Source organism: Daucus carota, chromosome 9, assembly GCF_001625215.2.
Source record: "Daucus carota subsp. sativus chromosome 9, DH1 v3.0, whole genome shotgun sequence".
Taxonomy (NCBI): domain Eukaryota; kingdom Viridiplantae; phylum Streptophyta; class Magnoliopsida; order Apiales; family Apiaceae; genus Daucus; species Daucus carota.
The window spans coordinates 31,927,188-32,045,587 of NC_030389.2; the positions used below are offsets into that span (position 1 = coordinate 31,927,188).

A 118,400-nucleotide genomic window follows, 5' to 3' on the forward strand; every position below is an offset into this window, starting at 1 on the left:
CAGGAGTGTATTGATTCCAGAAAGTTAATTATCTTGCTTAAGGACCTAATGAATCTGACGAGTCTTGAATATCTTGATCTCCATGACAACAACATTACAGGTAATTTCCCAGAGTTTATTTCTGAATTATCATACCTTCAAGTTCTGCGTAACAATTCTCTACATGGCTCACTAGCACCCAACTCATTCTCCAACCAAAGTAAACTCCAAATTCTTGATCTCTCAAATAACAATCTTGTTGGAAGTGTCCCTTCAGAGTCGGGAAATATATATAAAAGGAATGATTCTCCTTTTCGATCAAGATCAATGACTTGATGGTGAATTGGAAAAAGGCCACACAAGGTCTATCAAGTCATAACCAACACATCTACTCATTGATTGACTTGTCGAAGAATAAGCTGTCAGGTGCTATTTCAGCTTCACTAGGAAATCTCAAGAGACTAAAACTACTCAACGTGTCCATTAATAAACTCTCGGGACATATACCACAAAATCTTGGGGATCTAGAGAGTTTAGAGACCTTGTACCTATCTAACAACAATATCTTAGGTACAATTCCACAATCATTTACGTAGCTAAAGCAACTATCCCTATTAGATGTAAGTAACAACAAGCTAAGTGGTAAAATCCCGCGGGGTGGACAAATGGACAGGATAAATGATCCGCGATATTTTGCTAAAAACAGGAGATTATGTGGGATGCAAATCAGGGTGCAATGTTCACAAGATGAGCTAACACTATATGCACACGAAGAGGGTGATGACGGTGAAGAGGAATCATGGTTTTTGTGGGCAGGACTGGGGATTGGATTCCCACTTGGTTTCATTTTATCAGTAGTGATAGCATTTGTTGGTGGATATCTTGTTCCAACACCAAAGCACCACTCCGTTCACAATAGGCAAAGAGTAACACGTAGTTTCAAGAGTTATATAGCACTTTACAAGAGTCCTTAGACATTAGACCTTTCTATGATTGTAATGCTGTCAGGCACATAGAAATGTAGCAAATCTCCTTAAGGGTGTCAATTTGTCACCTACAAAATCTACAGATGATGAGCACCAGGAACACCATTATGACAATCTCATATCTGTGTATTAATAGTATTATACTTCAGACAAGACTAGGAAATTTGCTGTAATGATTTATGCATGAGCTTGATCAGTAACATTTCGCTTTGCATGCATTTGCTGCTTTGGCAAAGCATACATGACTTTCAATATTACAAGAGTAATGCTATGATTTCTCAAAATACAAGAGTTTTATTTAATTTTTTATAATTTTTTTGTAAGATAATGGAGGAACTTATATATCATACTCTTTATAGTTTTTATATTTAAACATAATTATCCAAAAGTACATGATGCACCTACAGGTTGGAAATTAATGGGAGTGGATCTTATCAGATTAATCGAGGGAGTGGAATAGTGGATTTTATCAGATTAATCAGTGGATCTTATCAGATTTAGAGGATATAGATTTTATGAAAATTCCAAATGATGTATGTATATTGGTGTTTAATTATATTTTTAATGTACAATTTAAAATAAAAATTCGGAAAAGTTTATAAAATTGAATGATCTTTTAATTTCATCAAAAACTCAAACTATGAGATAAAAAATAATTGCCATTTTTGGAATGTTAGATATAATTGATGATTACTAATGTTCTTAAAGTTTGTTTTAGAACAGGAATCATCAGAGTTTAATCTGGAAGCTGATCAGAGTTTGATAAAGTCTGACAGAGTTTAGTAAAGTCTGATCAGAGTTTACATAGTCAAGACTCGTCAGAGTTTACACGTGGAAAGAGCTCAGAAGCGGATATACTTCAAGGAAGGATAGAAGCGGAGGAGTGATTTGCTGACTATGGAAACTAAACAGAAAACTGGAGCAATCTTTGATTGATAGAATTCATAGCAGATTTATAGGATATCAAATCAGAGATTGATTTTGTAACTGTGTCTATATAAACACAGATTAGGGTTACTCTATAAGAGTTGAGTTATCGAGTACATTGTTTAGAACCCTAGCAGCTCTTAGTGATACAATATAAATCACTGAGAGAGTTTTTGTAACCATCAAAGCTTTGTGAATATAAGAGTTTATTGATTACAATTTCTTATATTGTCTTACTGTGTTACAGATTGTGGTCACTATATCATATTATATAGTGAGTTTATAGGACCTAACAAGTGGTATCAGAGCCAGCTCTGTTAAGATTACTACAGTGAGATCTTAAACACAATCATGTCTGAAAAATCACAAGTTTCATCCTTTAGAGTTCCAATCCTTAAGGCATCTGAATATCCAGTCTGGAAAGAAAGAATGATCATATTCTTAGACTCTGTTGATCCAGAATACCTTGACAGGATTTATGATGGACCACATATGCCCACCAAGCTCTCTGTTGGGATTGCAGATGAACCTCAAAAGATGGTTCCAAAAGAAAAGAAAGATTATACTCCAGAGGACATCTCATCTATCAGTAAAGATGCAAAGGTGAAGCATCTGTTGCATAGTGCCCTTGATAATGCAATGTCTAATAGGGTGATTGGGTGCAAAACTGCTAAACAAATCTGGGATGCTCTGGAAACCAGATGTCAAGGAACTCAGGCCATTAAGAAAAACAGAAAAACAATCCTTACACAGGAGTATGAGCACTTTGACTCAAAATCTGGTGAGTCCCTGACAGATCTGTATGACAGATTTGTCAAACTGTTGAATGACTTATCTCTGGTGGACAAGGAATATGATCTTGAAGACACAAACCTCAAATTCCTTCTAGCTCTTCCTGAAAAATGGGATTTGAAAGTCACTACAATAAGAGACAATCTTGATCTTGGAGAAATGTCTCTTGATGATGTTTATGGAAGACTGAAGACTCATGAACTTGAAATGGAGCAAAGGAGCAAACGACATGGAGGAAAATCAAAGTCTGTTGCTCTGAAAGCTCAAGAGGAAGCTGCTAAGAGCAAGGGAAAAGCTCATGTCACAAAGTCTGACATTGAGTCATCAAACTCTGATGACTCAAACTCTGATGTTCCCTCAGACTCTGAAGAAAGTGATGATGAGATGATGCAGTTAGCAGCATTGATGGTGAAAAGCTTCAAGAAGTTGGCCTACAAAAAGTTCAACAAAGGCAAAAGTTTTTCAAGGAAAGACAGAAACTCTGACAGAGTTTATGACAAGAAGAACTTTAAGAAGAATGAGGGCAAAGAAGGGAAAGCTGGAAAAGCTGACAAGTATACCTGTTTCAACTGTGGTGAAAAGGGACACTTTGCATCTGAATGCAAGAAAGCCAAGAAGGAAAAAGAAAAAGCCTTTATCACCAAGAAAGGAAACTGGACAGATACATCTGATTCAGAAGAAGAAGTCAATTATGCTCTGATGGCAAACACTGACAACAACTCTGAATCTCCTGCTAAGGTACCTCATTCTACTCTTGCCTTTGATACTGAAGATATAACTGAGTTAAGATTGTTTCTTAAAACTTTACATATCAGCTTTAGAGATCAGACTTTAGAGAATGAAAGATTAAAATCTGAAACTCTGAGTGTAAAGAAAAGGAATGATTTTCTAGAAAAAGAATTAGTTCAGATGTTGGAAGTTCAAAAAGAAAGAGATGATGCTGTCTTTGTCAAAGATGAATTATCAAAGAGGTATGCATCTCTTCAATCAGAACTTGCTAAGGAAAGGGAGATCATTAAAACATGGACTAATTCAGGCAAAACCACTCAGGACATCTTAGGTAGTGGAAACTGGAAGAAAGGACTAGGTTACACTGATAACACTGAAGCTGAGTCATCAAAAACAGAGTTTGTCAAAACTCAAAAACCTAAGGTTAAACCTGTCAAATTTGTTGTTGAATCCTCTAAGTCTAAACAGAGTAGACCAAAATCAGAGATTAACAACAATTTAAAATCTGATAAGCCCAAACAGGTTAACATAGGACTGATGACTCAGAAACAGCTTAAACATAAGCTTAAAGAAGTAAAGTCTGATGACAAAAACAAGGAGCCTAGGAAAAATAGAAATGGCAAGATTGGTATAGACAAGAGTAATAACTACATGCCTGTTCCAAATGCACCTAGGAAGACATGCCATAACTGTGGTAATACTAATCATCTTGCTAATTTTTGCAGGAAGAACAAGGACATTAACTCTTTATCTACAAAGTCAGGAGTTAGAAAACGTAGTATTAGATATATACCACAAGATCCATGTTTTCATTGTGGTAGTTTATGGCATTCTATTTATACTTGCAAAGAATATCATAGTTTGTATTATGATTATTATCAATTGAAACCTTCTTTAAAGGTTAATAAAAGCTCTGCAAGTACAAACTCTGTTTCTAGTACAAACTCTGTTACAAAGTCTGTTAGCTCAAACTCTGATAATAATGATAATTCCGCTGCAAAAGCTAACAAACTTAATAAGGCCAAGGGATCCAAGCAAGTCTGGGTCCTTAAAACTAACAATTAGTGGTCTTTGTGATTGCAGGGCAACAGGAAGAATATTCAAGTCTTGGACAGTGGATGTTCAGGACACATGACTGGAAATAAGGCCCTGCTATCAGAGTTTGTGGAGAAGGCTGGCCCAAGTGTTTCTTATGGAGATGGCAACATAGGAAGGACTCTGGGATATGGCAACATCAATCTTGGAAATGTCATCATATCAAATGTAGCTCTTGTTCAAGGGCTGAAACACAATTTACTCTCTGTCAGTCAGATCTGTGACAGAGGATATCATGTTGATTTCTATGAAGAACACAGTGAGATAGTAAGCAAGTCAACAGGCAAAGTGGCAGTAACTGCTCACAGACATGGGAATATTTATGAAATCCACTTGCCTACAAACTCTGAAGGAAAAGCAATTTGCTTGTCTACAAGGATCTCTGCAGAAGAAAGTTGGAAATGGCATAAGAAGCTCTCACACCTGAATTTCAACTCCATAAATGAGCTTATAAAGAAAAAGCTTGTGAGAGGACTCCCTGAATCACTACTCACATCTGATGGATTATGTGATTCATGTCAAAAAGCCAAGCAGAGAAAGACATCTTTCAAGAGTAAAACTGAATTCTCAATAAACAAACCATATCATCTTCTACATGTTGATCTATTTGGACCAGTCAATGTACCATCCATTGCAAGGAAGAAATATGCTCTTGTCATTGTTGATGAGTATACCAGATACACTTGGGTATATTTTCTTCACTCTAAAGATGAAACAGCCTTGCATCTGATGGATCATGTGAAACAACTGGATCATGGATCTGAAGACAAAGTGAAGATCATTAGAAGTGATAATGGAACTGAGTTCAGAAATTCAACAATGGAAGAGTTCTGCAAAGAAAGAGGTGTAGTGCAACAATTCTCTGCACCTGGTACACCACAGCAAAATGGTGTAGTTGAAAGGAAAAACAGGACTCTTATAGAAGCTGCCAGAACTATGCTTGATGAGGCTAAATTGCCTACTTATTTCTGGGCAGAAGCTGTTCAAACAGCTTGTTTCACTCAAAATGCAACCTTGATTAATAAGCATGGCAAGACCCCATATGAGATGGTGAAGAAAAAGAAGCCAAATCTGAAGTATTTTCATATATTTGGGTGCAAATGCTTTGTATTGAAGACTCATCCAGAACAGCTTACAAAGTTTGATCTAAAAGCTGATGAAGGTATTTTTGTAGGTTATCCTCTGATAACAAAGGCCTTCAGAATCTATAATCTGAGAACCAAGGTGATCATGGAATCCATACATGTGTCATTTGATGACAAAAGAATTATGGGCTTAGCAGATATGGATGATCATGAAGAACTGCATTTTGAAAATGAAGAAACATTCTCTGATTCAACAAACTCTGATGAACAGTCAAACTCTGACTGTGACCAAAATACAGCAAACTCTGGTGAAACTTTACAAGTTCATAATGATGAAGCAACTGCTGAGGGGGAGCATCAAAATGTTTCAGGCTCTACCCAAGACTCATCAGAGAATGCTGACTCAAACTCATCAGAGAATACTGATTCAAACTCTGATAGCACAAATTTAGGGGGAGCTACAGAGAATGATCAACAGAATCAGGAGAGCATGGATCAAGGGGGAGGATCCGATGATGAAAATGGTCATCTTCCACATGCTAGGAAGTGGACAAAATCTCACACACCTGATTTAATAATTGGCAATCCAGAAGCAGGTGTGCAAACAAGGACAGCTACAGCAAATGAGTGTTTGCATCATTGCTTTCTGTCACAAACAGAACCTAAAAAGGTGGAGGAAGCTCTTCAAGATGCTGACTGGATACAAGCAATGCAAGAAGAGCTAAATGAGTTTGAGAGAAACAAAGTATGGACCCTAGTACCAAGACCTAAAGATAGATCCATAGTTGGTACAAAATGGGTGTTCAGAAACAAAACTGACAGTGAGGGTGTCATTACAAGGAATAAAGCAAGGCTTGTGGCAAAAGGGTATTCACAACAGGAAGGTATTGATTATGATGAGACATTTGCTCCAGTTGCAAGATTGGAGGCAATCAGAATCTTTCTGGCCTATGCTGCTCACAAGAAATTCAAAGTATTTCAGATGGATGTCAAGAGTGCTTTTCTAAATGGAAAATTGGATGAAGAGGTATATGTTGAACAACCTCCAGGATTTGTGGATCCAAAACATCCAGACTATGTCTACAGGTTGGACAAAGCACTTTATGGACTAAAGCAGGCTCCAAGGGCATGGTATGAAACTCTGGCTCAATTTCTTCTTGAAAGTGGATTTACTAGAGGTACCATAGATAAAACCCTGTTTTATTTGAATCATGGTAATGATCTGCTTTTAGTTCAAATCTATGTTGATGACATTATTTTTGGCTCCACTAATGCTAAACTCTGTCAAAGATTTGCCAAGCTCATGCAGTCTAGGTACCAAATGAGCATGATGGGGGAACTCAGCTATTTTCTGGGTTTACAAGTTAAACAGACTAGAGATGGGATTTTTATAAATCAAGCCAAGTATACCAGAAATCTGTTGAAGAAATTTGGTATGCAAGACAGTTCAGCTGCAACTACTCCTATGGCAACAGCAACCAAACTAGACAAAGATACTGGTGCATCAGTGGATATCACAAACTATAGAGGAATGATTGGATCTTTGCTTTATCTGACTGCAAGTAGACCAGACATCATGTATGCCACATGTCTATGTGCAAGATTTCAGGCAGATCCAAGAGAACCTCATCTGATTGCAGTAAAGAGGATATTCAGATATCTCAAGGGAACCACATCATTGGGATTATGGTATCCTAGAGAATCAGATTTTAGTCTAATTGGATACTCTGATGCAGATTTTGCAGGTTGCAAAATTGACAGGAAAAGCACAAGTGGGAGTTGTCAATTTCTGGGTGGAAGACTTGTCTCTTGGTATAGCAAGAAACAAAAGTCAATCTCAACATCAACAGCAGAGTCAGAGTATATAGCTGCAGGCAGTTGCTGTGCTCAAATTCTTTGGATGAAGAACCAACTGTTGGACTATGGGTTATCCTTTTCTAAAATTCCTATTTATTGTGATAACCAAAGTGCTATTGCTATGACAGGAAATCCAGTTCAACATTCTCTGACAAAGCACATCAGTATAAGATATCATTTCATAAGGGAGCATGTGGAGGAAGGAACCATTGAACTTCACTTTGTTCCTACTGATCAGCAGCTAGCAGATATATTCACCAAACCACTAAGTGAAGCAACCTTTACTAGGCTGGTGAATGAGCTAGGAATGATATCAGGAACTGAGTAAACATACTGGTCAGATCTTTCAAATTTCAATTGACAAATTACCATATGTATTGCTCACAAAAAAAAAAATTTGCCTTGACATACTCTGATTGTTAAACTCTAATGACATTCTCTGATGATATACTCTGTGTGCTATACTCTGACGATATTCTCTGATCGTTATTCTCTGACGATATTCTCTGATGTTTGTAAACTCTAAATCTTGATTAATAATCTCATTTTTATTTCTCTGAGAAAACTAACCTGTGAAGATACTATGAAGCATGATATGAATTAGTAATCATGAATCTCAGTTCAGTGCTTTAATCTTGATCTCAATTTTGTGCTACTATTTTACACTATATGCATGTTGATATCATTGAGACTCTATTACTTCACATATCTTAATTATAAGTGAGACTGACTAATTTGCATTCTCTCTCAGAAAATTAGACAGTGTTTATAAACTCTGATGCTATATAAATACCCCTGCAAACAAGCATAGTACTCCTTTGAGATCTTAGATGTCTATATGACAGTGACTGGAAAGACCCAAACACTTACTGGTATTAAGTAATTGCCAAGATTTTATAATCTATGGTGACCAGTCACAATCTCTGAAACTGGAGAAATACTGTTGCAAAATAATATTTAAAGGTCGTGATTCATTTACACTGAAAAGCGTCCTTGATAAAAAAAAAAAAAAAAAAAAAGGGTTTAGGTTATTTCATATATTTCTTCATCAGAGTATGCCAATTGTCTATGTCTTGAGAGTTTAAATAAATTATTCTTGTCTACCTTATAATTACGAAATTGTGAAATTCTCTAGTCTCTGATTTAACATGTTAAATCACACACATAATGTCACAAGCACATTATTGAGCTATGGATTCTATGACAAACTCTGATTTATTGATGAATATTCTGAAAATTATGTCTTTATTCTGAGGTACTTAGAAATTTATTTTCTTTGATGTAAATCTCAGAGTTTAAAATTCGAGAAATTTGATCTTGATTTTCTAAACTCTTATACATTTCAGGAGTTCAAATATTCATAGAATATGAAAGGAGTATTTCAAACGGGTGTATTGTTAGTGGGTTTTCTTGAAAAACATTTTAATAGGAGAACGTGTAATCAGCATTTATAACTGCACTGTTTTACTGCGCTCATAATGATTACTTTCTTTTCTCCATGCCACTAACTCTCATCCACCAGTTAAAATCTGACAGGTGTCCAAGAGAACAAAAGAGCCGTGCGTGTGCAGCTACACAAAATCTGAAGAGTTTATCACATCAGATTTTATTGCTCATTATTCACTTCTACACTCAATCCTTACACACACTCTCTTCACAAACTCTTACTCTCTTCTCTCTGAAATTCAAATCCTCTCACACACATTTTCTCAAACACTTTTCTCTACTCACAATCTCTGTTACAATGGCAACTACTACATTCACCCATGCAGGTGTGGACTTTGTCCCCAACAACTACACAGCCATTCTTGACACTACTGAAGCCCCAAGAGATTATCATCCCTTCCAGCGCTTCTTGGCACAGAGTGCTCTGGCCACAGCCCTTACAGCTCCTGCCAGACTCTCTGGAAGTCAGATTATAAATTTTTGGAGGACGGGTCATTATGATAATGGTGGTACCAATGGATCTCCATCCATTGTATTCTCTTACGAAGGAGAGGAGTATGCTGTCACTCCAGCCACAGTTCGTAAAGCTCTTAACCTACCTGAACATTCAAATTACATCACAAATGGCGATGCAAATCTAAGAGTCATGATGACTGACTTGGGCTACTATGACTCTCTGGACAAATTGGGCCAACTGAAGCGTCCTGGACTCAGGAAGGAGTGGAGTTTCTTCTTTGATTGCATAACAAGGGCCTTCCAGAAGAAATCTACCAACTGGGATGCAATACCCATGGACATGCTACAAATTGGGTATTCTCTGATCTACTCTACTAATTTCGATTATGGTAGATTAGTTATTAGAAATATTGGTGAAAGAATGAATGAAAATCGTCAAGTTGTCTATTTTTCTCGCTTTTGCCAATTATTATTCAATGCATCTGTTGGTGAGGTAGCTTTTGATGATGAGATCAAATCTTTTAAGCTACATAAAAGGGCTTTCAAAGATCTCATCTCTAAAGATGAAAAGAGGCCAGTTCTCAGGCCGTTACAAGTTCCAGCTCAAATTAGAGATAGACTGAACATGCCTCCAGCAAATCAACAGTCTCCAGTCCCTTCTCAAGCACCCAGAACTTCTGCATCCAAGTCCAAAAGGGCTGCAAAGTCTGATGCAGCCCCCTCTAATGCCAAAAGAACAAGAACCTCTGTTACTACACATGTTCTGAAACCAAACTCTGCTGTGGCAACAAACACTGATGAGCCAGTAAACTCTGAGGCTCACTTAAACTCTGATGCTCCAAACTCTGAGATCCCGGTAAACACTGAAGCTGCTACTCCTCAAAAGCAGAAGAAAAGAAGAAGACTTGTTGCAGCATATGAATATGATGATCTAGAACCTGCACAAGATACAAACTCTGAACCTACTCCTACAACAGCCTCTGAACCTGTTCAAGCTAGTCCTCAGAAGCCAGCCAGATTCAAGAGAAGGGCTCAAAAGCCTGCAAGAGCAAAAATTCCGATCACTGAAATCACAGATTTCACTCTTGAGGAAGAGCAAGCACCATCCACCACTCTACCAGAACCTTCTCAAGCTCTGATGGTACTTCCTCTTCAGGCTGTTCCAATCTCTGATGGTGCTACAGCATCTTCTACCTCATCTGAAGTAGATGAAGAAATTATTTGTAAGGAGCAAGCTACAGCTGAAACTGAAACAGCAATGTCTGATCCCAAATCTCCCATATCTCCATCTGAACTAAAACTCCAATTCCTCAATCTCCAGTGAAGATTCCTCAATCTCCAATGAAGATTCCTGAGGGTGCCATAGTTCATGACACAGCTCCAGAAAACTACAGGTCTGATGTAGTTGATGAATCTGACCAAGTAGCTATGGAAGCTCTACAGTCTCTTGCTCAGACTGGTGAAAAATCTATCAAATCACAGTCTGAAGCTCAAGAAAAATCTGCTCAAGACACTGTGGAGAAAGTTGCTGATCCTGTTCCTCATGATGAAAAAGCAAACTCTGATACTGAGGATGATGACAGTTCAGATACTGACAAGGATGAGGATGATGGAGTCCCTCTGACACAACAAAAGTGGGAGTCTACTAGCCAGTATAATGCCAGGCTACAAACTCTGAATACAGACTCTGAGCCACTTCCCAGGGATCTTCAGGTTGATCCTCCAAATGAGGTCTGGGATAAACTCTGGATGAGCCACCAACATTCTCTGGAGCCAACTAAAGCTGAAGAATTCCTATCTATGGCAGAGAATAAAATTTCAAACTCTGATGTTATGTCAAGCCTCAAAGGCACAATTCTCTATCTGAAGACATTTCATCCTGCTCATGCCCAGACATCTAAATCAATAGATGGTCTAAGAACAGAGGTGGCAAACGTCAAGGAGACAAATGAACTGGAAAAGAAAAGGACCATGCTACCTCTGAAAGAAAATGTACAGAAGCTGGTAACTGCAAATGAATCTCTGGACAAGAGGATGACCATGATTGAATCTACTCAAGAAAAGATGTCCAAACAACTTGAAGCCATCCAATCATCGCTTTCTCTGATCACATCCATACTGATTCCTGATGAGGATGATGTCAAAAAGGGGGAGAGAGTAGCTCAAGTCAAATGCAAGTCTACTACTCAAACTCTGAAGAGAAAGAAGAAGGATGATGATGATGATGCTGATGATTTCACAAAGCACAAGAGATTTCAAGCAGGGACTGGTGGAAGAGTTTCAAACTCTGACAGTCAAAAACAATCTAAGCAAAGCACAAAGTCTGCTCCAACACATAATGTCACATCTGGATCAAAGCACAGACCAGTGGCTGGATCAGATAAACCATTGACTGATGAAGAGCTTGCTAGATTGGTTTTTGAACAAGAAAATCCAGAAGCAAATTTGGATTTGGAGTTGATTGCTGCAGAGGAAGCTGAGCTGAAAAAGGAACATATTGAAGCCATAAACTCTGGAAAGATCCAAAAGCCTGCAAAGTCAACTACCAAGCCAAAAGAAAAAGGAATACTGATCAAGGAAGCTACTGTTGCTGATCAGAGTTTACCAGTCAAAAAGGTATACTCTGAAGATGAATTCACCTCCAAGGGTAAAAGCAAAGTAGATGAACATCTGGAGAAAGGCTGGGATAAAAAGAAATCTACAACCTCTGACAAGGATCAAGTTGTAAAGGAAAAGAAGACAGAAGCTGCAATCTCTGACAAAGCTCATGTTGCAGAACCCCAAAAAGAAATATTAACCTCTGACAAAGCTCAAGTTAATAAGGATGCAAAGACAGACACAACCTCTGACAAAGCTCAAGCTGTGTTCAAACCAACAACAACTCCACTGGCTGGATTTGCAAAGCCTACTCTGATGACTGAGATAAGCTTTGAAAAGGGCTCAATTCAACCAATCTCTCATCGTAAGGCAGGAAGAGATAAAGGAGGGCTGGGATCAAAATATGAAAAGTTTGATCAGAGTATAGGATCAAGACCAGATGACCCCTCATCTCTCTGTGCTCCCAAGACTGGAGTATTGCAAGACAAAATGGACAAACTTGATTCAGTCCAGTTGGTGAAGAATGACAGAGGAGATAATATTCTTATCTACTTCATGTCTGATGGAACAGTGTTTAGAGTACTCGAAGCAGATCTCTATGCTAAACACTGGGAGGAATTGAGATATGTATCACACATATTTCAAGTGAAGAACAAGTCATGCCAACACATCTCCAACCTGCTGAAAGATCAAATCAAAAGAAAGATGGGTATTACAGGAAACAAAAATGCTGGACCTTTTATTCCAAAATACTTCAACAGTCAAGGACAGCTGGTTGAGATGAAGAAAAATTCAGCCAAAATAGAGACATTAGCTGGAGTCAGTGCTCTGAGTTTCAATGAAGAATCTGACAAAGGCCACATTATGCTGAATAAGGACTTAATGAAGAAGAACAAAATCTATGATCTCAGAGCTGCAATTTATCAAACTGGAGTTTCAAATCCAGAACTAAGAGATGTAAAGAGACAGATGATAGCAGCTCTTGAAGAAGCAGAAAAAGAACTCCTCAGAGGATACTTGAAGACTGCTCATGGTGTCTATGAAGTTAGGGAGTAAAGTTTCTGTAAGTGTTAAAAGTTTTCTGTTATATAGTTAAACTCTGTTGCATTTGACTTAACTGTTTTGACATCATCAATTATCTGTTAACTTGCACATAACATATTTATGCACAAGTTGGGGGAGATTGTTAGATATAATTGATGATTACTAATGTTCTTAAAGTTTGTTTTAGAACAGGAATCATCAGAGTTTAATCTGGAAGCTGATCAGAGTTTGATAAAGTCTGACAGAGTTTAGTAAAGTCTGATCAGAGTTTACATAGTCAAGACTCGTCAGAGTTTACACGTGGAAAGAGCTCAGAAGCGGATATACTTCAAGGAAGGATAGAAGCGGAGGAGTGATTTGCTGACTATGGAAACTAAACAGAAAACTGGAGCAATCTTTGATTGATAGAATTCATAGCAGATTTATAGGATATCAAATCAGAGATTGATTTTGTAACTGTGTCTATATAAACACAGATTAGGGTTACTCTATAAGAGTTGAGTTATCGAGTACATTGTTTAGAACCCTAGCAGCTCTTAGTGATACAATATAAATCACTGAGAGAGTTTTTGTAACCATCAAAGCTTTGTGAATATAAGAGTTTATTGATTACAATTTCTTATATTGTCTTACTGTGTTACAGATTGTGGTCACTATATCATATTATATAGTGAGTTTATAGGACCTAACATGGAAATTATCTTACGTGCCCTGCATCAAACTTAGAAGGAGAATTGCATATTGAAGTTCAAACTTGTTCATTTGAGACACTTTCATTCAACTAGTTACTTAAGCTACAGATACCATTAATCTTGTCTCAAGTTTGTTAGCGAATCGCTGAATGCTGATGATTGATATGGGAACATAACTGTATTGAAGAGAACATCAGTCAAACTAATCACACGCTATCAGGATTCTTTCCGCGTCAACAAAGAGCTGTTAATGTTGCTGTGACTATGAGTGCGCTTTACTGAATAATATAAGTTCACAATAACCAATATTTTAAATGCAACACTTTTCTGGTTTTTAATCCTTATGGCTTCCATTATTATATAGATCTCTCATCTATTGAGCTATGGGGTGACATTCCTGCATCATTTTGCACACTAACTAGTGTCCTTGCACTAGGGGACAATAAGTTCTCCGGCAAGTTGCCCAAGGACCTAACAAATCTGATGACTCTTGAATATCTTGATCTCCATGACAACAACATTACAGGTAACTGGGACATATACCACAAAATCTTGGGGATCTAGAGAGTTTAGAGATCTTGGACCTATCTAACAACAATATCTCAGGTACAATTCCACAATCATTTACAGAGCTAAACCACCATCTCTATTAGATGTAAGTAACAAATGGACAGGGTAAATGATCCACGATATTCACTAACAACGATGTATTGTGTGGGATGCAAATCAGGGGCCAGTGTAAACACTATATGCACACGAATTAATTCATAATTAACCGCTGAAGTAGCCTATTTCTGCACTAAATGATCAGGGAGCGGAGGTAAGAAAACTCTGCTAGAAGCAGGAAACTTAGAATGGGGGTGACTATGGCATCCTTGGCTGTCAGTATATGCTGGTATTTTCTGTGCAGCGCATACAAAAAGTTGGCTTTTGCAGAAAAATGCGGTGAAGGCGTGAAGCATACATATGATTCCACCATGAGATTAATTTGAGATGTGAAGGAAGAATTTCTCAAGTTTTAGTAAATCATCAGTCAAATATAACTTTTTTTGCTATAACAAACAATTGATGAAATAATTAATTGAGCATGATTGTAAATTATATTCTCATTTGGCTTCATGTTGAATATAAAGTATAAGATCCATAAAGGGGCCTCCTCTAACACCTTAAGGTTTTAGAGGGAATGGTTCTCTACATGGTATCAGAGCGAGGTTTGGCGGGAGGTCTCGGGTTCGAGCCTCTGCCACCCCCAATATTCTCACAATTTAAAATGGACACGAAGGCAATTTATGTCCCAAAGATGGGCGCCCGTGATCCACTCTTCAACCCAAAAATGGGATTTCGAGTGAGGGGGAGTGTTGAATATAAAGTATAAGATCCATAAAGGGGCCTCCTCTAACACCTTAAGGTTTTAGAGGGAATGGTTCTCTACACTTCATTTCCTAATGAGTTATATTTTGTATACTAGAGAATTTGATGGCCAACTACATTATTTCTTGATACTCAGAAATCTTATAATCGGATCTAAAATGTTCAATATATGAGTCTGCAGACGGTACCAAGGCTGTACAGGACACTAGAGCTGTAAAGAGTTTGTGATTGTAATACTGTCAAGCACAGAGACCTGAGAAATGTTGCAAATCTGCTTAACAGTGTCAGTTTGTCAACCTACAAAATCGAGAGATGATGAGCGACCATGACCACCTACAAGATTCTTAGAACCTTATAGGAAAGTTACAGTAACGAATTATGCATGAGCGTGAATATTGGCATTTCGCTTTGCATGCAGTTGTTGGCCTGCTGCATAACTGCATTGACAAAGTATACATGACATCTGATATTATATATGTTAGAAAAGAGTCATGCTATCATTTTTTTAAAGAATACTTTGCATGATATTTTTTCTGTTTTTTTATTTTTGTTGCAAGATAACGGAGGAAATTATATATCATTTATTTTATATTATTTATAGTTGAATATAAATAGTTCAACGTACCTGGGGTTTACTCGAGTTTAGATTGAAAATTAAGTTGTTTTAATTCTTCTATTATAATAAGAAGATAGAGTCTAATCAGATTTAGAGGACATTCATTAAGCTTCGAGATTTTCTGGAAAATTTTACAAAATTTAATGACCTTTTGAGTTTCTTCAAAAACTTAAGATCAAATTATTAAATGAGATGATAAATAATTGTCATTTTCGAATTACTCTTACATACCTCTGCATCAAACCCCGGAAGAACAATTATGTATTCAAGTTCAATTGAAGTGAATACGTTAATCTTTTCATGTTTCTTGGCCAATGCATGCAAAGCCTCTCAGGCAAATTATAAAGCGTAGTTTAAAGAGTTTGGGCCTTTTTTAAAGCATTATTGTATTTCAAAGTTCCAAAATACTAATATCTAAATTTACTCTGGAGCACCATTAGCATTATTACAGAATCTAGATTTCGTTGTCACTATACCTACTAGCCAACTTACTTTCCTTTGTTACATAGAAAATTCATATATAACCGCTAAAGTAGCCTAATCCTGCCCTAAATGATCACAGAGCGGAGGTAAGAAAATTCTGCAAGAAGCAGAAAAACTTCAAATGTGGGTGAATACTGCATCCTTGATTGTCAGTATGTATATGCTGGTTTTTACTGTGCAACGCTCATAAAAGTTAGAGATTTCGTAAAAAATGTTGTAAATCAAAATCTAGTTTGGTTTCATTTCCGAGGAGTTGAGTTTACTAATCTCAAACACCTTATAAGAGTGGCATCATCTAATGCTAGACCGATCCTTCAGACTAGTTGCAGTTGATAACCAATATCTGGTTCCTTTTTCAAGAAGATATTTCTTTGACGCAGTTGATTGTATCCTGTCTGTCGTATTCTGCATCTGACATTCAAGATAGTTTAGCCTTGGTTTTGACCCTTTTGTTGATTCTCTAGATGTTTAAAAATTTACATCAATTATAGTGTATAAAGCTGATGCTGATTAGATAATATGGATGATATACATCATTCATTTGATTATACTCATCACAGACAAGGGCATGTAAGAACACTGCAGAAACTTCTCAGTGTAGTTGTCATTTGTACTCCCTCTGTTTTTTTTTATATGACACTTTTGACTTGTGCACGTATCTTTAGGTGTGTTGACCGGGCAGTAAAACTTATTATTTTTAATTGATTTTTTTTGTGAATTAAAATTTTGATTACATATTTTTATTCAAAAAAAGAAAATTTCAAAAATAATACTTTTAACTACCCGGTCAAAACACTTAAAAGTGTGTGCCAAAAAGTCAAACGTCATATATTAAAAAACAGAGGGAGTATAAAAACAAAGGCCTCTTTCTTAAAGGCACTTATTACAATGAATAGCGCAGAAATACAAGTAGCTATAGCATTATTGTTTGTCCTCCAACTACTTTTCCATGCAAGAAAGTGACATCAATTTACTCTGCATAAGAGAAGCAAAATAGAAATCCATGAGAGCATATCCAGTACTTTATTATTGTGGCTAACTTTTACAGAAAAAAAGCTTAGACTATAATATGGGAAGCTAATGAAACGATCAGAGCAGAGACACTTACGTTTTGCAATCGAATTCAGAATCAGCAGAGAACAGAAAAGGAAGTCCGCATTTTTCTGATAGAGAATCAAATCTTGGAATACGAGCAGCAGGATTAGCAGTAGCACCACGATTATATCTGCTTTGTTAAGTTGCTTCCTGGACGCAAGAACACAATTGACTCCTTTCTGCTCGTGTCTTGGCTGTTGCACGTAGTGCTCTATACGCATTGCAGCACTGACCAGATGGCTCTGGTTGATCACCTCTGGTATAAACATTGCACACAGCTCCTGTCCTCTGTTCCTCGGGTGCACCACATGTTAGAGCTTCACCCGGCTCCACCAGCATACGAGCCGCCACCACCACCAATACCACTGCTAAGTATGCAACCTTTGCCATTATTCTTTTCAAATATGTAAAGATGTTGAGGATGATGTTAGAGATAGACCATGCAAGTATTTATAGGATGATTAGCGAAAATCGGACTTGATAAATTAGGTTTAACTAACGGTTAGGATGTCAAATTTGGCTTTATCACATTACAAGTAGATTACTATTTCATGCATGTTTAACTGATTTAACATGCCTCTGGGAGCTATACGTTAAATGAATTAGGCAAAGTAGAAGAAATTGATGGGATTTAATCTTAAACTTATAACTTGTTTTATTGCTTTAGTTGTTTTGTTTAAATAAATAGTTGTACGTTTGTCATTGTCAGCAAAGACTAGGTCTAACTCAGGAGCGAGTTGTTAGGAGGTGATGCAGTTGGTTAGAAGTAGTGGAGCTTGAATAGGAGTGGCACCTATTTTATAGCCACTATCTTTCCCTCCGTCAGTAGTTTTGCTTATATATACGTTCAGGATATACACTGAATGTATGGCCTTGTAATTCAGTTCTTTCATTTTTACTAATACAAAAAATCAGAGTGCTTTGCTCATATCTGTTGGTTTACGTTTCATTTACACCGGTAAACACACACATGTCTTTTGACGTGCAAAACCAATGTTAATTAAGTTAAGCTGAGGCCCAGAGATCTTCAGGATCAAAGCCTGGTTCTTTATGCCAAAATATATGTCGAGGTTGATGACTATGGAGGCATCAAAAGTCAAGGAAGGAACAGTGAGTATAAACTATTTGATATAGTCAAAATCCAACTACACGGTGTGGTCAATGAAGATGCAGGTCTTCATGGAAGCTCAGGGAGTTTGGGAGGCTGTGGAGCCTAGTGACCTGAAGGTGGATGTAACAACACGGATGGATAAAATGGCGCTGGCAACAATTTATCCATCTCTCCTCTCCCCTCCCACCTCATCAAGTCACCTCTTCATCCATGGCGGCCATGATAATCAAGTCAAAGCAATGCCTCCGTCTCCCCTCCCACCTCATCTCTCCTCTCTCAACACTCACCTCTTCAGCCCTACAAACTCTCGAAGAACCCGAATTAATCAAACCCATCCTCCATCTCACCCCATCCGAAACCCTAATTTGACCGACTCCACTCCCTAATTAAAACCCACCACCGAAACAACCCCAACCCCACCTCCAATCTCTCTCTCCCCACTCTCTCCTTCGATCTCTCCCAAATCTCTCCCATCTCTCTCTCTCCCAACGTCATTCGCCATGTCATCCACAAATGCGGGTCCCCCCGCCACGGTATCCCCTTTGCCCAGACTCTCGCGTTCTTTGATTGGGCTAATAAGTTAGTTAAATGTAGTGATGCTTATAATGATATGATTGACCTTTGTGGAAAAGTGCGCGCATTTGATGTGGCGTGGGGTTTGATTGATGATATGAAGGAGAATGGAATTGAGGTGTCGAATTCGACGTTTTCGGTTTTGATTAGGCGGTATGTGAGGGCGGGGTTGGCTAGTGAGGCGATTCTTGCGTTTAATAGAATGGGGGAGTATGGGTGTGTGGCGGATAAGATTGCGTTTACTAATGTTGTTTCGGTTCTTTGTAAGAAGAGGAGGGCGGTTGAGACTCAGGAGTTTTTTGATGGGTTGAAGGGGAAGTTTGAGGCGGATGTTGTGGTGTATACTAGTTTGGTTAATGGGTGGTGCAGGGCGGAGAATATTTCAGAGGCGGAAAGGGTGTTTAGTGAGATGAAGGAGGTTGGGATTCAGCCGAATGTTTATACTTATAGTATTGTTATTGATGCGTTGTGTCGGTGTGGGCAGATTACGCGAGCTCATGATGTGTTTGCGGAGATGATTGATGTGGGATGTCAGCCGAATTCTATTACATTTAATAATTTGATGCGGGTGCATGTCAAGGCTGGACGGACAGAGAAGGTTTTGCAGGTGTATAATCAGATGAGGAAGCTATCTTGTGCTGCCGATACTATTACTTATAATTATCTTATAGAGAGTCATTGTAGGGATGAGAATCGGGATGAGGCTGTTAAGGTTATCAATACAATGGTCAGAAAAGGGTGTGAGGCAAATGCTTCTACATTTAACCCGATATTTAGGTGTATTTTGAAAGCAGGGGATGTTAATTCTGCTCACAGGTTGTTTGCGAGGATGAAAGAGATAAAGTGTAAGCCTAATACAGTGACATACAATATACTGATGAGGATGTTTGCTGATTCTAAGTCTGCTGACATGGTTATCAAGCTTAAAGAAGAGATGGACGAGGGTGAGATTGAGCCTCATGTGAATACTTACAGGATTCTGATATCCCTATATTGTGGGATGGGACACTGGAATAATGCTTACAAGTTTTTCAGAGAAATGATAGAAGAAAAATGCTTGAAGCCTAGTGAGGCAGTGTATGAAATGGTTTTGCAGCAGCTGAGAAAAGCAGGACAGATAAAGAAACATGAAGAATTGGTAGAGAAAATGGTTATTAGAGGTTTTGTGGCTCGGCCTTTATAATTTTTTCACATTGTTGTTTCATTTTTACTGCAATATTTACATTGTAACTTTGCAGTTTCAGTTTCATTCTCTTTGTTGTCTTAATGAGCTTAAGTTTATACACCAGCAAATTTTTGGGATCATTACTGAAGTTGCCACAATTGTTTTTGGATTTTTGAGTTACTTGAGCTTGTATATTCGTAAATAAAGCAAGCAAACCTGTCAATTATGCCATGAGCCGTTTATAACTTGTGGGCTCAATTTAACAATTAATACCCCAAATTTATTTGACTTGTTTACAATCTAAATCTATAATCTTAATTCTATTATACGAGAAAAAGAGTGTTAGGTTGAGCAAATTCATTCAGTATATAATGAAACTTCTGTCCTTGTTTTTACCCTTTTTGTCTACCCTCCAGATATGCATGGGCGCCTATTTCAAATTTTATCACAAAAACTGCCGGTTACCTTGTATATCTACACATAAACCCCCGCCTTTCTGATATTGCAGGTAATTGGCTTGGGTTGCTCCAATCGCAAAATCTTTATGTATCTGCTTCTTATGCTTTACATATTTAATATGATCGAATCAACATACAGAACCCATGTAATACTGTATTGTCATGCTCTTCATTTTCATTTTTTTTGGTAGTATTGTAAGTGGTTATATTCTTTAGATATATATTAATGTGATTGTTTGATTAGGTTGGTAGGTAATGTATTGTTTCTGGAAATTATTTGGTAAAATTGAGTGTTACCCAATGATTGGTATTGAATAGAGAGTTGTTTGTAATGCTGTGATGGAATGACTGAACCTGGGTGGTTTTTAGTTTGAAGCTAATGATTCTTAGTTTCTTTGTTGATCCTTTAATTTTTTTATCCTAATGATTTCTAGGCACAGACATTTCGTGTCACTAATTGGTTTACTGCGCGAAGGGGATAATGAAATGGTCCTGGCTTATTTGATCACTGTATATTGTGTTGGAATTGCAAGGGGGCATCTTGTACAAAATTTAATATCACTTCATATTTTTATTGGTGCAGTAAGATGGATGCCTTATCTGCACATTACTAAAGCTAATAACACTTTTTATTCACAGGGATGTCAAGCCTATGTACTAATCTGTTGGATGATAACTGTGCTGCCATCACTCGGCCTTCAGGCTTAAGGTAACAGATTTCATATACTATCTATACATACAATTATTATATTTAGCAACTGTTGTCCCATAACTGAGTAATATGTTCTGAATTTATTAATAAAACTGATAACTTGTGTACCCTTTGTCCTAAATATAGTGCATGTTCAAGAATCATCAAGAACACAAGTAATGTGTATAGATAAATCCCAAATGTGTTTGTCTTTGTTCTGGAATAAATTAGAGTAATTGTATTTCATATACTCCTTGTCATCATATTGTTGTTTATAAAATATTGGCGGCCAGTGTATGTTTTTTCCCAAATTAGTTCATGCTCAAACCCCATAAAAAACTTTCTAAAGAATTTAGTGTCTGCACATTTGAATCACACAAATATTTATACAAATAAAATTATTTTAATCTCCTCTTTATAACTGAGTGGTTTATTTGCTTTAATATTTGCTTTAGAACATGTTTTATTGTACAACGTAGAGGGAATTATATTTAATTGTATTTTGCACCCCCCCCCCCTCCCCCCAAAAAACCCCACTATTAGGCTAAATTATCTCCAACTGCTTATACAGACTATCTTAAATTTAATTGTCATGTCGTATGTACTAAGCTGCTTATAAATATAGTAGTGAAAACATGGACTTGACTTGACAAGGAAGGAGCTCAGTTAGTTGAAAATCAGTATTGGTATTAAGGTACTATGTAGACATAAGCCATATGTGAAATCATACTGTTGTGAGAAGGGGGAGGGGGGCTGGTTATAATCTACTTATTATCATGTATACAAGGGGATGACTCTAGAATGTTCAAAGCTCTACCCTTTGATCTTTCAACTACATGTAACTTAAGTCCATGTCCTTACAAGTTACAAGTCCATGACTTTTGGCTCGTCAAGTTTATGTAACCTACATCTTGTATACACATAAATAGGGATGAAGATTGAGCTTGTATAACACACAAGAGAAAAATATTACAACTTCACTACTCTTATATGCTATCTGAACTAGTATAGTATATTTGTTCTAACATGCTATCAGCACCATAACCATAGTGTTAATATAAAAGTACACATTGTATTTGTTATTGCATGGAAAGAAAGCTATCGTAAGGTTGTGACTTGGAAGCTTGTGACACTGTTCCTCTGCTATTACGTAAGTACAATACTATCGTAACATGCTACTATTGTAACATGTTTTTGCTCCTTCTTTTATCTTGTTTGTTTTCCTTAGTTTGTTAATTCAGAGTTAAATCATTGTGTGTTTATACTAATTGCATCATGATTTGTTTCTGTCCTAATGAAAATCAACTTCATGTCAGTCCTATTAGTACATGCATAAGCAGAGTTATTATTTGGTACCCAATTGGTTTCGAGTAAACAAAAATGGGAATATGTGGTTTGTTTGTTTGTTTTTCCGTCATCTCATAAATAAAATTTAATATATATGTTATACCATCTGCATGCATGCTTTAGGTTATTAAAATTCAAGTAGAATGAATCTGGATACTAGAAGTCTAGAACTGGCTATCAGACTTTTAGTTAAGCCACTTATAGGATTTTTTTTTAAAACCTAAAATATCTAGGTTTGATAAATGGTCAAGTCATATAATTATTATCAAATATATACAATATTATATGTAAACAAAAGATATATCTAGTTTGTCAAAGGTCAAATTAAATAATTATTAACAAATATAAACAATATTTAATGTAAAAAAAGATATATCTTGTTTGTCACTACGTGTGTCATTAGGCTAGCAACCATTCTCTGTAACCACAAAATCACAAAGTATTGAATCCCAAACTAAAATAAGTAAAAAAAAAACTTAATTTAATTTCTATTGCAATCTCGCATTTAGAGAATAAAAACTCTATTTCCGAATAATCAAAGGGTCTATTCAAATATAATAGTAATTTCTTGATTTTATTTTCAATGGAGTTAAAATATTTCAAAGAATTAAAAACAAGGAATATTATTTTTGTATCATCTCATTTGTGATTTTTGTTATTTCAAATTAGAACAATGTATTCAAAGAAAACATTAATAATTATGTAAAATATAGAAATTAAATATTATTTCTCTTATTAAAATAGATTGATATTATTTAGTAAGAAAATAATGAACTTGGTTATTATAAACAATCAAGAATGTTGGAGCTTGGCTAAGGTTCGACACTTTAAAAGAATTGTAGAATTTGATTCTTGTCTTAAAGTTTATTTAGCATTCATTTGATTACTCAAAATATAAATTCAACAATTATCATAAAAGATGATGAATATATGATAATATTAATTCTAGCACATTATTATAAGATGTGTCATTGGTCTATTAATCTTAAAAAGGGTCAAAATTCTTTACTAAATCTCTATATACATTATCAAAGCCAGAGAACTTGTGTTATTAATATTAGAAACTGGGGTTTTGTAATTCATGGAGAGTGTCTGTAAAGTGTAGTTGATCATTTTTTTTATAGAAGAGAAAGGGTGTCCAGATTATTATCTTGACAAGCCTGCTTGATATATATAAGTAGTAGAAGATAATTGATCGAGTTGGCTAATATATCCTTTTTTCGCTAGGTCTAAATGGTCATGATGCTCTCTTTATTAGCAATTCAAGGCTAGCATGTTTGATGCAATGAAATATATTTTATTGGTGTCTCTGTGAAAGCAGATACAATGAGCATATATACAGTAAAGTTTTAAACTGATCGTATTGCAGTTGACGCCCAGTATTTTAGTTGATGAGGAAAACAATATTATTGTAATTCTCAATGGAGTAGCCAAAAGAATATGTTTGGTATCATTGTTTGCAACAAAAATAATTATACAACATTGAACCCAAACAAAAATAAGCAAAAAAATGAACTTAATTCAGTTACATTGTAATTTTGCATCTAGAATATTAAAATTTTATTTCGTAGATATAATTTGCAAACTAGCTGAAATTCTTATTTTTATTGAAAATGAAAACATAACAATAATAAAGATATTCATTTCAGTCTATACTTAAGAGATATAAATCTCTCAAAAGACAACAAAATCACAAAGAAGGCTTGAATAAATGGAAACATAGTTAATTTAGCATCTTGAATTTATAATACTCAAAGAAAAGGTGTCTCAATGAATAAAGAAATTCTATAAATTACTACATCTAGAACCACATAACTTACAATTGTCATTGTCCGCACAGTTCCATAATATATGTCGCCGTTCCATTTGCACACCATGGCGTTGAAAATGCTAGGTAATGAGATAGGGAAAAACAAGCCCTTGAAATAAAAATCAATCTTAAAAGTCTATTCGGACCTTCCAAATACAAATAGATAAGATCCACTTGTGCAAACCTGCCAAATCCTTGAAGAACATTGACACAAACATTGTTCAACATGAAGAAGCCAATTAACGAGTTTATTAACTCCACTTCGGGTGGAACATTGAGTGACATCAATGTCGGGACAAATTGCCTCTGTTGGGTATATTTCTTAACCCACGAGATCGTCCACGACGCTTGGATTGAGAAAGTCCTCTGCGTTACCCACTACAATATTAGTATTTGACATATTTGATGGATGCGAATGAAGTTGGAAAGTAATTTGGCAGCAACAGATTAAAAGAAAAATGGACATATATAAACATAGATACAGGGGAGGGTGTTTACATGATGTCTTGAGCCTCAGATTTTAAAATTTTAATTATTTATTATATATTTAATTTTAATATAATATTTTAATTGCTCTATTTAATGGGAATATGAAAGAAAAATAAAATTTGTTTAACTCATAAAGTGATGCTTAAAAATAAAATATTTACATATTTAAAAAATTATTTTAAATAAAATGTGTAAATTGTTAGATAATACATTTATGAGTACAATAATACATATCATATTTACATATCATCTAGCAATTTACACATATTTTATATTAAATAGTTTTAAAAGTATGTAAATATTATATTATATTTGCATGATTTGAGAGAGAGTTGAGAAAGCATACACTTGGGAACTATTTTGACATTGTTATTCCAAGTTAATGTGTTTCCTCCAAGATTTAAGATCTTGAGACTCTCTATGTCAAATAAACTTGAAGGGATTTCTCCAGAAAGCCTATTATTTTCCAAGAGAAGTGTTTCCAACCTGATCAAGTTACTTATTGATGGAGGTATTAAACCACTGAAACTGTTTTCGCTCATGTATAATCTTTCCAATCCCTTCAAATACCCTATTGAATCTGGAATACGCCCCAATAATTTGTTGTGATTGATAGAAAAGTGTTGCGACTTTGTCAGATTTCCAATCTGCACAGGAACATATCCATCAAGCACATTCTCTTCCAACTTTCGAGTCCTCAAATTTCCAAGCTTGCCAACTACACTACTTAAACCACCCTTCAGTGAATTATAAGATAAATCAAGAAATTGCAGATTCTTTAACTGGAAAACTTGTGCTGGAATTGTGCCATTAAAATCATTCAAACTCATGTCAAGGTGAACTAGTTTCGTGAGATTAGCCAATCCTTTGCCCGAAATTTCCCCTACTATAAAGTTATAAGAGATATTAAGAAGCGATAAAGATGTGATGCTATAAATGGGGTCTAAGATATTTGGATTGATATTATAGTGTTGTAGTGGAGTATAAATATTGCTAAGGTTTAGAGCTACTATGCTACGTGAATAGGAACCGCAAACAACTCTATTCCATGCACAGCTATCAGAAGTGGAGTCCCAAGACCCCAAGTCCAAAAGTGATGGGTCTGAGGTGTTGTAGGCATCGACAAAGGAGGACTTGAAGCGGAGAAGGGACTGTTTTTGATGGGTTGGACAAGGTGAGCATAGCATGAGCCTGAAAATAAAAGACAAGACTACTTTGCTCAGGCTTCCCTTACTCTCCATGGTTGTGTTTCTTTTGCTAGTTTTTGTGAAGCAGAGTTGCTTAATAGAGTAAAGTACATGTCTACTGTGGAGCCTTCTGAATTAATACCGTTTGAAATGTTACCGGCTCCAAGTCTGGGACCAATATTAAAATGTTTATATGAACAGATTAATGGCCATTAAGTGGTTGCAAGACAATTTTCAAGTAGGACATTGAAGTATTATTGATCATTTATTGATTTCAAGACTAATCTACATGAACCAGAGAAAAGTTGAATAAGACATTGTCTGATTGTGTGTCCTTCCGTAACACAAGTTGCTATTATTCCGATGACTTTTCTTTTCCTTCTCTTATGGTCATCGATTAGATTTTTTTCCCGATTTTTCTGGGGTGTGACCATGGGCACACAATAAAATAGCTATTTAACTAGGTGACAGATTTTTATGGGCTCCAATCTCATTAATAATGATGATCCTGTTTGTACAAAAATCTCCACCAATAAAATCTGCCACCTAACTAGAAAGAGCAGTTTTTTGACAGGATAGTCATCGATTAGTTATTTATAGAATTTTCATGTAATTTCATGTGATAAACCGTAAAGTGTAATTTTGATTAGGTGTGGAAAAAATGGCATGGTTCAAGTTCAAGTTTTTTTTTTGACATGGTTCAAGTTGATTAGCTAAGTATGTCAGCAAAGTGAGTTGAAGAAAAGTGAAGAAGCTTAATAGTTACTGTAGTAGATAGTTTTCCTCGGGTTTACATTTTTAGCGCTCCCCTTCATCGACAGTTGTTTATAAATCTTGGTAGACTTGTAGATTCTTTGGGATCAGGATTGAAAATTCTTTGTTCAAATAATGTATCAGTCATGTTCTAGAAATATTATACATATATACTCCTAATTAGATTGACAATTTAAACACTATTCCAGGTGGTACTAATATACAAGTATTATATATCCAATCCTGTGTTTTTAATAAAAATTATAGTATGAAATGTTTTTCATGTAGCAAGCTTCAAATTTAAGCTACTTTCGCATAACAATCGCGTTACGCGTACTCCTAATCCTAATTTTCACTTAATAGTGAGTAGATTCAAGACTGATAGATGCTGTATTCTGGTCGAGTTTTTAGAAAGGTCGCCCTGGCGGGATTGGATTTTACCACTTAGCTTGTTGCTACTCACATCTAGTACTGATAATTAATTTAGCTTCTGAAATGATTGTGGAATTGTACCAGAGATATTCTTGTTAGAAAGGTCCAATATCTCTATACTTTCTAGATCTCCAAAACTTTGGGGTATATATCCTGAGAGTTCATGAGTAGCTTCAGTCCATTGAGATTTCGGAATGAATCTGGGACATCACCTGAAAACTTATCGTTCGACAAGTCTAGGAAAGTATAAATATGTCGATTATGACTTGAGAGACCTTGCATAGCATTCTTCCAATACACTATTAAATCATTACAGCTATAAATAAGAATACTATAGGCTTAGTGAGGTTCCTGGGCAGGCTTCCAGAGAACTTATTTTTCCCTGGTGCAAGAATACTATAAATAAGAAGCCGAAATCAATAATAATTACAGCTAGAACCTGAAGTTTCTAAATCGAGCTTTAAGGTAAAAAGGAACACTGCTCAGCTCACTACATTATACAAGTTTCATTCAAAGTTGCAAAAAGTAAAAGTGAAAGCTGCATCTTCTGACTTCAAGCTCCATTCAGAATATGAAGATACTCCCCTTCTTTTCGTATGATATCTTATACATATATGGTCTGATCTTAGAGAAACTATAAGTCTACAAAGATTTATAAACAAATGTTGATGGACAGCGCTTCGAATGTAACCAAACTATTGGCGATTAAAACTATTTACTAACTGTTAAGCTTCTTCCCCAACTCTCCAACTCATTTTGATGACATACTTACCTACTCAACTTGAACCGTGTCATTTTTGTCACTACGTGTGGCATTAGGCTAGCAACCACTCTCTGTAACCACAAATTAAATCACAAAGTATTGAATCCCAAACTAAAGTAAGTAAAAAAAACTTAATTTAATTCCATTGCAATCTTGCATTTAGGGCTCATTTGTTTAGTTCTGAATGGAGCTTAATGATATTCAACTGACCGATTCTTCTTATTCAGATTGTTTGGGCTTTCTTCAAAATTGACTGATCCAATCTCACAATTGCTTAACCGGTCATTTACAAAATCCTGCATGACTCATTCATACACGGTACACCATGACTCATTCATACACGGTACACTTGCAGGCTGCAGATGCCCACTCACTTCAAGAATCACACCCATCTTAAAAAAATTTGTGATAAATTTATCATTAATACGTACATATAATCATTATATATTTTTCAATAATTCGGCTTTTTCGAACTTATATAATTATTCAAATAATTTTATTAAATGACTAACTAAATGAAAGAATTTGAAAAATTAATTCTTTATGTTTTTATTTATTATAAAATATCATAATGACATCATGCACAGTGCACATCAAAATTGTCACATAATCTAATATATCGTACAAAATAAAAAAAATGTCATTCAGATATCATGAAAAAAATATCAAATGATATTATTGGTTTGGATTTAGATTTTTGATTGATTCATATAATTCAGATATATTAATAATTCAGATGAAAATCATTCAGATTTGCCAAATGACCCCTTAGAGAATAAAAACTTTATTTCCGAATAATCAAAGGGTCTAATCAAATATAATTGTAACTTCTTGATTCTATTTTCAATGTAGTTAAAATATTTCAAAGAATTAAAAATAAGGAATATCATTTTTGTATCATCTCATTTGTAATTTTTGTTTTTTCAAATTAGCACAATGTATTCAAAGTAAACATTAATAATTATATAAAATATAGAAATTAAATATTATTTATCTTATTAACATAGATTGATATTATTTAGTAATAAAATAATGAACTTGGTTATTATAAACAATCAAGAATGTTGGAGCTTGGCCAAGGTTCGGCACTTTAAAAGAATTGTAGAATTTGATTCTCGTCTTAAAGTTTATTAGCATTCACTTGAATATGCAAAATATAAATTCAACAATTATCATAAAAGATGATGAATATATGCTAATATTAATTCTAGCACATTATTATAAGATGTATTTCATCGGTCTATTAATCTTAAAAAGGGTCAAAATTCTTTACTAAATATCTATATACATTATCAAAGCCAGAGAACTTGTGTTCTTAATATTAGAAATTGGGGTTTTGTAATTCATGGAGAGTGTCTGTAAAGTGTAGTTGATCATTTTTTTTGTAGAAGAGAAAGAGTGTCCAGATTATTCATCTTGACAAGCGTGCTTGATATATATAAGTAGTAGAAGATAATGGATCGAGTTGACTAATATATCCTTTTTTCGCTAGGTCTAAATGGTCACGATGCTCTCTTTATTAGCAATTCAAGGTTAGCATGTTTGATGCAATGAAATATATTATATTGGTGTCTCTGTGAAAGTAGATACAATGAGCATATATACAATAAAGTTTTAAACTGATCGTATTGTAGTTGACACCCAGGATTTTAGTTGATGAGGAAAACAATATTATTGTAATTCTGAATGGAGTAGCCAGAAGAATATGTTTGGTATCATTGTTTGCAACAACAATAATTATATATAACATTGAACCCAAACTAAAATAAGCAAAATAATGAACTTAATTCAATTACATTGTAATTTTGCATCTAGAATATTAAAATTTTATTTCGTAGATATAATTTGCAAACAAGCTGAAATTCTTATTTTTATTGAAAATGAAAACATAACAATAATAAAGATATTCATTTCAGTCTATACTTAAGAGATATAAATCTCTCAAAAGACAACAAAATCACAAGAAAGGCTTGAATAATGGAAACATAGTTAATTTAGCATAATAGCATCTTAAATTTATAATACTCAAAGAAAAGGTGTCTCAATGAATAAAAGATTTCTATAAATTACTACATCTAGAACAACATAACTTACAATTGTCATTGTCCGAGAAATTTTTCAGATCTTAAATCTATTCGGACCTTCCGAATACAAATAGATAAGATCCACTTTTGCAAACCTGCCAAATCCTTGATGAACATTGAGACAAACATTGTTCAACATGGAGAAGCCAATTAACCAGTTTATTAACTCCACTTCGGGTGGAACATTATATATTTATTTTTAAAAAAACTTGAAAAAAAGTTTGACGTTTAAACTTTTATTCAAAAAAAGAAACTCCACTTCGGGTGGAACATCTATGTATATCATAATTCCCGAACGATGCCACGTCAAGAAATCCACGTAATTCATAAATGCCACATCATAAAGCCACATATTTTAATTATGCCACATATGCAGTGCCATCTAATCAACTGATTCATATATGTCAAGTTTTGGACAGTCCCACAAATTATGCATGCAATCTTGCTTTTATTGTCTTAACTATCAAGTCAGCATTGATTCAAAATCAATGCTAATCATCATTATTTCTAAATTCAAAATCAAATCATTCTTTTTAATATGATATTATTTGGCTACTGGATAGGTTGTACTTTGTTTCATCAAATCAAATTTTTTAAGGATGATATGGTAGTTTCACAGGCTCTTGGATCAACCCATCAAGCTTCCGATTCGACCCAGCATCTTCCTTATTCAAATTAACACTACGATGAAACATTTCGGATCTTCAAGAAACCCGACCCGAGTATCGTTGGATCTGAGAGCACATTCAAATCATATCACGATCATCATGGTATCAAGATCAGAATTTCAAAATAGCATTAATCATGCATCCTTGAATCGTGCCACTGATCACGACATCAGTTCAGATTTAATCTTTGCTACTTATTTGCATATGATATTCTTATCAGATCAAAGCAGATAATTTGAATTTCACATTCGAAACCATTATTTCTTCCACGCCTCTAATCGTGACGGGTATGTTTTCTTGCTTAGCTTTCGAACTGATTTGTGTCCTCGGTCGGATTTTGCTGCAGTACTACTGATCTTGGCTTTTTTACACATTCATTTCTCTATCTACAGACTTTGCTTTACGCTTATTTACTGTATTGTATAATAGAATTCTACTTATCTTGCACAAATCGCGTTGATCCGTGTATGCATCAGGTAGTATCCGTCAAAGTCCTCTGGCGACGATACTTCGACAAGGGATGACATCTCGAAGTCAAAAAGAGAATAATACCATTGGTCGTGAAATAGAATTGCACTATTTCCAGTTTAATTTACAATATTTGCTCCATTGTGTATATTTGTTCATTTTATTATTGTTGAACGGTTTCTGAAGTTTGTTGTTTGAACGCTGCCGGTATCATAATCAGTACATGATTTTGTATTTAACGTGTTTGATAGTTTGCTACAGAGAAAAGCTGAGAGATCCGTCCTCACAATTTCTATTGATTTCATGTTCCAGGAATTTGAGAAAAGGTTCGAACACTTTTGTGCAAATGAAAGATTTGTGTTGTGATATAGAACTTAGGGATTATTTTTTGAACATAATTTTTAACTCTTCGTGTCGAGGTTTGTGTTTTGCAAAAAGTAATCTTAGTGTTTTGTCTTTTAATTCTTCTGGATTTAATTTATTTTAATTTTGTTATAGTTTGTCATGTATGATTTCTGATTTATGGTGAGTATGATTAGATAAATCATAAAATGTTTGTTAGAATGCCTAAACTAACTTGTTTGTTCTTTGTGTTGTTTGATTCATTTAATATATTTTTTATTCATAACAAGTTAATCTCTTCAAACTCTATTTGTGTTTCAGATTAATGTTAAAAGAAATGAATGAAGATCTTAGAGCGAAATCGGTTCAAGACTTCAAGTATTACAAGATAATTTCATAATTGATTTCCGCACTAGAGTAAAGTTTCCATACGCATTAATTTTCAAGATACAATACTCTCGGTCTTGATTTCTATAAAGTCTTGGACGTGATTGTATTGTTGTTAACGTCTTCATGCAGAATCATTTGTGTGATATACAACAATTTGTAATAAGTTTGTGTCTGTTATTTAATAGGTATTCTCATGTGGGGCGCTCATTTGATTCACCTGATATTGGATTAATGCAGCCACTGAGTGAAAGTTTGGAAATCTAGAGAGGCTTTTATAAAAGTATACGACCTTCACATATGGGATTGTGCCTTAACATTGGTGTATGTTCTCTATTTTGTATTTCTCTTTCAGTTTTTGAGTTTTTTTTATGTTGTATAGATGATAAGATAATTTTTAATTAATTTTTTACATTATTTTTGCATAATTTCCTTTCATATTGATAGTGATTATGGTGCATATATGTCCTCTAATGCATTTATTGAGCCACTTTTTGTTATTAAGTTTTCCTTGCTGCTACTGAATAGAGATGATTCGTCCAGGCCACTATCGGATGCTCATCGTGTGAAGATTTATATTCACTTTTCCTCAACATCTGCTTATTGATCTAGACTTTTTGTTTACATCTTATTGTGTGTCATTGTTGTTTGACAAGAACCACCGAAAATGAATATGACGCAATTTTCGTCCAGATACATGAATTTAGTCTGCTATAACTCATATGTAAATAGGGAAAAGTAGTTAAAATATTGATTTACAATAATTTTTGCATTAATCCTTTTTTTTATAATATGTAGTTGTTTCCATATTCACTATATTCAATTTTCAAATCTATGCTTTTTGTTATAATTTCAAATTAATGGAGTCCTTTTTCACTCCACAATTTTAGCTCTTGATAAGGAAGTTTTTATATATTTGATTTTAAAATATTATGATACATGGATCTAAACTGTTATAGTTCATATGCAAATAGGGAAGTCAGACTTTATTTAATTTCCACTGATTTTGACATTAATTACTAAAAGGGAAAATTAATTTAAAGGTCCCTGAACTATTGGTGTTTTATTGTCTGGGTCCCTGAAATAAAGATTCCAATATTCGGGTCACTTATGTTTTCAGTTTTCTTGTTTGGGTCCTTCCGTTAACTGAGATTCTAACGGACGTTAGAATCTCGATGACGTGGCAGAATTATTGACACGTGTGTATGAATTTTATTTTAAAGGTCCCTGAACTATTAGTAATTTTCTTGTTTGAGTCTTTTCATTGATTTAAAATTTATAATGTATTAAGATACTAACATTTAATCGACTTAGAAGGTATTCAATCTTTAGTGCAACTTAAGTTTTTTAATTCGTAATTTTTTATTTCGTGTATATATATATATATATATATATATATATATATATTAATTAAATAATTAATTAACTAATAAAAATTAATATATTTATTGTGTAAATTAAACATTAATATATTTATCGTGTTATATTAATAAATATGTTAATGTTTATTTTAGTGTGTTATATTAATGTTTTAACTCTTGTTTCTATGTATCTTAATTTATTGTGTATTAGTTTTTTTTATCACATAATAAATGACATGTCAAACAGACTTACCAAGAACATTGTCATAACAAACGCAAATGTTCTTTTAAAAAAACGCAAAGGTTATAGTCATATTGTAAAAAAAAATCTCACAAGAAATTGTCAAAAAATCTAATAACAAATCAGTTTTGAATTTATTTAACTTAAAAAGTTTTGTTACAATTCAATATTAATTTGTTAAATAACTATCAATATTAATTTTACAAGAATTCCAATTAGTGTTACACATAATATTATCTATTAGACGTCTTAAATAATTATGAATTAAAAAATTTAAGTTGTACTAAAGATTGAATACCTTCTGAGCCAATTAAATGTTAATATCTTAAAACATAAGTATAAATTATAAATCAATGAAAGGACTCAAGTGAGAAAATTACTAATAGTTCAAGGACCTTTAAAATAAAATTCATATACAAGTGTCAACAATTATGCCACGTCATCAAGATTCTAACGTCCGTTAGAATCTCAGTTAACAGAAGGACTCAAACAAGAAAATTGAAAACGTAAGTGACCCGGATATTGGAATCTTTATTTCAGGGACCCAGACAATAAAACACCAATAGTTCAGGGACCTTTAAATTAATTTTCCCATTACTAAAATACCTTTGTATTTAATTTTTGTGTTTCCGAGTTCATTATATACAATTTTAAATCTATTCCAAACATAAATTTTTATTCCAAACATAAATATTATTGTTATATTAAATATTTGGTTATATTAATTATACTAATGAAAAATCTATTCCGTTATAAAATCAATACAGAATCTATTCTATTATAGATATTTATCACGCATATCTTCTTATTATCAATTTTCAATATAAGCAATAATTGTAGCATATAATTTTTGTAATGTAACTAAATTATGATATGTATTCATTTATAGATTTTTAAGCACTCTAGAAATTTTTTATATGATATTGCATTAAAACTTCAAAAAATTGAAGACGTTTAACTCTTAAACTACTAATTGTCTTGTCTTAAAATATTTAAAAATAAAACATAGTTAAAATATTTTCATAAGATTATATAAAAAAGAAAAGGTATTAATACACCATTAAATATGTCATACTTTGAAAAATTATGATTTAACTATTGTTTTTTGTTAAATTTATTTCATTAAGAATATATAGATTTATCAAATGGATAATCCATTAAAATGGATTATGCATTTAAAATTAAAATTTATTTAAAATATTTTCAAATAATAATTTTCTTATCTTAGATTAATTTAATTTATTTCACATCTACATGTATATATACGTACATTTTTCTATTTTTGACTGTAATTATTAACTTCTTACTCTTTCGAATTAAATATGAAAAGACTTTCTAAAGACACTAGAAGATTTTTTGTATGATATTACTTTAAAAATTAAAGTATACCATGTAAATTTAAATATAGTGTATCCCTTAAATTTAGGAAACATTTAGATTGAATTAAGTATAGGTTATCCGTTGCAAATTTTAAATTTTAATGCGGTATGAAATCTCAGTATATAAATTATAATCCGTGATTCAAATTTATTGATTTAACATCTTATTCATTTATGTAACATATATAATTAACAATGATATAATTAGTTTACTTCGTTAGTTTACTTCGTCATTAAAGACGTCTTTGTTTTATTTAACTATTAATCAAATGAAGTGTAAAGATGATATCGTTATATATTTTTAATAAAAAACATATATTATATATATTTTAAGAAAGATTATATTTAAGTCAAGTGAAGTTAATTAATTATAATTCTACGTTGACTATCCCTTAATTTATGCATACATTATAGCATTTGTATTCAATTGAGAACTAATCAGTGTTTTTTAATTGTCATCTCTTAATGCTTGATGAAATACAAACCATGTATTCTGACCAATACATAGAACAACATGCCTAAATTTTTTGGCTGATAATCAATATGAAGAATGGAAAAATTCGTCTGTACTCTCATTGAAGAAAGGAAGAACACGAAAGAATACTAAACCACCTGGTTGCGAAATTGTTTCTTCAAGTACCTCCGGAGTAAGGGCTTACGGTCTAACTTACTGAAAATGAGAATTGCAAGACTAATACAAATATGATGCATGAAGAAACGATGAGTGGTAAGTCTGATGTTTTCATATCATGGATGAAGTATATTCATCTGGATTCTTTGAACGAAGTTTGCTAATCCATGTGTAATCTTCCATTTTAGTATATCACATATTTGCAGATTATATTCCTATGAAATATATTGTTCAATTACTGCATCAACCTTTAGATATCAAGTTATATCTGCGATTCATATATATCAAGACGATTTAGAAACACTGGTAATCTTGGTTCTAGCAAGTAAATATGAAGGTTCAAATGTGTGAAGGTTGAATCAAAATTTTCACCCGGCTCAATCATATACACATCTAAATACATTTAATTCCCAAATCTATTTGGTGACAATTTATATCAACACACCGGCATCGAAAGTTTATGTTAATCCAAGATTGAGTATGGTATATAGCATGAGACATAGATATTTATTTAATTTGCTCATCATTCACACGGAATCATATAATTGTATATTTGATTTCAAAACAATATGAGAATAATCAATAAATGTTTTATGCCGTTCTAGGCTTGATCGTGATAAATATGTATCACTGCTAGCTCTCTGATTATAACATCTCCAAGATAGCTGAATAATCGTACTACAATATTTAGATTTTTATGAAACAATAATGTAATAAAGTATTTGAGATTATTCTCAAATTCTTTATAGACTATGAGCTTTTCATCCTGATTATGTTGATTTCAAATGGCATTTTATTTTTATTTAATTTAATTTTTCATTTGGGACAGTTTGATGGTTTGATTTTATGTTCTTAATCATAAAAATTATTTCACAACGCCAAAAAAAAACTACAATATCAAGACACCCGTGCGCGGAGCGCGTGCAAGAAAAGCTAGTTATATATTTATTTTTAAAAAAAAACTTGAAAAAAAGTTTGACGTTTAAACTTTTATTCAAAAAAAGAAAAAAAATAAAAAAACATTTTTGAACTATACTTTATAAGAGGCTCAAAATGCGTGCAAACAGTGAACGTAAACATCCTGATGGGACGGAGGGAGTATCATTCCTCAACTCTATTCAGAAATCTTCACTAACGAATAATGCATGAGGGTGAGCTGTGTTTATTAACATATCATTTTGCATGAAGCATAATATTTTATATTTTACAAAATAGGTGAAATGGAGTCAGATTTTAAATTATATGATCTCGGAAAAAACACGTTTAGGAGTACTTGTTTTATAATTTTTATTATCTTTAGTTTAAGATAAGGGAGGAAACTATATATCATATTTTCAACTAGTTTAAGATAAGAGAGGAAACTATATATCATATTTTCAAAGTGCGTGTGCGGGTATTTATAATTAATAATTAGATTAATAATTGGATTAGCGGGTTAAAGTAAGAATTTGAGAAAACATCAGTCAAATTAATGATACTCTATCGTGATGGTGTAGAGATCCTATCTTCATTATTAAAATTTACTCTTTCCATGCCCTGGAAATCATCTTCCAACTATATAACTAAAAAGTGTTTGATATTTTTTTGGAGTAAATCACATTTTGCACCTATAACTTTGGGGTGTTTTGCGATTTGGTCTCATTGTTTAAAATTTTGCAGGTTGCACTCATAAGTTTTTAATTTATAACATGTTGCACCCACTTAACATTTTCCATCCAAACTACCGTTAAGTGTAACAGAAGGCAGGGGCAGTTTGGGAAAACAAAGATGCAACGGAGGGCCTTACATTAGTTTAGCATGCTAACCGACTTAATCTAAACTAGAGTCCCACAGGCCACAGCCAATCAAAACCTGCCATAATATATGCAACATATCTAAAATGTTCAATAATCCCAGAGACACCTAACCCCCATGAAGTAATGACCACTGGCTTTCCAATTTACAATCACATGCTTGAACAAGTGGTAAGTAGAATTTAAATACCGTGACACAAAGAGCAGCTGAGAAAAACAACAAAGGAGGCATAGAAAGAGATGTATTACCTTTTAAACCAAAAATAAAATAAATAGTAAAACATATTTTATAAAATAACAAATAAATATTATAAATCACAGCCAAGATTATAAGAATTTTATAAAATATATTTTAATATTTATTTTATTTTGAATATAGAGATATGTAAGAATTATATGTAGTTTTTTTGTTAAAATAGATCTTGAACATTTAATAAATATGAAGATACCGAACCACGCATTATAAAACTATACAAGAAACAATTGCGACCTTTTTATAAACTCACATTTAGGTAATGTATAAAAAAATAGGTGCTCCAACACTATCGTAGTAATTACCAAAATCACTAATACATCCTCAAATTTTCTAGCCATGAGCTTTTTTTGGTAACCTATAACAATTACCTATTTAATATTTATGAATTAAAAATTCAACTCCCTCCTTTTTTCTTTATCCCCCCCCCTTTTTCCTTCAATTCAAAATTATTATTAAAATAATAACTAATTTATAAACCGCGCTTCACGGTGGTATCATAATATTTTCTAAATAAATTTGTAAATAAATAAATATCTTATTATACTATCTAATAAATATTATTCAAACTAATAATATATGTTCACATTTAAATAAAGAAACTAATGGATACTTTAAATATTTGTTAAAAATTATGAAAAACTGATTCAACATGCTAAATGGATACTTTCAAATAAAACATGTTAAATGGATACTTTCTAATAAAACATGTTAAATAGATATTTTTATTATATTAAAAAAAACATTCTCATCAAATTATATTTATTCTTACATATCCCTATATTTAAAATCTATTAAATACATATATTTAACCAAAATATATAAAACCAAACAAATTTATTAAATGTTTAAAGTCTATTTTATCATATAATGGTTTTTGAAAATTTGAAATATTAACCAATAAAATATAAAAACAAATAAAATTTAGCTAACGATCCTATAATTTACACTCACATGATATTCGAGAATTATTGAAATTTATTGGTGTAAGAATTGACAACGAGCGCACACAAATGTGGAGATACAGGGTTTATCTATAAAAAAGGAGACAAAAAAACCCTAGTGAGCTAAACATCTTAAAGCAGCGTTATCTGAGTCGCGCCTGGTTTTACTAATCTTTAATTAAATCTCATTTTTTGAATAATACACATATCCCTCACTTATGCATGTTCTTTCCCAAACTACCCCTCCTTTCTGTTAGACTTAACAGTAATTTGGATGGAAAATGTTAAGTGGGTGCAAAACGTTACAGATTAAAAACTTATGAGTGCAACGTGTAAAATTTTAAACAATGAGATCAAATCGCAAAACACCCCAAAGTTACAGGTGCAAAGTGTGATTTACTCTATTTTTTTGTCAAATCGTATATGATTGTTTCACCCATATTGATAATAAAATCTGGTATATATGCACATAAACCATATATTTCTATGATGGGAAAAAAGTTTGAAAACATAATTTGGTATATCTTAACAGTAATCGACCTTAACAACATCATCAGGCCTTATTTAAAATTCAATAGTGTGGCAAATCGAAGAATCTCTGGCCACATCTACAGCATTAGGTTCTCGATGATTCTTAATTAATAGTATCTCCTATATGGTAAAAAAGGGGACATTTCAGAAGAAAGGTTGATCCTTAGTGTCAATTTGTCAACTTACAAAATCGATAGATGATAAGCGACCATGAACACCTACATGATTCTCATAATCTCATCTCTACTTGAGAATAAACTAAGAAATTTACAAGAACTAATTATGCATGAGCAAGAACAATAACATTCGTTCTGCATGCTGCATTGACAAAGTATACATGACTTATGATATTATATATCTTAAAAAAGGAATATATCTTAAAAAGGATTAATGCTGTGATTCTCGAAAAACAGTTGCATGATAATTTGTTTTTATCTTTGTAAGATAATGGAGGAAATTATATATCATATTTTTCATATTATTTATATTTTAATATAAATATTGGAGTAGCAATTTGTTTTGATTTTCCATTATACTAAAAAAGAACAGAATATCAATCAACATTCCTAGTTTAAGAAATACCATTAGGATTTATAGGTAGTTTAAGGTAACAATACATGAGTTTTTTTCATCTTTATTTCGAAAGAAAAAGACTTGTTTGTCTTAATTAATTTTCAAAAAATTTCTACAATGTGCACTATTAGGAAAAACACACAGGTTAAATTGGTAGTAGATAATTGACTTAGAAATATCGCTATTGATAATGTATTTCAATTTTAGGTTGGTGAGTGACCTCATTCTTGGAAATATTCCTCAGAAAGCTGATAATTCAATCGATCAGTCTGCCTAAGATTTTGCTCGGTTTTGGTATCGGCTTTGGTCAACACATACAAAACTGTTAATTTCTCAATTACATGGACAGAGCAAATAGCAATCACACGGACTATATAATTTCTCAACTTCTCCTCTTGTAGGGTACTTAGGGCTAATATATCGTACTTCAGACTCTATTCTGGAAATCTTCACTAACGAATTATGCATGAGCATGATGTATAACTGTGTTTTCTAACATTTCGCTTTGCATGAGTATACTGTATACATGACTTTAGATATTATATATCGTTATAAAATTGATGAAATGGAGTGTAATTCATATCATACGATCTCTTAAAAACACGCTTAGGAGTTGATTTTAGTTTTTTTAATCTTTATTTTAAGATAATGGAGGAAATTACTTATCATATTTTCAAATTTTTTTGAAGCGTTTTTGTCTTAAAAAGTATTGGCGATGTGTTACACAAAAACAACGAGGGTTATTTAAGAAGTAAACAAAATTTTATATCAAATATGAATGCATTGTTTAGGCGTATTATAATGATAATGTACATAATTCAACCAGTTAAGTCCCTCCTTAATGTATATAATTTAGATATTGTAAACTCGTTTATTCACTGTTGTTCAAAACCATGGCACAATTTCGTGTGTGCTAATTATTAACCAACCCAGTCGAATGTATGACAAATTTGTGACTAAAAGCACTTAAGACTTAAGAAATCACACTCTATCTTAATTTTGTGGCATCTTGATTCTTGAAATTTACTTATCTTTATCTTGTTTCTTTAGATGCCTCAAAAGTGTCAATAGAGAGCATCTTCCAATGTGGTATGGGTGCGCTTTAATAAATAATATAAGTTCAAGATGACCAATAATTCTACATTCAAAAAAAAAGTTTGAAATTATACACATGGCTAATATGATAAAATTACTCAGCCTTTCCATTTTTATGCACTCTGGAGTTTGGAGAAACATGTGCTTATCTTCAGTAATACCCAACTCCACTTCACAAAATTAAGTAAAAAAAATAATGGCCAATCCACTAAGTTTGAAAACGAGTTGTGATTGCTGTGATTGGAAACGAGTTGTTTGCAGTTCAAATTCGAGTGAGATAATAGCTCTGCACCTGGACAGCATCAGCGGGCCTTATTTGGACTTCAATGGTGTGGCAAATCCAAGAATGTTTGACCACATTTACAGCATCAGATCCTTGATGATCCTTAATATCTCCTTTAATGGTATAGGAGGGGACATTTCAGGAGAAAAGTTGGCTAATCTTACTAGATTAGTTCACCTTGACATGAGTAGAAACAAATTTAATGGCTCCATTCCTGCAGAACTATTCAACTTAAGGTTTCTGCAGGTTCTTGATTTAAGTGGAAATTCGTTAAAGGGTGATTTAAGTCGCGAAGTTGGAAAGCTTGCAGATTTGAGGACATTGAAGTTGGATAAGAATTTTCTTGATGGAAATATTCCAGTACGGATTGGGAATCTCACAAAGTTGCAGCAACTTTCTATCAACCAGAATAAATTTTCGGGACCAATTCCTGATTCAATTCTGAATTTGACGGGGTTAGAAAGCTTGGATTTGAGGGATAATAATTTACGGATGCAGATACCAAGTGAGATTGGAAGCTTGTTAAACATTTCCACTTTGGCATTGAGCAAAAACAGTTTCTCAGGTGTAATCCCATGATCTTTACGAAACATGAGCAAGTTTGATACACTTATGCTTGAAGATAATATGCTTTCTGGAGAAATACCCTCCTGGCTATCTGAGATAGAGAGTTTGAAGAATATATACATTCGAAGAAATAAGATGATTTGGAAAAACAATGTTAATATAAATCCAAAGTGTATGCTTCCTCAAATGTCTCTAAGATCTTGCAAAATTGAAGGAGACATTCCAGAATGAATTTCCACAATTAAGAATCTTGATATTCTCGACCTGAGTCACAATCAGCTCACAGGAAGCGATTTCCGCAATGGCTTGCTGAGATGGATGTTGGAAGTTTACTACTGTCAGATAACAACCTTACTGGTTCAATTCCTTCTTGTCTATTCAAATCTTTAAACTTATCATTATTGGCTCTCTGAAGAAACGATTTCGATGGGGAGTTGCCAGGAAATATAGGTCAAGCTAAGAAACTTAAGGTACTAATGCTTTCTGGAAACAAATTTGGGCTCATTCCAAAGTCTGTTTCCAGTTTTTAATTCTCTTGGCTTACTTTATTATGTAGATCTCTCATCCTGTGTCATTTTCCACACTAACAGGTATCCTTGCACTAGGGGAAAATAAGCTTTCTGGCAAGCTGCCTGAGGGCCTAACAAATCTGACAAATCATGAATATCTTGATTTCCATGACAACAACATTACTGGTAAATTTCCCAGAATATATTTCCCAATTATCTGAACTTCAAGTTCTGAGTCTATGTAACAACTCTCTAATTGGCTCACTAGACAATCTTGATTGAAGTATCCCTTCAGAGATGGGAAATCTAAAGGGAATGATATGAGGTGACATTGTGTTTTGGATGGGCATGGGTACTGACAATATAATGGTATATAATGAGAAATGTAGCAAATCTCCTCAAGGCATCAATTTGTCACCTACAAAATCAACAGATGATGAGCAACCATGAACACCATTCTCACAATCTCATATCTGTGTATTAATATATTAAACTTCAGAGTTCAGACTAAACTAGGAAATCTGCAATAACGATTTATGCATGAGCTTGATCACCAACATTTCGCTTTGCATGCACTTGCTGCTGTGGCAAAGCATACATGACTTCCGGTATTATATATGTCAACAAAAAGTAATGCTATGGTTTCTTAGAAAACACTTATCGGAATTGATTTAAGTTTTACTTATCAAGTTGATTTAAATTTTTATAACTTTTTTCGTAAGATAATGGAGGAACTTATATATCATACTTCTTATATTATTTATTATTGAACATAATTGTTTAAAAGCACATAATGCATTGACTTGTTCAAATAACAATTAAGGTGAAAATCAACTGGAGCGGATCTTATCAAATTTAGAGGATATATATATATATATATATATATATATATATATATATACATATATAAATACATATATATATATATACATACATATATATATACATACATATATATATATATATACATACATATATATATATACATGCATATATATATACATATATATATATACATATATATATATATATATATATATATATATAGTCAAGCTCTATGGAGTACAAAAGAAATTGGAGTATTGGAGTACTCCAATACTCCAATGTTTTTATGTACTCCATAGAACTTAACACTATATATATATATATATATGGTCCTACTCTGGTACAAACCATCTTAGCGTACAAACTACAAACTAAAATTAAAAAGTCTCTAAATCAAATCGAAATATAGCACATATGGTATGGAAATTGATCGTTGCGAGATGAACAAAAATACAGTGAAGTCGGATTTCAAAAAAAGTTCACCGATTAACGGGAAAATTCAAATTAAAAACGAAGGGGAATCTGCGAATCATGTGTGACAGGGTGTATATTAACTGGTGTGTGGTTGCCCCTGCGGGGCCATTGGATTAGATTCATCCAAGGGCTTATATTGAGTTTGTAGTTTGTACACTAACTTAGTTTGTATTTGAGCACTTCCCTATATATATATATATATAATCATAATTCCAAATATTGTATATTAGAATCTGATTATATTTTTAATGTAAAATTTTAAAAAAATCGCAAAAGTTTAAAAAATTGAATCATCTTTTAATTTCATCAAAAACTTAAGCTCATAGATATTTTTTTATTTTTTTTCATTTTTGGAAATTATCTTACCAACCTCTGCATCAAACTTAGAAGAGCAACTGCATACTCACTTATGCAAACACATTAATCTTGTCTCAAGTTTGTTGGCGATCGCCATGACTGCTGGCAATCTAGGAAATGAGTCAAGTAAAAAAAATAATGGTCATTGATCGCGACAAAAGATCATAAGTGTTGAGACGCAAAGAGCTCTAGCCTCACTGCACAAGGCTGAATCCTGAGGATTGATATGGGCACATATATGTATTGAAGAGAACATCAGTAGTGATAGCATTTGTTGGTGGATGTCTTGTTCTAACACCAAAGCACCACTCCGTTCACCATAGGCAAAGAGTAACGCCTAGTTTTAAGAGTTATACAACACTTTATAAGAGTCCTTAGACGTTATGAGTAACGCGTAGTTTTAAAAGTTATATAACATTTTATAAGAGTCCTCAAACATTAGGCCTTTTTATGATCGTAATGCTGTCAAGCACATAGAAATGTAGCAAATCTCCTTAAGGGTGTCAATTTGTCACCTACAAAATCTATAGATGACGAGCAATGCCATGAACACCATTCTCGCAGTCCCATATCTGTGTATTAATATATTATACTTCAGACAAGACTAGGAAATTTGCAGTAAGGATTTATGCATGAGCTTGATCAGTAACATTTCGCTTTGCATGCCTTTGCTGCTTTGGCAAAGCATACATGACTTACAATATTTTATTTCAGTAAAAAGTAATGATATGATTTCTCAAAAAAAAACATTTAATTTTTTATATTTTTTTTCCTTAAGATAATGGAGGAAATTATATATCATACTTTTTATATTATCTATATTTAAACATAATTATCCAAAAGTACATAATACACCTGCCGGATGGAAATCAATGCGATTGGATAGCTGGAGATCAATACGTGTGGATCTTATCAGATTAATTGAGGGTATATTATGAGATTTAGGAGATGTGGATTTTATGAAAATTCCAAAAGGTGTATATTGATGTTTGATTATATTTTTAATGTATAATTTTAAAATTTTTCGGGAAAGTTTACAAAATTGAATGATCTTTTAATTTCATCAAAAATTTAAGCTCACGGATAAAAATATGATTGTCATTTTGGAAATTATCTTACCTCTGCATTGCATATTAAGTTAAATTTTGTTCAATTAAGAACTTAAGCTATATAACCTTATGCAAACCGCAAACACATTAATCTTGTCTCAAGTTTGTTGGCGAATCGCCATGCCTGCTGACAATCTAGAAAATGAACCAAGTAAAAGAAATAATGGTCACTGATCGCAACAAATGATCATCAAAAGTGTTGACACACAAACAGGGACGGAACCAAAAATATTTTCCGGGGGGCGAAATTTTACTAAAAAAATTTTAAAGACAAAACACTACGAAATTATGAGTTTTGGGGGTCTAAATACTACAAATTATGAATTTTAATCATATAAATTGATTATATATAAGGGCTTGGAGAAATTCCATCTCGTTGATTCAATATATGAATCTGCAAACTATACCAAGGCTCTAGAAGACACTAGAGCTCAATTAGCTCCATCTCGTGTGACAGCTTTGCAGAGTTAATTAGGCTTCAGCTAAGAATAACAGAATCTTCCACATTGTATATATACACAGCATTAGTTCACAGTTATTTAGTTAGAGTTTATGATAGTAATACTGTCGAGCACAGAGAAATGTAGCAATGTGTGTATATATATTTTATTCATGTAGCTATTTGAATAGTTTGGTTGAGTACTCTTTCTTTGTGTTGTAACACCCGCGTACATATAATGATCTCTTATTTATTAATAGCGCAGAAATACAAGTAGTTATAGCATTATTGTTTGTCCTCCAACTGCTTTCATGAAAGGAAGTGACATCAATTTACTCTGCATAAGAAAGCAAAATTAAAATCCATGAGAGCATATCGACTACTGTATTATTGTGGCTAGCTTTTAAAGATCAGATCAGAGACACTTACGTTTTGCAATCGAATTCAGGATCAGCAGAGAACAGAGAAGGAAGTCCACATTTTTCTGATAGAGAATCAAATCTTGGAATACGAGCAGCAGGATTAGCAGTAGCACCACGATTATATCTGCTTTGTGAAGTTGCTTCCTGGACGCAAGAACACAATTGCCTCCTTTCTGCTCGTGTCTTGGCTGTTGCACGTAGTGCTCTATACGCATTGCAGCACTCACCAGATGGCTCTGGTTGATCACCTCTGGTATAAACATTGCAGACAGCTCCTGTTCTCTGTTCCTCGGGTGCACCACATGTTAGAGCTTCACCCGGCTCCACCAGCATACGAGCCACCACCACAACCAATACCACTGCTAAGTATGCAACCTTTGCCATTATTCTTACCATATATGTAAAGATGTTGAGGATGATGTTAGAGATAGACCATGCAAGTATTTATAGGATGGTTAAAAAAAGTGATTCTTGCTTAAAGTAAAAAAGTGGACTAGAATTGAGAATTAAATTAAGACTTATAAGTGATTAAACTGTTTGGAACAAAAGAATTCTCAACTCCTTATAAATGCTTATGTTTTTTTACACACGGGTGAAAAAAAGTAGATACCGACTTTTTATCACAGAAAGCTAGAAGTGCCTGTGACCAAACATGCACTTAATAAATTAGGTTTAACTAACAGTTAGGATGTCAAATTTGGCTGTATGATGTATCACATTACAAGTAAATTACTATTTCATGCATGTTTAACTGATTTAACATGCCTCTGGGTTCTGTAAAAAAAAAAAAAAAAACATGCCTCTGGGAGCTATACGTTAAATGAATTAGGCAAAGTAGAAGAAATTACGCAAGCAGATGAATCCCAGAAAACTGAAGGAATGAACATACCAGATGGAACCGCCAGCCTCATGTCATGTCACATCTTTTGAGAAGCAAATATGTAGTTTCTCACATGAAGCCTAACAAGTAACCATATATACAGTCAGACATAAGAATGGTGAGGCATGCATCCCCATTCACCACATCAGGTGTACTAACAAATTGTGTTCTCGTCGGCAAACACGTTGAAAATTGAAGTTTCTAAATTTATAACAATATCATTTAATGTTTATGAAAAAACACTTTATATATATAGGCTTAGGTTCCGTGGAGACCACATAACTTTGGAGACTTGGAGACCAGCATCCAGATCATTAATTCAGTTATAATCCAACGACTGTTATAAACTTAATTTATAATTTATAATTTATAATTAAAATAATATCTACATAACTACACCTTTCTTTCTGTATAGCTTAATCCTTCTGTATAGTAAACATATACCATTATCCATAACCGCTAATTGTTCTCCTGTTCCTCATATTTTGTTCCCCTGTTTCTCATATTGTCCATCTGCATGTTTGGTTCAATTGTTCTGCACGTCTTGTTTTGTTTTGCATATTTTTGACTTGTAGTTAGTGAAAGTTTTGCATATGGTGGTACATGAGAAGCAATTAGTTTGTCGTTGTAAAGCTGTTTATCTTTTTGTTGACATACAACAATGATCTAGGGGACAAAGCACGAATGCCCATTATCACTATTCTGCACTTGTTTTTTGATACTGAATTTATCCCGCAATCCCTTTGATTTGATTAAGGGGAGAAATTGAAGAACAATTAATTTCTTCAGATTGGAGTAGAAAGTGGGATATTGATATGTAGTAGTATAAGATTCAAAATACGGTCCTTGTTTAATGTTTATCACATACTGCAGGTAGTTATTTTACATTTTTAAAAATGAAAACACTTATCCATCTGTATTTCTAATCAACCGTCTATTTATGTTTTGATCCAATAGTGTTGGATGTGGTCTTCAAAGTCTCCAAAATATTTAGTCTTCAAAGATCTCAACTCATATATATGTATTTTTGCTCAAATATAAATGCTCATAAAAAAATAGTATGAAAAAATGGTACGAATATTTATATATATATACAAATAAATGTTAATAATAAAAAATATTTATAAACTTCTATATAATAAAATAAGATAAAATAATTAATAACATAATAATGTTTAAAATTAAATAAAGTCATTACAACACCATCAAACACATAAATAATATTTAAGGCGTGTATTCAACCGGCATTTTAATAAATTTTATATAGTAAAATATTTTAATGGATTCACTACGCCATATATGGCCTACAACAACATACAAAAAATGATGCCAAAACCCCAAAATATGTTGCCATAGCCCGAAAAAGGGCTATTGCAACATAATATTTAAGTTGCATTTTTTCATGTTGCCCTAGGCCTCTACTGCAACATTATAGTCACCTACTGCAACAAGGGTTTTTATGTTACAACAACCATGCTACTGCAACATCTAACTACCCTATTGCAACTAAAATTTTATGTCACGTTAGAGTTTCTGATTTCAAAAAAAAGTGGGACCCACGTGTGGACCCCACCTACTAGTACTGTGGAGCCACATTTAATTCATGAAAGACAACATTATAAACGGAAAGAAATTGAAAATATACTTTTTAGATATTAAACATCCCAATAAACTATTCTTTCATACAAGTCAAAGTACTTAACAAATCCAACCAAACATGAACAGTAATAGCAAAAAGATGAGAAACTAGCAACTTCAAATGCCTTGAGCATACTAGCAACTTCAAATGCCTCGAGTATAAATCTTTTCAACTTCTTCGGGACTCTTTCCATTCCTCCTCTCTTTACCAATCAATTCCAATATGCTTCCTCCATTTACCAATCTATCATCAAAACCTGACATGGAAACCTGTATATTTATGCACAAGAAAAACCTGACATGCGGATTATAGATAAAATATTGCAGAGTTGATGAGAATCTTTATGATTTAAGCATAGTGCTTAAAATACAATGAACAATCTTACAAAATCCATCATTTTGGAAATTCCGAAAAAATACATTAACATTTGAATCAAATTTTAGTGGATTTTAAATAATATTAATTGAATGCCATCAAATTTTAAAATATAATTTGAAATTCTAATTGAATACCACCAATTTTTATGTGTAATTTAAATCTTAAGGGAATATCCCACAATTATGATACATTTTATGAAATCCGAGTTGAATACTCTCCGATTTCATAAATGAATAAAAATCTTTTAAATTCTCAATATAATACACTCCTTAACCTAATAAGATGGTGAACTGATTCTTTATTTCAAAACCGGTATCAGTTCACGAACCAAACATGCCATTTTCCTCCTTTTATCTTTAGACTATTTATGAATGATGTATTCTAGATTCTTTTTTATTCTTGAATTTTTTGCTAAACTGATTCTTCATTTCAAAACCGGTATCTGTTCACGAACCAAACCGGTCATTTTCCCCTTTTTATCTTTAGACTATTTATAAACGATGTATTTATTTTTTCTAGATATTCTTTTTTTATTCTTAAATTTTTTTTTCATAGAATTTTACTCTTACAAAATCTTAACGAGATCTTTTTAGTTATATTAAATATTATATTGTCTCAATATCCAAAAAGTACTTACTTATATTCATAATTATGTTCCTCGTAACAAAAAAAAATATTACAAAAGTTTTTTGAAAACAAAATATTACAAAAGTTTTATACCATAAACCTTGCTCCAATCCGAACACTATTTTTGGTATCCATTTTGGTTGCTAGCTTCCTCCCCCTACTACCATGGCGGCCATGATAATCAAGTCAAAGCAATGCCTACGTCTCCCCTCCCACCTCATCTCTCCTCTCTCCACACTCACCTCTCCAGCCCTACAAACTCTCGAAGAACCCGAATTAATCAAACCCATCCTCCATCTCTCCCCATCCGAAACCCTAATTTCAGACCAACTCCACTCCCTAATCAAAACCCACCACCGCAACAACCCCAACCCCACCTCCAATCTCTCTCTCCCCACTCTCTCCTTCGATCTCTCCCAAATCTCTCCCATCTCTCTCTCTCCCAACGTCATTCGCCATGTCATCCACAAATGCGGGTCCCCCCGCCACGGTATCCCCTTTAGCCAGACTCTCGCGTTCTTTAATTGGGCTGATAAATTAGTGTAGTGATGCTTATAATGATATGATTGACCTTTGTGGAAAGGTGCGCGCATTTGATGTGGCGTGGGGTTTGATTGATGATATGAAGGAGAATGGAATTGAGGTGTCGAATTCGACGTTTTCGGTTTTGATTAGGCGGTATGTGAGGGCGGGGTTGGCTAGTGAGGCGATTCTTGCGTTTAATAGAATGGGGGAGTATGGGTGTGTGGCGGATAAGATTGCGTTTACTAATGTTGTTTCGTTTCTTTGTAAGAAGAGGAGGGCGGTTGAGGCTCAAGAGTTTTTTGATGGGTTGAAGGGGAAGTTTGAGGCGGATGTTGTGGTGTATACTAGTTTGGTTAATGGGTGGTGCAGGGCGGGGAATATTTCAGAGGCGGAAAGGGTGTTTAGTGAGATGAAGGAGGTTGGGATTCAGCCGAATGTTTATACTTATAGTATTGTTATTGATGCGTTGTGTCGGTGTGGGCAGATTACGCGAGCTCATGATGTGTTTGCGGAGATGATTGACGTGGGATGTCAGCCGAATTCTATTACATTTAATAATTTGATGCGGGTGCATGTCAAGGCTGGACGGACAGAGAAGGTTTTGCAGGTGTATAATCAGATGAGGAAGCTATCTTGTGCTGCCGATACTATTACTTATAATTTTCTTAGAGAGAGTCATTGTAGGGATGAGAATCGGGATGAGGCTGTTAAGATTATCAATACAATGGTCAGAAAAGGGTGTGAGGCAAATGCTTCTACATTTAACCCGATATTTAGGTGTATTTTGAAAGCAGGGGATGTTAATTCTGCTCACAGGTTGTTTGCGAGGATGAAAGAGATAAAGTGTAAGCCTAATACAGTGACATACAATATACTGATGAGGATGTTTGCTGATTCTAAGTCTGCTGACATGGTTATCAAGCTTAAAGAAGAGATGGACGAGGGTGAGATTGAGCCTAATGTGAATACTTACAGGATTCTGATATCCCTATATTGTGGGATGGGACACTGGAATAATGCTTACAAGTTTTTCAGAGAAATGATGGAAGAAAAATGCTTGAAGCCTAGTGAGGCATTGTATGAAATGGTTTTGCAGCAGCTGAGAAAAGCAGGACAGATAAAGAAACATGAAGAATTGGTAGAGAAAATGGTTATTAGAGGTTTTGTGGCTCGGCCTTTATAATTTTTTCACATTGTTGTTTCATTTTTACTGCAATATTTACATTGTAACTTTGCAGTTTCAGTTTCATTCTCTTTGTTTTCTTAATGAGCTTAAGTTTATACACCAGCAAATTTTTGGGGTCATTACTGAAGTTGCCACAATTGTTTTTGGATATTTGAGTTACTTGAGCTTGTATATTCGTAAATAAAGCAAGCAAACCTGTCAACTATGCCATGAGCCGTCTATAACTTGTGGGCTCAATTTAACAATTAATACCCCAAATTTATTTGACTTGTTTACAATCTGGATCTATAATCTTAATTCTATTATACGAGAACAAGACTGTTAGGTTGAGCAAATTCATTCAGTATATAATGACACTTCTGTCCTTGTTTTTACCCTTTTTGTCTACTCTCCAGATATGCATGGGCGCCTATTTCAAATTTTATCACAAAAACCGCCGGTTACCTTGTATATCTACACATAAACCCCCGCCTTTCTGATATTGCAGGTAATTGGCTTGGGTTGCTCCAATCGCAAAATCTTTATGTATCTGCTTCTTATGCTTTACATATTTAATATGATCGAATCAACATACAGAACCCATGTAATACTGTATTGTCGTGCTCTTCATTTTCATTTTTTTTGGTAGTATTGTAAGTGGTTATATTCTTTAGATATATATTAATGTGATTGTTTGATTAGGTTGGCAGGTAATGTATTGTTTCTGGAAATTATTTGGTAAAATTGAGTGTTACCCAATGATTGGTGTTGAATAGAGAATTGTTTGTAATGCTGTGATGGAATGACTGAACCTGGGTGGTTTTTAGTTTGAAGCTAATGATTCTTAGTTTCTTTGTTGATCCTTAAATTTTTTATGCTAATGATTTCTAGGCACAGACATTTCGTGTCACTAATTGGTTTACTGCGCGAAGGGGATAATGAAATGGTCCTGGCTTATTTGATCAATGTATATTGTGTTGGAACTGCAAGGGGGCATTTTGTACAAAATTTAATATTACTTCATATTTTTATTGGTGCAGCAAGATGGATGCCTTATCTGCACATTACTAAAGCTAATAACACTTTTTATTCACAGGGATGTTAAGCCTATGTACTAATCTGTTGGATGATAACTGTGCTGCCATCACTCGACCTTCAGGCCTAAGGTAACAGATTTCATATACTATCTATACATACAATTATTATATTTAGCAACTGTTGTCCCATAAGTGAGTAATATGTTCAGAATTTATTAATAAAACTGATAACTTGTATACTCTTTGTCCTAAATAAAGTGCATGTTCAAGAATCATCAAGAACACAAGTAATGTGTATAGATAAATCCCAAATGTGTTCGTCTTTGTTCTGGAATAAATTAGAGTAATTGTATTTCATATATTCCTTGTCATCATATTGTTGTTTATAAAATATTGGCAGCCAGTATATGTTTTTTCCCAAATTAGTTCATGCTCAAACCCCATAAAAAACTTTCTAAAGAATTTAGTGTCTGCACATTTGGATCACACAAATATTTATAAAAATAAAATTATTTTAATCTCCTCTCTATAACTGAGTGGTTTATTTGCTTTAGAACATGTTTTATTGTACAGCATAGAGGGAACTATATTTAATTGTCATGTCCTATGAACTAAGGTGCTTATAAATATAGTAGTGAAAACATGGACTTGACTTGACAAGGAAGGAGCTCAGTTAGTTGAAAATCAGTATTGGTACTAAGGTACTATGTAGACATAAGCCATATGTGAAATCATACGACATGTAACTTAAGTCCAACAGATTAGTATGGTTATAATCTACTTATTATTATGTATACAAGGGGATGACTCTAGAATGTTCAAAGCTCTACCCTTTGATCTTTCAACTACATGTAACTTAAGTCCATGTCCTTACAAGTTACAAGTCCATGACTTTTGGCTCGTCAAGTTTATGTAACCTACATCTTGTATACACATAAATAGGGATGAAGATTGAGCTTGTATAACACACAAGAGAAAAATATTGCAACTTCACTACTCTTATATGCTATCTGAACTAGTATAGTATATTTGTTCTAACATGCTATCAGCACCATAGTGTTAATATAAAAGTACACATTGTATTTGTTATTGCATGGAAAGAAAGCTATCGTAAGGTTGTGACTTGGAAGCTCGTGACACTGGTCCTCTTCTATTACGTAAGTACAATACTATCGTAACATGCTACTATTGTAACATGTTTTTGCTCCTTCATTTATCTTGTTTGTTTTCCTTAGTTTGTTAATTCAGAGTTAAATCATTGTGTGTTTATACTAATTGCATCATGATTTGTTTCTGTCCTAATGAAAATCAAAACTTCACTCCTATTAGTACATGCATAAGCAGAGTTATTATTTGGTACCCAATTGGTTTGGAATAAACAAAAATGGGAATATGTGGTTTGTTTGTTTGTTTTTCCGTGATCTCATAAATAAAGTAATATATATGTTATACCATCTGCATGCATGCTTTAGGTGATTAAAGTTCAAGTAGAATGAATCTGGATACTAGAAGTCTAGAACTGGCTATCAGACTTTTAGTTGGGCTAGAATTTTTTTTTTAACTAAAATATCTAGGTTTGATAAATGGCCAAGTCATATAATTATTATCAAATATATACAATACTATATGTAAACAAAAGATATATCTAGTTTGTCAAAGGTCAAGTTATATAAGTAATTATTAACAAATATAAACAATATTTAATGTAAAAAAAGATATATCTTGTTTGTCACTACGTGCGTCATTAGGCTAGCAACCATTCTCTGTAACCACAAAATCACAAAGTATTGAATCCCAAACTAAAATAAGTAAAAAAAACTTAATTTAATTTCTATTGCAATCTTGCATTTAGAGAATAAAAACTTTATTTCTGAATAATCAAAGGGTTTATTCAAATATAATAGTAATTTCTTGATTCTATTTTCAATGTAGTTAAAATATTTCAAAGAATTAAAAACAAGGAATATTATTTTTGTATCATGTCATTTGTGATTTTTGTTATTTCAAATTAGCACAATGTATTCAAAAAAAACATTAATAATTATGTAAAATATAGAAATTAAATATTATTTCTCTTATTAAAATAGATTGATATTATTTAGTAAGAAAATAATGAACTTGGTTATTATAAACAATCAAGAACGTTGGAGCTTGGCTAAGGTTCGGCACTTTAAAAGAATTGTAGAATTTGATTCTTGTCTTAAAGTTTATTTAGCATTCATTTGATTACTTAAAATATAAATTCAACAATTATCATAAAAGATGATGAATATATGATAATATTAATTCTAGCACATTATTATAAGATGTGTGTCATTGGTCTATTAATCTTAGAAAGGGTTACAATTCTTTACTAAATCTCTATATACATTATCAAAGCCAGAGAACTTGTGTTATTAATATTAGGAATTGGGGTTTTGTAATTCATGGAGAGTGTCTGTAAAGTGTAGTTGATCATTTTTTTTATAGAAGAGAAAGAGTGTCCAGATTATTCATCTTGACAAGCCTGCTTGATATATACAAGTAGGAGAAGATAATTGATCGAGTTGGCTAATATATCCTTTTTTCGCTAGGTCTAAATGGTCATGATGCTCTCTTTATTAGCAATTCAAGGTTAGCATGTTTGATGCAATGAAATATATTATATTGGTGCCTTTGTGAAAGTAGATACAATGAGCATATATACAGTAAAGTTTTAAACTGATCGTATTGCAGTTGACACCCAGTATTTTAGTTGATGAGGAAAACAATATTATTGTAATTCTCAATGGAGTAGCCAGAAGAATATGTTTGGTATCATTGTTTGCAACAAAATAATTATACAACATTGACCCAAACTAAAATAAGCAAAAAAATGAACTTAATTCAATTAAATTGTAATTTTACATCTAGAATATTAAAATTTTATTTCGTAGATATAATTTGCAAACAAGCTGAAATTCTTATTTTTATTGAAAATGAAAACATAACAATAATAAAGATATTCATTTCAGTCTATACTTAAAGAGATATAAATCTCTCAAAAGACAACAAAATCACAAGGAAGGCTTGAATAAATGGAAACATAGTTAATTTAGCATCTTGAATTTATAATACTCAAAGAAAAGGTGTCTCAATGAATAAAGAATTTCTATAAATTACTACATCTAGAACCACATAACTTACAATTGTCATTGTCCGCACAGTTCCATAATATATGTCGCCGTTTCATTTGCGCACCATGGTGTTGAAAATGCTAGGTAATGAGATAGGGAAAAACAAGTCTTTGAAATAAAAATCAATCGAGAAATTTTTCAGATCTTAAAAGTCTATTCGGACCTTCCGAATACAAATAGATAAGATCCACTTGTGCAAACTTGCCAAATCCTTGAAGAACATCGACACAAACATTGTTCAACATGGAGAAGCCAATTAACTAGTTTATTAACTCCACTTCGGGTGGAACATTGAGTGACATCAATGTCGGGACAAATTGCTTCTATCGGGTATATTTCTTAACCCACGAGAATGTCCACGACGCTTGGAATGAGAAAGTCCTCTGAACCCACTACAATATTAGTATTTGACATATTTGATGGATGCGAATGAAGTTGGAAAGTAATTTGGCAGCAACAGAATAAAAGAAAAATGGACAGATATAAACATAGATACAAGGGAGGGTGTTTTCATGATGTCTTGAGCCTCAGATTTTAAAATTTTAATTATTTATTATATATTCAATTTTAATTTAATAGTTTACGATTTTTCTATGATGTGCCCATGGGCACATCCTAAGCGCGGAAAATTTTGTACTTGGATCATTTTGATTGGCTCCTATCTCATGATAATGGTGGACCCCCCTGCAAATACACCAACCACACCAATCAAAATCTCCCAAATACAAAAATTTCCGCGCTTAGCATGTGCCCATGGGCACACACTAGCCAAACCGAATAGTTTAATTGCTCTATTTAATGGGAATATGAAAGAAAAATAAAATTTGTTTAACTCATAAAGTTATGCTTAAGAATAAAATTTTTACATATTTAAAAAATAATTTTAAATAAAATGTGTAAATTGTTAGATAATACATTTATGAGTACAATAATACATATCATATTTACATATCTTCTAGCAATTTACACACATTTTATATTAAATAGTTTTACAAGTATGTAAATATTATTTTTTAGACATGACTCAATAAGCTAAACAAATTTTATTTTTCTTTCACTTTTCCACAAAATAGGGCAATTAAAAAATTAAACTAAAAATGAATACATAATAAATAATTAAAATTTTAAAATCTTAGGCTCAAGGCGCCGTAAAAACACCCTGCCCTAAATCTCTGTCTATATATGTGCATTGTTCTTTTGATCCGCCGCTGCCAAATTACTTTCCAACTTCATTCGCGTTCATCTAATATGTCAAATGTTAATGTTGCGATGGGTAACGGCGGAGGAGTTTCTTCAGCCCGGCGTCATGGACATTGTCGTGGGTCGAGAAATAGACCCAATAGAGGGCAATCTGTCCCGATTGTGGTGTCACTAAATGTTCCACCCGCAGTGGAATTAATAAACTGGATAATTTGCTTTTCTATGTTGAATCGTGTTTGTGTTAATGTTCTTCGTGGATTTGGCAGGGTCGCGCTGGTAGATCTTATCAATCTGTATTCGGAAGTTCCGAATAGACTTTTAAGATCCGAAGAACTTCTTCACATGATTTTTATTTCAGGGGCTTGTTTTTCCCCTATCTCATTACCTACCCTTTTCAACGCCATGGTGCGCAGATGGAACGGCGACATAAATTATGGGACAGTGCGGACAATGACCACCGTAAGTTATGTGGTTCTAGATGTAGTAATTTATAGAAATTCTTTGTTCATTGAGGCACCTTTTGTTTGAGTGCTATAGATTCAAGATTCTAAATTGACTATGTTTCCATCTATTCAGTCGTTCTCATATTTTGTTGTCTTTGGAGAGAGATCTATATATCTTCAAAGTATGGATTGAAATTAATATCTTTATCATTGTTATGTTTCCATTTTCTATAAAAATAAGAATTTCACCTTGTTGCAAATTATATCTATGTTATAACATTTTAATATTCTAGATGCAAGATTACAATGCAATTGATTTCAGTTTTTTTTTTTGGTTATTTTAGTTTGAGGTTTGATGTTGTATAATTATTATTGTGGTCATTAAATTTGATTCATTTAAGCAATGATACCATACATATATATTCTTCAGCAATATACTCCATTGGCAATTATAAGAATATTGTTTTCCTCATCAATTATAATACTGATCTGTTTAAAACTGATCGATAAAAGGACATGTTTTCCACACCTATATTACATCTTACATTTTTACTATATTTGCTCACTTATCTACTTTCACACAAACACCCATATAACATCTTTCATTGCATCAAACATGCCAACCTTGAATTGCTAATAAAGAGAACATTTGGACCCAGTGAAAGAAGGATATATAAGCCAATTCACTATCTCCGCTACTTATATATATCAATCAGGCTTGTGAAGATGAATAATCCAAGCACTCTTTGTCCTCTAAAAAAAAGAAGATAAACTACACTACACAGACACTCTTCATGAATTATCAAACCCAAAATCCCAATTTGATAATTTCTAATATTAAGAACATCAATAGTGTTGATGCTAATTGTATAGTTGTACATTGGAATTTGTGAGTTTGGTAATGTCGATAGAGATTTAGTAAATTTTTTTGACCCTTTTTAGATAATGACACTTTATAATAATGTGCTAAAATTAATATTATCATATAGGCATATATTCATTGTCTTATATTGGTTTAATTTAGATAATTTTTTTGCGTAATCTATTGAATGCTAAATAAATATTAAGATAGAGAATCATACTATACAATTCTTTTAAAGTGCGGAACTTTAGCCATGATTCTTAGATTGTTGAAATTATTTATAATAACCAAGTTCATTATGTTCTTAATAAATAATATCAATCTATTTTAATGAAAGAAATAATATTTAATTTCTATATTTTACATAATTATTAATATTTTCTTTGAATGCATTGTTCTAATTTGAAACAACAAAAATCACAAATGAGATGAGACAAGAATGATGTTACTTGTTTTTGTTTTTTTATATAATATTTTAGCTACATTGAAAATATAATCGGAAAACTACAATAATATAATTACAACCCACAATGTTTTTATTTTGGAACAAAGATAACAACCTGAGCAATGTAATCCAAGGGCTTCCAGTGCTAGATGACACACTGCATTCATCTTTGCCTATAGTGAATCGAGTGGTACTTTGTTATCGGTATAACAAAATACCCACCAAGAAATGCTGTTAATACTGATGAAATCAAGCCCAGTGGGAATCCAATCCACACTCCTGTCCACAAGAACCATTCCTCTTTTTCATCAAGGTCATCCTCATCCTCTTCTTGTCCATCATTTGGTGGTGGCTCGTCTTTTGAACATTTCACCCTGATCTGCATGCCACATAACCCATTGTTGTTAGCAAAATAACTCGGATCATTCATCGTGTCCATTTGTCCACCCCGCGGGATTTCACCACTTAGCTTGTTGTTGCTCACATCTAACACAGAGAGTTCATCTAACTTCATAAATGACTTTGGAATTGTACCAGAAATATTGTTGTTGGATAGGTCCAATGTTTCTATACTCTCAAGATCCCCAAAACTTTGTGGTATACATCCAGAGAGCCTGTTGTTGGAGATGTTCAGTAGCTTTAGATACTTGAGCTTTCCTAATGAAGCTGGAATAATACCGGAGAGCTTATTCTTCGACAAGTCTAGCAAAGAATAGAACTGCTGGTTATGACTTGAGAGACCTTGTATAGATTTTCCAACTCCGATGGGACATTTCCAACAAGATTGTTGATTGAGAGATCAAGGATTTTGAGGCTACTTTGGTTGGAGAACAACTTGGTTGGTAGTGAGCCATGTAGAGAATTGTTACGTAGACTAAGAACTTGAAGGTAGGATAGCTGGGAAAGAAATTCTGGCAAATTACCTGTAATGTTGTTGTCATGGAGATCAAGATATTCAAGCATTATCATATTTGTGAGTTTCCTAGGCAACATACCAGAAAACTTATTTCCCCCCAGTGCAAGAATACTGGTTCCTCCGCAAAATGACACAGGAATGTCACCTGAAAGTTCATTAGAGGACAAATCAACATAAATGAGTGAGCAATCTGCAGGATCAAAAACTGGGAATGTGTTGCCAGACAATTTGTTTCATGACAAGTCTAATAGCATTAGTTGAGGGATATCAGCAATGGATTTTGGAATGGCCCCGGAAAAACTGTTTGCAGACAGCATAAGTACCTTGATGTTATTAGCATCACCTATATTTTTTGGCAACTCTCCTGAAAAATTGTTTTTTGAAAGAGCCAGAATGGATAAACTCGCAGATTGAAAAAGGCGAGATGGTATTGCACCAGTAAGCTTGTTACGCGACAGAAGTATACTTTTAACTTCCATTTCAGCAAGCCAAATAGGAAATATTCCTGTTAAATTACAGTCGCTCAGATCGATAATATCAAGATTTTTCTGAGTGGAAATCCATTCCGGAATGTCTCCAGAAAATTTGCATGATTTGAGAGAGAGTTGAGAAAGCATACACTTGGGAACTATTTTGACATTGTTATTCCAAGTTAATGTGTTGCCTCCAAGATTTAAGATCTTGAGACTCTCTATGTCAAATAAACTTGAAGGGATTTCTCCAGAAAGCCTATTATTTTCCAAGAGAAGTGTTTCCAACCTGATCAAGTTACTTATTGATGGAGGTATTAAACCACTGAAACTGTTTTCGCTCATGTATAATCTTTCCAATCCCTTCAAATACCCTATTGAATCTGGAATACGCCCCGAAAATTTGTTGTAATTGATAGAAAAGTGTTGCAACTTTGTCAGATTTCCAATCTGCACAGGAACATATCCATCAAGCCGATTCTCTTCCAACTTTAGAGTCCTCAAATTTCCAAGCTTGCCAACTTCACTACTTAAACCACCCTTCAGTGAATTATAAGATAAATCAAGAAATTGCAGATTCCTCAATTGGAAAACTTGTGCTGGAATTGTGCCGTTAAACTCATTCGAACTCATGTCAAGGTGAACTAGTTTCGTGAGATTAGCCAATCCTTTGCCTGAAATTTCCCCTCCTATAAAGTTAGAAGAGATATTAAGAAGCGGTAAAGATGTGATGCTATAAATGGGGTCTAAGATATTTGGATTGATACTATAGTGTTGTAGTGGAGTAGATTTTGCATAACAGTCGGCGTTACGTACTCCTAATCCTAGTTTTCACTTAATAGTGAGTAGATTCAAGACTGATAGATGCTGTATTCAGGTAGAGTTTTTAGAAAGGTCGGCCCCACGGGATTTTACCACTTAGGTTGTTGCTACTCACATCTAATACTGATAATTAATTTAGTTTCTGAAATGATTATGGAATTGTACCTGAAACTAAATGAAAATTTCTAACATGTATTACATTTCTCTAATCAAATTTCTAACATGCAACTAAATGAAAATTCGGTAACCAACTAATCTATAACCAAGATCAACAGAGAGAAAAACTGATTAAGCAACATTAATTTCGTATTACATAGACGTACGGCTCATGTTACTCATCTGAATCACATTCAAGTTAAAAAATTTATTCTTTGGTTTTCCGTCAGTAAGTTTTGCGCTCCACCTTTTCCGTTGTAAAATATCCGTCGTAAATGTCCAGAATTGTTGTAGTGTATGATTAATTCATTGGAAAGTTTACATTGTTCAGTTGTGTTCATACATCCTTATGATTTAGCATCCACCAGCCCGCTGCACTTTACGAAAACAAGTAACAGAAGTAAAACAATGGCCAAACCACTAGGCCTGATAAAAACACGCGTGCCTTCCTTTGTCATGATCAAATCAGAAAAGCGTTGAATGTCTCATGAATAGTTAACGTCATTTACACTTCTAAGTACCGTGACAAATCTTAGTTGACTCGCTCAGAGTTAGAGACTTAAAAGTATAAGGAAAGGAAAATAAGGGAAAAATCGAACACAACACCACTACAAGTAGGCACTCAGTTTACCATATAGACTTCTAACAGAGTCCGTGCAAACTCAGGCATTACATATTGGGCGCGGGTCCCTGGCACTCGACTGCCGGGGACGGTTTAGCCAGCATCACTTTTCTGGCCGTTGGATGAATATCGAGCGGCCCAGATTATAACATAATTTTTATATATATATATACATCATGTAACCCGATCGGCGTTTTTTAACCACTGGATGAGGTAAAATGACCCCGTCTAGCGGTTAAAAAGCGCGGGATGTATTAAATTTTTGTTATAATTCTGACCGTTGGATTTGAGGGATAATAATTTACGAGTGCAGATTCCAAGTGAGATTGGAAGCTTGTTAAACATTTCCACTTTGGCATTGAGCAAAAACAGTTTCTCAGGTGTAATCCCACGATCTTTACGAAACATGAGCAAGTTAGAAACACTTATGCTTGAAGATAATATGCTTTCCGGAGAAATACCCTCCTGGCTATTTGAGATGGAGAGTTAAAATAAGATGATTTGGAAAAACAATGTTAAAATAAATACAAAGTGTATGCTTCCTCAAATGTCTCTAAGATCTTGCAAAATTGAATGAGACACTCCAGAATGGATTTCCACAATAAAGTATCTTGATATTCTGGACCTGAGTAACAATCACCTCACAGGAAGACTCCCGCAATGGCTTGCTGAGATGAATGTTGGAAGTTTACTACTGTCAGATAACAACCTTACTGGTTGAATTCCTTCTCACCTATTTAAATCTTTAAATTTGGGCTCATTGCAAAGTCTGTTTCCAGTTTTTAATCCTCTTGGCTTACTTTATTATGTAGATCTCTCATCCTGTGTCATTTTCCACTCTAATAGGTATCCTTGCACCAGGGGAAAATAAGTTTTCTGGCAAGCTGCCTAAGAGCCTAATAAATCTGACAAATCTAGAATATCTTGATTTCCATGACAACAACATTACAGGTAACTTCCTAGAATATATTTCCCAATTATCTGAACTTCAAGTTCTAGAGTCTACGTAACAACTCTCTAATTGGCTCACTAGCATCAACCTCATTCTGCAACCAAAGTGACCTTCGAATACTTGATCTCTCAAGTAACAATTTTGATTGAAGTATCCCTTGAGAGATGGGAAATCTAAAGGGAATGATTTAAGGTAACATTGTGTTTTGGATGGGCATGGGTACTGACATTATAATGGTAAATAATGAGAAATGTAGCAAATCTCCTCAAGGCATCAATTTGTCACCTACAAAATCAACAGATGATGAGCAACCATGAACACCATTATCACAATCTCATATCTGTGTATTAATATATTAAACTTCAGAGTTCAGACTAAACTAGGAAATCTGCAATAACGATTTATGCATGAGCTTGATCACCAACATTTCGCTTTGCATGCACTTGTTGCTGTGGCAAAGCATACATGACTTCCGGTATTATATATGTCAACAAAAAGTAATGCTATGGTTTCTTAGAAAACACTTATCGGAATTGATTTAAGTTTTACTTATCGGAGTTGATTTAAATTTTTATAATTTTTTTCGTAAGATAATGGAGGAACTTATATATCATACTTCTTATATTATTTATTATTGAACATAATTATTTAAAAGTACATAATGCATTGACTTGTTCAAATAACAATTAAGGTGACAGGATCAATAGCAAGCCTTTTATTACGGGTAGTTCTTGTAAAGGATCGGACTAATGACGTATACAATATTTTTATTCTCGATGTAGATGCTACATAGTTGGTTCTAATCTAAATATCCTCGAGAGACTACGAGTATAATAGGAGCCGATCAACTCATGGCTATCGAGAACAAATCAAATTAGATGGTTCTATTTCTCAATCTTTCTGATTTGCTACTACGGAACAAAGACCGAAAAGATTGAAAAACAAGTCATTCGGGTTGGAAATCAATTGGAGCAGATCTTATCAAATCTAGAGGATATATATATATATATATATATATATATATATAATCATAATTCCAAATATTGTATATTAGAATCTGATTATATTTTTAATGTAAAATTTTAAAAAAAATCACAAAAGTTTAAAAAATTGATTCATCTTTTAATTTCATCAAAAACTTAAGCTCATAGATATTTTTTATTTTTTTTCATTTTTGGAAATTATCTTACCTACCTCTGCATCAAACTTGGAAGAGCAACTGCATACTCACTTATGCAAACACATTAATCTTGGAAATGAGTCAAGTAAAAAAATAATGGTCACTGATCGCGACAAAAGATCATAAGTGTTGAGACCAAAGAGCTCTAGGCCTCACTGCACAAGGTTGAATCCTGAGGATTGATTTGGGCACATAAATGTATTGAAGAGAACATTAGTCGAACTAATCCCACTCTATCTATCAAGATTCTTTCTAACAGGAGTGTATTGATTCCAGAAAGTTAATTATCTTGCTTAAGGACCTAATGAATTTGACGAGTCTTGATATCTTGATCTCCATGACAACAACATTACAGGTAATTTCCCAGAGTTTATTTTTGAATTGACATACCTTCAAGTTCTGCGTAACAATTCTCTACATGGCTCACTAGCACCCAACTCATTCTCCAACCAAAGTAAACTCCAAAATCTTGATCTCTCAAATAACAATCTTGCTGGAAGTATCCCTTCAGAGTTCGGAAATCTAAAAGAAATGATTCCCCATGAGATTATGTATACAAATGGCATGGGAACTGACGACATAGTTGTAAACAGGATTGAGGGTACAGTTTACATCATTTAGTCGCATGTTCTCTTTTTCGATCAAGATCAATGACTTGATGGTGAATTGGAAAAAGGCTACACAAGGTCTATCAAGTCATAACCAACACATCTACTAATTGATTGACTTGTCGAAGAATGAGCTTTCAAGTGCTATTCCAGCTTCACTAGGAAATCCGAAGAGACTAAAACTACTCAACGTGTCCAATAACAGACTCTCGGGACATATACCACAAAATCTTGGGGATCTAGAGAGTTTAGAGACCTTGGACCTATCTAACAACAATATCTCGGGCACAATTCCACAATCATTTACGGAGCTAGAGCAACTATCCCTATTAGATGTAAGTAACAGGAAGCTAAGTGGTAAAATCCCGCGGGGTGGACAAATGGACAGGATAAATGATCCGCGATATTTTTCTAACAACAGGGGATTATGTGGGATGCGAATCAGGGTGCAATGTTCAAAAGATGAGCTGACACTATATGCACACGAAGAGGGTGATGACTATGAAGAGGAATCATGGTTTTTGTGGGCAGGATAGGGGATTGAATTCCCACTTGGTTTCATTTTATCAGTAGTGGTAGCATTTGTTAGTGGATATTTTGTTCCAAGACCAAAGCACCACTCCATTCACCATGGGCAAAGAGTAACGCGTAGTTTGAGGAGTTGTGTAACACTTTATAAGAGTCCTTAGACATTAGACCTTTTTATAATTGTAATGTTGTCAAGCACATAGAAATTTAGTGAAATTTCCTTAAGGGTGTCAATTTGTCACCTACAAAATCTACAGATGATGAGCACCAGGAACACCATTATGACAATCTCATATCTGTGTATTAATAGTATTATACTTCAGACAAGACTAGGAAATTTGCTGTAATGATTTATGCATGAGCTTGATCAGTAACATTTAGAGGTGGCCATTCGGGTCAGACCGAACAGACCGGCACGCCCCGAACCGCCTTTTCAACCGCCCGAAACCGTCTAAACACGGGCCGGTTCAAAACCCGCACGGACCGCTTAAGACGACGTGCCGAATACGGGTCTGGAGGTTGGGGACCGTGAAGCGGACCGGCACGGCCCGCCAAACCATAAAGGTTCGGCACGGCACGGCCCGAATCGGGACCGGCCCGCCAAACCGTGAATTTGTTCGCAAGTACGCACTCTGTTTTAATTTTATTTATGTTTTAGTTTTTGTTTATAGTTTAGTTATTTGATTTCATTTTAGTTTGTAAAGTTGAGACTAGTTTAATTAATTTCATTTTGATTTTGTTTTAAGAATTAATTTCATTCTGTTTTCAATTTGTTTTAAAAATTAATTTCACTTTGTTTTGATTTTGTTTTAAAAATTAATTTAGTTTAATTTCGATTTTGTTATAAAACTTATAAAAATAATTTGTTTTTGTTTTGATTTTGTTTTAAAAATTAATTTGGTTTAGGGTTGATTTTGTTTTACTAACTAAATTTGTTCCGCATTATGTTTAACAAATAAAATTTATAAGAAGTACCATCTTTTTTTTACCAAAACATTATTTATTATCAAAATATTATTTATTTGTTTACAATTTATTAATAATTAAATTAAATTATAAGATCAAACTAAAATAAACAATAATATTAAACTAAAATCGGTTCAAAAACTAACACTTGTTAATGAAAAGAAAAAAAATTAAAATAAAACAAAGCAAAGCAATCATAGTCGGTCACTTCATTCCAAATTCTAACAAACCACTTCATTTCACGCAAACCGCGGTTCACGTTGAACCGTCGGTTGAACCGTCGGCCGGTCCAAAACCGCCAACCCGTACAACCCACCTAACCCGTATTATACGGTTCCGGTTCCACACTCTCTTAACCCGGCACGGCTCGGCCCGGCCCGCTTGTATAGCCGTGCCGGTTACGGTTTCACCGGCGACGGTTCGAAAACCGCCTGAACCGGCCCGAACCGCCCCGACCCGCCCGAATGGCCACCTCTAGTAACATTTCGCTTTGCATGCATTTGCTGCTTTGGCAAAGCATACATGACTTTCAATATTATATCTCAGTAAAAAGTAATGCTATGATTTCTCAAAAAGCGGGAGTTAGACTTAATTTTTTATAATTTTTTTCGTAAGATAATGGAGGAACTTATATATCGTACTTTTTTATATTATTTATATTTAAACAAAATTATCTAAAAGTACATGATGCACCTGCATGTTGGAAATTAATTGGAGTGGATGTATAATGTTTGTATAGTCAACACAAGAACAAGAAAACAGAGTTATATAGATTTTATGAAAATTCCAAATGTTGTATATTGGTGTGTAATTATGTTTTAATGTATAATTTTAAAATTTTCCAGAAAAGTTTACAAAACTGAATGATTTTTTAATTTCATCAGAAACTTAGGCTTAGAGATAAAAAAAAAATAATGAAAAATGCTTGGTGTCCATAATTGTATACAAAATTCTGTACATAATAACATGTGGTCGGTTTTAATTGGAATGTGCCCTGTATTTACATCAACAACCCCAATTAAAACACACCACATCAATTGCCACGTCATTGTATACAATTTTTTTATACACAATTTTGTGCACGTAATAATACTAAAAAATAATTATCATTTTAAGAAATTTTTTCACATACCTCTGCATGAAACTTCCATCTCATTAGTAGTTACTTAAGCTACAGATACCATTAGTAGTTATTTAAGCCACATATACCATGAAACTTATATGTTTCATAAGGTTGCATGCATTTGCTACTTTGGCAAAGCATACATGACTTTCAATATCATATCTCAGTATAAAGTAATGTTACGATTTCTCAAAAAAAAAATATTTAATTTTTTATAATTTTTTTCGTAAGATAATAGAGGAACTTATATATCATAATTTTTATATTATTTATATTTAAACATAATTATCCAAAAGTATGGAAATCAATGCGAGTGGATAGGTGGAGATCAATAAATGTAGATATTATCAGATTAATCAATGCGAGTGTATATTATGAGATTTAGGAAAGGTAGATTTTATGAAAATTCCAAAAGGTGTATATTGGTGTTTGATTATATTTTTAATGTACAATTTTGAAAATTTTGTGGAAAGTTTACAAAATTGAATGATGATTTAATTTCATCAAAAATTTAAGCTCACAGATAAAAATATAATTGCATATTAAGTTTAATTTTGTTCGATTAAGAACTTAAGCTACATATTTAATGGCTCAATTCGTACACAACTATTTCAGTTAATGTTCTTGCAGTTTCTTGATTTAAGTCATAATTTGTTAAAGGGTGGTTTGAGCAGTGAAGTTGGCAAGCTCGAAGATTTGAGGATATTGAAGTTGGATCAAAATGTTGTTGATGGAAATATACCTGTACAGATTCTCTCTACCATAATCAATTTTCGGGTTGGATTCCAGATTCAGTTGTGAAGTGATTGGAAATATTGGATTTGAGAAATAATCGTTTACAGATGCAGATTCCAAGTGAGATTGGAAGCTTGTCCAACATTTCCACTCTGGTGTTGAGCTAGAAGATAATATGTAGATCTCTCATCTAAATGAACTATGGCCTCAGTTACATCATTCAGTCGCATGTTCTCCTTTTCGATCAAGATCAATGACTTGATGGTGAAATGGAAAAAGGCTACTACACAAGGTATATTCCAGCGTCACTAGGAGATCTCAAGAGACTCAAACTACTCAACGTGTCCAATAATAGACTCTGGGGACATATACCACAAAATCTTGGGGATCTAGAGAGTTTAGAGACCTTGGGCCTATGTACAGTTCCCTAATCATTTAAGGAGCTAAACCAGATTCTCATTTGGCTTCATTACCCAGGAGTTGAGTTTACTAATCTCAAACACCTTATGAGAGTGACATCATCTAATGCTAGACCGAACCTTCAGACCAATCGCAGTTGAAAACCAAATCTGATTTCTTTTTCAAGAATAAATTTCATTGACGCAGTTGAGAGTATCCTGCCTGTCATATTCTGAATCTGACATTCAAGATAGTCTAGCCTTGGTTTTGACCCTTTTGTTGATTCTCTAGATGTTTAAAAGTTTACATCACTTATAGTGCATAAAGTTGATGCTGATTAGATGATATGGATGATATACATCATTCATTTGAATATACTCATCTCAGACAAGGGCATGTAAGAACACTGCAGAAACTTCTCAGTGTAGTTGTCATTTGTATAAAAACAAAGGCCTCTTTCTTAAAGGGACTTATTACAATGAATAGCGCAGAAATACAAGTAGCTATAGCATTATTGTTTGTCCTCCAACTGCTTTTCCATGCAAGAAAGTGACCTCAATTTACTCTGCATAAGAAAGCAAAATAAAAATCCATGAGAGCATATTGACTACTGTATTATTGTGGCTAGCTTTTACAGATAAAAAGCTTAGCCTATAAAATGGAAAGCTAATGAAATGATCAGATCAGAGACACTTACGTTTTGCAATCGAATTCAGGATCAGCAGAGAAAAGAAAAGGAAGTCCGCATTTTTCTGATAGAGAATCAAATCTTGGAATACGAGCAGCAGGATTAGCAGTAGCACCACGATTATATCTGCTTTGTGAAGTTGCTTCCTGACTACTGTAGTGCTCTATACGCATTGCAGCACTCACCAGATGGCTCTGGTTGATCACCTCTGGTATAAACATTGCACACAGCTCCTGTCCTCTGTTCCTCGGGTGCACCACATGTTAGAGCTTCACCCGGCTCCACCAGCATACGAGCCGCCACCACCACCAATACCACTGCTAAGTATGCAACGTTTGCCATTTTACTAACTAGATATATAAAAGTGTCAAGGATGATATTGCAGGTAGACCAAGCAAGTATTTATAGGATAGTTGGCGGAAATTGGACTTGGGAAATTAGGTTTAACTAACAGTTAGGATGTCAAATCTCAAATGTGGCTTTATCACATTACAAGTAAATTACTATTTCATGCATGTTTAACTGATTTAACAAACCATATGTTTTCATCATGATTTACATTCTGATGGGAGCTATAAATGAATTAGGCAAAGTAGAAGAAATTATGCAAGTAGATGAATCCCAGAAAACTGAAGGAATAAACATACCAGATGGAACCGCCAGCCTCATGTCATGTCACATCTTTTGAGAAGATATGTAGTTTCTCAGATGAAGCCTAACAAGTAACCATACATACAATCAGACATAAGAATGGTAAGGCATGCATCACCATTCACCGCATCAGGGCAGTGTTCTTGTCGGCAAACAAGTCAATTTCGGGTTAAGCTAAAATCACTTGAAATTGAATTAAACTGAAAATTTAAGTTTTGTAAGAATCAAATTCTAATTTCGGGTCAGTCGGATGAATTTCGGATTTTGTCTAAGTGAATCGGGTTGCGGATTGGGGTCATGTCCGATATTGTCACGACTGTTAGTTAAATATCTAAAGTACTCCCCAACCTGCCTGCATATATATCGTCAAATTACCAGTACAGAAATTGTCTACTCGCACACTTTAAGAGGCCTATAATTACTGCTATTTAAGGGAAAGATTGCGAGGATTGCATACTTGGTGATGGTGCTTGGAGCTTACATGATGGTGGAGCAATGCGGAACAGAGCTGGTGTTCATGCACCATTAATCTACACACTTTGTTCATGCACCATTAATCTACACACTCTTTACAGAGTTCATCAATTAAAACATTAAAAGATTTTAAAGAAATTAATAATCAGAAAACTTTGGAAGTGGTAATTCACTTCGAACTCTGCATAGAATTGGTCAAAGTAAAATATTTTTGGCCCAAATTATAATATGAATATAATTACTTTTTCCATAATCTTTCATGCATGTGGGTCAAAATATCTTATTATCCATTTAAACCACTATATAAATCAAATATATATCATTTTATCTATATTACTATTCATATATCTTTACTCAATCATTTATCAAAAATCAATGGTTTGTTTTTTTACTACAAAATCATTTCGAGTACTTTCATAATTGTCTCTAATATTTATCAAAATAATTGGGAAATTTATAATAGAACATAGCTAGGATGATCACATAAATATATATTTATAGCTATATATATTTTTAAATACATAACTAGGTTTCTTTATAAATTCTCAAATTATTTTGATAAATACTAGAGACAATTATGAAAATATTCGAAGCGGTTTTGCAGTAAAAACCAAACGATTATTTTTTGATAAATAATTAAGATGTATGACTAATGATGTGGGTAAAATGATATATATTTTATTTATAATGACTAAATGAGTCCTCGATGAGATGAGTGGGTCAAGTGAAAATTCCATCATTTTAAGAATTCCAAAAAAATTCATTAACATTTAAATATCATCAAATTTTAGTGGATAAAAAATATCAATCGAATGTTATCAAATTTGTAAATATACTCTGAAATTCTAATTGAATTCACCAAAAGTTGTGTATAATTTAAATCTTAATTGAATATCCCACCAATTTGATACATTTTATAAAATCTAAATTGAATATTTTCTGATTTCATAAATGAATAAAAATCTTTCAAAGTCTTAATCTAATACACTCTTTAATCCCATAATCTCATAAGACGCTAAATCGATTCTTCTTTTCAAAATCAGTAGCAGTTCACGAATCAAACCGGCTATTTTTCCCCTTTTGTCTTTAGACTATTTATAAACGATGTATTCATTTTTTTAGACATTCTTTTTTATTCTTTAAGTTCTTTTCTTTTAAAATTTTACTCCTGCGAAATTTTAATGTGATCTTTTTTAGGTTATAATCATTTCAGACGTTAAATATGATATTATCTAATATTCGAAAGTACTTACTTATTTTGATTTTGAATTATATACTTTTTCCAAGGAAGGAGATATTTGTATCTTCAATTCTTTTTTAATGAATTATGTTCCTCGTGACAAAAAAAAATATTAAAAAAGTTTTATACCATAAACCCTGCACCAATCCTAACACTATTTTTGGTATCCATTTTGGTTGCTAGCTTCCTCCCCCTACTGCCATGGCGGCCATGATAATCAAGTCAAAGCAATGCCTACGTCTCACCTCCCACCTCATCTCTCCTCTCTCAACACTCACCTCTCCAGCCCTACAAACTCTCGAAGAACCCGAATTAATCAAACCCATCCTCCATCTCTCCCCATCCGAAACCCTAATTTCAGACCAACTCCACTCCCTAATCAAAACCCACCACCGCAACAACCCCAACCCCACCTCCAATCTCTCTCTCCCCACTCTCTCCTTCGATCTCTCCCAAATCTCTCCCACCTCTCTCTCTCCCAACGTCGTTCGCCACGTCATCCAGAAATGCGGGTCCCCCCGCCACGGTATCCCCTTTACCCAGACTCTCGCGTTCTTTAATTGGGCTAATAAGTTAGTTAAATGTAGTGATGCTTATAATGATATGATTGACCTTTGTGGAAAAGTGCGCGCATTTGATGTGGCGTGGGGTTTGATTGATGATATGAAGGAGAATGGAATTGAGGTGTCGAATTCGACGTTTTCGGTTTTGATTAGGCGGTATGTGAGGGCGGGCTTGGCTAGTGAGGCGATTCTTGCGTTTAATAGAATGGGGGAGTATGGGTGTGTGGCTGATAAGATTGCGTTTACTAATGTTGTTTCGGTTCTTTGTAAGAAGAGGAGGGCGGTTGAGGCTCAAGAGTTTTTTGATGGGTTGAAGGGGAAGTTTGAGGCGGATGTTGTGGTGTATACTAGTTTGGTTAATGGGTGGTGCAGGGCGGGGAATATTTCAGAGGCGGAAAGGGTGTTTAGTGAGATGAAGGAGGTTGGGATTCAGCCGAATGTTTATACTTATAGTATTGTTATTGATGCGTTGTGTCGGTGTGGGCAGATTACGCGAGCTCATGATGTGTTTGCGGAGATGATTGATGCGGGATGTCAGCCGAATGCTATTACATTTAATAATTTGATGCGGGTGCATGTCAAGGCTGGACGGACAGAGAAGGTTTTGCAGGTGTATAATCAGATGAGGAAGCTATCTTGTGCTGCCGATACTGTTACTTATAATTTTCTTATAGAGAGTCATTGTAGGGATGAGAATCGGGATGAGGCTGTTAAGGTTATCAATACAATGGTCAGAAAAGGGTGTGAGGCAAATGCTTCTACATTTAACCCGATATTTAGGTGTATTTTGAAAGCAGGGGATGTTAATTCTGCTCACAGGTTGTTTGCGAGGATGAAAGAGATAAAGTGTAAGCCTAATACAGTGACATACAATATACTGATGAGGATGTTTGCTGATTCTAAGTCTGCTGACATGGTTATCAAGCTTAAAGAAGAGATGGACGAGGGTGAGATTGAGCCTAATGTGAATACTTACAGGATTCTGATATCCCTATATTGTGGGATGGGACACTGGAATAATGCTTACAAGTTTTTCAGAGAAATGATGGAAGAAAAATGCTTGAAGCCTAGTGAGGCAGTGTATGAAATGGTTTTGCAGCAGCTGAGAAAAGCAGGACAGATAAAGAAACATGAAGAATTGGTAGAGAAAATGGTTATTAGAGGTTTTGTGGCTCGGCCTTTATAATTTTTTCACATTGTTGTTTCATTTTTACTGCAATATTTACATTGTAACTTTGCAGTTTCAGTTTTATTCTCTTTGTTGTCTTAATGAGCTTAAGTTTATACACCAGCAAATTTTTGGGGTCATTACTGAAGTTGCCACAATTGTTTTTGGATATTTGAGTTACTTGAGCTTGTAGATTCGTAAATAAAGCAAGCAAACCTGTCAACTATGTCATGAGCTGTTTATAACTTGTGGGCTCAATTTAACAATTAATACCCCAAATTTATTTGACCTGTTTACAATCTGGATCTATAATCTTAATTCTATTATACGAGAACAAGACTGTTAGGTTGAGCAAATTCATTCAGTATATAATGACACTTCTGTCCTTGTTTTGCCCTTTTTGTCTACCCTCCAGATATGCATGGGTGCCTATTTCAAATTTTATCACAAAAACCGCCGGTTACCTTGTATATCTACACATAAACCCCCGCCTTTCTGATATTGCAGGTAATTGGCTTGGGTTGCTCCAATCGCAAAATCTTTATGTATCTGCTTCTTATGCTTTACATATTTAATATGATCGAATCAACATACAGAACCCATGTAATACTGTATTGTCGTGCTCTTGATTTTCATTTTTTTTTGGTAGTATTTTAAGTGGTTATATTCTTTAGATATATATTAATGTGATTGTTTGATTAGGTTGGTAGGTAATGTATTGTTTCTGGAAATTATTTGGTAAAATTGAGTGTTAACCAATGATTGGTGTTGAATAGAGAATGGTTTGTAATGCTGTGATGGAATGACTGAACCTGGGTGGTTTTTATTTGAAGCTAATGATTCTTAGTTTCTTAGTTGATCCTTAATTTTTTTATCCTAATGATTTCTAGGCACAGACATTTCGTGTCACTAATTGGTTTACTGCGCGAAGGGGAAAATGAAATGCTCCTGGTTTATTTGATCAATACATATTGTGTTGGAACCTAAGTTACCCGGACACGGGTATGGGTATCGGACACGGGTACAGATCCAAGAGTCAGATTCGTAGTTTTAGGATAATTAGGATTCGTGGACATGGATCGGGAATTAGACTCGGGTACGCGGACTTGGCACTTAAGTTCCACGCAAGTAAAACTTTATATAGACTGATTTATTATACATTCATAAAAATAGTGTCTATTGCACATAAATCACATAAACTGAAAATTGAAGCATAAAATCAATAGAACAACATAGAAACAAGTCATTCATGGATCTTGATCTCTATAAACAAGTTGAAACAAGGCCTAAGTTTTCATTTTGACCTGGTATGTTACAAGGTGAAGTGTCCGGTTGTAATAAGAAGGATCCGACTCAGATCCCATACCCACACCCATGTCATGTCCGGTGGACACGGGTATAGGCACAAAAATGGAGAGTCCGGGTAACATAGGTTGGAACTGCAAGGGGGCATTTTGTACAAAATTTAATATTACTTCATATTTTTATTGGTGCAGCAAGATGGATGCCTTATCTGCACATTACTAAAGCTAATAACACTTTTTATTTACAGGGATGTTAAGCCTATGTACTAATTTGTTGGATGATAACTGTGCTGCCATCACTCGGCCTTCAGGCTTAAGGTAACAGATTTCATATACTATCTATACATACAATTATTACAGTTAGCAACTGTTGTCCCATAAGTGAGTTGTTCAGAATTTATTAAAAAAACTGCTAACTTGTATACCCTGTCCTAAATAAAGTGCATGTTCAAGAATCATCAAGAACACAAGTAATGTGTATAGATAAATCCCAAATGTGTTGTCTTTGTTCTGGAATAAATTAGAGTAATTGTATTTCATATACTCCTTGTCATCATATTGTTGTTTATAAAATATTGGCGGCCAGTATATGTATCCCCCCAAATTAGTTCATGCTCAAACCCCATAAAAAACTTTCTAAAGAATTTAGTGTCTGCACATTTGGATCACACAAATATTTATAAAAATAAAATTATTTTAATCTTCTCTTTATAACTGAGTGGTTTATTTGCTTTAATATTTGCTTTAGAACATGTTTTATTGTACATCGTAGAGGGAACTATATTTAATTGTATATTGCAACCCCCCCCCTCCCCCTCCCCCTCCCCCCAAAAAACCCCACTTTAGGCTAAATTATCTCCAAGTGCTTATACAGACTATCTTAAATTTAATTGTCATGTCGTATGAACTAAGCTGCTTATAAATATAGTAGTGAAAACATGGACTTGACTTGACAAGGAAGGAGCTCAGTTAGTTGAAAATCAGTATTGGTACTAAGGTACTATGTAGACATAAGCCATATGTGAAATCATACGACATGTAACTTAAGTCCAACAGATTAGTATGGTTATAATCTACTTATTATTATGTATACAAGGGGATGACTTTAGAATGTCCAAAGCTCTACCCTTTGATCTTTCAACTACATGTAACTTAAGTCCATGTCCTTACAAGTTACAAGTCCAGGACTTTTGGCTCGTCAAGTTTATGTAACCTACATCTTGTATACACATAAATAGGGATGAACATTGAGCTTGTATAACACACAAGAGAAAAATATTACAACTTCACTACTGTTATATGCTATCTGAACTAGTATAGTATATTTGTTCTAACATGCTATCAGCACCATAGTGTTAATATAAAAGTACACATTGTATTTGTTATTGCATGGAAAGAAAGCTATCGTAAGGTTGTGACTTGGAAGCTCGTGACACTGTTCCTCTTCTATTACGTAAGTACAATACTATCATAACATGCTACTATTGTAACATGTTTTTGCTCCTTCATTTATCTTGTTTGTTATTTCAGAGTTAAATCATTGTGTGTTTATACTAATTGCATCATGATTTGTTTCTGTCCTAATGAAAATCAACTTCACTCCTATTAGTACATGCATAAGCAGAGTTATTATTTGGTACCCAATTGGTTTGGAATAAACAAAAATGGGAATATGTGGTTTGTTTGTTTGTTTTTCCGTGATCTCATAAATAAAATTTAATATATATGTTATACCATCTGCATGCGTGCTTCAGGTTACTAAAATTCAAGTAGAATGAATCTGGATACTAGAAGTCTAGAACTGGCTATCAGACTTTTAGTTGGGCCGCTTATAGGATTTTTTTCTTTTAAACTAAAATATCTAGGTTTGATAAAAGGTCAAGTCATATAATTATTAACAAATATATACAATATTTTATGTAAACAAAAGATATATCTAGTTTGTCAAAGGTCAAGTTATATAATTATTAACAAATATAAACAATATTTTATGTAAAAAAAGATATATCTTGTTTGTCGCTACATGTGGCATTAGGCTAGCAACCATTCTCTGTAACCACAAAATCACAAAGTATTGAATCCCAAACTAAAATAAGTAAAAAAAACTTAATTTAATTCCATAATTCCGAATAATCAAAGGGTCTATTAAAATATAATTGTAATTTCTTGCTTCTATTTTTAATGTAGTTATAATATTTCAAAGAATTAAAAACAAGGAATATCATTTTTGTATCATCTCATTTGTGATTTTTGTTGTTTCAAATTAGCACAATGTATTCAAAGAAAACATTAATAATTATGTAAAATATAGAAATTAAATATTATTTCTCTTATTAAAATAGATTGCTATTATTTAGTAAGAAAATAATGAACTTGGTTATTATAAACAATCAAGAATGTTGGAGCTTGGCTAAGGTTCGGCACTTTAAAAGAATTGTAGAATTTGATTCTCGTCTTAAAGTTTATTTAGCATTCATTTGATTACGCAAAATATGAATTCAACAATTATCATAAAAGATGATGAATATATGATAATATTAATTCTAGCACATTATTATAAGACGTGTGTCATTGGTCTATTAATCTTAAAAAGGGTCAAAATTCTTTACTAAATCTCTATATACATTCTCAAAGCCAGAGAACTTGTGTTCTTAATATTAGAAATTGGGGTTTTGTAATTTATGGAGAGTGTCTGTAAAGTGTAGTTGATCATTTGTTTTTGTAGAAGAGAAAGAGTGTCCAGATTATTCATCTTGACAGACAAGCCTGCTTAATATATACAAGTAGTAGAAGATAATGGATTGAGTTGGCTAATATATCCTTTTTTTGCTAGGTCTAAATGGTCATGATGCTCTCTTTATTAGCAATTCAAGGTTAGCATGTTTGATGCAATAAAATATATTATATTGGTGTCTCTGTGAAGCAGATACAATGAGCATATATACAGTAAAATTTTAAACTGATCGTATTGTAGTTGACGCCTGGTATTTTAGTGGATGAGGAAAACAATATTATTGTAATATTCAATGGATTAGCCAGAAGAATATGTTTGGTATCATTGTTTGCAACAAAAATAATTATACAACATTGAACCCAAACTAAAATAAGCAAAAAAATGAACTTAATTCAATTACATTGTAATCTTGCATCTAGAATATTAAAATTTTATTTCGTAGATATAATTTGCAAACAAGCTGAAATTTTTATTTTTATTGAAAATGAAAACATAACAATAATAAAGATATTCATTTCAGTCTATACTTAAGAGATATAAATCTCTCAAAAGACAGCAAAATCACAAGAAAAGCTTGAATAAATGGAAACATAGTTAATTTAACATCTTGAATTTATAATACTCAAAGGAAAAATGTCTCAATGAATAAAGAATTTCTATAAATTACTACATCTAGAACCACATAACTTACAATTGTCATTGTCCGCACACAGTTTCATAATATATGTTGCCGTTCCATTTGCACACCATGGCGTTGAAAATGCTAGGTAATGAGATAAGGGAAAACAAGCCTTTGAAATAAAAACCAATCGAGAACTTTTTCAGATCTTAATAGTCTATTCGGACCTTCCAAATACAAATTGATAAGATCCACTTGTGCAAACCTGCCAAATCCTTGAAGAACATTGACACACACATTGTTGAGAAGCCAATTAACCAGTTTATTAACTCCACTTCGGGTGGAACATTGAATGACATCAATGTCGGGACAAATTGCCTCTATTGGGTCTATTTCTTAACCCATGAGAATGTCCACAACGCTTGGATTGAGAAAGTCCTCCGTTGTTACCCACTACAATATTAGTATTTGACATATTTGATGGATGCGAATGAAGTTGGAAAGTAATTTGGCAGCGGCGGTTCAAAAGAAAAATGCACATATATAGACAGAGATTTAGGGCAGGGTGTTTTTACGGCGCCTTGAGCCTCAGATTTTAAATTTTTAATTATTTATTATATATTCAATTTTAATTTAATATTTTAATTGCTCTATTTTATGGGAATATGAATGAAAAATAAAATTTAACTCATAAAGTCATGCTTAAAAATAAAATTTTTACATATTTAAAAAATTATTTTAAATAAATTGTGTGTAAATTGTTAGATAATACATTTATGAGCACAATAATACATGTCATATTTACATATCATCTAGCAATTTACACACATTTTATATATTAAATAGTTTTAAAAGTATGTAAATATTATATTTTAGACATGACTCTATGAGTTAAACAAATTTTATTTTATTTTCACTTTTCCACAAAATAGGGCAATTAAAAAATTAAACTAAAAATGAATACATAATAAATAATTAAAAATTTAAAATCTTAGGCTCAAGGCGCCGTAAAAACACCCTGCCCTAAATCTCTGTCTATATATGTGCATTTTTCTTTTGAGCCGCCGCTGCCAAATTACTTTCCAACTTCATTCGCGTTCATCAAATATGTCAAATGTTAATTTTGCGATGGGTAACGGCAGTGGAGTTTCTCCAGCACGGCGTCGTGGACATCGTCGTGGGTCGAGAAATAGACCCAATAGAGGGCAATCTGTCCCGACTGTGGTGTCACTAAATGTTCCACCCGGAGTGGAATTAATAAACTGGATAATTTGCTTTTCTGTGTTGAATCGTGTTTGTGTTAATGTTCTTCGTGGATTTGGCAGGGTCGCGCTGGTAGACCTTATCAATCTGTATTCAGAAGTTCCGAATAGACTTTTAAGATCCGAAGAATTTCTTGACTTGATTTTTATTTCAGGGGCTTGTTTTTCCCCTATCTCATTACCTACCCTTCTCAACGCCATGGTGCGCAGATGGAACGGCGACATAAATTATGGGACAGTGCGGACAATGACCACCGTAAGTTATGTGGTTCTAGATGTAGTAATTTATAGAAATCCTTTGTTCATTGAGACACCTTTTGTTTGAGTGCTATAGATTCAAGATTCTAAATTGATTATGTTTCCATCTATTCAGTCTTTCTCATATTTTGTTGTCTTTGGAGAGAGATCTATATCTCTTCAAATTATGGATTGAAATTAATATCTTTATCATTGTTATGTTTCCATTTTCAATAAAAATAAGAATTTCACCTTGTTGCAAATTATATCTATGTTATAACATTTTAATATTCTAGATGCAAGATTACAATGCGATTGAATTCAGTTTTTTTTTTTTTTTGCTTATTTTAGTTTGAGGTATGATGTTGTATAATTATTATTGTGGTCATTAAATTTGATTTATTTAAACAATGATACCATACATATATATTCTTCTAGCAATATACTCCATTGGAAATTATAAGAATATTGTTTTTTCCTCATCAATTATAATACTGATCGATAAAAGGACATGTTTCCACACACCTATATTACGTCTTACATTTTAACTATATTTGCTCACTTATCTACTTTCACACAAACACCAATATAACATCTTTCATTGCATCAAACATGCCAACCTTGAATTGCTAATAAAGAGAGCATGATAACCATTTGGACCTAGTGAAAGAAGGGTATCTAAAGAGAGCATGATAACCATTTTTTTTTTTTTTTGTGTTGAAATGAGTAGCTTTAGATACTTGAGCTTTCCTAATGAAGCTGGAATATTACCAGAGAGCTTATTCTTCGACAAGTCTAGCAAAGAATAGAACTGTTGGTTATGACTTGAGAGACCTTGTATAGCATTCTTCCAGTTCACTGTAAGGTCATTGATTTCTAGTGTAAAAGTAAACATGCCCATGTAGGATCTAATCGCGCCCTCAGTCCAGCTCAGCTCCATTTCATTATCAATATCAGGTCCACTTACATATAAAGCCCAACCTCCAAATAGATTTTCCAACTCCGATGGGACATTTCCAATTCCAACAAGATTGTTAATTGAGAGATCTAGGATTTTGAGGCTACTTTGGTTGGAGAACAACTTGTTGGTAGTGAGCCATTAGATAATTGTTACGTACACTAAGAACTTGAAGGTAGGATAGTTGGGAAAGAAATTCTGGCAAATTACCTGTAATGTTGTTGTCATGGAGATCAAGATATTCAAGCATTATCATATTTGTTAGGTTCCTAGGCAACATACCAGAAAACTTATATCCCCCCAGTGCAAGAATACTGGTTCCTCCGCAAAATGACACAGGAATGTCGCCTGAAAGTTCATTAGAGGACAAATCAACATAAAAGAGTGAGCAATCTGCAGGATCAAAATCTGGGAATGTGTTTCCAGACAATTTGTTTCTTGACAAGTCTAATAGCATTAGTTGAGGGATATCAGCAATGGATCTTGGAATGACCCCGGAAAAACTGTTTGCAGACAACATAAGTACCTTGATGTTATTAGCATCACCTATATTTTCTGGCAACTCTCCTGAATAATTGTTTTTTGAAAGAGCCAAAATGGATAAACTCGCAGATTGAAATAGGCGAGATGTTATTGAACCAGTAAGCTTGTTACGCGACAGAAGTACACTTTTAACTTCCATTTCTGCAAGCCATATAGGAAATATTCCTGTTAAATTACAGTCGCAGAAAATCCATTCAGGAATGTCTGCAGAAAATTTGCATGATTTGAGAAAGCATACACTTAGGAACTATTTTGACATTGTTATTCCAAGTTAATGTGTTCCCTCCAAGATTTAAGATCTTGAGACTCTCTATGTTAAATAAACTTGAAGGGATTTCCCCCCAAAGCCTATTATTTTCCAACAGAAGTGTTTCCAACCTGATCAAGTTACTTATTGATGGAGGTATAAAACCACTGAAACTGTTTTCGCTCATGTATAATCTTTCCAATCCCTTCAAATACCCTATTGAATCTGGAATACGCCCCGAAAATTTGTTGTAATTGATAGAAAAGTGTTGCAACTTTGTCAGATTTCCAATCTGCTCAGGAACATATCCATCAAGCCGATTCTCTTCCAACTTTAGAGTCTTCAAATTTCCAAGCTTGCCAACTTCACTACTTAAACCATCCTTCAGTGAATTATAAGATAAATCAAGAAATTGCAGATTCTTCAACTGGAAAACTTGTGCTGGAATTGTGCCATTAAACTCATTCGAACTCATGTCAAGGTGAACTAGTTTCGTGAGATTAGCCAATCCTTTGCCCGAAATTTCCCCTCCGATAAAGTTATAAGAGATATTAAGAAGCGATAAAGATGTGATGCTATAAATGGGGTCTAAGATATTTGAATTGATAATATAGTGTTGTAGTGGAGTATAAATATCGCTAAGGTTTAGAGCTACTATGCTATGTGAATGGGAATCGCAAACAACTCTATTCCATGCACAGCAATCAGAAGTGGAGTCCCAAGACGGCAAGACCCCAAGTCCAAAAGTGACGGGTCTGAGGTGTTGTAGGCATCGACAAAGGAGGACTTGAAGCGGAGAAGGGACTGCTTTTGATGGGTTGGACAAGATGAGCATAGCATGAGCATGAAATTAAAAGACAAGACTACTTTGCTCAGGCTTCCTGTACTCTCCATGCTTGTGTTTCTTTTGCTAGTTTTTGTGAAGCAGAGTTGCTTAATAGAGTAAAGCACATGTTTATTGTGGAACCTTCTGAATTAATACCGTTGAAATGATACCGGTTCCAAGTTTGGGACCAATATTAGAATGTTTATATGAACAGATTAATGGCCATTAAGTGGTTGCAAGACAATTATTAAGTAGGACACAGAAGTATTATTGATTTCAAGACTAATCTACAAGAACAGGAGAAAAATTGAACAAGACACCATCTGATTGTGTCTTTCTGTAACACAAGTTGCTATTCTTCCGATGACTTTTCATTTCCTTCTCCTTCTCTTGTAGTCCTCGATTAGTTTTTCTTCCTGATTTTTCTGGGTGTGTCCATGGACACACAATAAGATAACTATTTAAATAGGTGACAAATTTTTATGGGCTCCAATCTCATTAATAATGATGATCCCTGTTTATACAAAAATCTCCACCAAAAAAATCTGCCACCTAAGTAGGAACTAGTTGTTACTATGTGCTAATGGGCATAGACTAGAAAGACCCATTTCTTTGACAGAATAGTCATCGATTAGTTATTTACAGAATTTTCATGTGATAAACCGTATAGTGTAATTTCGATTAGTTGTGGCAAAAGTGGCATGGTTCAAGTTGATTAGCCAAGTATGTCAAGTTGATTAGCCAAGTATGTCAGCAAAGTGTATTGAAGAAAAGTGAAGAAGCTTAATAGCTACTGTAGTAAATAGTTTTCCTTGCCAAGAGTTTACAGTTTCAGCGCTCCCCTTCATCGACAGTTGTTATAAATCTTGGTAGACTTGTAGTTTCTTTGGGATCAGGATTGAAAATTCTTTGTTCAAATAATGTATCAGTCATGTTCTAGAAATATTATGCATATATACATACTCCTGCTAATTAGATCGACAATTTAAACACTATTCCAGGCACTACAAGTATTATATCCAATCCTGTGTTTTTGATAAAAATTATACTATAGAATGTTTTTAATGTAGCAAGCTTCAAATTTAAGTTACTTTCGCATAACAGTCGCGTTACGTACTCCTAATCCTAATTTTCACTTAGCAGTGAGTAGATTCAAGACTGATAGATGCTGTATTCTGGTCGAGTTTTTAGAAAGGTCGGCTGGGCGGGATTTTACCACTTAGCTTGTTGCTACTCACATCTAATACTGATAATTAATTTAGCTTCTGAAATGATTGTGGAATTGTACCAGAGATATTCTTGTCAGAAAGGTCCAATATCTCCATACTTTCCGGATCTCCAAAACTTTGGGGTATATATCCTGAGAGTTCATTGTAGGATAGGTTGAGTAGCTTCAGTCCTTTGAGATTTCGGAATGAATCTGGGACATCACCTGAAAACTTATTGTTCGACAAGTCTAGGAAAGTATAAATATGTCGATTATGACTTGAGAGACCTTGCATAGCATTCTTCCAGTTCACTATTATATCATTACAACTATAAATAAGAATACTATAGGCTTAGTGAGGTTCCTAGGCAGGCTTCCAGAGAACTTATTTTTCCCTGGTGCAAGAATACTACTCCCTCTGTCCCATTTAATTCTATACGTTTCTTTCTAACTGCTCGACACACATTTCAATGCTTTTATAAAATATAATTCCGTAACTTATTTTTGAGATTTTCTTTTTCTGTATAAAAATATAACATCCAAACTTTAATTCAGAAAAGAAAAATTTTAAAAATAGATTGCACAACTACACTTTGCAGGAGCATTAAAGTCCGTGCCGCGTCCCCGTCCCCCAATGTATACTACTCAGGGGGACGGAGGGAGTATAAATAAGAAGCCGAAATCAATAATAATTATAGCTAGAACCTTTCTAAATCGAGCTTTAAGGTAAAAAGGAACACTGCTCAGCTCACTACATTATACAAGTTTCATTCAAAGTTGCAAAAAGTACAAGTGAAAGCTGCATCTTCTGACTTCAAGCTCCATTCAGAATATGAAGGGACTCCCCTTCTTTTCGTCTGATATTGGAGAAACACTATACAGTTTGTAACATGAAATTACATGAAAATTCTGCAAACTATTAATTATTGACCACTCCTCAGGCCTAGCCAATAGAGGACCAACACTCATTTTAAGACTTATGAAATATAGTTCCTAAAATATTTTAAAATTCTTTTTATTTTGAATAAAAATTAAAAAAAACAATTTTTCTTTAAAATAAGTTACAAAAGTTAATTTTACAGAAGTCTTAAAATGTATGTTAATCAATATAAAAAAATTGTATAATAATAAGCGGAACGGATGAAGGAGTACTAAATAACGAAAAGAAAAGTCAATTGAAAGAATAAGTAACTTGTGGTACAGAAGGCCACACAAACATACGGTTTCTTGTTCAACTTCCTTCCAGTTCTTGTAGACAGACCTTTTTATGTGTTAATCTACACTTGAAAATGTCTTGCAACCACTAGTTCGATGGCAATTCATTAATTCATTTGACCTTTGTAATCGTAGACTCAAACGAAGACTGAAAGTATCTTTGCCTTGCTGAGGCCTTGAGTAACATTGAAGAAGGAAAAAAAGAGCTAGATAAGAGACAAGTCGATCAATTACTGGCTTATCAATCAGTAATAAACAATCAGTCAAAAAAATCAACAAATTTTTTTTGAGTCATCTAGGAAACTGTATACAATCTTATATAACCAGCTCCATTTCACAAGAAGCAGAACCAATAAAAGTAACACAATGGCCAAGCCACTAAGCATGATCGAACTAGTTGTTCGGTTGTCTTTCATTTTCTTGCTCGTGCCATGCTTATCTTGTCCTGCTTATCACAAACAATCTCTTCTTCACTTCAAGTCCTCTTTGCTGACCAGCTACGAAACCTCAAACTCGACATCCTTTGGCTTGGAGTCTTGGGACTCCATTTCTGACTGTTGTAAGTGGTCTAGAGTTGTTTGCAGTTCTCATTCTCGTGACGTAACAGCTTTGCAGCTTGGCGATCTCCATATGCGTGCTGGATACAATGAATACAATGGATACAATGTACGAATCTTGGACCCTATTTATGGCATTAGATCCTTGAGGTTGACCCGATGATTGTTTCTGCTTTCTTAGAGAGCTCATGATTTGATACTGATGGGAAAGATCAGATGTGGTATATCGAGAAGCCAATAAATCCAAAAATTTTTTGGCAGTCTCGTAATTCCCAAACTGAAGATTTATCTTAGAGACTGAAGAGTTTTCTAAAATATGTAATAGCCTGATGATTTTTGACATCCCACTTTTCAATACGATCTTTAAATTTGCAGTCAGTTTAATCTTTTTCTTTCGTCGGAATTGTAAAATCCCCATTTACATAACGCTAGATTCTTTTTCCCTTGAGAAAACTACGCATAGCTTGAGACCAAGCCAAGTAGTTTGAGCCATTCAAAATTGTTTGTATTGGCGAAGTACATTCTTTTTCCATGATAATTTGTGTTGAAAGAAATGCTTTTCGTAGGCAGGAGGGGGATTTTGTAATATTCGAAAAGTCAGGGACAAAGATTTGAGTTTTTGAAAACCAAGATTGTGTTTAAAAAACCAAGCAAAGTCTCGGATACTTAAGTGCAATATACCCCAAGGAACATACTGCCAGTATATATATTTTGGCCCAAGTAAAAAATGTTTGGCCCAAAGCGGTGAACACTTTTAAAGTAGAAACAGTCCAAGATCAAAAATCAAGAAGAGATGCACCGAGCAGATAAAAGCAAACAAGCTCAGCTATGCGTATGCAAACAAGCATGCCAGAGAAACAAGATTTATAATAAAAACTGAATTTAAAGATGAGATTCTGGGTTACCAAAAGAGAGACCGGCAGATCTGGTTGAGTTTAGCAACTCGGGGATTGGACTCGGCAGAAATCGTTGATTTTGGTGAGTCAGTGAGTTGACTCGAGTAGAGATTACTCGGATGCAAAAGATGAAATTTTGTGATTTCTTGTATATTCTAGCTGGTGTATGATTTTGGCTGGGTTGAGTGTAAAACTGGTGTGTTTATGCCTATTACCGTGCTGGCTCACACCCTGTTTGGTTAAAAACCACAAAGAGTTTCACAAATGGCACTGGCGGAGAAGGAGATGGTACCAAAGTTTATGATGCAGCGGAGAAGTGAGAAGCAACAGAACAGGTTTATATTGAAAATTGATATATTGCCGGAGTGTTCGATAATGATTTACAAAGAAGCTGCGGGAGCTTGACTTGAGGTTTGATTTGTAAGTTTATTTAGTGACAATAGGAACAGGGGAGATCAGGAGAACCTCGCTCTTGATGCCATGATAAACTTATGTGAATAAGTTAGATTAATATGATTAGATGAAGCAAGAACAATGTAAGAGAAAAAGAAACTCTTGTATTGCTGCTAAGAAGCTTAATTTACATTGTGATATGTGAGATAACAGACTTTAAATAGAGAAAATGATACTTGGGCACTACTTAATCTACAGTACATGAGGTCACCATTACTGTACAAGCTGAGCTGAGGTCATTAGCATGAGGTCACTTTAACATGTGGGATGCAAATCAGGGTGAAATGTTCAGGAGATGAGCCAACACCAGATGATCTGCAAGAAGAGGATGATGATGTTGAACAAGAGCCATGGTTGTGGATAGGAGTGTGCATAGGATTCTCTCTAGGCTTCATTTCATCAGTATTAACAGCCTTTCTTATTGGGTACTTTGTTCTACCAACACCAAAATTACTCAATTCACTATATATAGGTTATAGAAATGATAGAGGTGCTTTATTGCTATTATTAATATATATATAGGGATATGATCAAATAAAACCTTTTCTAAGTTACAAACTTACAAACTTTTTTTTGAATTTTTTTTATTCTTCCATCGTGATAATCCTTGGTTATAGAAAGTATCCATGTTGAAAATTCTTGAAAAAACATCACAATTTTTTAAAATAACGCATAAATAAATCGTGCATTCAACACATTTGTAAGTGAGGTTCAACATCGGATGTAGAACACTAATTATCATTGTGTTGAATATATCTAGAAAGATGTTTAAACTATACCTCTGGGGTTTGGGTAGGGTATAGTAACATAAATGTTAGTTATATAATACATTTAACTTAGTTCTTACATTGAAAAATTAGTTTATGTACTTCTCCAACACAATTTTAATCGATGTTCAACAAAATATGTTAAAAAAATGTTGGAACTCAAATTATATATGTGTTGAACGCACAAAGTTTGTAAGTTTGTACCAGAACCCACCCCTATATATATATATATTTCGGTTCGGTTAATTTCGGTGCGGTTTTAGCATAAAACCGAAAATGAAACCGCACCATTAATTTCGGTTTTTTATTTCGGTTATTTTCGGTTTTATCTTCGGTTTGGTTTTTTTTCGGTGTGGTTTTTCAGTTTTCTCAGGTTTTTTTTGCGGTTTCGGTTTTTCCTGCTCACTCCTACGGAGACCATTGCTGTGTTGCGGAGATTATTGACTCATTTTATTTAATCAAAAAAAATCGAGCATATCTCGAATAAATCGGTATGTTTCCACCTTTATTCATTTTAATCCTTCATGTTAGATTCCTAATTCTGCCTCTGCACATTACATAAGTTGTTATAGTTCAGATAAAAACATAGTAATGAAATTGTAAGTATATATAATCAGGTTTTGATGTTATATGCTACCTTCGATAGTGATACATTTATTTATTTCCATTGCGAAAAAGAAATACAAACCGCAAAGCCAGTATATATATTTCATTTTAATTGCTGTAACATCAGAAATAGAGGCACTGCGTTATATATGTTGCAGAAAGTATACAAGGGCGCAATGTCGGGATGTATCGGAATTAGCGAGAAAAGGAGACCTTTTAAAGGCACCGTTCTAAGAATCACCGATTTAACTGATTAATCACTTAATTAAATGTTATAGTAGCGTAAAGGGATGCACAATAAAACTACATTAAAAATTAGTGAATGAAATTATTGTTCTTGTTCTATTAATTTTAGTTCCTCTGTAGACTTCTGAATCTCATTCAAGCAGATACAGATGAAGTTGTTATTTGTTAATTACCTCCAGTACCTTGTTTGTCACGGCAGTGACATACCACTTCAATTAATGAACTATTGAAGAAAAAAAGCAGGATATAAAATTACGAAGAGTATAGACTGAAACTCTGATGAAACAATGAAAATGACTGGAGTACTTTAATTCACTTCTGTACAGATTTTCAAGTTATACTTTCAGTCATTATGTTTCGAAAGGTTGCTGAATCAAAATCTATAGTTATAAATTGTAAAAGCATCTCCAACCATACAAAGCTCTTAGCTAAAATGTGAGTTGACATACCAAAATTAAAAAATATAACCAACGTATTAAAAAACTCACACTCCAACCATATTCATCTATTGTCTATAATTTTAGCCAATCTCTTATGTATGACTATATTTGTCGAACCTCTGTAGGTCTGTAAGAAATTTGTAGGAAGATCACGCATCAGTTATTACTATATTGAACTGTTATATACTATTTTAACAATCTAAAATATTAATAACATATTATTTTTAAATTATAGCCAATCAATATAACTAATTCCATTGAAGCACGGTGTCTTACAGGTTCAGCAAGTCCAATTTAGCCAACGATTATGGCCAACCCCATTAAAGATGATCTAATAATGATTTAATTAAGAGAAGGATAATACTTGAGGCATCTGAGAATCTTCATATATTCTTTCTTTTAATTTAGAACAGCCAGCTCCATTTCAGAGGAACGAGTAAAACTAGCACAATAATGGCCAAGCCGCTAAGCATGATCAAACCACTCTTGTCTTTCATTTTCATGTTTGTTCCATGCTTGTCTTGTCGTGCTCATAAAAAACAATCCCTTCTGCAGTTCAAATCCAACTTGCTCGATATGTACCACACCTCAAGCTCGTCATCCTTAGGCTTGGAGTCATGGGATTCCAACTCTGATTGTTGTAATTGGACTAGAGTTGTTTGTAGTTTGCATTCTCATGAAATTACAGCTCTACACCTTGGAGGTCTTCACTTGCTTTTTCGATACTTCTTACCAAATACAAAAATCTGGGACCCCATTTATGGCATTAGATCCTTAACGTTTCTTGATATCTCTTACAGTTATATACAAGGCGAAATCCCTGGAAACGGTTTGGCTAATCTCACAAAACTAGTTCATTTTGATATGAGTCGCAATTACTTTAATGGTTCGATTCCACCACAACTTTTTCACTTGAGGTTTCTGCAGTTTCTTGATTTAAGTGAAAATTTATTAAAGGGTGGTTTAAGTGGTGAAATTGGCAAGCTTGGAAATCTGAAGACACTGATGTTGGATCACAATTTTCTTGATGGAAATCTTCCTGTACAGATTGGAAATCTAACAAAATTGAGGCAGTTTTCTGTCAGTCAAAACAAATTTTCGGGTCCTATTCCAGATTCAATTTTGAATTTGAAGGGACTGGAATTATTGGATTTGAGGAATAATTATTTGGAACTGCAGATTCCAAGTAAGATTGGAAGCTTGTCCAACATTTCCACTTTGGCGTTGAGTAAGAATAGTTTCACAGGATTAATCCCGCCATCGATACGAAACTTGAGCAGATTGGAAACACTTCAGCTGGAAGATAATATGCTTTCTGGAGATATTCCTTCCTGGTTATTTGATATGGAGAGTATGAAGAATTTGTATCTAGGAGGAATCATACTGAATTGGAATAACCTCAAGCTAGTTCCCAACTATATGTTTTCACATCTCTCTCTCAGATCATGTTTAATTTCTGGAAACATTCCTGAATGGATTTCCACTCAAAAGAATCTTGATATTCTGAACTTGAGCGACAATCAACTCACTGGAAAATTCCCCCTTTGGCTTGCTGAGATGGAAATTGGAAGTATATTATTGTCACGTAACAAGCTTAGTGGTAAAATTCCATCTCGCCTTTTCCAATCTACAAGTTTATCAATTTTGATTCTTTCGAGAAATAATTTTTCAGGGGAGTTGCCAGAAAATGTAGGTGATGCTAATAAGATCCGGGTACTGATGCTCTCGGGAAACAATTTTTCGGGGGCCATCCCAAAATCAGTTGGAGATATGCCTCTGTTAATGATATTGGACTTGTCAAGAAACAGATTCTCTGGAAACACCGACACATTCCCAGTTTTTGATCCTGAATGTTCATTATATTATGCTGATTTTTCCTCTAATGAACTATCAGGTAATTTCCCCCAGTCATTTTGTGCACAGATGACTATTCTTGCACTAGGGGAAAATAAGTTCTCTGGCAATTTGCTTAAGAATCTCACAAATATGAATCAACTTCAGTATCTTGATCTCCATAACAACAACATTACCGTTGAGTTATCAGAATTTATTTCCCAACTATCCTATCTTCAAGTTTTGAGTCTACGCAACAACTGTGTGCATGGCTCGCTGTCATCTAACTCTTTTTACAACCAAAGTAGCCTCCGAATTCTTGATCTCTCAAGTAACAATCTCGATGGAAGTATCCCTTCCGAGTTGGGAAATCTAGTAGAAATGACTGACATCGGTTCTTTCTCTCTAATAAGTATGCGTATCGATGAAATAGAGGTAAACTGGATTGAGTCTACAGTTACATTACTAACTGGCATGTTTACCTCTGTAATTGAGATGAATGACTTGACAGTAAACTGGAAAAAAGCTGAACAAGGTATCTCAAGTCGTAGCCATCATATCTATTCTTTCCTGGACTTGTCAAGCAATAAGCTGTCAGGTGACATTCCATTTTCATGTGGGATGCAAATCAGGGTGAAATGTTCGAAAGATGAGCCAACACCAGATGATGCACAAGAAGATAATGATGGTGATGGTAAACAAGCGCCATAGTTCTTGTGGACAGGACTGTGGATTGGATTTCCGCTTGGCTTTATTGCATCAGTATCGACAATATTTCTTAGTGGATATTTTGTTATACCAACATTAAAGTACCACTCACTTCACTATAGGCATAGATAAATGCAGTGTGTTATCAGGCACTTAAAGCCCCTGGACTACTACAAATATTTAGCACGGTTCATAAAATACTTTTTGTAGTTTGTTATCTTCGTTCTTATAGAATTATAGCAAGTTGTAGCTATAATAATTAGATCATATTGTACTCTGCTATTTTCAGTACCCTATCGTGTATATGTAATGTAGTTTATGAATAAAACGTGTATGTTATGTAAGATTTATAGAAATGATTATCAAAAAACTCTGAAGGAAGCTCGGAGATCTTCTATTACTTTCTCAATTTTGATTTCACCAGTTCATGAAAACCTTCAGAATGATTCTTAACTCAGGAGTCCTTGAGATCATTCTGCATCTATGAGTCATCTCACTTATAAATCAGGAGCTCATGTCAATAGTAATTACTGTTAAGTGACCAGTTTTCCTAAAACATCAGAAGAGAGGCACTACATCATATAAGTTTCATTCAAAGTTGCAGAAAGTGTAAGTGAAAGCTACATCTTCTGACTTGGAGCTCCATTTATAATATGAAGATACTCCCTTTCCTTTTCATCTAATATCTTATACATAAGGAGTCACCGATCCTACATAATCTCGTGATTCACGATCAAATCACATACTGATTAAATTTTTAATCACATTTAGTACCTTGTTGCAGTGACTTGAAATGTTCTTTCTGTGGATATATTAATCAGGAAGAGCACATGTAGACTCAAAATCTTAGATTATGCATTTTACTATTTTAGGGGTCAATTGTTTAGAGCTGAATGTGGTTGAACAAATATGAACGGGATGGTTCAGTCTGTTTGGCAATATTATTTAGCTAGCTCACGCGGCTGAATGATATCCGGCATATAAAATGTTATGAAAATATTATGTGAAGTATTAATTGAATAAATATATGTGTCATTGCTACCTAGACAATATATATTTCATTTATATAGCATCTTTACCATCTTTTATATTTTTCCAATATTTTTAAAAATTTTAAAGTAAATATGGATAATTTTCCATACTTACATTGATTTATGTCTTTAGAATTTAATATTGAAAAAGTTAAAAATTAACTGGAGGGGAACGAGATTTCAAACATGCGCATTAGGGTTGAGCATAATTATCCGAAACCGGGCCAAACCGGCCGATCCGAGCCGTCCAAATCGAATATTTCGGTTTCTTAACGGTTTGTTTGGTTTTGGTTTTGGTAATTAGAAAACCGAAAATTTTCGGTTTGGTTCCAACGAGATTTCAAATATTTCGAATATTTCATATTTATCTTTTATTTTATTTTTTTTGTTGTTTTGTTTTGTTAGGATCTATATGCTCGTAGATGAGTTGTATCATAGATACAATAGCCGCATCAGGGATTACCTTCATCCGATAAAGTTTATCATCTAACCGAAAGATGCGCAAGGAAATCTCCGGACGTTTAGATAATAAAACTTTAAAGTCTGATAAGAAAACCCGTAAGGTCTCGTTCCATGATCCTGAAAATCAAAGCAAACAAAAAGAAACATAAGAATAACAAATTGAGAAGAAAAAGTATACGAGGGGAAACTAAAATCAATTATGACATAATTCCTGACAAAAATATAATAATATAACATCTTATTCAATAATAAGAATATTAGAACTTATAAAAATATTAGAAGTTATTCTGTACAATGCCAGGGCATTTTTTCTCATAAGGTAACTTATAGTCCATGTGAAAAACAAGGTTAATAAACATAAAAGTAAACACAAAAATTAGGGGGGAAACTTACAAACTATAATATAAAAAGGTATATTATGAAAAACAGAATAAGCAAATTATATATATTAAATCAAAGAACATAGAGTTATGTCAACAAGAAAGTATTCTGAAAGTCAGTTAACTTGAGAAGTTCAATGCTCAAAAGGACAGGCAACTTCAAACTCTATAATCTCTATATATCTGAAATAGAAATCCTAGATGAAGAAGCACTCTTGGCAATATGTGCAGAAGTAGGGAAGAACACTGTCCCGCATCAGATGAATGAAGCAATAAGCATGTATTGGCCACATTAATCAGAGAAAACATGTTTCAATTGTTCCAAAGGAAACATTATTGATGAGGAAGTGCTTAGTATACAGAAATTTGGCACTGAAGTACCTCCTGATCACGCCACCATCTTTTGTCTTCTCATCTGCATAGGAAGCATAAACATCAGGTTCGTGGAAATGTCGGTCTTCTGAGGTATAAAAATCACCTGGGATGTCATAAAAGCTTAAGGCGACATAGCAGGTTGTTTCATAAGGAGAAAACCTCTTCTCAAGTGGCCTGCAGCCGTAGGTTATAATACAGAGTTGTTGCTTGCCATCAGAGTCCTGAAACGCAACAATGTAGTCGGTGGAACACTGTTTGAACATGTAGGTGAACCTAGAATATCGTAACACTTCCAGGAAGGCTTTGTCAGGTGCCAAGTATGGTTGCATAAATTCTTCACCACGGGAGGTCATCTTTGATGCACAGACATAACTAACAAGCTGATCGGGGAGTATACCAAAAGCCAATTTACCGATTATTGGATTACATATGTAACGAAATTTTTGTTGACCAAATGTAAAAGGTGCAGGAGTTGGACTATTAAAATATGTGTGTATAGCCCATTGATGTGTTTGTAGATTGAAGGACGAGAGTAGTCTAGTAGTAACAAAATAGACTATTTGCTCTTGTTCCATGACAAGATAAGAAACCCCATCAGCATAATAATGAAACTCTAATGCATCATCTTCTGGATTGGGCAACACTTGCCAAGTCCCGTCAGCAGGAGAAAAGACTTCAAATATGGTATCGAGAAAGCACCCAGATAGAATATAGAGTTTGTCATTGGCAACAAAAACAATCGGAAAAAGCTTTAACTCATGCATGGGATTTTTAATTTTAGTTAAAAGATGTTTAAAATTCGTAATGACATTGTCTTCACTAGGTTCTATACTCATAAGATCCTTTTCTTCCATGGTATAAAAGCTAGTGTATTTATTACCCGACGACAATGCAAGTCCATAGAAATATATCTTGGAACCTAATTTTATGCACTTGAAATAATTGTCTCCTAAATGCGAATCTGTGGGGAAAACAAGAAGAGGACGCAAGTCATGAAGATAAGTAGAGTCGGAACTATTGCTACTAAATCGCGGGTGAAGTAGTGGATCCATTCTATATAAAGCAAAGCCCCCATTAAATAGTTTTGCAAGCATATAAATAAATTGATTAGAATCAGAGTACAGAGCTTTGAAATTAGGAGATTGTATAAGATCATACCATGATTTCTCCACACAAGTGCATTGTGCTAGAGATTTTGGAGGTAGTCTTTTCAGGATTTCTGCCAAGAGGTGTTCTGAATCAAAAGCACCAGCCATTGCTTTTGTCTATCGATATGTCAACACCCAACACCCCTGTTTATATATAGAGGCATCATCTGACTTTGCATTCGAATTAAAGTCTGATTAGGTTGAGCTTTCTAATCCGAATAGGATACTGTGAACCTCAAAAACTCAAAATCATCGATCTTCAGACCCTATATTTATCTTTTATTAAGTATGTTGTTAAGTGACAAAAAAAAGGGAACACGTAGAATTATTTTAAATTAATAAAAGTTTATGATATTTTTAATATTTTGGTCTTAAACCGAAACCAAACCGAACCAAACCGTTAAGAATCGGTTTGGTTTGGATTGGTTTTTACAACATTCGGTTTAGTTATAATTTGTACATTTTTCAAATTGAAAAATTCGGTTTGGTTCGGTTTGGACCTCCAAAACCGTCCAAACCGAACCGTGCTCAACCCCTAATGCGCATAATCTCTGTGCGTGCGCGCAACTCTCGCGTTCCGTGGATGCGTATGTAAAAGAGAAATCAGCAATTACGCATCTTTCTTTCCTGCCAGATTACGCAGCATGGATTCATCTAGGGGCTTAACCGGATAACCGGTGATCTGGACTGTTTCCCTCTCCAGGGGCGGGTCTAGAAATATTTTCTTAGGGGGGCAATTTTTGAAAAACACCTATATATTTTCAGATTTTCAGGGGGCACTTCTATAATTTCATAAAATTTAGAATGGTGAAAAAATGTAAAAAAATAATTTAGAGGGGCACGTGTCCCTCGTGCCTCTTAATAGATCCGCCCATGTCCCTCTCGATGATGAAGCTTATACCCCGTCGTGTCACTGGTGGACTTTGATCTTATTTTGAGGTCATATTTAGTATTCAGAGGTTGCCTCGTTTTTGTACTGCTTGTATATGCGTGTACACCATGCACATAACTGAAATGCGTGTGGGGGAAATGGCAATCATTCTGGTGGTTTTACAAAAAGCTTATTTACCGCTGCATCTTCTGACTTGGAACTCTGGGTCTTTCTTCAGAGTATAAGAAACTCCCGTTCATTTTCGTCTAATATCTTATGTATACATAGAAAGAGAGACTGTTAAATAAACTAACAAGTCAATGATCTAGAATTATTGTTTACATGAATCTTAAGAGTCTCCTCTTCAGTTGAAAACTCAATATATACAATTAAATTTAGTTAAACTCAGAAACGTCTTTAGCTAGCTAAGAACAGGTCACAAAACAACTTAAATTTATGTCAATTATTTCTTCATGATGATGTTTAACATGACTTCTGATACTGATATCACTATCAGTCATGTTTCGGATTCTTAAAAATTGTCAAAGTGTGTTATTACTAGCTTATTAATCTGTAATAAAATTAACAGATTACTAAGATCTTCTGTCATTCCTTATTAGAAAACCCCTCCATGTCAACTCAACATAAAACAATCAAAGGTGATTTTCTAACAAAGAAAATGAAAATTTTCAGCCATCTATAATATAGAACAACCAGCTCCATTACACAAGAACGATATACATAAAACCGAATGGCCACGCCGCTAAGCATGATCAAACTACTTGTGCGGTTGTCTTTCATATTCTTTCTCGTGCCATGCTTATGTTGTCCTGCTTATCAGAAACAATCCCTTCTCCACTTCAAATCCTCCTTGCTCAACAGCTACAACACCTCAAACTCATCGTCCTTTGGCTTGGAGTCATGGGACTCCATTTCTGACTGTTGTAAGTGGACTAGAGTTGTTTGCAGTTCTCATTCTCGTGATATAATAGCTCTGCACCTTGACGATCTCTGCATGGATGGTAGTAAATCCTCCATGAACGTACGAGTATTGGACCCCATTTATGGCATTAGATCCTTAAGGTTTCTTAATATCTCCTACACTTGGGTACAAGGTGAAATTTCTGGTGAAGGGTTGGCTAATCTCACAAAACTAATTCACCTCGACATGAGTCAGAATTTACTTAATGGCTCAATCCCAGCACAACTTTTCCAGTTGCGGTTTCTGCAGTCTCTTGATTTGAGTGATAACTCGTTAAAGGATGGTTTAAGTAGAGAAATTGGCAAGCTTGAAGATTTAAGGTCTTTGAAGTTGGATCGGAATTCCATTGATGGAAATATCCCTGTCCAGATAGGAAATCTCACCAGATTGCAACAATTTTCTATCAGCCACAACAAATTTTTGGGTCGGATACCAGAGTCAATTCTTAATTTGAAAGAATTGGAAAAACTGGATGCAAGTAATAATTATTTGGAGATGCATATTCCAAATAGAATCGGAACCTTGTTCCACATTTCAATTTTGGTATTGGGTGTGAACCGTTTAACAGGATCAATCCCACTATCAATTCGGAACTTGAGCAAATTGGAAACACTTCGGCTGGAAGATAACATGCTTTCAGGAGAAATCCCCTCCTGGTTATTTGACATTGACAGTTTGAAGAATTTGTATCTTGGAGGAAACAAGTTCATTTGGAATAACCACGTCAAAATAGTTCCCAAGTGTATGCTTTCCCAACTCTCTCTCAAATCATGTAAAATTTCTGCAGACATTCCGGAATGGATTTCCACTCAAAAGAATCTTAATTTACTCGAACTTAGTGACAATCAGCTCACAGGAAACTTCCCACTTTGGATTGCAGAGATGGAAATTGAATGTCTTCTATTTTCACGGAACAGACTAACTGGGTCAATACCCTTTCCCCTTTTTCAGTCTCAAGATCTATCCGTTTTGGATCTTTCAAGAAACAATTTTTCAGGGGAGTTGCCTCAAAATATCGGTCATGCTCTAAAGCTGAAGGTACTTATGCTTTCTGGCAACAATTTTATGGGGTCGATCCCGAAATCCATTGTAGACATCCCTTCACTAATGGTACTAGACTTGTCAAGAAACAGACTCTCTGGCAACATGTTCCCTGTTATGGGTACTTATCGCTCACCACGATATGTTGATCTCTCCTCTAATGAACTATCTGGTGACATGCCCACGTCATTTGGCAGAGGAACTAGTATTCTTGCACTAGGGAAAAATAAGTTTTCTGGATTTCCTAAGAACGTCACTCATTTTGTAAACCTTGAATATCTTGATCTACATGACAACAATATTACAGGTGATTTTCTGGATTTTATTTCACGATTCTCCATCTTACAGTTTCCACTACAAGAAAAGCGGCTATTTTCGACCGTCAAATTCTGGTCGAAAATAGCTATTTTCGACCGTATTTGGTCGAAAATAATTATTTTCGACCGGAAAAAGTTGGTCGAATATAAGCTAGTCGAAATTAAAAACCCGGTCGAAAATATTTATTTTCGACCAAATACGGTCGAAATTAATTTCGACCAAATCTGGTCGAAATTATAAATTCGGCGGAAATTTGAAAATTTCAAACTTTTGTCAAAATATTTCAAAAAATTCAAATTTGCCGCCAAAATGTATATTTTCAACCGAAATTGGTCGAATTTATAGATGCTAAATTCGACCAAATACGGTCGAAATTAGCATACCACATTTTAAAAAAAAATAGTAGCAGACTGCTGCACTATGCAGTATGCAGTATGCGAGACGAACACATAAATCAACAAACAATTTTAAGGCAGCAATAGTACCATGATTCTTGAAGAACACCATAAATACTTATACATAAAAAGTCCAGAGACATCCAAGAGGTTTAAAACAAAGCATGTATCAAACAAAATCTAAACTCAACTCAACTCAAACCCATAAATAACTTTGTTTGTATCTACAACAAACTTGAAGATATACACAAACTTATGTACTCTGCATATGTACAAGCAAAAGCACTAATGTGAATTTATTAACCTTCATTTCCCGGGCACCAATCCTCAATCTCCGATTCTGAAAGCACCAACATGGCCTCCACTTCTACCGGAAAAACCAAACCCAAAATGAAAAAGAATACAAATCCAAACAGCTCCTTGCAACCCCACCAACAGTCCCTTCTGAAAATGCCCCAATCCAAATCCCTGATTCTCTGAGACAAAATATCGAACAGGTTGCGTGCGCCACCAGGGCCGCCGATGGATGGAGCGAGAGAGAGAGATTACCAAGTGCGAGAGCCTGGACCGTAGGTCCTGAGATGAGCCTTCCAACTCTCTCTCGGAGCAAGTCCTTCTCGCTTTCTCGCGGCTGCAGATCGATTGATTTCCACAGAGAGAGAGAGAGAAGAGAGAGAGAGATTGAGGGGGAGAGATTTTGAGGTTCGTAGTTATGGAGACTGATTATTTGATATGCAGAGGACACTGACCCCAGTTTTATTTGGGTTTCGAGCTTATGGGTTAAGTGGATTACATTGATAAAAAAAAGCTCAATTAATTAGGCTCGGTTTTAAGAATTTAACTTATAATGTTTTAGTGGGGAGATTGAATTTTATTTATCGATTTACTGTATCTAAACTTTCAAACGTTGAATAGATAGGTATTTTAATAATGTAAAAAAAATATTAAACAATATAAAAAATATTTAAAAATATTTTTCTACATATGAATATAAAAAATATATATAATTTTTTTTATATTTTGAGAAAGTACGGATTTAATAATCTAAACGGTGTATATTCTTGGTTTAGTAGTATGAATTTTCTTAAAATTATCGATAATCCAATCATATAGATGTTAAGATGTATATATTTTAGTCTTATTACTAAATTTTCAAAAAATATTAATTTTATATGACTTGAGATTTTAATAGTCAACTGAAAATTTGACTATTACATCTAAATGTTGTATACTTCTCGTTTAGTAGTTTGAATTTTTTAAAAATAATTATCGATGATCCAACCTCATAGATGTTAAGATGTCTATATTTTAGTCATATTCCTAAATTTTCAAAAAATATTAAATTTATATGATTTAAAATTATAACAGTCAACTGATAATTGTAGTATTACTTCTAAATGATGTATACTCCTTGTTTAGTCGTTTGAAATTTTTTAAAATAATTATCGATAATCCAAACTTATAGACGTTAAGATGTCTATATTTTAGTTTATATTCCTAAATTTTCAAAAAATATTAAATTTAATTGATATCAGTAAACTCATAATTTGACTACTACATGTAAATTGTGTATACTTCAGGTTTAATAGCTTGAAATTTTTAAAAATAAATATCGCTGATCCAACCTTTTAGATGTTAAGATGTCTATATTTTAGTCATATACCTAAATTTTTTAAAAATATTAAATTTAATTGATTTGAGATTATAACAGTCAACTGATAGTTTGACTATTACATGTAAATTGTGTATACTTATAGTTTATTAGTTTGAATTTTTTTTAAAAATAATTATCGATAATCCAACCTTATAGATGTTAAGATGTATATATTTTAGTCATATTCTTAAATTTTCAACAAACATTAAATTTATATGATTTGAAATAATAACATTCAACTCATAATTGCAGTATTACTTCCTTCTTTAGTTGTTTGAAATTTTTTTCAAATAATTATAGATGATCCAACCTTATAGATGTTAAGATGTTTATATTTTACACCTAAATTTTCAAAAATATTTAAATTTAATTGATTTGAAATTATAACTATCAACTGATAATCTGAGTATTACATGTAAATTGTGTATACTTCTAGTTTAATAGTTTGAACTGGTAATCTGAGTATTACATGTATATTGATTAATTATAATTATATTTCTACAATTTCAAAAATTATTAAATTAATATGATTTGAGATTATAAGAGTCAACCAATAATTTGACTAGTTTTTTGTACTAGTGTTTAGTCCGGAATTGTCATTTGAATTTTTATGAAATAATTATCACTGATCCAATCGCAAAATTCGACCATTTTTATGATTATAAGTATAATCGCAAAATTTGATTATAAGAATCACTGATCCAACCGATAATTTTTATGATTTGTATTAGACTAGCAACATTTGTGATTTTATTAAAAATTATAAATTCAATTATTTTTGGCCGATTTAATAAATTCGACCAGAACTGGTCGAAAATAATAAATTCGACCAGAAATGGTCGAAAATAATAAATTCGACCAACTCTGGTCGAAAATAATAAATTCGACCAGAAATGGTCGAAATTAGTTCAAAATTTTTTGAACAGAATTAGGCGGTAATTTTCCCGCTCTAAATTTTTGGGCGGGAACTTTCCCGCATTCATTTTGTGGTCAAAATAAATTCGACCAAAAGTGGTCGAAATTATTAAATTCGACCAGAAATGGTCGAAAATAATAAATTCGACCAAAAATGGTTGAAATTAGTTTGAATTCTTTTGGGCGGGAACTTTCCCCCCTTTATTTTCCCCTCAAAATTTTCGACCAACTAAAAAACGGTCGAATTTATGCCTATTTTCGACCAACTAAATTCGACCGGCAATATTTTCGACCAACTAATTTCGACCGGAAATATTTTCGACCGAGTTTGGTCGAAATAAATAATTTCGACCAGTTACGGTCGAAAATAGGCGCCGGTCGAAATTAACCGGTCGAAAATAGCCGCTTTTCTTGTAGTGTTCTGAGTTTACGTAACAACTCGCTACATGGCTCATTGCCGTCCAACTCATTCTCCAAAGAAAGTCGTCTCCAAATTCTTGATCTTTCAAGCAACAGTCTTGTTGGAAGAATCCCTTCAGAGTTGGGAAACCTACCAAGAATGAGTGGATTCTCTTCAGGATACACGATATACAATAGTATAGGTGAGATACAGGTGAACTGGTTAGACGCCACAGTTACATTATTCACCAGCATGTACACCTTTACAATCGAGATGAATGAGTTAACAGTGAACTGGAAGAATGCTATGCAAGGTCTCTCAAGTCATAACCGACATATTTATACTTTACTAGACTTGTCGAACAATAAGTTTTCAGGTGACGTTCCAGATTCATTAGGAAACCTCAAAGGACTGAAGCTACTCAACCTCTCCTACAATAAACTTTCAGGATATATACCACAAAGTTTTGGGGATCTAGAAAGTATAGAGACATTGGACCTGTCTTACAACAATATCTCTGGTACAATTCCACAATCATTTAGGAAGTTAGATCAACTATCCGTGTTAGATGTGAGTAACAACAAGCTAAGTGGTAAAATCCCGCGGGGTGGACAAATGGACACGATGAATGATCCTACTTATTTTGCTAACAACAGTGGGTTATGTGGGATGCAAATCAGGGTGAAATGTTCAGGAGATGAGCCAACACCAGATGATGTGCAAGAAGAGGATGATGATGTTGAACAGAGCCATGGTTCCTGTGGACCGGAGTGTGGATCGGATTCCCTCTTGGCTTCATTTCATCAGTATCAACAGCCATACTATTTGGGTACTTTGTTTTGCCACCACCAAAATACAACTCAATTCACTATAGGCACAGATGAAACCACACTGTTGTTCACAATCTTCCTATACACTTTCATGTAATATAATGTTGTTTTTAGTAATTATTTATCTACTTAAAGTTTTAATTTTTAATATTTTGGATAAAGTTTTATAAATCTGTTACTAGCTAGCTTCTAAACTGTTAGTGTAATGACAGTTTTTATATAGTTTTATTAAAACTTTCTTCCCTGATTTATAAAGTTTTAAAGTTTCATAGTATTAGTATTTTATAAAGATTTATAAAGTTCTTTTTCTCCCCGGAAGAGAAGGAAAATACATCCTTTTTTACTTCTTCGATCTCTCTGGTCTCTATTAATAACCAACTGCATGAAACGAAAGATATTACAGGCCATGTATATAGCCTACTGAAAGGAGTTGGCGGACCTTTTGTAAGAACTCGACCTGGATACAACATCTATCAGTACTAATCTAGTAATTATTAAGTGAAAAGTAGGATTAGGAGTACTTTAAACAACTTTTATGCTAAAATAGCTTAAATTTGAAGCTTGCTACATGATAAACATTTTGGAGTATAATCTTTATAAAAAACACACAGGATTACAAAATATATAATACTTGTATATTACTACCACATGGAAGAGTGTATAAATTGTCAATCTAAGAGGTTATTTGTTAAATCTGAATAAATTTTTCTGAATGACTAAAAATTTCTGAATGATAACTAATTTGGACCAAAAGGATAATGTTGTTTGTGAATTTTTCTTTGAAAAAATCTGTATACAGATTTATATAATTTTATAAATTTAGGGTATTGATTTTATAATGTTTTACTTCATTAAATTTAATTTAGTTATAACTGTTAACCATTATCATATGCTTTATTAAACTTTTATTAATTAATATATAAATTAAGATGACAAAATATAATTTTTTTATCGTAAACTTTTCAATAATAAAAAACTTATGTATAATTAATACAAATAATATTTGTTATGAGATCTTTCGAAAAGAAAATTAGTATGACAAGATAAATAAACCGAAACACATATTATGCCGTGGGCTATCTCGAGGGTTCATACAACTTTTTTAACCTCTCTCGTTCGGTTGATTTCTGGAGTCGTTCAGCTGCCAAGAAACTTAACAAACAGTCTTAACGAAACAAAATGAAGCACCAGTGCAGTTTGAAGTCATCCGCCCGTTATCAAATGGGGCCTAAGTAGCAGGAGTATATAATTGTCAATCTAAGTAGCAGGAGTATATATGTAAAATCTTTCTAGAATAGGACTGAAAAATTATTTGAACAAAGAATTTTCAATCTCCTCATCCCAAAGAAACAATAAGTCTACCACGACTTATAAACAACTATCGATGAAGGTGAGCGCTAAAACAATGTAACCAAACTCTTAGCAAGGAAAACTATTTACTACAGTAACTATTAAGCTTCTTCACTTTTCTTTAACTCACGCTTTGCAGACATACTTAGCTAATCAACTTGAACGAGTCATTTTTGCAATCTGAAAACCGGTTGTTTCATCCAAGATTAAAGAGTGGATCCGATATCCGGTCTTAGTCGTTCGTTGTCATGACGATGTGATGATATCGGAGAAACACTGTATGGTTTGTAACATGAAATTACATGAAAATTCTGTAAACAACTAATCAAAGACTATTCTGTCGAAAAAAACAAAAAACCAACCTAATCGGTAGACTATAAGGAAAGGAAAAGAAAAGTCATTAGCGAGCAGTTAAAATATTCTTAGGTATTGATTAATTACTACTATGCAGAGCATATATATCTCAGTTGACTCAGTCGGAGACCTGGAAGTTGAATGTAAAGACTCTTAATTCAACAATAACAGCCATTCTGTTAAAATCAACTCTGCTTCATAAACCAGTAAAACAAACTACTAAACTAGAAGCCGCAGAAGTTTAACATTTTTAAACCAAAATTAGCCATAGTTTAAGAAAGTATAGTTATTTAATTATTTTACTTGCCAAACTAATATTTATATGTTCCTAGGTTCTTACATTAATTCTTACATTAATAACCAAACTTTGAAAAACAAGCAAGGACAACAATGAGCAAGCCACTGAGCCTGATCAAAATAATACTCCCTTTGATTTTCATGTTAACGCCATGCGTGGTGTCTTGTCCTGCTCATCAGAAACAATCCCTTCTCCGCTTCAAATCCTCCTTACTCATATTCTACAAAACCTCGAACTCATCTTCTTTTGGATTGGAGTCATGGAACTCCATTTCTGATTGTTGTACCTGGAATAGAGTTGTTTGCAGTTCCCATTCCCGTCACATTACAGCTCTACACCTCGACAATATCCCTCTTCCAAACTACTTTCCTGGTCCAGATTCAAGAATTTTGGACCCCATAATGGGCATTAGATCCTTATTGCTTCTTTTTTTTTTTTTTTTTTAAGAGATCCTTATTGCTTCTTGATATCTCCTTTAATTGGATTAAAGGCGAAATTCCTGGCTCAGGATTGGCTAAGGGCATCTCCAACTCCAATTCAAAAATCCAAATTTGGGGCAATTCTGGCCCAAACCACTCCTACCGTGGACTAAACAGTGATCAAAATTTGGATGGTCCAAATTTGGATCACTACTATTCACTGATACAAATCTTTTTAACATAAAAATATTATTACTTTTATTATTTGATGATTTTGTTAATGTTATTAAAGATAGATTAATTAAGATTTGAATATAAATAAACAATGATTAATTACAAATTAAAATTTCAAAATAAATAAAATTTCAAAATACATGAAATTTCAACAATTTATCAATCGCTACAGAAAAATCAAAGACAAATATTGTTCATCTTGAAATTCGAAATGCACTAACTGAGAATTTGTGGGAAAAATATACTAATTCTGAGAATTGGTATTTTAATGTAACATTTTTAATTCATATTTATGTACCGGTTTAACTTTTTTGAATTATTTTGTAATATTTTATCTTTGTCTATTCCTTAATTATATTTTTATAATTAATGATGAAATTAGTTAATCATTTTTTAAAATATTTAAAATTAAAGTATATGAATATTATAAGGATGGATGAATTTGGATCTATATTTGGATCACATAGTTGGAATAGGATTTGGATCCCGCCCCAAATTTGGATCATTTGGTGATCCAAATTTGGATCTATGGTTGGAGTTGGCCTAATCTCACCAAACTAATTAAAATCTCTGTTATAGTTTTATATTAATTTGACAAATATCCATCAATATTAAATTTACAAGAACTTTGCGTTACATTTAATAATATTTATTAGACGTCTAAAACATTATTAATTAAAAATATTAAGTTTTATTAAAGATTGAATACCCTCTCAGCCAATTTATATGTGCTTATGTTGAATTTTTTTCCATCTATTTAGAATCAAAAACAACATAATGATTTTATTAAAATAAAACGTACCATTCTAAAATAAATTCATATAATAACATGTATTCTGAGAATTGTGTTTTGAAAAATAAAACTTAAACATAATTAAATATTAATATGTTGATGCATAATAAGTTTTGTATCTCAACAATAATAATTTAAATAACTATATCAAAAATATTATATTTCCGGTAAGTAATAAACTTGAAAATTTTATATAATCTCGTGCTTGGCACCGGTTATAAACTAGTATACATAATATCCAAATCTAAATTCAAAAATTTTCGGGTTTAAAAATTAAGTCCGTATCCGAATCCAAATCCAAAATCTCAGGTTCGATATTTCCAAAATTTTAACTTTCGGATCGGATTATTTTGTCATTCCGATTATCAGATTACGCGGCATGGATTCATTCAGAGGCCTTAGCTCATTCCTGGCTGTTTTGTTTCCCTCTTGACGATGAAGCTTATCCCCGTGAGTGATCTCATTTGTTGACTTTGACCTTATTTTGAGGTCATATTTAGTATTCAAAGTTTGACTCGATTTAGTACGGCTTGTATATGCGTGTACACAGTGCACATAACTGGAAGTCTGGAATGCGGGCGAGAAATGGCATTCACCCTGGTCGTTTTACAAAAGCTTATTTAATGCGTGTACACCAGCTCTATTACACAAGAACAAGATAGATAAAACACAATGGCCAAGCTGCTAAGCATGATCAAACTACTTGTGCGGTTGTCTTTCATATTCTTAGTCGTGCCATGCTTATGTTGTCCTGCTTATCAGAAACAATCCCTTCTCCACTTCAAATCCTCCTTGCTCAACAACTACCACACCTCAAACTCGTCGTCCTTTGGTTTGGAGTCATGGGACTCCATTTCTGACTGTTGTAAGTGGACTAGAGTTGTTTGCAGTTCTTATTCTCGTGACATAACAGCTCTGCACCTTGGCGATCTACATATGCATGGTGAATACAGCCCAGTGGACATACGAATCTTGGACCCCATTTTTGACATTAGATCCTTAAGGTTTCTTAATATCTCTCACACTGGGATAGAAGGTGAAATTTCTGGTGAAGGGTTGGCAAATCTCACAAAACTAACTTACCTCGACATGAGTCAGAATGGTCTTAATGGCTCAATCCCAGCTCAACTCTTCCAGTTGCGGTTTCTGCAGTCTCTTGATTTGAGTGATAACTCATTAAAGGATGGTTTAAGTAGAGAAATTGGCAAGCTTGAAAATCTAAGGTCATTGAAGTTGGATCGGAATTCTATTGATGGAAATATCCCTGTCCAGATAGGAAACCTCACCAGATTGCAGAAATTTTCTGTCAGCCGCAACAAACTTTTGGGTCCGATTCCAGATTCCATTCTCAATTTGAAAGGATTGGAAAAATTGGACGTGAGTAATAATTATTTGGAGATGCATATTCCGAATGGGATTGGAACCTTGTTTCACATTTCCATTTTGGAATTGAGTGGGAATAGTATCACAGGATTAATTCCACCATCAATACGGAACTTGAGCAAATTGGAAACCCTTCAGCTGGAAGATAACATGCTTTCAGGAGAAATTCCCTCCTGGTTATTTGACATCGAGAGTTTGAAGAATTTGTATCTTGGACGAAACAAATTCATTTGGAATAACAACGTCAAAATAGTTCCCAAGTGTATGCTTTCACAACTCTCTCTGAAATCATGTAAAATTTCTGCAGACCTTCCGGAATGGATTTCCACTCAAAAGAATCTTAATTTACTCGAACTGAGTGATAATCAGCTCACAGGAAACTTCCCACTTTGGATTGCAGAGATGGAAATCGAAAGTCTACTACTGGCACGGAACAAACTAACTGGGTCAATACCTTTCCCCCTTTTTCAGTCTCACAATTTATCCGTATTGGATCTTTCAAGAAACAACTTTTCAGGGGAGTTGCCACAAAATATTGGTCATGCTTTGAAGATGACGGTACTGATGCTTTCTAGAAACAATTTTTCAGGGTCGATCCCCAAATCCATTGTAGATATCCCTTCACTAATTCTGCTAGACTTGTCAAGAAACAGACTCTCTGGCAACACACTCCCGGTTTTTGGTCCTTATTGGTCACCAGCATATGTTGATCTCTCCTCTAATGAACTATCCGGTGACATTCCTGTGTCATATTTCAGTAGAATTAGTATTCTTGCACTAGGGAAAAATAAGTTCTCTGGAAGCTTACCTAGGAACCTCACAAATGTTCAAATTACTGAATATCTTGATCTACATGACAACAATATTACAGGTTATTTTCCAGATTTTATTTCACAGTTCTCCAACCTTCAGGTTCTGAGTTTACGTAACAACTCGCTACATGGCTCATTGCCATCCAACTCTTTCTACAACGGAAGAAGCCTCCAAATTCTTGATCTCTCAAGTAATAATCTTGTTGGAAGTATCCCTTCTGAGTTGGGAAATCTGTCGGGAATGAGTGGAATCGATGAAGTATATTCAGTATCCGATAGTATAGGTGAAATAGAGTTGAACTGGATCGAGGCCACAGTTTCATTATTCAGTGGCATGTACACCATTGAAATCGAGATGAATGATTTAACAGTGAACTGGAAGAATGCGATGCAAGGTCTCTCAAGTCATAACCGACGTATTTATACTTTACTAGACTTGTCGAACAATAAGTTTTCAGGTGATGTTCCAGATTCATTAGGAAACCTCAAAGGACTGAAGCTACTCAACCTCTCCTACAATAAACTCTCAGGATATATACCACAAAGTTTTGGAGATCTACAAAGTATAGAGACATTGGACCTTTCTAACAACAATATCTCTGGTACAATTCCACAATCATTCAGTAAGCTAAAACAACTGTCTGTGCTAGATGTGAGCAACAACAAGCTAAGTGGCAAAATCCCACGAGGAGGACAAATGGACACAATAAATGATCTGAGTTATTTTGCTAACAACAGTGGACTGTGTGGGATGCAAATCAAGGTCAAATGTTCCGAAGATGAGCCAACACCAGACGATGTGCAAGAAGAGGATGATGATGTTGAACAAGAGCCATGGTTCCTGTGGACAGGAGCGTGGATTGGATTCCCCCTTGGCTTCATTTCATCAGTATTAACAGCCTTTCTTAGTGGGTATTTTGTTATACCAACACCAAAATACCACTCAATTCACTATAGGCACTGATGAAACCACACTGTTGTTCACAATCTTCCTATACACTTAAATGTAACATAATGTTGTGTTTTAGTAATTATTTATCTACTATCGATGAAGGGGAGCGCAAAAACAATGTAACCAAACTCTTGGCGAGGAGAACTATTTACTGCAGTAACTATTAAGCTTCTTCACTTTTCTTTAACTCTCTTTGCAGACATACTTAGCTAATCAACTCGAACCATGTCATTTTTGCCATCCGAAAACCGGTTATTCCATCCAAGATTAAAGAGTGGATCCGATATCTGGTCTTAGTCGTTCGTTGTCATGATGATGTGATGATATCGGAGAAACACTGTATGGTTTGTAACATGAAATTACATGAAAATTCTGTAAACAACTAATCAAAGACTATTCTATCAAAAAAAAAAAAACCTAATCGGTAGACTATAAGAAAAGGAAAAGAAAAGTCATTAGCGAGCAGTTAATATATTCTTAGGTATTGAGTAATTACTACTATGCTGAGCATATATATCTCAGTTGACTCACTCGGAGACCTGGAAGTTAAATGTAAAGACTCTTAATTCAACAATAACAGCCATTCTGTTAAAATCAACTCTGCTTCATAAACCAGTAAAACAAAGTAGAAGCCGTAGAAGTTTTACATTTCAAACCAAAATCAGTTACAGTTTAAGAAAGTTCCTAGGTTCTTACATTCTCACATTAATGACCAGACTTTGAAAAACAAGCGAGGACAACAATGAGCAAGCCACTGAGCCTGATCAAAATAATAGTCCCTTTGATTTTCATGATAACGCCATGCGTGGTGTCTTCTCCTGCTCATCAGAAACAATCCCTTCTCCACTTCAAATCTTCCTTACTCATATTCTACGAAACCTCGAACTCATCTTCTTTTGGAATGGAGTCATGGAACTCCATTTCTGATTGTTGTACCTGGAATAGAGTTGTTTGCAGTTCGCATTCCCATCACATTACAGCTCTACACCTCGACAATATCCCTCTTTCAAACTACTTTCATGGTCCAGATTCAAGAATTTTGGACCCCATTTATGGAATTAGATCTCCTTTAATTGGATTGAAGGCGAAATTCCAGGCAAAGGATTGGCTAATCGCACCAAACTAATTAAAATCTCTGTTATAGTTTTATATTAATTTGACAAATATTAGAAACACTTGAGCAAATTAGAAACACTTCTCCTCGATGATAATATGCTTTCTGGAGAAATCCCCTCTCGTTTATTTGACATTGAGAGTCTCCGAATTTTGAATCTTGGAGGAAACAGATTGATTTGGAACAACAATGTCAAATTAGTTCTCAAGTGTATGCTTTCTCAACTATCTCTCAAATCATGTAAAATTTCCGGAGACATTCCAGAATGGATTTCCACCCAAAAAAATCTTGATATGCTAGAACTAAGTGACAATCAGCTCACTGGAAAATTCCCCCTTTGGCTTGCGGAGATGGAAATTAAAAGTATAATACTGTCACGTAATCAGCTTACTGGATCAATTCCTTCTCGCCTTCTTCAAAATTCGAATTCATCAGTTTTGGCTCTTTCAAAAAATGATTTCTCGGGGAAGCTACCAGAAAATATAGGTGATGCTAATAAGATCAAAGTACTTATGCTTTCTGGAAACAATTTTTCAGGGCTCATCCCGAAATCCATAGCAAATATTTCTCAACTATTGCTACTGGACTTGTCGAGAAATAGATTCTCTGGCAACGCATTTCCAATTGCTAGTACTCTTAAATGCTCGCTATTCTATGTTGATCTGTCCTCTAATGAACTATCTGGTGACATTCCTTCATTTTTTTGTGCAAAAACTAGCATAGTTGCACTAGGGAAAAATAAGTTCTCTGGCATTTTGCCTAGGGACCTCATGAATCTGAGATGGCTTGAATATCTTGATCTCCATGACAACAACATAACAGGTAATTTTCTAGATTTTATGTCCAATTTACCCTCCCTTCAAGTTCTGATTCTACGTAACAACTGTCTACATGGTTCTCTCCCATCCAACTCATTTTCGAGCCTCAGAATTCTTGATCTCTCAAGCAACAATCTTGCTGGAAGTATTCCTTGGGACTGGGGAAATTATCTGATGGGAATGACCGGAATCAGTGCTAGTTATAAAATTTGCCAGGATATTGACGATGAAATGAAGGTGGAGTGGATTGAGGCTACAATTACATTTAGTGGCATCTTCACCTTTACAATGGAGATGAATGACCTAATGGTGAACTGGAAAAATGTTGCACGAGGTCTCTCGAGTCACAACCAACACATCTATTCTTTGCTAGACTTGTCAAATAATGAGCTGACAGGTAAAATTCCTGCTTCACTGGGAAATCTCAAAGGAGTAAAGCTACTTAACCTCTCCAACAATATACTCTCCGGATTTATACCAGAAAGTTTAGGAGATCTAGAGAGTGTAGAAACCTAGGACCTTTCCAATAACAATATCTCCGGCACAATTCCTCAATCTTTTACGAAGCTAAAACAGATATCTGTATTAGATGTGAGTAACAACAAGCTAGGCGGTAAGATCCCACGGAGTACTCAATTGGATACTATGACTGATCTGAGCTTTGCTAATAACAGTGGATTATGTGGGATGCTTATCAGCGTAAAATGTTCAGAAGATGAGCGAACACCTGAGGAGACATAAGAAGAAGAAAAAGAAGATGATGATGGTAAACATGAGCCATGGTTCTTGTAGACAGGATTCTGGATTGGATTTCCCCTTGCTTTTATTTCATCAGTATTAACAGCATTTCTTAGCGGGTATTTTGTCATAACAACACCAAAGTACCACTCAATTCACTATAGACATTAGGGAATGCATTGTTATCTAGCACTTAAATCCTCTGGATCAGTTGTGTTTTTATAAATCACTGTTTTATTTCGATTCACTACAGGGACAGATAAATGCAATGTGTTAACTAGCACTTAAAGCCCTTGATCACTACAACATGCAATGTGGTAACTAGAGATACTAGACTTGTCAAGAAACAGATTCTCTGGCAACAAATTTCCATTTTTTGATCCTAATGGCTCACTTGCTTATATTGATTTCTCCTCCAATGAACTGTCAGGTCAAATTCCAGTGTCATTTTGCACCGGAACTCGTATTCTTGCATTAGGGGAAAATAAGCTCTCCGGCAAGTTGCCCAAGGAGCTAACAAATATGAATGAGCTCATATATCTTGATCTCCATGACAACAACATCACTGGTAGCTTTCCTGAATTTCTATCCCAAATATCCAGCCTTCAAGTTCTTAGTGTACGAAATAACTCTTTACATGGCTCATTACCACCCAACTCGTTCTCCAACCAAAGTATGCTGCAAATTCTTGATCTCTCAAGTAACCATCTTGTTGGAAGTATCCCTTCCGATTTGGGATATCTAAGGGGAATGAGCGGAGAAGTGGTTGAATATGTGAGTTTTTTTAACTTCAATGATGAATTGCAGGTGGATATAATTAAGGCCACAGTTACGTCATTTGATGACATGTTCAGCATTACATTGGAGATCAATGATCTAATGGTGAATTGGAAAAATGCTGTACAAGGTCTCTCAAGTCATAACCGAGATCTCTACACTTTGCTAGACTTGTCAAAGAATAAGCTGTCAGGTGATATTCCAGTTTCCTTAGGAAATCTCAAGGGACTGAAATCACTCAACATATCTGACAAAAGACTCTCCGGATATATACCCCAAAGTTTGGGGATATAGAGAGTATAGAGGCATTGGATTTATCTAGTAACAATATCTATGGTACAAGTCCACAATATTTTAGGAGACTAAAACAACTCTCTATGTTAGATGTGAGCAACACAACAAGCTAAGTGGTAAAATCCCACAGGGTGGACAAATGGACACAATGAATAATCCGATTAATTTTGCTAACAACAGTGGATTATATGGGATGCAAATCAGAGTGAAATGTTCAGAAGACGAGCCAACACCAGATGATGCACAAGGAGAAGGAGAAGGTGATGATAATGGTGAGAAAGAGCCAGGGTTCTTGTGGACAGGAGTGTGGATTGGATTTCCACTTGGTTTGATTTCATCAGTATTAACAGCATTTCTTGGTGGGTATTTTATTATACCAACAACAAAGTACCACTCGATTCACTATAGGAAAAGATGAGTGCAGTGTTTAATCTAGCACTTGAAGCCCCTGGAGTACATTGTTCAGGTTGTTATCTTTGTTCTATAATAAAAACACTGTGGGTTGTAACTTACTACTTATATTATGATGTGATTTGTTAATTTTAATTCCAATGCTGTATAAACATAATATATAGAAAAGATTACTAGTAAACGTCAAAATATTAAAAATTTGACACTTTCGTGTACTTTTGCATTTTTTACTTTAACAGTTTATGAAAACCATGACAATGAAAAACACTGTACATAGGTTCTTTAGATCATGCTGCATCTGCGAGTCATCCCACTACATGTCACTAGCTGATATCTATAACCGCAATTCTAAAACCTGATATCAATAATACTATACGATTTTTGACATGAAATTATGTGAAAATTCTTAAAAATAAATTATAAAACTAATAGCAGTATTGAAGTGCACATCCCCATCCCTCAATGTATTTGACTCAGGGGGCGGAGGAAGTATAAGGGAAGAAAAAGAAGTCATGGAAAGATAGTAACTTGCGTTACAACAGGGCACACAAAACACAAAGAGACTGAGTCTTGGGCACCAAATCAATAATTACTTTGTGTCCTACCTGAAAATGGTCTTGCAACCACTTGACTGGCAATCCAATGCTTCATTTTAACGACGTTTGTGGAGTTGACAGGATGGATTGCTGGGAACGACTCACACGTTGACTGGAAGTTTCTTGACACATCCCTGCTAAGCAAGTATGATATTGTCCGCTAGTTCGCCCAGATTTATTTTTTAACATCTCTCAAAACTTCATATTAATATAGTTATTTGGCTGTTTATAGTCTAACTATCTGTCCTTTCCACAACCAATTTGGTACACTCCTAACAATTCTTTCCATCGAAAAACTGGTTATTTGATCTGAATTTTTAAGCCGAATCAGATATCCTGCAAATCAAAATATTGGAATTATAAAAAATTCCTTAAACATTTCGTAGAAGTAAAAGAAAAGTCATTTTGTTAATCAGTTATAGTTAAATCTCTTTAAAAGTAATAATGATGGGACCAACAAAAATATTACTTTTTCGAGAGAAAAATACACTATCTGCATTATGTTGGGGCCAAAAATATTACTTTAATGAAGATATTATTTTATCGATTATTACCGAATCAACTATAATACTGTGCTTGGGCATATATCTTAGTTGACTCACTGCAAGTCTTTTATTCTCACAAAGCAGTTATGTACACAGAAGGCGATTGTCTATACGAATGGGGCCTCGTGCAAGAATTTTCTGCATGGAAAACCTTAGCAATCAACCACTTGGTGGTGGTGACCTGATACAAAAAATTAAAAAGATGTGACTGGTGGCGTGGAGATTGACTCGCTCCAAATTGGAAGTCGAAAGTGAGCGTTTGAAGATATGTTGCTTCTCTAGTTCTATTGTTGTCATTGCCTTGATTGCTTGGTCGATCATTGGACAAATATAAGAACAATATCTCTGGTAAAATCCACAATTGTTGGGAAGTTATTTGATCTGGATTTCAGACTTTTAGTAGCGGATCCGATATCTGGTTTTACATGCCCCTACTGACAACATTAAACGAACAATACAATTCTATTTGTAAAACTGTTAACTAATTACTACTATTAAGCTTCTTCACTACTCACTTTGATGACATAATTAACTAATTAACTTGAACCGTGTCAATTTTGCCATCCGAAAACTGGTTACTCCATCCAAAATTTAAGAGTGGATCCGATATCCGGTCTTAGTCGTTCCTTGTGATGACAATGTGATGATATTGGAGAAACACTATACAATTTGTAATATGAAATTACATGAATAATTTGTAAACAATTAAGATGACTACTCCCTGTCCGGCCAATATTAATCCCTTCGTCCCATTTTACATGTCCATTTTGGTTGTCAAGGAGTAAAATTGATTAAATTTTGACTAAACATTACAAATTTAAACGATTACAAGGACCTTTGTTAATCATAGACTCAATCGAAGACTAAAAGTATCCTTGCCTTGCTGAGGCCTTTGAGTAACAAGGAAGAAGATAAACAGAGCTAAATAAGAGACAAGACAATCAATGACTAGCCTGTCAAACGGTTTTTGATCGAAGCGAGGTTTTTTAATCGGTCACGAGGTTTTTTAGGTACTTCTCGTATAGATATCAATATAATTTATCTGTCATGTTCCGAATTCTCAAAAGCTTTAATGAGAAACAAGTCAATCAATTACTAGCTTATCAATCAGTAATAAACAATCATTCAAAAAAATCAACGATGAAACTTTTTGAGCCATCTAGTAAACCGTAATACAATTATATATGGTTAAAAAAGCAGCTCCAGTCACAAGAAGCAGAACCAATAAAAGTAAAAAAAATGGCCGAGCCACTAAGCATGATCGAATTACTTGTGCGGTTGTCTTTCATATTCTTGCTCGTGCCATGCTTATCTTGTCCTGCTTATCACAAACAATCTCTTCTTCACTTCAAATCCTCCTTGCTGACCAGCTACGAAACCTCAAACTCGACATCCTTTGGCTTGGAGTCTTGGGACTCCATTTCTGACTGTTGTAAGTGGACTAGAGTTGTTTGCAGTTCTCATGCTCGTCACATAACAGCTCTGCACCTTGGCGATCTACATATGCATGATGAATTCAGACCGGTGGATATACGAATCTTGGACCCCATTTATGGCATTAGATCATTAAGGTTTCTTAATATCTCCTACACTGGGATAGAAGGCGAAATTTCTGGTGAAGGGTTGGCTAATCTCACAAAACTAATTTACCTCGACATGAGGTAGAATTTTCTTAATGGCACAATCCCAGCACAACTTTTTCAGTTGCGGTTTCTGCAGTCTCTTGATTTGAGTGATAACTCATTAAAGGATGGTTTAAGTAGAGAAATTGGCAAGCTTGAAAATCTGAGATCATTGAAGTTGGATCGGAATTCTATTGATGGAAATATTCCTGTCCAGATAGGAAACCTCACCAGATTATTTCAGGAGAAATAATCTGACATTGAGAGTTTGAAGAATTTGTATCTTGGACGAAACAAATTCATTTGGAATAACAACCTCAAAATAGTTCCCAAGTGTATGCTTTCCCAACTCTCTCTCAAATCATGTAAAATATCTGCAGACATTCCAGAATGGATTTCCACTCAAAAGAATCTTAACTTACTTGAACTGAGTGACAATCAGCTCACAGGTTACTTCCCACTTTGGATTGCAGAGATGGAAATTGAAAATCTACTACTCTCACGGAACAAACTTACGGGCTCAATACCCTTTTCCCTTTTTCAGAGTCAAAATTTAACCCTTTTGGATCTTTCAAGAAACAAATTTTCAGGGGAGTTGCCACAAAATATCGATCATGCTTTAAAGTTGAAGGTGTTAATGCTTTCTAGAAACAATTTTTCGGGGTCGATCCCGAAATCCATCGCAGATCTCCCTACACTAATGCTACTAGACTTGTCAAGAAACAGACTCTCTGGCAACACACTCCCGGTTTTCAAAACTAATTTGTCACCATCATATGTTGATCTCTCCTCAAATGAACTATCCGGTGACATTCCCGCGTCATTTTTCACTGGAACTAGTTTTCTTGCACTAGGGAAAAATAAGTTTTCTGGAAGTTTTCCTAGGAACCTCACTGTTGATGTAAACCTTGAATGTCTTGATCTACATGACAACAATACTACAGGTTATTTTCCAGATTTTATATCACGATTCTTCATCCTTCAGTTTCTGAGTTTACGTAACAACTCGCTACATGGCTCATTGCCGTCCAACTCATTGGACAACAGAAGTCGCCTCCAACTCATTGCCAAATATTTTTTTTATATTGGGAAAATAGATTTTTTTGCCACTCAACTTATAGTGTTTTTAGAAACTTACCACCCAACTAACTTTTTTATTCTTTTAGTCACTAATGTTAGGTTTGGTTTTGTTTTTAGCCACAGGCTTAGGTTTGGATTTGATTACTAGCATTATGATAATTTTTTGTATCATCATTTATACATAGTGATAGTATCTGATATTTTGATGATGTGTCGTATGTTTATATCCTTATATATAGCAATAATAATATAAAATGAGCTGATGAAAAATTAAAATCAGGAATAATAGTAATTAGATTCTAAAAATTCAATAAATCATGAATATGAAATCAATGACTTCAAACAATTCACCCTCTCTCATAAGATAAAGTGTAATTGAGTGATATGACGCATCAATCTTTCGCTATTAAACTTTCAATGGACTAGCTCAGTCTAAGATCTTTCTTAAATATATCTTCAAAAATTTTAATAACTTTATCTTATTACAATTTTCGAGATAAATAAATAGAGAAGAAAACTTAATTTTCGATGATTGTCCTCTATATATAATGCATCATTTTATATTATTATTACTCCCTCCGTCCCTCTCATTAGTTTACAAATTTTCTCTAGTGCTTAGCATGTATTTAAGATTCTTATAAAACATAGTATCATAACTTATTTTTGTGTGTAAAAATTCAAACGCTGAATTTTCATTCGGAAGGAAAAAAATAAAGTTATATATGAAACTACATCTTTTAAAGGCCATATAATGCGTGTAAAATTCTTATCATCCAAGGTAAGCGGCCTTGAAGACATAAAAAGTACTACATGTAAAAATACAAACATATATCAAATCATCAAAATATTACCGACTACCACTATATATTAATAATGATACACATAAAATGTAATGCTAATAATCAAATCTGAATCTAACTTCAGTGACAAAAAAAAAGAGCTAAATCTAACACTAGTGAGTAAAATAAAAAAATTATAGTTCAGTGGTTAGTTTCTAAAAACGCAATAAGTTTAGTGACAAAAAAATTATCATAATGCTGGTAATCAAATCCAAACCTAAGTTGGTGGCTAAAAATAAAACCAAACCTAACATTAGTGACTAAAAGAATAAAAAAATTAGTTGGGTGGTAAGTTTCTAAAAACACTATAAGTTGAGTGGCAAAAAAATCTATTTTCCCTTTTATATATAATTTATGTTTCTTTAAAGTGTTTTTGATTCTTTAATATGTTCATGGATTCTTCGGTTTAACGTATTCTAGTGAAGAATATATTATTAAGTTCTGTTAAATAAATAAATGGAAAGCTATTTGGAGGAATACTGTAATGAATCTTTTAAAGATTTAATTTCTAAAACTATCACATATGATTTGAGTTAGCACGATAGCAATCAAAGCCATGAATTTATATAATATAATTTTTAAAATTTTGTGATTTAGATTAAACATGTTATTCTTAAATTTTATGGTTCTATAAGATCAACTATAGAATACTTATTTGAACAACACATATATAAAGATATTACTAGCAGAACAGTAAAATTTGGTTTGAACTCAGCATTAACAACCAGCGTTTTAATAATTCATTGTAAATATCGTTGGGCAGAATTTTACAGAATCAATTCTGATAACCAGTAACACGTATTCTATTTAATATCGACATGGTATCATTACAAAAAATTAATAAAATTACTCACAGAACAGACTAGAACCAATTCATCACTATATCATATCGTGATCACCAGTCCTCATCAAAGCACCCATAGTAACCAACAAACTACAGAATCATAGAGAAAAAACTACCACCATGCTCTAAACTGCAAATAAATATTCATGTAGCAGAGATGATGCAAACCAATTAATTCAACAACCCCACATTAAATAATGAAGCGCAACCTCCTGCGTCGACCAAATCAACAAATAAAACCCCCCAGCCTCATGGCACAGACCAGCAGCAAATGACTCCAGCCTTCATAACAGCTGAAAAAACCATCCAAAGAAAAAAAAACAAATACTGGCATGGAAAATGCCCCTCAGGAGTAGAGCTGAACCCCAAGGCAAGCGATCATACATTATTGAATAACATCCTGACTCAAGCAAAATAATCTGCCTGCTGAATTTAAAGCATCCCCAGAAAGCGAACTACCAACAGAAGTCTAAAGCATCTCCAGAAAATCAAAGACACAATCATAAACAAATTTTTACATCCCCGACAAAACATACCGGCAGACATAATATTTTCCCATCAGAGAACAAACTTGAAGACATAACAAGGAAAGGCCCAGACCCAATATATATAGGCAGCCAACAATCAACTTCCAAACAAACCTAACAATCGACCTCTCATGACTGGACAAAAAATACATAAAAACATAAGATACACAATTCTTTATAATGTTCTCCAAGTAGTTCGTATAATCAGAAAACTATAAAAATTATATTTCACATCAACAAAGCAAGAACAAACATTCCTTCATCCAAGTCTGCTGCAATCGACGTTTGATATTAGGGTTCTCTACAACTTTCTTTTGCGGTTCTGATATTGGTCATGATTTTTTATCCATGTTTTTTTATCATGAGATAATGAGGACAAAACATCAACAAGCATACAAGGTTTAAATCTAACAATCGACCTATCAGGCCTAGAATTGTGGTCTAAACCTAACAATGGGTCTATCAGGCCCGGAACGAAAACACCTAAAAAAACATAAGATACAAGATTCCTTAAAATGTTTTGTAAGCAAAAACATATATAAACTATGATTCACAAAGATCAAGCGTAAGAACAAACCTTTTGTCGTCCATCTCAGCTTCGATCGACATTGACATTAGGACTCTCTCCAAATTTCTTCAGCAGTTCAAATATTGATTTTGAGTATATCATAGATATGCAGCCCTTAAGAGCTTCCAAATTTAGAGAATCCCATGATTGACGCGAGACATCAAAAGAATCTCCAACTTTCCTTAGCAGA

The 118,400-nt window shown here is 33.9% G+C and overlaps 8 protein-coding genes and 3 pseudogenes across 14 annotated transcripts; 7 read left to right on the forward strand and 4 right to left on the reverse strand.

The window, feature by feature from the left end:
• Positions 1-18,125: 18,125 nt before the first annotated feature.
• Positions 18,126-20,240, forward strand: LOC108201446 (pentatricopeptide repeat-containing protein At1g20300, mitochondrial-like). Its single transcript, XM_064083932.1, has one exon. The coding sequence runs from the start codon at positions 18,973-18,975 to the stop codon at positions 20,116-20,118; it is 1,146 nt and encodes a 381-aa protein (XP_063940002.1). The 5' UTR covers positions 18,126-18,972; the 3' UTR covers positions 20,119-20,240.
• A 4,894-nt stretch (positions 20,241-25,134) lies between these two features.
• Positions 25,135-26,136, reverse strand: LOC108202718 (receptor-like protein 46). The gene is made up of 2 exons (XM_064085374.1): positions 25,242-26,136; positions 25,135-25,145 (listed from the first exon to the last, which is right to left on the reverse strand). The coding sequence occupies exons 1-2, from the start codon at positions 26,134-26,136 to the stop codon at positions 25,135-25,137; spliced, it is 906 nt and encodes a 301-aa protein (XP_063941444.1).
• A 19,419-nt stretch (positions 26,137-45,555) lies between these two features.
• On the reverse strand, positions 45,556-46,164 carry LOC108202720 (non-specific lipid-transfer protein 1-like). The gene is made up of 2 exons (XM_017371242.2): positions 45,773-46,164; positions 45,556-45,680 (listed from the first exon to the last, which is right to left on the reverse strand). Exons 1-2 carry the CDS (start codon positions 46,159-46,161, stop codon positions 45,671-45,673), a joined length of 399 nt encoding a protein of 132 aa, XP_017226731.1. The 5' UTR covers positions 46,162-46,164; the 3' UTR covers positions 45,556-45,670.
• Positions 46,165-49,406: 3,242 nt separating this feature from the next.
• Positions 49,407-51,119, forward strand: LOC108202717 (pentatricopeptide repeat-containing protein At1g20300, mitochondrial-like; annotated as a pseudogene).
• Positions 51,120-58,151: 7,032 nt separating this feature from the next.
• LOC135149619 (receptor-like protein 46) lies at positions 58,152-68,628 on the reverse strand (annotated as a pseudogene).
• A 2,167-nt stretch (positions 68,629-70,795) lies between these two features.
• LOC108202716 (pentatricopeptide repeat-containing protein At1g20300, mitochondrial-like) lies at positions 70,796-76,665 on the forward strand. Of its 7 annotated transcripts, XR_010287804.1 has the most exons (5): positions 70,796-72,377; positions 72,798-72,889; positions 73,273-73,357; positions 73,815-73,838; positions 73,935-74,502. XR_010287804.1 is itself a non-coding variant. In XM_064084964.1 (4 exons), the coding sequence occupies exons 1-4, from the start codon at positions 70,853-70,855 to the stop codon at positions 76,523-76,525; spliced, it is 1,653 nt and encodes a 550-aa protein (XP_063941034.1). In that variant the 5' UTR covers positions 70,796-70,852; the 3' UTR covers positions 76,526-76,665. The 7 variants fall into 7 exon arrangements, 3 of the variants coding, with proteins under 3 accessions (XP_063941034.1, XP_063941033.1, XP_063941035.1); XR_010287803.1 differs by having other exon boundaries at positions 73,815-74,502; XM_064084964.1 differs by lacking the exons at positions 72,798-72,889; positions 73,273-73,357; positions 73,815-73,838 and adding exons at positions 75,088-75,139; positions 76,520-76,665 and having other exon boundaries at positions 73,935-74,004.
• A 2,471-nt stretch (positions 76,666-79,136) lies between these two features.
• On the reverse strand, positions 79,137-80,761 carry LOC108201442 (receptor-like protein 46). Its single transcript, XM_017369725.1, has 3 exons — positions 80,431-80,761; positions 79,707-80,243; positions 79,137-79,585 (listed from the first exon to the last, which is right to left on the reverse strand). The coding sequence occupies exons 1-3, from the start codon at positions 80,759-80,761 to the stop codon at positions 79,137-79,139; spliced, it is 1,317 nt and encodes a 438-aa protein (XP_017225214.1).
• A 4,490-nt stretch (positions 80,762-85,251) lies between these two features.
• On the forward strand, positions 85,252-90,043 carry LOC108201441 (receptor-like protein 46). Its single transcript, XM_017369724.2, has 3 exons — positions 85,252-85,322; positions 85,719-85,865; positions 88,300-90,043. Exons 1-3 carry the CDS (start codon positions 85,252-85,254, stop codon positions 90,041-90,043), a joined length of 1,962 nt encoding a protein of 653 aa, XP_017225213.2.
• Positions 90,044-95,058: 5,015 nt separating this feature from the next.
• LOC108201439 (receptor-like protein 46) lies at positions 95,059-100,939 on the forward strand. The gene is made up of 2 exons (XM_017369722.2): positions 95,059-96,637; positions 100,092-100,939. Exons 1-2 carry the CDS (start codon positions 95,059-95,061, stop codon positions 100,937-100,939), a joined length of 2,427 nt encoding a protein of 808 aa, XP_017225211.2.
• A 4,023-nt stretch (positions 100,940-104,962) lies between these two features.
• On the forward strand, positions 104,963-107,449 carry LOC108201438 (receptor-like protein 46). The gene has a single exon (XM_017369721.2). The coding sequence runs from the start codon at positions 104,963-104,965 to the stop codon at positions 107,447-107,449; it is 2,487 nt and encodes an 828-aa protein (XP_017225210.2).
• An 889-nt stretch (positions 107,450-108,338) lies between these two features.
• On the forward strand, positions 108,339-110,110 carry LOC135149620 (receptor-like protein 46; annotated as a pseudogene).
• The last annotated feature ends 8,290 nt before the right edge of the window (positions 110,111-118,400 follow it).

Coding starts and splice junctions, on each gene's coding strand:
- LOC108201446 (XM_064083932.1), top strand. CDS start 18,973: ATGATTGACCTTTGTGGAAAAGTGCGCGCATTTGATGTGGCGTGGGGT.
- LOC108202718 (XM_064085374.1), bottom strand. CDS start 26,136: ATGGAGAGTAAGGGAAGCCTGAGCAAAGTAGTCTTGTCTTTTATTTTC.
- LOC108202720 (XM_017371242.2), bottom strand. CDS start 46,161: ATGGTAAGAATAATGGCAAAGGTTGCATACTTAGCAGTGGTATTGGTT.
- LOC108202716 (XM_064084963.1), top strand. CDS start 70,853: ATGGCGGCCATGATAATCAAGTCAAAGCAATGCCTACGTCTCACCTCC. Junction 72,378..73,934: donor AGAGAAAATGGTTATTAGAG/GTTTTGTGGCTC, acceptor TTTTATTTACAG/GGATGTTAAGCCTATGTACT. Junction 74,005..75,087: donor ACTCGGCCTTCAGGCTTAAG/GTAACAGATTTC, acceptor ATGGAAAGAAAG/CTATCGTAAGGTTGTGACTT.
- LOC108201442 (XM_017369725.1), bottom strand. CDS start 80,761: ATGAGTTCGAATGAGTTTAATGGCACAATTCCAGCACAAGTTTTCCAG. Junction 80,244..80,430: donor TTTTATACCTCCATCAATAA/GTAACTTGATCA, acceptor AATTTTCTGCAG/ACATTCCTGAATGGATTTTC. Junction 79,586..79,706: donor CCATGACAACAACATTACAG/GTAATTTGCCAG, acceptor TCAAAATCCTAG/ATCTCTCAATTAACAATCTT.
- LOC108201441 (XM_017369724.2), top strand. CDS start 85,252: ATGGCACTGGCGGAGAAGGAGATGGTACCAAAGTTTATGATGCAGCGG. Junction 85,323..85,718: donor AGTGAGAAGCAACAGAACAG/GTTTATATTGAA, acceptor GATGCAAATCAG/GGTGAAATGTTCAGGAGATG. Junction 85,866..88,299: donor TTAACAGCCTTTCTTATTGG/GTACTTTGTTCT, acceptor TATCTCTTACAG/TTATATACAAGGCGAAATCC.
- LOC108201439 (XM_017369722.2), top strand. CDS start 95,059: ATGGCCACGCCGCTAAGCATGATCAAACTACTTGTGCGGTTGTCTTTC. Junction 96,638..100,091: donor ACATGACAACAATATTACAG/GTGATTTTCTGG, acceptor CATTCTCCAAAG/AAAGTCGTCTCCAAATTCTT.
- LOC108201438 (XM_017369721.2), top strand. CDS start 104,963: ATGGCCAAGCTGCTAAGCATGATCAAACTACTTGTGCGGTTGTCTTTC.